Source organism: Chroicocephalus ridibundus, chromosome 6 (assembly GCF_963924245.1).
Source record: "Chroicocephalus ridibundus chromosome 6, bChrRid1.1, whole genome shotgun sequence".
In the NCBI taxonomy this organism is placed as follows: Eukaryota; Metazoa; Chordata; class Aves; order Charadriiformes; family Laridae; genus Chroicocephalus; species Chroicocephalus ridibundus.
This window is the reverse complement of record NC_086289.1, coordinates 18,408,744-18,530,780: the sequence shown is the minus strand read 5'-3', so window position 1 is coordinate 18,530,780 and position 122,037 is coordinate 18,408,744. Positions and strand designations below refer to the sequence as shown.

Sequence of the window (122,037 nt, the reverse complement as noted above, 5' to 3'; positions counted from 1 at the left end):
ATTCTTAGACCTCATAAAATTGTCTGATGTGTAGATCTGTGTACCTATATGTTATCTTCTTCATTCACAGTATACATATTGTACTACACACAAAAAAAAGTTTCCATTGAAACTTAATATGAGGAATTCCACTTAGATACTTAGCCCGCATTATACACATGCAGAGACGTACACACGTGTACTTGTGAGAGGTACTTAAGGGGAGGAAAACAGAATGTTATGGAGAAAATTTTAAAATGGCAATTTTTTTTTCCTTGAAATAGTCAGGAGATGGTCAAAATTGGATTACTAAACGTAAATAATTATGAAGCTATACATGCATTAAATGGGTGAAATCCTGAAGATCTTACAAAAGTCTGAACTTGCTCAAGTGATTTACCCAGGTGAAGATGGAGTAAAAGAGTTAGAATTTGATTCAGCACAACCAGATATGACTTACATATAATATTTTAAAAAATAGATATTCTAAAGGAAAGGGTAAAATCAGAAAATGGCTTGAATTAAAATTGAGTTCAGGAGACAGTAAAAGTTTTCCTCTGTAAGCATGAATAACGAGACAGGGTCCTGCAAGTAATGTAGTTTCTTCTATGTCTTCTTCAGAAAAAGTAGATCTCTGCTCTCTTAAATAGCAGGAAAATGGTAATATCTGACAGGTAGTGGGCAAAGAGGGAATTCTGAGTCTCATTGTTGCTTCATAACATGTTTGAAGTTTCCTACCATGGGAAGTTCAGCATTATTCACATGAATGGAAAAGGAAAGATGAAAATTGTGCTGAATTTTAGGAGCAAACATCCCAAGCTACGTAAGCAAGAAGACTGAGTTTAAGTGGAGTGACAACTATGACAGCAAATGGCCTGTGCTTATTGAAACAGATCTGAATTTCAGCACAGTAGGAGGGCTGCAATACAATTCATCTTATTTCTATTTCTGGCATCCACATTGATCAGAGAGCAGAAAGAGGTTCTTGGTATATGAAAGACAAGGAAAAGGAAATAAGGAAAATAGACCACATATCCTTTGGCAATTTTTAATTTGAAAAGGTCAATTGTCAAAGTACAACTTTGTCTGTCTGCCAGAGGCCGCAGTGTGTCAACATCCATTTTTATCAACAAATCTAAAAGAATCAACATGGGCAACTGACACCGATCCTCTCGTGCACAAAGAACAGGTCAGTGATTGGTCTGTAATGGCAGCTAACTCAGTACATTAGTCTCCCCTCTGACTGTGCTATGAAACACTGTGTAAGACACTAATTTTTGCCAGACTGCAGCTGACATAAAGATTTTAAAATTCATATGAAAATCACCACAGTATGAACACATTCTAGCCTGGTTCCTTTTCTCTGGCTGGGTTACTTACCCCAGCAGCCTGGGGGGCAGCATAGGACCCTCACTGGTGAGTGCATGAGGTTGCAAGATCTTCTTTACAGGTATGAACTGGTGATACTAACTTTGTGGCAGGACTGTGCAACTGCAACACAGCAAGATGATCTCACGATTGTACACATGTACAGTTCACAAGAAAACAGCAGAAGAAATGCACATATATATTAGTCCTTTAATAGTTTTTTTCATAGTTTGATCAATACATATAAAAGCGACAGAGGCTTGAAAATAACCTTATAGGTATTTACACATGGAGTTAAATTATTTCTCTCCATCTATCATCTTCCTAATTTGTAGCTCAATACTTTTCATGCTGCTCTTTAAAAAAGAGGACGTTTAAGAGTCCCAATGAAATTGTGCAAAGGAATAGTAACATTATTTTTGCATTAACTTATTCAGTCATATTTTGTTACTGACTTTGAAACACTCTGCACAGTAACTTCTTTGAATTGGAAAGAGTTTATAGAGGATCTGCCTCAGGCCCAGCTAAAAGATTCTAGAAAATTATGTTCTATATAAGACCTACATATTCGTCTTTATCAAATGGGAGAAACAAACTTTGCAAACATTAGTTGTTCTTTATATTGTGGTTACATTAATTCTATGAAATAGAGCAGCCTCTAACTCTCTGGAGGGAGCGTAAGTGAAAAGAGGCAACCTGACAGAGTTACACTGTGTTCTTTGGGGGTGAGGGGTTGGTGGGTTAATATTTTTGTAAGCTAACAATTTTATTATCATGTGTGCCCATTTTTTTCAATATGCAAGACCAGCTTTATCATGGTTCCACCAAATCTCCATCATGCCAAGCTATTTTTACAAATTTTAAATTATACTATTTGTACTTTGAGATAACAAATAGAGATCCTATTTTAATTAGGCACTACTGTAAGGTGATAAATCTTTCTTTGTAACAAAATATTTCAGATGTAGCTGGGCTGTCATATAATAATTCTTAAACCATCCAACAATTCTTTTTTTTCTTTTTCTTAATTTAGATTCACTCTTACAATTAGAATCATAGAATCATAGAATTGTTGAGGTTGGAAGGGACCTTTAAGATCATCGAGTCCAACCTTTAGCCTACCCTGACAAGAGCCACTTCTAAACCATGTCCCTCAGTGCCCCATCTACCCTTTTTTTAAACACCTCCAGAATTGCAGTCTTGCTCTTTAAAGTGTTTGTGAAATTACATGGAAAGAAGTATCAGAAACCAAGAGAAGTTCTTTATGAAGTTTATGTTTGGAAAACAGTTAAGTTGGCTTTTTTTTTCAATAATTGCCATATTAGTCATGTCATGTTTCATCGTGAGCTCTATGTGCATATTGATTAACCATGAATAATAAAGACAAACTAAGAAATTGAAGTGATTTGACAGAAATTTAAATGTAGTTTGGTACATCAATGTACCTTACATTTATGGAAGTCCTCATTTTAGCATTAGGAAAGTACAGTGTATTTGTATTGATGCTTTTTTGTTTTTCTCATATTAGTATTTTAATGACTTTTGTAAATCAGACTATCTAAACTTTTGGAGCACTAGCATTGTAATGAATTTTAAAGTTTCTGTGCTGAAATAAGACATTTATTTTCTGTTCTATCTCCTTTACTTTCATTTTCCACACCACTGAACATTTTCTCTTTAGTAACGTTAATTCCCAGTTGTATTTAGGCTATTATAAGAAGCTATAACAGAAAATTATTTCATGTTTCTGGCACTTTCAAACATGATTTTGCTATCATCTTTCCTAGCAATTTTTTAATAAGATCACCTATTAAGAAAATACATTTTGATGTAGGATCCATTATATAAAAGGAGGTTTAACACTGGAAACTAACCTCACACAGTCATTTTCACTGCACTTTTAAAGGCAAGAATAATACGCATTTGGCTTTGATTCTTTTCCATGATGAGGTGGTTTGATTTAAAAACATGATGAGCAGTGTGCTATATTTTTCATTTTTTTTTAATTTCAGAGAATATAAGAAATATGTGTGCTTTGTGATTTTAATACATATGATGTCATTTGCCTTTGACATTCGTAGTTACTACAGAAATCAAACTATTTATGGAGTACTTCTTAATAGTAGACCTTTCCTGAGCCCTTGTGATACATGGAAACTCCTAAGAAGGATAACTGACAGACGTGGTTATTTAAATAGATTCAAGCAGCACGTAAATGTCAAAGGTATTTATAACGTTTCCCAGTTCAGCTCAGTGTTTGTATCTGCGCGTTTCTGTCCATCTTGATAGTAGTTAACGTGGTTCATTCAGTTAAGATTTTCTGAAGAAACACAGATCAAATGTGTTTATTTCAATTGCATGGCTTTTGACGTGAATAATTTTGTGGCCACTGTCTGGACATCAGAGATTCATATGTATAATCCAAGAAATTAATACTCAGAAATATTATTGATTTTTTCTAAATGATTAAGTTGTGAGAATGGATTCTGTAGATATTTACAACAGGTGCTGTTTACGCCTAACACAGCCAGGTTTTGGCACTGAAATGTTTTGGTGTCACTGATCTGCTATGTTTTGGGGACCTTTATAAACAACCTCAACTATGTTTCTTTTAAAATACTTTTCTGTCCCTATTCTTGCAAAAGCGATTTTAAAAATGCAAACACTAAAGATAGTAGTTAGCTGCTTTTTCCATACAGCTGCAAATTTTCGTGATCCCTTAAAACTGCCAGTGATTAGCTGTGGGGGTTCATGAAATAAGTAGTCAACAGAGATTTTAGCTTCTGTGGAGTGTTCCTGAAGTAAATGGCCAGTCTAGCATGAAGGGGTTAACCTGGGTTGCCAGATGCACTGTAGCTTTGACCATGAGCATGGGTTTCTTGGTAGCTTGGCATGAATTTTAGTACACAGACTGAGCAAAGGACCGCAGCCTTTTAATCCCATCCACACTTACCTTTACACCCCTCCAGTGCTCGTAGGTTACCTGACCATTTTTTTATTACTGAGACTTACTCAGCACCTCTGAGTAGGGTCTGACTCTGGCTTCTTCATACCCTCCTAACAGATATTTATACACTTGACAAGATCCCCCCAAGCCCTTTTCGGGCTGAACAGTCCCAGCTCTCAGCCTCTCCTTTTGTGAGATTCTCTTATTGCTCAATGATCTCCATGACTCTTTGCTGGACTTGCTCCAGTATGTCCGTGTCTTCCACCTTTCAGAGTTTAAAGCTTGCCTCCCCAGGCTGGCCAACCTGTTGGCAAGTCTTACATCTTTGTTTCAAGTTGTTTCCATTTTAGTAATACATCTAGAAAAACATTTCACTTCAGAATCACAGTCCTCACAAAGGTTTGCTAAAGAGAATAAAGGTACCATTTTAAACTAGGTATTTCAAATGCTGTTTATAAAGAGTTCAATGTAAATTTACTCCTTAAGCAGAATGTCACGTCATTAAATTACAAAAACAGGTAGCACACAGGCTGGCATGGTGCAAAGGATAATCTTTTCAATTCCATTCTGTCCTTGACCTCTGTACTCAGACTGCCACCAAGGGGAACAGTTGTGATGGTGACAGTGTACACAGTTGTCCCTTACAAAGTACACGGAGCTCCTTGGCTCAGCTCATGCCATTTGTTGTCGCTTGTTAATACAATGCTGGTTCCACAGGGCAGTGGCTGCACTTGGATCCACTGTTCTGTGCACACAGTAGTCATTCATTCCCCAAAAAGATCTGCCTCCAAGAGTTTAATGGATACCCATGTTTGTGAATGACACCCTAAATAAATAACCATAAGAAGACAGCAAAAAGTCTTTCAATCTATATGCAGTCTGACTGGAAATGGATGGTCCATTTCCTTTTACCAGTTCTTTGATCCAGCTTTCTCCTAAGAGACAGACTTATTCTCGTGACTGCAAATAAAATCGTAGTTCTTTTAATATTTAAAGCTTCAATGTTGCAGTGTTAAAAATGTTTTAAATAGTAATTTGACTCTAATTTTTTCCGTTTTATTAGAAAGTCATAAATGAAACTAAAATAACTTCACAATTGAAGCTTTTTTCTGCCATTTCCTTTGAAAATCTGACCTTTTCTATGTATTTTCTGTTTCCATTCCTAATGGAAAATACTGCAGAATTTTGCAGGCTATTAATGTAAAAAATATTTCAATCACAGAAACACTGACAGAAGTTACCCCCTTTTTGGCCTCTTGGCAAAATTCAAAGGTAGAAGACTTTTTTCCCCTTCATTTAAATACAGTTCCAAAACACGCATATGGACTTTTAAAAAACTTTCTATAATGTTCAAAATATGCCACCAGCTTCAAATATCAGAATGGGAAGTCACATACGAAATTTACCAAGCTTGGTGTTGAACTTAGGACAAGTTTTGTAAATGTATGCTTTACATTGGAGGCTATTTGCATGTTTATGTGTTATCAATTATTTAATAATTCTTTTATATTTAATTGTCTGAGTTTTCACAGAAGCCAGCATTGACTTCATCTATGCACGTTGCTCTCAGAATCAATTGAAATCCTGGCCCAAATTCTGTTCCCTTCTGTTAGAATGAGAAGTACAAATCTGCAAGGAGCATCTCCAGGTTCCAAAGATCTGGATGAGGATCACTCACTGGCATCGTGTCTCAACTGAGCCCATAGCCCAAGTCAATCCAAATGATGATTAACCGAGGCAAAGTTTACACTGTTTATGAGTTTACATAGTTGTGCTGGCATAGCTACATCTGTTAGGACTGAGAAAAAAATCACCCTTGAATTGCCAGAACAATGCTAGTCTGCCAGCAACTTTCCATCCCTCCTCCAACACTCCCAATCTAGATGTAACTGACTTAACAGAGGAGCCATTTTGCCTAAAAAGCTTATGTCATTGAACCAAAAAAATGCTTTAGCTCTATTTGTGAAAGGACTTCATTAACATAAACTGTGTCTCAGGTAGGCAGAGCTGGAAGTATAGCTAAACCAGGAGAGACATAATGCCAAACTTATAGTATGTAACCTTCAAATTCTGCTGACTTGCCGAGGTCCTCCCGCAGTTGTTGAAATCTGGCTGGGAAATACTGGTGTGACTTCACTGTAGTTGCACCCCCACAAATCCACAGTGATTGCCTAGAGTTTGTTGAGATCCCAGAATTGAGGAGCTGAATGAATTAGAAGTAATAATTACTAAGTCTCTGCCAGGCAACTCCACCAGATATGAGTTGCTAAACATTGCAGAGATCAGTGGATGTACACAAGTAAAGAAATGCTGTGCCATGGCTAGTACAAAATTAAGTGTTTCTGATTTATTTTTGTCGAGGACCTCAGATTAATTTAAGAGACTGTAATGGCTCTTGCATATATTTAGAACTGATCTTATTAAAAATTATTAACAGAAGTAAATTTTGGTTTTAGTGAAACCTGGATTCGTCTCCTGTCTGTAAAGCTGCTGAGGACAACATGCAGAAAGTATAAGGGATTACTGACCTAGACTTTCAGAGGTGGTCAAGCGTCATCAGGTTTTGATTCATTTGGATGAGTGACTGTAGACTCCTTTGAAAACCTCTGCCATAGAATTTCCATGGATAATTATGTTATCGACAATATTTTATAGGGATAGATTTATTCCTGAAAGAACCTCTCTGGGAATATAAAGCAGTGTACAGATTTTTGAACAGGATAAACTTAGGAAAAATGATAATATTTCACAAATTGGCAGAGAATAAAGAAATAACTGTTTTCTTTGGTATTAAAGAAAGTAACAGATTTAAAGGTTATACATTAAGCTATAATCCCTCTTCATACTATCAGTCATGTGAGACACTCAAGAAAGAAAATCTATGTTGATTTTGATCTTGTATGATGAATTAATATATTAAGACTAGTGAGTGTTTTGTAAAATTTTTGTAAAAATACATATACATAACTGGCATCACCATTGCCAAGGGCCGAAGCAAGGTTTTAAAAGCCACCAGAGGGATATAGATTCCTGTTTCTCTTCAGTCTCTGTAGGAATTAGCAAACTTGAAAATCTCAATTTTAAAATGGAAATGTGTATTGAAAGACCACTGTTGAAAGTTTCAGGACAATTAATATGCAACAACCTTTCTGGTTACATGTGTTAAATATGTTCTTTACTCCAAATAGAAGCTTAGTATTAAACATAATGGAATTTTTAGTGTCTGCTCTTATCCAGGGAATCAAAGACTTCAGAGCAGACTTGGAAAACAGCCCTGAGCATTTGATGTTAAAGAAAATGAACAAAAATATACTCTCTATGCAAAAAGGTTCCAACACAATGAAGAAAAGAAAGAAAAACAGATAAATCAAACAGGCTGTGCCACTGTTTGCATTAGACATGAAAAAGATTGAAAAGGGAAGCAACAGTAAAAAGTTTAATATTTTTCTGAATATATGAAAGGAATAGAAGGCTGAAGTAAATTTCTGAGAAAGGCCATGCTAAATAAATTGTTTTAATTCTGTACATCAGCTACTATTGAATGATTTTTTTTATACTACATTGGTATCTCCATAACTAAATTGTATTTTTGCTTAATTCTTAAAGTAACAAACCTTTCAACTAACAAGCTTCTGCCTTTATTCTTTCAAAATTGGGAGGTGAAAAAAGTAGGCGAATTAGTTCTCTTCGTAACAATCATTCCTGTCCTGCTCTGGTTACATGTCTAGAGAATAATTAACAGGTTTTCTCTAATGCTTCCTAAAGATGTTGAAACTATAGAACAAATATTGACTGAGAGGCAGCAAAACTTGCCTGGACAGGAGAAAATAATGGTTTATATAACTGAAAACAGTTTGCCTAAAACAGAATAGAAATTCTGGAAGCTCTGACTTAAAATTGATGTCAAAAGGGCCAGACGTGGTGCATACATGCACCCGGGGATTTGCAGGCCACACATATGTCCTGACACCTTTGCAGCTTTGCAGTACCACGCAAAAGTGCTCTTTTGCCTTCCTGAAGATTTACAGGGCCTCAGTTCCTGTCCCTGGGAGCTGATCATGAGACGGTTTAGCACCACAGTCAGCTTTTGGGAAGCAAGAGGGAACCAGTCATAAGGATCTGAAGCGGTTCTGGCATGATCAGGCTTTCAAAAACGTTAGCAGAAACTTGCAAGTATGATATTTGCCACTGTTTATCAGGGAAGAGAGGAAAGGAATTTGGGGAGGAGGTGACGGAAACAAGTTTGCATCTAGCACATTGGGTAAGAAGGCCTTTGGACTGCAGCGTGTAAAATCACAGAGGAGGTGGAGGTAGCTTACTCTCCCTGATGCAGAGATGGGCTGCCTCCCTTTTCCTTTGTTCTTCCCACACATGTAGGTGCACATGTGCACACCCCTTCCCCCAGATGTGAGCTCTGCCTTTGGGTTAGGAAAACCAAAGAGAGGCATTTGCTCCTAGCGCCTGCTTGGTTACAGGTCAGGGTCAAAGACCACCTGAGCCCACGGGTGTTACGCAAGAGGCTGTTGGTAAGGGGCCCCAAGCCTGCAGCATGCATCAACCCACCTCCCTACTCCCCCTCCAGTGCCGGCTTTGTACCTCAGGGGGTTGCGAAATCCCCAGGACTACATAAAGCTTCCCTGTCTGGGCACCCCGCCACTGCCAGCAACGCAACGCTTGGGCTCTCAAGAGGCTACAGGGACCAGCAGTGCCTGTAAGGGAAGCTGCTGTAGCGGGCTGGGGTGGGCCTTCACTGTGCATGCATCAGGGAAAGCTGCGCGATGCCCTGGGGACCTGTCAGGTCAGCCTTCCTCCCTTACCCGCTTGTGTGACAGAGCCTGTTTCTGATGCTATTCTCTCTCTGTTTGCCGTTGCTGCAGGGACAGGATGGCCCACGCAGAGAGAGCTCTTCCCTGCCTGCTGCTGCTGGCACTAGCCTTGCTGGGCAGCAGCATGGCGGAGCGGGACTGCCGAGTAAGCAGCTTCAAAGTCAAGGAGAACTTCGACAAGACCAGGGTAAATTTTCTTTCTCTCCTGGATCTGTGATATCTTGCCTAACTCCTCTTCCCAGGCTACAAAATCTGGCATTCAGGAGTACCAGTGTGTTCATATTTTCATTTAAAGTCACAGACTTGCAATACTGAGAAACAGCAGAAGTGTGTGATGTTGCCCATACCTCCACAGATTCCGGATCCTTGATGCATCTGATAAAGGAATACTGCAGAACCTGAGGTTTAGCAGACTGGTCTCAAACCGTATGGTTGGTCTAAACAGAAAAGGAATGTAATGACTTGGTTGTTTCTACGAAAAATTAATACTCTGGTGTTTTCAGACATCATTGCAAGGAAAAAAACATTTATACATAGGTCTGTCAGCATCTGCCAGTTGTTATCCTCTTCCCACCAAAGTTTGTATTCTAAATACTAAAGAACTGCAGATACAAATAAGATGCCAAAAAAAAGTCAATTCTTTCACAAACCCTGGCTGAACTAGGACGTATTGGTGGGTTTAAGCTGTTGTAACAGCTAGGTTTGTTTCTTAGGTACCACTTTGAGGCATGATGTCAAAGATCTGCATGTCTTCCCCTCTGTCACCTCCCCTAGTTTGTAGTATCTGTTTGTAATGTTTTCCATACTTCTGTGCCTAACTGCAGCCTTTCTTATTTCCTTGCAGTACAGCGGCACCTGGTATGCCATGGCAAAAAAAGATCCTGAGGGGCTGTTTCTGCAGGACAACGTGATAGCCCAGTTCACTGTCGATGAGAATGGACAAATGAGTGCCACTGCAAAGGGCAGAGTCAGACTCTTCAAGTAAGTTGTTTGCGGTCTTCCTCTTGTTCCATTTCACTTAGCTTCTGCTTCACTTACTGGTGCTCTAATCCTACCTGCTGTCCCTGTGCTAGTCATACAGTCACACTGAATCTGTGCTGTTAGGTTTGAATATGATGTTTTCTTTCTCTCTGGCTACAGTAACTGGGATGTCTGTGCTGACATGATTGGTTCTTTCACTGACACAGAGGATCCTGCCAAGTTCAAGATGAAGTACTGGGGTGTTGCCTCTTTTCTGCAGAAAGGAAGTGAGTACTTAGCTATAGAAGATGCAGAGCTACTTGGGAGTCTAGTTATATCGTACGCCCATGCTGGGGAAGGAAAATGCAGTGTTGCATTTCTTCAACACACCTAAAACACATAATAACTATCATACAGGAAAGCCTTAATGTGAACAAGGTAATCACTAATTTTTATATGGAACAGCTGGTTGGCTTTCTTTAAACAAGTGAAGAGCAGGCCTTTGGATATATTTGTATTTCTTTTGTTTGTTACCCAACAATATAGACCAAGGTCACTGTTTAGAAAGAAATGAAAGGCAGAGAAAGAATTTTAAGTCTTGTTTTAGTTCACAACTCTGTTACCGGGTGCTTGTGTTCTCTCTGAAAAGTCTAACATCAGACTTGGTCGAGCAGGGAAGAGGATTTTGCAATTGTTATTTTGCTTGGTCTGATGTCTGCAAATGTAAAGATTTATCTGTTTTAAGAAACAAATATGATCCAGCATATATATATTCATATTATCCCGTCATCTGTCACACCCTATGCAAAATTAGTTTATTGAGCCAAGTAGAGATTCAGATACTTGTAGCTGAAGACATTTCCATGGATTGTTTCCAAGAGAAGCAGGTGGAATTTGGAAGTGGTTGTAGTTCCATTCTCTCCAAAAACACATTTACAAAGAATGCTTTGGATGCCAATTGCTCTTGAATTGTTGCTGAATCCCCTCACAGCGTGCTGCTGAATCATGTTTTCATGGATACTTGAGATTGCTGGCTGACCCCCGGCTCTCCCTTTCTAAAAACTGTGGTCCCCACCCATAGGAGAGATGGGGAAGAGAACATACAGTGTTGCCTTCATCAGAGCAGACATAATACAAGGGAGAATCTTTTGCTCCAGGAGAGGAGGGTGCAGAGATAATGCTTTTTACTGCAAATACCTAGGTTCACTTCTGTTAGCACAGGGTGTCTGTGTGACCAGGTATTTATCAGATTACCTAGCTAAATAGTTAAGAATTCTCTGAAATTGTCACTGTGTTTTTGAGAAGAAAGTTTATGATAGAGCTTGTAGCAAATACACTTCTAATGCACATGGCAACTGCATGATAATCTTTTTCCTTAAAAATACAATTTAAGTAACATCCCTGATTAGGAAAATAGTTATGATTTTGAGTAATCTGCAGCATGACTAGTATGACCAAGAGCTCATTAAGCTTCTGTATTTATTTTTTTAACTATTTTCTGTCTGACTGTTCCCCTTTTTTGGTTAAAATAAGAAACCTTTCTTGGTAGCTGCTGTAATACACAGTTCTTTTTTGTGTTTGTTGCCACATTTTATAATGATGTTCAGCCATGGATTTACAAGGCATTTATTAGCACTTCACTTTGCTCTTGTTCTGTGCCCATGTTAGAGGTGAAGCAGTGGTGCCAATCATTTCCTCTTCTCTCCATTACTGTCCCTGATATAGACGCTTATATTCTTTTTCTAAAGAAAAACCAAAACTCCCCCCAAAACCTTGAATTAAATACTGGACACAGGAATAAAGTAAGAACTAATCTGTTATCATCTATACCAGTCTTCACCGTATTATTTTCTTTACAGAGTTATGGCAGCAATCTCTTTAGATTTACTGGATTTTACTTGTGTTTCTAACACCTTTGCTTCTTTGCTATGATGTCTTCCAGATGATGATCACTGGGTAGTGGACACAGATTATGATACTTATGCTCTTCATTACTCCTGCCGCCAACTAAATGAAGATGGTACTTGTGCTGATAGCTATTCCTTTGTGTTCTCCCGGGACCCCAAGGGATTGCCTCCGGAGGCACAGAAAATTATCAGACAAAGGCAGATAGACCTCTGCTTGGACAGAAAATACAGAGTTATTGTTCATAACGGTAAGAACATTTTTTTTCCAAATAATTTTATTTCAGGGTTTAATGACTAAAGCACTGGGACTCCCTCCCTCATTAAATAGCAAGTGCATGAAGTCTTTTACTTTGTGGCTGTAATAGTGTCTTTTGAAAGCTGGAGCTTGTATTAAGTTATTTCCAACTTTTACTTCCCTTATCTGAAGGAGAGTTAAGGTGTATAGCTTTTTAAGTGGCATATCACATCAGCTGAAACAATAATTACAGGAAGTTGTAAAACAATTAAATCAATGTAGGATGAGTAAACATAGTAAGGATAAACTTCTTAGTTGCTGTAAAGAGAAATTGTGTCTCTTTAATCAGAACTCTCTGCCTTTCTCAACAAAATAGTTGTTGAAGGGAATAGAACGTATTTTCAAAAACTTCTTTGAAAAATTCTTCATAAAAGGCTTTTAAGGAAAACCAGAAGTCTTGGAAAGGATACCTTATAGCAGGTCCTTTCTCACAGCTCTGCATGCCAACTGTTTCACAAAGGGTTGTGGAAGAGGGACATATCCCTTATACTGGAAGTATGACCCTATCTTGAGTCATACAGTCAGGCTGAGCTTGCAACACAGGGAAGGATACAGATTAGCTCACTTGCGCTCAAGTATATTAGAACAGGCAAAATGGTAATTTATACTACTTTAATCAATGATCTCGAAGAAAACATAATACACTTACTGATAAAGATTACACCCAGAGTAGGGAATAGTAAAGAATGAAGATGACAGATCAGAATATTTAGGACAAACAAAACAGTAGTGTACCCATCGCTACCCGGCCCTTGCATTCTGGAAGCCATGCCATCTGCAGAAGACTTCACTGGTGAATCAGCTGAATGTGAACTCCCAATGTAATGCTGTGGCCAAAAGAGTTAATGTGATTCTTGGACACGTAAACCAAGGATGCAAAAGGTGAATTTACAGACTCATATGAGACTGTTGTGCTTGGCATAGGTCTGCTTGCTATGTCATGTTTGATGATAATCATAACTGGAAAGGGTACTGAGGATGAATTAGAAGTTTCAAAGAGCAGAGAAAATGACTGAAAGTTTGTAAAACGTGTCCTCTAGTGAGTACTTCAAAGACCTTGATCTTTTCTTATCAGAAAGAAGTTAAAGGCTGACCTGAGTAAGGTCTATACTTGCCCACACAAGCAATAGGAATTGGATAATAAGGGACTTGCAAACACAGGAATAATAAATTAAAATGGATGGAACTTTAAACTGGACACATTCAAAGCAGAAATAAATAATCATTTGTTTAACTCCAAAGGTCATTAACCTTTGGAACAGTTTACCAAGACCTGTTGTGTGCTCTTCATCACTGAAATCTGTAAATCAAGATTAAAGGCTTTTCTAAATGACATGTTAGAATAAACTGGGATTGACTGAAGGAACTTTTGTGTATTATAAAGAAAGTCAGAACAGATGAGCACAATCAGCTCTTGTGGCTCTATTACCTGTTCATCTGATCTATAAACAGAGAGTAATATATTGCCATGTTGTAAAGTAGGTATGCTGATAACCAGCTGCTTGAAAGATCTGCTGAGGTGGGTGGTGTTCAGAATACTGATTAGTGACCTGGAAAAAGAGCCTGACAACAACGAAAATAAAAATTGTGTCCTTAATGAGAATTTGGAGATAACATAAAAGACAGTTTAGATTGAAGGCAGTCAGGACTAAAAGACATCACAAGCGTAAATTACATTGGCTTTTGTGAATAATGTGTATGATTGCATAAAGCATAGGATAGAAAAGAAACTATGTAATTATATAAATTGATGATACTTTCTTCTTTTGAATGCTGCATTCACTGCTCTTCAAATGAAGTATAGCAGGAATAAAAATTTTTGAAGATGAGAGAATAAAATAATGAGATGATTAGGGATGGTTTTGGATTAAAACTATGATAGAGTGTAGATACGCAGCTGTTGTGCTGTGACTTTGAGAGGTGTGTGTTATGGTGGTTCCTTGCATTTCTGTCAAACCCAAAGTACTATCCCACTGTAAAATCAGGATATTGGGCTAGTCCAAGTACTGGTCTGATTCCACATGGTGGAATCTGTGTTTCTATTATTTCTACACTATATGAGGCTTCCAAGGCAATAAATGTATTGTCAATCTTTGCAAGAAAGAAAGTATAAACCAAAAAGAAAAACTGAATATATTAATTTATTCATAGTTTGTGATACAACTTTTTCAAATATCTCAGAGCTTCTATATAATACAATGCTTGCGGTTTTTTGACAGAATATAGAACCAATATTTTAATTTAAAAATAAAAGCTCAGAATGTCTTTTGAAAGTTCAGACTTAAATATTCTTTGACTTCCTAACCTTAATTTAAAAGTTGATCATACTACCTCAAGTTTGTTATAGAAATATCAAATCTACCAAGTTGCACCAAGTGCTATGTTATTTGTCTGCTATCCTAATTTATATTCAGATGTTACGTGTTGAGTGCAGTGTCTGATAAGACTATGTGAGTTCCGTAATGTTTGTAAATGAAACAGAAACATAAAGCCGGCAATTTGCATTTTCCCCTTACTGTGATCAGGACCTGTAATTACCGTAGTGTTAGTAGGACTCGATGATCTGAAAGGTCCCTTCCAACCTAGGCGATTCTATGATTCCATGAGTAAGCCAAAGTTCCTGCAAAGCAAGTACATTTGGGAATGCGAGAATGATTGTGAGCTAAACTGAAAAAGACATTTATTGAAAGCTTTATATCAGAAACTCTTACAGAATACACACTTAATTCCTTCTGTGTGGATTGGAAGCCTTGCTACTTTAGTTTTAATTCTGCTATTAAGAGTGACAGAATTATTAGCAAAAAAAGACAACTTCAATTTTACTGACCTGCATTCAGTTATTATTGTGGTAAAATCCTGACTGACGTTAATAGGTCTTACAAGAATAGGCTTCTGTCTATTGTGCGTACTCTATGTCTTGAAGGTAAGTTTTTTCCCAGAGATATTTCATTAGCTTTTTAAATTCACACTGTACTCAAATTAAGTTCCCGCCCAAAAACCTAATAGATGTACAAAACTTACCTTGATGGAAAAAAATATCTAAAATATCTGTTCTTTGTATACTGGATCTTCAAGGCAAAAGAGAAGCCTAGGAAATTACAGGTTTTTTGGTTGTAACTTACATAGCATTTCTGATGGTAGCTGCTTTCCAAATCTGGATCAGGCTGTGATACACTCAGAGTAATAGCTCGAGGTGCTTTAAGTTATGCAATGTGAGTGTGTATATCACAGTGTGACTACTTGTGAATACAATATGACGTCATGTTAATAGAGTTGAAAGCTGAATCTGCTGTTCGCATTTATTAGAAGCAAAAATTGTGACTTAGAGAGTAGTATATTCCTTCAGATAATTTACCATTGCTATTAATGTTTTGGAGATCAGGAGATTCTTATTTTGTTGAAAGACATTCTTAAATTAATAATTTTTAAAGGGCAAATAATGGGAAGCTTGTTAAAATAAATAAATAACTCGTGTATCACTGATCTATCCAGTACCTTGTTTGCCAAAGTATTAAAATGCTCAGGACAGGTGTAACAGGTTGGATGAATTCCGGTTTTGTTCTGAGTTTAAAATTCTTTGGAATTATAAACTGCAGAGCAAGGTATTGGCATTATCATTACAAGGAACAGACTGATGGACTTAAGCGTGTTTTAAAGGAATTAGACATGTATGCATTTTAAATTCGTTGAAAGTTTTCATATTTGTCTAGTGTGGTTGAAAAACAAAATTTTGTGGTTTTTGTGTGTTTCAGGATTTTGCTCTTAAGGAGATCCAAAACTATGGAAAGAAACCATGTAACAGCACCATGGATGTAAAGTTAACACAACGATCGGGTGTTCTCTTGAAAACCTTTTAAACGGCTTCATTTAGATTTTGAGTATATTTATCTGAGTTGTCTAGCTCACCTTGTTAACAAACCAATGAAACATTTTAATAAACTTGGATTACAGGGGATGCAAATTGTTTGTATGCACATCTGTACCTATGTCGACATTGGTTTTATAAGTAAACCGTTATCTTAATGCACTATTTTGAATTGGTGACAGATGGCAATAATTAAGAGTATAATCTTTCTTTTTTTAGTGGTTTCAATTTCTGTCTGAGTTTTAATAAAAAAAAAACCAAACCAAACCTAAAATATATGTATTTGCTTTCTAAAACTTTTAATTTATTTTCAAATACAATGTCACCTTTTTCTAGGAAATACTGGAAATCGTTCCCGATAGCATTTTAGAAAGAAGGAAGGAATTTCAGTGACTGTATAGGTCACTGATTGACTTTATTATATGACTACTGAAGATATAAAAAATACGCATCTTTTTTAAAGAACTATTTTACACATGACAAGTAAACATTTATTTATTTATTCTTTATTTATAAATTAACAGGCATTATGTCCATATTTTTAACTTGAGATGGAACCAAATTTCTCATTCACTTGGTGATAATACATGTTTATCATCATGTTTCCTAGACGATACCAGTTAGTCTGCCCAAATCTATGTTCAGGAAGTCAGTTATCTAAGTGCCTTTTTAAAATGAGATTGAAAAAAAAGAGCAGCTGCTTTCCAAGGATGTACATTTTCATGAGAAAATTGGTCTCTCTTACTCATTAGAAAATAGAGTAAAAATGGATCAGGTGCCGTCTTGATATAGATTCTCTATAAATTCATTAAAGTTGATGACTTTTATGCCAACTGAAAATGTACCCTCATAAAAATTAATTTGTCTGGTAAGTACTTATTTCAACTATTTTACATCCACCAGGTTCACTGCCATATTCCTATTTATTTCAGTTTAAGTGGAAAATTCAATCCATTGGATTAAATTGTCCAAACCTTACTGAGGCAAAGCAGTAAAGTCAAGAGAATTTTACCTACAGGAATTAAAAATACAGATTTAGCTCTTTTTTCCCCCCCTTCTCTGGCATTTAATACTATAACATACTGACCTATTCAACCTGGGATAGTGTACATATTAACATCCAAAGCGTGGCACAGACTTTAAATAATTATCTGGTAATGAAAGACAAATGTGGTTGTTCATGGTTACTTCTTCTTGCAGTGCTTTCTGTACCAGCTCCATGCCTTACAGGGTTCCCTGTACAACAGAGAAGAATTTCCTGACATTTACGTCTGAAATAGGCAACATTGTACAAAATTGGATTGACAGCAGAGTTGGCAAAAGTGAATAATGCTATCCAGAAGAAAACTGATGGCAAGATATTGAAATCTTTTTTGTAACTCTGGACTAAAATTAAAAGAATAATTATTATAATTGGGCTCCACATGATGAAGAAAGAGATCATCAACACAAAGAGGGCTCGGAATAGTTTGTAGTCTTGCTGGGAAACACGAATCTTATGATTTTCTGAGTAGGCTAAACCAGCATTTAAACTCCTCCTTGATGCTTTTGTAATCTGCAGTAAAAGAGAAGAAAATAACTTTCATTGAAACCTAGAAGAATTATTAACACATTTTTACAAGTGCAAGAGTACATCGTGGCACATAATGCTTCTGTTTTGAAAAGTGACTACAAAAAAGGCATTGCAGAATTCCATTTTTACTTTTTGTCAATGGTTCCATTTCAAACATTCTCACTTTATTAGTATTTTTTTCCTCTCAGCTGTGAACTCACCTCAATACTAGTCAAGTTGATTGTTGTGCTTATGGCTCTCTACCAGCCATAAATACTTTTCAGCATAAAACAGAGTTTAAAACTTATTACAGTAACTAAATCACTATACATTTTAAATTTGAATGGGATTTTACGTTTTGTGTAAATGTTTAGGTTTTCAGTCAGCAAGCAGAATTGCTTTCTATGAACTAACCTGAGATCTTACAAATCCTTTTGTCACTATGAAAATCTGTGTCTTGTAGAAGTACTGTCTGATGTAATAAACCAGACCATGGGTAGTTTGGGAATCTAGTATTCATGGGTGTGAATCATCTGTCATTACGTAGAATATTGAATCCCAATGGCTTGCAGAAAACTCTAAATCTCATGCTCTAAATCCCTGTCTTCACTGAAGTTCGCATAGCACAGTAAGTCTGTAATTCACACACCTGATGCAAATAAAATAAAACTGAAATATTCAGCAAACAAACATTTAGGCTAAATAATTGAGATGCAATTTTACCGCCTGCCTGGGTAAAGAAGGGGTATTTTCAAAAGCCTGGGTCAATTTGCTGGCTAAGTAGGAAAGTCAAAATTGTAAGACTCTTCCTGATAATTTTATGTGTGACATTTCCCTTTAGCAATAACTAAAGGAAGGTAAAGCTAATACTAGTAATACTTCATAGCTTCCTGGTTCAGGTAAGGATGAAAATGGTTATATATACATATGGAATAATTTGTCATTCTTTCTGCAGTTTTCTGAATTCGTCACAGAGAGAGATGGCCTAGAACAAATATTCATTAAGAACTTAGACATCTACTAAAGATTTCAACAGAATGTAGGTGTATAAACCAAAATCCATGATCCAAAAATGTGCTTCTCAGCAGCTGCTGAGCCTGAGAAGGGGACAGTCTCACTAGCTGCTTCCCTGATTTAAGAGGGGCAGAGAATTCTGATGTTTTGAACGTGTAAAACTATTCCAGCCTATCTCCTGCTGTACCCATTTGGAATCCAGAAACTAGGCTAAGTCCTCCAAACAATCCCATCTAAGAGTTGTTCTCAGAAAGCACCTAACCTGCCTTAGTAAGAATGAAGGTTTCATAAAATGCAAAGGACTAATATCCACTTCTAATACAAAAGCAGGAAAAGGTGGGAAAACCAAATTCTGTACCCTCTTCAGCCTCCACCGTTCAAAATGGCTACAGAATGTCCTCATCAGATTCTTCTGTATCTGTCCCATATAAGTACCCTCCACCTTTCCTGCTGGAGCTGCACAGCCTAAAATGAAGAATGCAAGAATCACCAGGACTGCAGGAAGTTAAGACGCAACTGCATCTTAAGGAAGCGCTCAACTGAAATGGGGTGGCAGTGGTATGTTTTGGATCCCTTTTCAGTCTACCTAGCATAAGGAATCTAGATAACCTATCATGGGCATCTGGACCATGCTCTGAGAACCAGGAATTTAGAAGTCATGCATATGCAAGTACATAACTTCCAGAACTTGAACGTCCTTAATAGTCCTAGCCTCTTATCTAAGTCTTGCCTGAGAGGGGGATCAGTGCAAAACAAGTTACAAATCATGGCTTCTCATCTGTCATTTTTGCCAGGGTTCTCGAAAGTGTTATGCAAAAATAATACTCAGTTTCAGATTAAATTCTGAAGCGTACATTTGTAGAGTATATTTGTTAACAAATTTGAGGTATCCGTAGTGAATCATCATCATAGATGCTCTGTGATTTGAATACACAAATGCTTTGAATTGCTTTCTGCAACACTGAGCACTGTACTCAGTGTGCACTGGCACCATGGAGTGTTCTCACCAAGTGAGAGTGAATCTGCTCTTGGGAATGACTCAGGGATTAAGACATTCTCCAGCTGAGTTCTGGTTGCTTCTTGGAGAACTGTGTGAGGGAGAAGACTCAATTATAACAGATGGGATCCTGCTATGGGCCTCGCTCCTTTTTCAGTCCAGGAGAAATGGTAACACATCTTAGCATCTGTGTTACCAAGTTGGAAAAGAAATGTGAGCATAGCAGCATGGGGCTGTTTTGTAATCCAGTATTCCAAACACTTTTTTGGGCTTCTGGCTCCCTATGTGCCATTGTGTTTTCTAAATTTACTTGTTGTAATCTGGAGTCTGCAAGGACAAGAGGAACACCATTCCTGTCCTGCTCTCTGACCAAGGACTGTGGCATTCCTCAGCCTGCAGTTTTTTGCAGTTCTTTCAAAGGACTCAGATTCCCCACTGAGTCGCTGTATGTTCTTTGCCTACAGCAAATGGGAGGTTCCAAAAGGCAAGTGCCTTGCTTCACTAGAAGAGGTTTACTTAATGCATTTACTTCAAGGTTATAATGAGCTTATAGAGTGTACAGAAACTAAGAGCTGATGATTTTGATTATGAGTTTAAGCTCAATCAATAGAGCCCTGATTCTAGGTCCTACGTTCATGGAAACATCTATGTGCAGCTCTGGTGCATGTACCCACAGCCACTTGGTGCTCAACTCGTCATCAATTAATTCCCTGTTCAATAATCTGTGTATTTTGAGATTCCTTTCCAAAACCTATAATTTTCTTTATGTGTAGTACGAGAAGTTTAATTACCTGATACAGGAATCAAGAATCTTTTGGAGACAGTTGCTAAAAACTAGGCATTGTGGTGCCTAGTTGGAAGATTTCTAGCTCGCTCTCGCTCTGTGTTTAGAAGAGGAAGGGGTATGAAATCAGGTGTTTTAAAAGGATTTTAGGTAACTCGTATCATGCTTGCTAGAATATAGATTAAAACTCTGTGGTGCCTGGTATTTTGGCCTACATTTCAGCTGTTAAACAACATCCACTCAGAAAGAAAGTGGAAGCACAGTGTTTAATTTACAGGTTTTGTTTGCAAGGTTTGAAACTGTGGAGGAATAAGTGTAATCTAATGAGATCTGTGTACTAAAAATACATGTAGAAAATCAGTAGATCTAAAAGGGGGTGGATTTTTTGTAGTCCTGCCTCACTTTGCTTTCTTACAAATTCCTTGTGACTCTGGAGTTTAGGCTCAAAGAAAGCAAAATCTATTTTTTCATTATTTCAAATGCTTGACTCCTTTAGCATTTAGGAGATTGACAGTCTTTAAATACGAACAACAGATAAATGGAGAAGTATATAAATACTATATATAAATGAAGACAAACTTTGTGTTGGGCTTCTGTTAATGTGCTTTTCAGGCATGTTTTTAGTTCAAACATACAGGTTGTTATGTACAGGCTGAAGTGCATCATTTTATATCACATACTTCCCATTTGCTGAGCAAATGGTGCCTATTCCCTTTAGGCGTATTTGTATTCAGTGACGGTAAGTTGATGCCTATTGAGTTACTGTTTACTTCTCTTTGTTCTACAAAAAAAATTTAAGGGAAAACCATACCTGTAAGATTTTGGAATAGCTGATGACAATGACTAATCCTGGTATTAGAAAGAAAACAGTGGCAAAGGTCACATCCCAAGCTATTTCTCCTCCAATGCTGGGCCAAACCAAGGTGCAAATCTGAATCTCCTGTTTACAAAGAATAAAGAAGAAAATCAACATTGTACCATTATTTTACTACAAAGTTGTCCTTATCTCCCTCTGTGCCTACAGAGAAAACATCTGCAAACCAAACCGAGTCCGTGAAAACTTTCTACTCAAACAGAGCAGTCAATTAATGTATTACTTCAATGTTTTTAAAGCCCATACAATTACAAACACATGTCCACAATCCAAATACTGCCATAAATTTCATATCAAATGCTAATGGCAACTTTAAAATTGAAACCTATAGATCTTCAACTTAATCATGTATTTGAGTGTCATGTTGGGTGTACTTTTGTACGCATTTCAAGATACCAGGCAGACAAATCTGTGCACGGCTGTTTTTCTACAGAGGCTGCCACCTGTGCTAGGCAGCTACTCGGCTCTCCCGGGATCCCGATGCCTCGATAAAGGGGGAAGATTGCTGAAAAGGGGATTTCCGAGCTGCACTGGGGAATGCAAAGAAAAACAACCAAAAATCCCAGCCGACCTCACAGCGGGGCCCGCCGGCAGAGCGGGACGGGAGGGGACGGCTGCCCCGCCGCGGGGGGCGCTCCGGCCGCTCCTGGGGCACAACCCGGGCACCCGCCGGCACACGGGGCGCTGCCCTCGCTGGCAGAGGCGGATGAACCCCCCTCGCCTGCCGGCGCCCCGCTTTCCCCCCGCCGCCTACGGCCGGCGCCCCGCGGGCCCTCCCCGCCGGCCCCGGCCCCGGCCCTCACCTCGCCGGCGGCGGCGGGCAGCCGCACCACGCTGAAGAACCAGCAGAGCGGCAGGGTGGCGAGGGCGGCGATGCCCCAGATGAGGAGGAGGGCGGCGGCCAGCGCCTTGCGGCGGCGGAGGGCGGCGTGGCGCAGCCGGGCGATGCTGACGACGCGCTCCAGGCTGACGGCCGAGAGGGAGAGGATGATGACGGTGCCGCTGAGGCTCACCACGTAGAAGAGCATGTGGCAGACGACGTCGCCCAGCACCCAGGTCTCGGTCCAGCGCACCACGGCGATGAAGGGGATGGCGGTGATGAAGAGCAGGTCGGCGCAGAAGAGGTTGAGGACCAGGCAGTTGGCAGCGCGCAGCCGGTGCTGCTGCCGTACCAGCAGGCAGATGCCCCAGATGTTTCCTGCCAAGGCCAGCAGGAAAATGCAGGCCAGGGCGGACGACTCGCCGATGCGCAGGGCCGTCACGTTGCGGCCCCTGAAGTCTGAGAAGAAGGGGAAGTAGGTCTTGTTCTCCTCTGGCTCACCCCCGGGCCCCGGCATGAGGGTGGCCAGTGGGCATGAGGGGCCCACTGCAGGCCACGGCACCAGCCCTAGGGGAAGGGCTGCGCTCCCAACCACCACGGCGGCACCCGGGGTGCCCTCCCAGCACGGGGCAGGGTGCTGGCCACCATCCCCATCCCTCCTCTTCCTCCTGCCCGTGCCACTGAGGGCTCGGCTGTACCAGCCGGGTGGTTTATGGCCCTCGTGCCGGAGTGGAACAAGGAAGTGGGAAGGTAAACAGGGCACAACTCACACAAAGGTGAGGCCGCCATGCATGGGGAAGCAGTGAGGGGGCGAGTGGGGCCCTGCCCGGGGAGGGTGTGCGTCAGCAGGCCGGCACCGCCATGCTGAGGGGCACAGGCCTGGCCACCTCCACTAGGACCGGCCCTGGTCTGCCCCACGCTGCAGGTGGGCCCCTGGGGCACCGGTGACCCAGGGGAGCCACCCAGGCGCCTCCCCTCAGCTGGGCTTAAAGCAGAGGGATGGCTGGCAGACTGCTCCGAGGGCTCTTCTCGGGAGTCCAGGGTAACTAGCGCTGTTCTAAAGTTCAAAAAAAAGAGTAATTTATCCATCTCCTCATGTCTGGACAGTGGTGTTTGGAAACAGCAGTCCTGTGCATTGCTTGTGCTCACCGAGGTCCAGCGTGGAGGGGCAGTGTCACTGTCTTCATTAGTGGGATCTGTTTACTGAGTGGATCCAGAATCTCACCCGCCTGTGTTATGAGTTCTTGTGGAAGAAGCCTGGTAAATTAAGACATAGCTAGAAAATACCATTTTTTCTTTGGACTTCAGTTCCTGGAAGCAGTTGCTCAAATTGTAAATCAAAGTAGGCCCTTCCACTTACGCTGTTCATTGCAGATGATTTAGAAATGGACTGGGAGTGAGGTGCATAAATCGTCACGGATGAGCAGATAATGCCTCATAAAAGAAGATAAAATGTTTTCATAAAGTATGTAAACAGTTGTGTAACATTAGACAGCTCTGGATGAATTCACTTGACTCTGTGCCGGTGTAGGTGCTTAAGGGAGCAGTAACAGGCTTGGCAGTATGGAGCTACACCTTCTGATTAGGTGAGAGTTATTCCAAACCGGTGTGCCAGTGGGAGTGCGGTACCAGGCGGTGCGGTACCCTGGGCGTGACCCTGCTGTCAACCACTTACGCAATGGCATTACTGGGGATTCCAGATTAGTGGAGATTCCAGAGACTCGGTCCTTCTAAGGGATGATCTAATGAGGAATGACAAGAGTGAGATCTTTCCTGGACCGCTTCCCACATCTTTGCCAGTGCAGAATTCGCATTGATTTTAATTAGCCTGTTTTCTCTTGAGCTGTAAGTGGTTGTAACTATCTATGCCATCTCATCGAACAGGGAGTTTGCAGGGCAGCTTAAACAGGTGGATGAGATGCTCCTCCTAATTCCTGCTGATTTCTTTGTATGAAATGTGGGCAGGTTTGCTGTTAAGTGGGTGGCTGCTATGAACTCAAGACAATAAGAAAACTTGGAAAGATGATTTTTTTGGCAGCCAGCAGCACAAGTGACTGGCAAGTGTCTCAGAACACATATTTTGTTCTAAATCATTCGCTGTGAGAAAAAAATTCTGCGCCCACATTGCAAAAGTTTCAGCAAATTTAATAGAACTGCTGAGGACAATTATTCGTATTTATGATCAAAGCTTGACATATCTAGCCACAATTTATTTTGGCTTTGCTGTGGACTGAGTCTGTAAAAAGATTAGTGAATCTTGAAATATAGCAGATATCTTCCAGTTGCTAAAACCTCACAGGTCTGGGACTTTATACAAGCTGACAAACTAGCCCTGAAGTTCTGGGCAGCTGGCAGTAGCAGTGGTGTGGTCAGCTCTGAACTCTGAATAGAGGCTGGGAATTGGGAAAGAGCCATCATTAGATGGCTGTTTATACCTGTGTGAAAACTTGGAAGGCATTACCAGGACGGATGGGGGGCAGCTGGAAATGGTAGCACAGAATAAATGCAAGTTGTGTTATGAATGAAATCTTTAGCTCCTTTGTCATTAGTGGAAAATGAAATTAGAAACTGGTCCTATCAATTGAGGGTAAAGTAAACACATTTGAAACAGAATAGGGGAAGGGAAATAGAGAAACATCCAAAGCAGCATTATTGAAGAAATGAAGGTATTTTTAGTCAGGGAGGAAAGGAATGCCATAGAGGAGCAGAAGGCTTGCAAGTGAGACAATGTGGAAATATCTGGATAGACTTACGATCTTCTTTAGAAAGGATCATCTTTAGCTATGGTCCTTAGAATCATAGAATCATAGAATCATAGAATTGTTGAGGTTGGAAGGGACCTTTAAGATCATCGAGTCCAACCTTTAGCCTACCCTGACAAGAGCCACTTCTAAACCATGTCCCTCAGTGCCCCATCTACCCTTTTTTTAAACACCTCCAGAGATGGTGAATCCACCACCTCCCTGGGCAGCCTATTCCAATGTTTAATAACCCTTTCAGTGAAAAAATGTCTCCTAATATCTAATCTAAACCTCCCGTGACGTAACTTGAACCCATTTCCCCTCGTCCTGTCACTTGTCACCAGGGAGAAGAGGTCAGCCCCCATCTCTCTACAACCTCCTTTCAGGTAGTTGTAGAGGGTGATAAGGTCTCCCCTCAGCCTCCTCTTCTCCAGGCTAAACAACCCCAGCTCCCTCAGTCGTTCTTCATAAGGTTTGTCCTCCAGGCCCCTCACCAGCTTTGTGGCCCTTCTCTGGACACGCTCCAACACCTCAATGTCCCTCTTGTAGCGAGGGGCCCAAAACTGAATGCAGTGCTCAAGGTGGGGCCTCACCAGTGCCGAGTACAGGGGGATGATCACTTCCCTAGTCCAGCTCACCACACTATTCCTGATACAGGCTAGGATGCTGTTGGCCTTCTTGGCCACCTGGGCACACTGCTGGCTCATATTCAGCCGGCTGTCAACCAACACTCCCAAGTCCTTTTCTGTTGAGCTGCTTTCAAGCCATTCTGCCCCAATCCTGTAGCGCTGCATGGGGTTGTTGTGACCCAAGTGCAGGACCCGGCACTTGGCCTTGTTGAACCTCATACCATTGGTCTCAGCCCATCGGTCCAGCCTGTCCAGATCCCTCTGCAGAGCCAACCTACCCTCAAGCAGATCAACACGCCCGCCCAGTTTAGTGTCATCTGCGAACTTACTGAGGGTGCATTCAATCCCTTCATCCAGATCATTGATAAAGATATTAAAGAGAACCGGCCCCAGCACCGAACCCTGGGGGACACCACTTGTGACTGGACACCAACTGGATTTAACTCCATTTACCACCACTCTCTGGGCACGGCCATCCAGCCAGTTTTTTACCCAGCGAAGAGTACACCTGTCCAGGCCATGAGCAGCCAGTTTCTCCAGGAGAATGCTGTGGGAAACAGTGTCAAAAGCTTTGCAAAAATCCAAGTAGATAACATCCACAGCTTTTCCCTCATCCACTAAGTGGGTCACCTTATCATAGAAGGATATTAGGTTTGATAGGCATGACCTGCCCTTCACAAACCCATGCTGACTGGGCCTGATCACCCTGTTCTCCTGCATGTGCCGTGTAATGGCACTGAGGAGGATCTGTTCCATGACCTTCCCAGGCACCGAGGTCAGACTGACTGGCCTGTAGTTCCCCGGATCCTCCTTCCGGCCCTTCTTGTGGATGGGTGTCACATTTGCTAACCTCCAGTCAGCTGGGACCTCCCCGGTTGTCCAGGACTGCTCATAAATGATACCAAGTGGCCTGGCGAGCACCTCCGCCAGCTCTTTCAATACCCTTGGGTGGATCCCATCCGGGCCCCATAGATTTGTGCACCTCCAGGTGCTGAAGCAGGTCCCTCACCGTTTCCCTTTGGATTAGAGGGGCTTCATTCTGCTCCCCATCCCTGTCTTCTAGTTCAGGGGTCTGGGTGCTCAGGGAACAACTGGTCCTACTGCTGAAGACTGAGGCAAAGACTTCATTAAGTACCTCAGCCTTTTCCTCGTCCTTGGTCACTATGTTGCCGGCCCCATCTACTAGAGGACAGAGATAATCCTTAGTCCTCTTCCTATTGCTAATATAATTATAGAAGCTTTTTTTGTTGTCCTTGACAACAGAAGCCAGGTTTAGCTCCAGCTGGGCTTTGGCCCTCCTGATTTTTTCCCTACATAGCTTAACTACCTCTTTGTAGTCGTCTTGAGTGGCCTGCCCTTCCTTCCAGAGGCCATAGATCCTCTTTTTTTCCCGAAGTTGCAACACTAGCTCCCTGTTTAGCCAGGCCGGCCTTTTTCCCCGACGGCTTGTCTTCTGGCACATGGGGACAGCCTGCTCCTGCGCCTTTAAGACTTCCTTCTTGAAAATCATCCAGGCTTCCTGGGCTCCTTTGCCCTGGAGGACTGCCTCCCAGGGGACTTTGTCAACCAGGCTCCTGAAAAGCCCAAAGTCCGCCCTCCGGAAGTCCAAGGTAGCAGTTCTGCTGACCCCTCTCCTTGCTTCTCGCAGAATTGAAAACTCTATCATTTCACGGTCACTGTTCCCAAGACAGCCTCCAACCTTCACATCCCCCACAAGACCTTCCCTATTTACAAACAACAGATCCAGCAGGGCACCTTCCCTAGTTGGCTCTCTCACTAGGTGTGAATGAGAACCTTCCTTACTTGGCATAAGCCTGTTGGTTACTCAGGAGAACCGAAGCAAAATGCTGCGTTTAGTGTGTTGTTAGGGAGTGAGCTCCACACTGACCTGTGTACAGGCAGAGCAGAGGTGTGAAGAAACATGCATGTTTCCATGGGGTTTTATCAAATGAATGGGAGCTCCTTGCAGGAACAAAACCAGTCTGATTACTCATGGGTCTAATGGATCCATTATCTAAAAAAATAGTTTTCTTTTCCCTCCCATGAAGTACAGAAGCTGTATTTGCTGTTGGGTAGCTACAATCATAGCAACCACCACAACATGAAATCTGAGGAAGGGAGGAATCATAACCTCGATAGAGCTACTCTGGCATTACTGTAATAAGTGGATGCTGTGTGCAGTGTATGCTCCACATGTGCTTATGACAAGGAAGTGATTAACAGAATGCTTGGAAACCTGTTACAGTTGCTTAACCTATATCATTGCTTCAACCTATGTGCTCTTTTATGCTCAGAAGTGGTGGAACATGGAGTCAACTCAGATTTCATTTTTCTAGGTTAAATGAAAGTTGCGGGGACCACTGTGGAACGGGTTAGCTAGCCTAGTGGGGAAAAATCTTTTTTCCTTTTCCGTGGTTTTTGTCCTGAATGAAAGCCTCAGTCTTTGCCATCTTTATGGCAGATAAGGCCTGTGTTACTTGATACCATAAGTCAAGCTCTGTTTTTCAGATTGTTCCCTTGACAACGGTGAACTGTCACGACAGATGGGGATAGTTCAGCCTATTTATTTCTTGGGCATAAGAAATCTTCCCAGAGAGAGGGACCTCCTGGGGTAGGTGATTCTGGTCTTGAGACGGGGATTCTTGTTCCATTTGGACGTGACCTAAAGATTTTGCTTTATTTATGCAACCTCTTGCATGTAGATTGGTGTTTAAGTCTTTCCATGCACCTGTATCACAATAAGTAAATAGTACTGACTTCTATAACAGATGTATTCATATTTAATGTTTACTAAGTGATTTAAATTAATTACATTAGAAATGTTGACTCTTTGTCTTCACAAAAGAGGTTCCAAGCTTGTAGGTGACTCAAGCTGTGTGTATGTAATAGGGGTTTAGCATGAGTTGCAACCAAGGTTAGCTTTCTATTTTCATTTTTGCTTTTGCATATCATACTGCAGCTTCCAGACACTATTAATTCTGTGCTTAGAAGAAGTTATGCCATTGTAAGGTTTGTTTCAAATACAAATCTGTTTTGGTTTATTGTGCTTTTTAGGAAGTTTCCTAACTGCTCACTCGTCGTATACTTTCGAATGAATGAGCTGAAGCATTTACACCAATGTCCAAGGGGCATTTTTAAACTTGTAGTGCAAATATAAATGCATATGTTTGCCTTCATATAGTAACAAGCTCCAACATCCACTGAAAATACCAGATGCTTCTATGGATCTCTGTGATCATGTCAAGAGCTAGTCCCTGTTTCTTCTGGGGAGTCTCATTGTCCTGTGGTCAATATCCATCAGAAGCTGGCATGCTTCCTAGGATATGTGCCAGCGATGCTGTAGTTTCAAGTTGTAGCAGCAGCATTGCTGACCGATGCCTCAGTCAAAATCAGAGCTGTTGATAACACTCTCAGTAGATGTGCTTTCTAGTAAGAGCTGGATCAGCTTTTTGTTATCAAGGCCATCAGAACTTTTGCCAACAGCAATGCTGAACAGTTTCCGCACGACTTACTGTAAGGGAGGGATTTCTCTCTGAACTAAGTGCAAATGTAAGTACATAATCCATGTAACAAAGAATTCCCCTGGAAGGTCAAGATCTCTGTTATGCTGCATGCTAACCAAGCTTCAGCAGGGTGACTCAGCTCCAGCTAGACTGTTCTAACTAAGTGAGGTTGTTTCTTAGCAGTTTTAGATACTGTATTACACTTACATATCTAGCCCATGGATTTAGGGAGTTTATCAGTGAATATAGGGTATGAGAATGGTTCATTTGGACATCGCAGAATCTGGTAGGACACTCTTACTAAGGAACTGAGACCCTGTGCAGGATTTATTTGGAGAATTACAGTCTGATATTTGAGTACCACCGGACCTTTGCTAACTTTCAGGTCTGCATAAAGTACCGACATTCCTGCTGATGAGCTTTGATGCAGAGCCATTGAAGCAAATGCTATGGTGTGCTTCTGAAGGATTTACAAACAACACATATCACCAACCTCACTTGCTCGTGATGGCAGAGATCACAGATGTCATCGTTTTCCCTCATATTCAAGATTAGGGAATGCTCTTATTCATGAGGTTTAAGGAGAGTCAGCTTGCTTTCTTACTTACAAGAGTAACTTCTTGGGAGCAACAGGGGTTCTTCAGGCCAGAATCAGGATAAAAGCTTTACTTCTTTTAAAAGTCAGGTATTCCTGAAAGAAGGTTTACAGAGAGCCTGTCTGCTGCAAAGAAAATCTGTCTGTATTGGAAGGCAAGGCTTGTGCTTAGCTAGCATTAACCTAGGGCTGGAGGAACAGAAAAATGATTCTTGCAAAACCGATAAGAGAAAATACAGATAACGCTTTAAATTCTGCTGTAAACCCTTCTGACTTCACAAGTGTAATGCTAAGTCATGTCATTTCCCACACTGTTCATGTTTTTCATTATCAGTGGCTGTTCGGGGTCTGGTTGCATTATAATTTAATATGAGATGATTAAAGAGCTGTGATTTAGGGCTTCTCGTAAACTGTGTCCAGAAACTGTGGATGTCTAAATTAGGCTGTATAGTTTTCTATCTAGTTGAATGGGATAATACTGACCAGACCATACTTGTTACATTGGTAAAACTTGTGCTTTTGCTGATGCAGTGTGCTCATTCACCAGTTTTCAGTTGATCAGGGAAATTGAAACTGGTTGCACATCGGCTAAGAAGCCAGCCGGGTATCACTATGATAAGGTCCCAGGCGTGTTTCTTACAGGATATTCTGAGGCACCTTATCTTGCTCTCTCTCTTTTTTAAACTATTAATTCAGTGTGAAGTACTTAAACTTTTGGTTAGTCAGAGAGACAGCAAAAGGACTATATGTCCGTGACTGCTGGTGGGCAGCTCTGTTGCAGGTCTGAAGGAGGACTGTGTGTAAGGGGAGGTCTCACTTCATGGATATGTGTCCTTCTTGAAGTCAGCTTTTTTTTGCAAGAAGAGATAGTGCTAGAAGAGAATTTACATCTGTGAATCCTCAACAGCACCTCCTTTCTGTGCACCCAGCCTTTCTTAAGGAGTCATGTTTCTCGCTGGCTTGGTTAGCTCCCACTCAATACGCTGCCTTCCTGAGTCCCGTTCCTGGGCACCCTATGGAGGGGAGTCTGAACTCCCCAAATGCCAAAGAATCGGACACCCCAGCGCTGTTCATTAAAACAATGTTTGGATGAGGCATTTCCCAACACTAGGGAATTTTGTGACATCAAGTTGCACTTGTGTCATTTATCTCGTTTCCCAGCGAGGTTGAGATGCATCAATGCAAATATTGATTGTAAATGACTTTGTCTGTTCAGACTAGAAGTTTATACAGACACAGGAATACCAATAATTTTCCAGTTAAGAAACAAGTCAGTAAATAAACTGCTATATTGACTTCTGGTGCAGTAGCTACTGATTTTGCATGGAGTGAAATAACATGAAGTGTCAGTGCAGAACAACCATTGTGTTACCTGCTTTTTTTATTATTTAAAACTTATGGTGTGTTGTTTGCAGGTCTATACGTGTCATTAAAAATAGAGCTTCAAGGGACTGAGAAATCATCTGGCTGATGTTCCTGACCCAAGGCAGACTTGCCTGTCAAGAATGGTTTAGACAGTTATTTAGGTGTCTCTGTAAATTTCCGGTGGTGGAGATTTTGGAGCCTCCATAAGCAACGTGTTTCATCTCTTCCAACCATCGGAAAGATTTTCTGTATGTCAAAATTTCTCCTGTTGCAATTTTGAGCTCTCTACTCTTCTCACCGAGCATAGGAAGACTTTATATCTTTCCTCTGTATGAAATTTTGTCATTTTTCTTCATTGTCTTTTCTGGACTGTATAACCCTGATTCTTTCATGAATTTGATCAGAAATCTGAAAGATTTCTACTGCATTCACATTAGCTAAATTGTTCTTAAAGTACAATACTCAAAATTGGATACAGTATTCCAGCTAAAAGTCTCATCTGTATTGACTAGAACTGAAAGCTTATGTGTAAAACATGTAAGAGGCTGTTTATTCATCATGTTGTAAAACTGTTGCAAAATCAGGCAGGTGGAATATTGAGTCGTGTTCAAGTTTCTGTTTATTGTAATCCCAAGAAACTTCCTGGAGGAGCTGATACACTGTCATACTATTTATTTTCGATTTTGGTAGTTGATTATTCCTGTATGTAATATTTCATCCTATTTATTTCAGATCATTGGTGTTGGTAAATTGAAAATTCCTGCTGTCCTCTAAAGGGCTCACAGTTCCTACCTTGGAGTGTCTCAGTTTTTATGTCTACTCTAGTAGTATCTGCCTCACCTATGAAAATATCAGTAGTTTTGGAATCAGATAGACTACCATGGAATTGTCTAACATATTATTCTCAGTTAATCATTTCATGTTTTAAGAAGATAAATCCATTGAGAGGTACTAACACATGGGAACCACATCTGTCTTAAAGCTTGAGATATTAGAAGGTCCCACATATGCATCCCTTATCCTTAGGCTATATCCTAGGCATGCGCTTCAGGCTGCTTGTCAGCGACAAACTATGCTCTGGCCATGTGGGTCAGAACAAAGATCCATTTTTTGCTGCACTTATGTTCTTAGGGCTATAAATTATTGATATTTAATTATGTAATGCAGCTTTTTGGCTACTTGTGCCACCAATTGTATAGACTAGAGGAAGTAATTGTATTTCCCTACGTTGTTTGAAACAAAAGGTCCATGTTAGCACATCTTTTGTTTTTTCCCTGTCCACAGTTCTTGCTCAGTTAAGAAAACCGGGGACACATGACATGATTCCCACTGCCAGGTCTATGCCAGTGGGTTTTTTCCAGGAATGGCAGTTAGGTTGATTTGGTCTAAAATTCTTTGGCTTCCTTTCTTCCTTCTAAGGCGCTTGACTTTTATTTCCTTCCCCACCTCTTAAAATCCCGCATATGCTGCAGAATTCTCCAACACAATTGCTTACTGTGCTGGTGACTTCAGGGAGGTCCTGCGCTGCCCTTCCCTGGGAGACATGCAGCTGCCTTGCTGTGGGTGACTGCCTTGAAAATAACCCAAACAGACCCCCATACTGACAATACAGTCATGTTTTTAACATGTGGAGACTTTCAGCAGGACCCTTGCTGCAGGGACTACCACTTGGCTTCCTAATTCTGTCACATTTTCCATATTAGAGAAAGAAAAAGATTTAGAAATACTGCAAGTAGTATTCTGAGTTGCATAGTCCCAGTGTATGTAATGGAGCTTATATTACCATATCTTTCTGGTATGATGAAGATACTTGCTTATCATTTTTAAGGTAAAACCATAGCCACAACTGTTACTGTAATCTTAACAGTTCAATCAGATTACAAGATGTGGAAACTAATAGAAAGGTTGATTGCCAGATTAAAATAAAATGGCTTGAGCTCCTCTACTGATACATTTTCATCACTTGTAAACTCGCACCTGTCTCTGCTTTGCTATGGAGATATCATGAGAGCCACATTCCCCCTACTTTTCTTGAAGACATTGCACCATTTACGTTAGTTCTTTGCCAGGTGAACAGTGACATCCTGTTTTCTCTAGATATTTGTGCTGTTCAGTGTGATTCTTTTACAGGATAACCGTCACTATGCCTCCCTGCCACTTTTTATCTGCATAGTTAAACTTAAGTGTTTTATTGTATAGCTTGCCTAAACATCTTTAGCACAGTTATTGGCACATGGCATTGGGAGTTATTGGCAGTAGAAAGCCATTTTGGCATTTTTCAACATACACCACACTGATGTTGTGTAGAAATGTATCAGTAAGGGGTTTTATACTTAGGTCTAATACTTAGCAAGCAGGCCTAAACGCATTGTTAAAGTTCAGAAAAGGTGCTGGAATGAACAAAACTTGTTAAAGGTTATCCCATTATCAACTTTATGACTCTCCCTCTGCAGTATCAGCTTCTAGCAAGAAAGTGTTTTTCGTTAATTTAAAAAAGCCTCAGAACTATTGAAGAGAAGACTGCTGACCTGTAGCAGGCAAACTTATTTCATCTATAATACATAAAAGATCAGAATTTCTTTTTGCAGAAACTATGCCAAGTATGCAAGTGGGAACTGAATACTAGCTGATTAATGTGTTGTTAAAAGACAACTAACTTAAACTTCCAAAAGAGGTTTAATTAGAGATTAAAATTATTAGTCTGCAATGAAAGGCATAGTTATCATTCTGAATTTAAAAGATGTTTAGAAAGACAGACATGAAATTAAGACAATTTCCCTCATAGCAAAACCTTGTGATTCTGAAACATCATTTCTGTTTTACTTGTTAGTTCGTCATATCTTTGGTCAGAAAACTTGTTGCTACTATTGAGCAAATTGTCAAACACAAAGATTGGCGTGAGACGTGGTCAGTGAAATTGAAAAGCGGATAGATAGCAGCTAATACAATTGATTTGGCAAAGATATTTCAGATATAAAGGTAATAGCTTTTTAACATTTTCTTTCTGTCTCACAAGCACTGGATTTAATAGATAACAACATCACTTGGTATTATAATAGTTATTGAAAACAAGCTGGAAAACATCCTCGTATTTAAGAATAATGTTTAACTGTTGGAGATTAGGGTGAACATTATGGGGTAAATGCATGCAGTTTTGCAGCAGAGAGTGATGGAATACTAGCTAGCAATCAGAATCAACATACTAGAGAAAGACAGACCTTGGGTATTTCACTGTCCTCAGCAAACCATAAACTTGTAAAACCAGCAAGTTTTTCCTTAACTAGTGTATCTTTGTAAGATTTCTTTGCTTGAATAATTTTTGTGGAACTGCTTGTTGGTCTTCACTACAGGAGCAAGGAGCAAAATGCAAGCAACAGATTCAGGTTTACAGTAGGCACTAGAAAAAAAATAATGCTGTGATTGCAAATCCGTAAGGGAATTTTTTGCCAGTTTCTAATTTGTTGCAGGAATTTATTGCTAACCTGTTTTCTGTATTAATACCAAAATACAATGGCACTTCAAATCCGCTAGAGCAATTTATTAAAAACTGCACTTTTAAACTGGGACATTTGTCAAGTGTAACAGATTGAATAATGATATTTCCCAACTTTAACCTCTAAAATACAGAAGTGCAAACAAGTTTACTTCAGCATAATTCTACTTTTTTCAGTTCCAAGGAAGTTTGTATTTGCTAGGAAGTTTGTTTCCCAATGACATTTTTTTTTTTTTTGAGAAGAGCTTAAACCTTGGTCAGCATTTTTATGAGCTCTAAGTCACCCATGACTGTGGTTCAGGAAAACAAGCTACTTATGATTGATGTTTTCAACATGAATCTGAAGCAGCAAAGACCTCTTAACATGACCCTCCTGAGTTTTTAATGTATCAAGATGGTGATATGTTGCACAAGTATATGATACATGTAATACCTGTATATATACACTATACATATAGACACACCCCATGTATATATAAATATACAGTGCACCTACTGAGCTGCAGAAGATTTTTGGCTCATTACTGTCAGTTAAGGTACAAGCACAATCATCAGGATTCACCAACCGAGAACTGGATATGCCGAACATTAAAATAATGTCTGACACAATGGGTGTGCTTCTACTGTTCTCATTTTTAACAGTGCAAAAAAATAAGTCAGTAGTTTACTATTTTAAGATATTCCTAATTCTAAAAATAGTTCTATTTGCAACCAAAAATGTAGTAGCTGGGTTTTTTTGAAGAAACCTCTGTTAAAATATTTGAGGCCAAATAAGTTACTATAATGTTTTTGTGGAACTGAATTATAGAATAGTAGTCCTTTATACAGTCTTCAGAAAAAAGCTTTAAAGACATCTTTTGGCTTTGTAGAAGAGCATGCTGGCAGTGCATGTAAAGCAAATACAGTAAGTCCATTTGGAGTTCAAGCCGTACAAAAGTCAATATGTGCTAGTAGTTCTCTATGCTGGCTTGTTGGATACTGCACTTTACATCTGGGACACTCAAGAAAACTTTCATCAAGAAGGCTTGAATGTTTCAGGGAAGGGCTTCTGTCATACATGGTCAGCTTTTCTTCAAACACAGCTTGCAAATCTTCTTGTGGTTCCAGATGTCCAGATTCATGGAGTTTCTGGAAAAGGAAAAGCTTTAGTATAAGACAGACATGCATGCACTTACCAAATACTGTAGGAAAAAATATTACGGTTTGATGGCACACAAGCCTTGTGTGTGTTACAGCACTAAGGGTAGAATTTTAAGATTGATAAATGCAGTTATGCTACTCATGTTAATAATGGAGGGCCCATTGTACAATTCTAACACCACATTTAAATTAGATTGCACGTAGCTTTTCTGCAGGCTATTTAAGAGAGGTTTCCCCCTCAATGTCTGACTGGGAATCCTTCCCCAACCATCTTCCTAGCCACTCACACACTATTCCTTAATAAAACAATGCCTCACAATAGAACAAGTGTCCTTTTTCATTGTAGTAGGGAACTTGTATTTTTGGAAATGAAAACCCCAGGTTTTAATGACTCACCCATCCTGTATCAGATAGAGGTGAGGGAGGAATTTAAACGTACCGCAGCTTTGTCATTGGGCAACAGACAAAACTAGATACACACCGTGGTACAAAATACAGCTATGTTCCCTGCTCAGGAACCTGACTGTTCTGGCTCTCTTTCTGCAGTACTAGTTCTCTGTGCATGCTGTAGAGAAGAATGATGCCTATCTAGTTGACATAGGGTTCTGCACCTTGGGGCCACATACCTAAAGGATGTAAGGGCCTACCATGAATATCTGATGACATTAACAGAAGACTCACTATGCTTAAAATAAGATCCCAAAGTGAAAACATGTACATTTATGCAAAATCTCTGACTAAATCCACTTGCAAGTTATTCAGTACATACCAGAGGTTCCAGACGGGTTATTTGCTCCCTGGCCTTGCGCAGTTCCTTGAGGACTTTGTTTAACTGATGCTGCAAGTTCTGGCGATCAAGCTTTTCATTCTCAAAGTCTATGGTGCATATCTGGATCTGACAACCCCCCAGGTGTGAAAATTTAAGAATTGAAATCAGAATTATTAAGAAAGGGGGTGGGGTGGGGGGGTAGGAAGATAAATGTTTCCCCTTAAAATATGTAAAGTAAGTTTTACTCTGCTATCATATCCTAAAATGGGATTTAAAAAAAAATTTAAGAAGTCACTTGTTGCATTCACCAGTGAAATTCATACGTGCCCAATTATGAAAGTCTCCCTTAGTAGAGGTGGAGTTTGAAGTTATTTTGGTTGGAGGGTATTTCAAGCTGTCTTGCAATCTTAAACTAAGCATTTTATAGAAAAGCATATAGAGCAAGTTCTCATTAAAAATGCCAGTTTATACTCCAGGATCTTTCTTGTAGCAAGACAATTTGGACAGAAATTATGGGTAACACTGCACACCCAAGCTTAACAAATAAACATAACTATTTTGTTTCCAATAACATCAATTAGATCTGCAAGAATGTACTTGGAAAAAAATAAAGAAGATGGAAGAGATGGCAGTGCAGTTATTTGTATAACTTTATCAAGAGTATATTACAAAACTTCAATGAGGTGATTGGTTTTAGGATGTTTCCCATACCTAATTTGAGGCTATACAGTTGAACAAGTGATTGTGGAGAAAATAGCATCAGGTTTGATCACACCCTCTTATCTGTAAAAGGTTACACATTTTCCTCTTGACAGATGCATCAAAATTTTTAGAGGCATCAAGAGATGATTTACAGTTGAATAGTCATATTTAATGTTACTTTATTTAATATACTACTCATTCTTAAATTTGGAAAGTTAGTCTAGAAAGCGTTTGTGCACAATACAGATTAATTATCAGCATTTTAGCATATAATTCAGTACCTGTTTTTCCAATAAAGCTATCCTAGTGTGTTCCTCCTGCTGTTTGAGCAATGATTTACGAAGAAGTTGCACCTACAAGGCAGAAAAGCATTTGTAATAAAGAGCTTCCATATACAACAATTAATAAACTTAACAAATAATGAATCTAAGAATGGATAAAAGTAAACTTTTATATTCTAACAGCAACAGAAAAATGTACGCCTGTTATGCAACAGCCAAATCCAATTCAAATCTTCTACTTCTCTGGGGAAAACCTCAGGGAAACATTATCATTGCATTGAGCAGGGGGAACACAGGATGAGGTTATAGTTCAAAATAACGAAACTGAACTTTCCTAGGTGATTGCTAGGATGTAGACAAAAATGTACACACAAAACCTATGTTTGCACTAACACGCCATGCTGTTACAAAAAAACATGATACGCCTTTTTTTTTTAAAAATAGAAGAGAACAGGTTTAAGACTCAGAAAGTACTATACTGTAATGGGTTAAGTAAATGTAAAAAAAAGAAGAGTAAAAGTATCCTCCATTATCAGCATTTATCAACTTTTACAGTGAATGCTGTTGTTCAGCTGAAAAAAAATAACAACACCTTTTAATCATAATTAACCAGGGAGAACCAGCCTGTGCTTAGGGAGCTGAAGTGTTGTTCTGGTTTTAGCCTACTTTGGTGCCTAGTAAGTTTTATTCTCATATTTCAAATTTCAGTTTTACATTGCTTTGTTATTGATCACAAACATCTCCTAGTAGCAAGTCTATCTTATTTGGATGCCTTGAGGACAGTCCTTCAAGGGGGACTTCCCAGTTTCTCTTCAGCAGGTTCATGGTCATGATTTCGTGTCCAGAAGAAAAAACGAGTTTTGGGGTTTTTTTTTGTTAGCATCAACATGCTGATAGGAATATTCCAAGACATCACTGTAACACTCCATGTAGGAAAAGTGGCAAAGTCCTCATAAGAATCACAAACAAAAGGAGATAAGCACTGAGCACTTTTAAATATTAACATATAGCACATAGATGTCTTCCCCCACCTCTGATCAGCCAGAGTGGTTAAAGTCATTAGGCTCAAAAAGAGAAGGAAGGAAGCATTAAGAACTTGAGACATGAACAGAATTATTTCACTGAAGTCATCACAGTACTCTGGGAGATGGGCAAACCCTGTGAACAATTAACCTGATGCAAAAGCAACAGAACAGATCTGGCAACAGGGTAAGCCACACACGTTGAACAGCCTGCCTGACAGGCACTTCTTAGGCTTTATAGGGAATTACAGAACTCTTCTCAGTGGTTTCTGCCATAGCTGTTTTCAAAACAGTGACAACATCCATCCCTTCTCTTGCTTATCTGGCCATTGCTTTTTAGTACTCAGGTGTGCCCGCATATTTCTTAGCCGTGCCATCATATGGAGAACCAAACACAGGAACTGCTCTGGATGGAAAAACACACACAAACAAACCCCAGCTGCATGGCCACAGTGGTTGGGACTGGGACACAGCTACTTATCCAGCATGAAACTACAAGCCCACATGGGTATTTGTAGCAGCTAAGTGACAGCAAATATCAGTGATGTTCCATAGTTAGGACCGTGTGATGAAATAGCCTGTATGGACTCAAGTTTTTACCTTTCCTGTTCAAGTTTACTACTAACCTTGAGAATGAATTAGATTAGAATCACTTAAGTATTCTCTCACTTCTCCCTCTTGTGCCCCATGAGACCAGGGAAATAAGCGGACAAGTTAAGTTCCTTGTTTAAACAGGGAAATTTCACAAGAGTTTGGATTTTGATTCGAACCAATATATTAAAGAAGGAATTCAGTTTTAACCACAAGGACATGAGTCTAGATATATGTAAAGACCAGTTACCAGAGCAAGTCAGCGATTGTCCATACTTATTAAGTATGACTTTTCAGCTCTCTTGATTCATTGCTACTGATCTCAAACCTCCAAATGCACCCACTTACCTGACATAAAAGATCTTCAGACTTCTTCTTTTCTTCTCTGAGCTGTCCTTTAATAATTTCGTTTTCTTGTTTTAGTCTCTGCACTTTCTCTTCTTTAATTTTATTTTCATTTTCTAGGGTCTTCATTTCAGCAACCTGTTGTGACTGCAATAAGGCATTTAAACTCATTATTTCTTGTTGTGTTTCTTCATACTTCTTTTTGAATTCGTTAAGTTCAGATCTCAGCTGGGTTACAGTGTGTCTTTCAGTCTCAAGATCACTCTTAGCAGTTAACAACAGCTGGTCATAATATTTTTGCTTTTCCTCTTGTAGATGACCTTAATGAGGTAAAAATAATTGAGATTGTAATGAGGGGGGAAAAAAATATCACTTAAAAATCAGAACACCAAATCCTTGACAGGATTTTAAGGCATATTGATAGAAATTGACATTCTAAGCTATTAAACAGCTCAGATAGGCACCAAACTTTAGTTAAAATAGCTTCCAATCCTTTTAATGCACTAAAGTCTCCTTCACAATATAGTTACTGGAAAAATTGCAACTTGGCTTGTGTATAGTATTCTGTGGTGCCGCCACTTCCTTCACTAACCTTTATAGCAGTATTATATCCTTCACCCTGACTACATGAGCTCCGTGACCCACACATGGTTCTTACCTGGCCTCATGCATTATACTGATGCATGGCAATCAAGGCCCAAAGACGCTCGATTCTCACTTCCACATTTGGGGTCTGGCATTACTCCCTCCCCAGAGATACCCTGGAGACGCAATGTGCTCTTCTTCACCATTGCTGACCAAAGCCAGACTATCCATTGTCTTTTGCAGACTATCTTCTTCAAATTGTATGCCATCATTTACTTCTAAGTTGCAAATAAGAGGGACTAGGATAGTTTTACTGATAAAAAAATGCCTGCTTCTTGGATAGTGACTGTTACTTAAACCAGAATTTGAAAAATTTCTGCTTGTCAACTCAATAAAAGTTTAGAAATAGGAAAAAAATAAAGGAGGCAGTCTGTAGAAATTCAGTAGTAATACAAAATATACCTAAAAGCAGAACAAGGAACGCAGAATTTCACAGGCTTTGCCAATTTTGGCACTGTGAACTTCTTGACTTTTATACTTTTCATATTGAAGGCTTCCCTTCATTCTTCGAAGTGTAATTTACTAGGCAAAGTTTCATGCTTGAGTGTTCTCCCTCCCCTCAACTACTTGAGCTAAGCCTTACCTTCTCATTAGCAATGCTTCTTTATAGGGTGGTGAGATCTTCAGAGAAATACCAAGTTTTTCCTTGGAAAAAGTTGTCATATCTACTTTCAACTTGTATAGCTAGGTTCGTAGAAACTAAGATCTCTGCTACTGTCTAGCCACTTGAAGAGGTGAACTCTTTTTATATCCTTATTCCTAGTCTCCTGGCTGCTCTGACAACAAAGCTTTGACAGCAGTAACTCTGAGTTACGTTTCCTGGTGAGCTACTTCAGTCTGCTTCCCTCTAGAAATCTATGAACTGTATTTTGAACAACATCAAAACAAGATTATGGTATTTTACTGTTTTCCATAAAGATTCAAGCGGCAATGCAGAAACCAAGCCACTGCACATGAGTTACTAAGTGCTATGTGTCTGTGGGCATACTCTTACTCCAGATGCTGCTAGTTCTATTTAGTGACTTTACCTTGCAGGTCATTTGCAGCGTATATAAAATTAACAATTTGATGATAAGAAAAGCAAGCCAAATCCTGGTTCTTCTGTTCAATGTGATTTTAACTTTATTCTACATGCCAGTCAAGCACAACTGAAGTCAATCTGAATGCATGGTACCGAAAGGGCGTTTGTTATTGAGGAGTTACATAGCATGGAAGTGAGCTGGAGGTGGCCAGATCCATATTGCGAAACACTGTTCTAGACCAGTGCCAAAACTTACCACAAGTTTTCATGACCTGTAAGAACTGTTCAGGTGAGTAAAGAACATGTCAGTCTTGAGTCATTTTTATAATATTTATTTTGAAAAAAAAATTTAAAAATCTGATCCCCACCTAGCTCATAAATCCTTATTACTTCTATTATGCAGGTTGAAAGTGTACTTTGAAGGTTGGGAGACATGCATATATTTGCCTTAACACTTTCTGCAAACAGAGAGGTTGGTAATAGAGTGTCAAGGCTGTTAAAAACCATCTTTGAAGTAGATAAAAACATGAAATACTGTTGATCAAGTAATGTAGCTGGATAACAGGAAGCAAAGAAATTTTACATAACCAAGTTTTACCAGTAAGATACCAAAATGTTGAGAAGAAAGTCTTGATTTTGTTTAATTTGTTTTCAGAAAACACTTATTCTAGAGATAATTATGGTTTGGGTCACTTTTGGTGAAAAAATAAAGTTGATACCTTCTGATTTGAATTCTTTAGATTCTTGTTGACTAACTATTTCTGACTTCTGTTCAAGTTCAAAGATCCTTCCAAGCAGTCCCCTGACATATGCTTCACGTTGCTGGTCATAGAGTAGCCACTGTTGGTTTTTCTCAAGAGCCTTCATGAAAAGGAACAGAAGAACAACAAAAAAGCCTCTGGCAATTTATCAGACTTTAAAAGTATTAGTCGTCTTAAAAATGTTAGGAGTTATGTATTACACAGTTTAAAGATAAGCTAGTTAATTCTGCTGCAAAATGTAGTAGTCTTCTCCGTACAATAAATAAAACCCATCTTCATTTGGAAAGATAAGTCAGGTTGTTGAGCATAAGTTAAAATTGCAGCAGTATTAAACATCGATTGGTTTATTTCTTGGAATGGGAAGATAATTGTGAAGGATTAACCTTTCAGTCTCAAATATAAAATAATATAAAATAACATCTGAAAGTTGAATAAACTAAAACTATATCATCACAACTTAAAGTTTGTAAGAACAAGAACATGGATTTTATATCTGGATCCAGAATTATTCAGGCTGAAAGGGACCTCAGGAGGCTCCTAATCCAACCTCATGCTATCCCAGGCAGTGTCAGCTCCGAGGGCCAGCCAGGTTTCTTGGGGCTCCTGTTTTGTCAGCAGCCACTTTGATGCTCCAAGCAAGGTTTTTCAAAGATGATGGAAATACTGTCTTTTTATTTTTGCAAGTCTTTTTTTAATTTAAATTATTGTCTTGTCACAAAATAATTTTAGATATTATATTTTAGAGGGCAACGTACCCTCTGAGGTCCCATACTACCTAAAAATGTATATGGTGATAATCTACATTCCTATGTATCTTGATACAAGTGATTTATACTCGCAATGTTGTACATGAAACTTACGTCTTTCAGTTGTTTTTCAACTTCATACAGATTAGTTGGTGATCCAGTGCTGTTTGTTACAGCTTCCTGCAGACAAAGAACAACCTGTTAGAGTTCTTTAAAACAGATGACTGAAGCAGTAAAGCTAGTCCTGTATGACTATTAATCTCACATAAATAGCATGAGAATATTTTAAAAATGGAAAACAGATGCATACCTTTTGTGTTTAAACACCTTTATAGTCTTTCATTTTTTAAGTAAAGGATCTAAGTTACATAGAAAACCATTTCATAGATTTAAAATAAAATCTCCTGGAATATACAGGACAAAGATTTATATTTAATTCATGCTATAACTCTTAACATTAAAAGATTTCCCAGGAAGAATATCATGTGTCTTCTGCTGAACTGCTATCTTGGAAGACCTGAAGGGTACATGACAGCTTCTGAAAAATATTATTTAAATACACAAAAAAAGGTAAGTGTTTGTTCTGTTTCCATATTCTCGCTTATTTGACAATAAGCTAGACCTATAAGAGTTGTCAAGGTTTTAGCTTTCCCCAACAACTTTATTGGGATAACAGGAGGATTATATACATCTGGGAAACCATGCAAGCCTGTCTGGAACCATAAGGACATACTGACTGGTTGTCTGAGGCCTGATCCATAGTAGAGTGCCTGAAGTATGAGTTGAAGGGTTTTTTAGACCCATCTAAAATTAAACAGCAGGTAAACAGTTATACTTCTTGCTGACTATACTATAATCTGACATGTCTATTCACTGCATGATAGAAAGTTTTTTGAAATTGTGTAGGTATAAGTCAGAGGGGACTTTAAGGAAATAAAAAAGTAGATTACTACCAAAATTCAAGCTACATTTCCCCAAAGTTTTCCTGTGGTTTTTGGAACATGATTTAGAACAAGCTTTACAGCTGAAGAAATACAGGAGATATTTGAATGCAATTATTAAACTTTATCACTTTCTAATAAAAATAGAATTTAGAGACACTACAATTTCTCAGATTCTTATTTCTATAAACATTAGAACTCTGTCTCGGCAAAACCCTTCTCAAAGTTGTGTCATACAACCATTGTTTCCATTTCAGAGTATACCTGCTGCTCATATGCCACCTAGCAGTTTCAAGCAGCATTGCTAGACTTGTTTTCAAGTTTTCCAAGACATCCAGTCAAAACATCAGTCAAATTTTGTTGCCCTCTGTTGATAAAACAGTAAGAAATTTAAAAGAAAATTCTAATTTTAAACAAAAAGCTATTTTTGTAGTTCATTGACAAAAATATAATGGAAATCTGTTGAATTAACATACATTTCATATTCTCTAACAAAGTTAAAAGTCTCTTGAAAATAAAAATAAACACATCGCAATTAAGGTGGTATTTCACAAGATACTGCAATACTAGAAGTGGTGTATATATATGTATTATCATTGAAAATTAGTAGATTAAGATATTTTGCTATGTATGTGGCTAAAGCTGGATTTCTAGAAATTACTCCACTTCCTTGTAGCGCATGGGGAACCAGCTCCATCTGCAGGTCAAAGTCTGGAAAAGACTCGTAGGCACTAACTTCCCTGTGCCCCTTATTGAGATACTACTGCATTTTCCATGGAACATTAGAACAGGCAGGTGTGGAAAAACAACTGTAGAAAACTAAATGCACAAGTAAAAAGCTGCCACATACCTGGCACCATACCTATCAGCTATTTTAAATGAGAGAAGCAATGCATTATTCCTGTCCTATCTTCTGTCACATTGAAGTACTTGCCATGTGTGATGCCATGTAAAGTACAAGCAACTAGTTTTAACAACTGAGGAGCAAACGAGGATTCACGAGACCAGGGAGGAGACAAACATACTCATTGAATCACAGAATAGTTTGGGTTAGAAGGGACCTTTAAAGGTCATTAGTTGAACCGCCCTGCAATGACCAGGGACATCTTCAACTAGATCAGGTTGCTCAGAGCCCCATCCAACCTGACCTTGAATGTTTCCAATGATGGGGCATCTGCCACCTCTCTGGGCAACCTGTTCCAGTGCTTCACCACTCTCATTGTAAAAGTTTTCTTCCTTATATCTAGTCTAAATCCACCCTCTTTTAGTTTAAAGCCATTACCCCTTGTCCTGTTGCAAAAGGCCCTGTTGAAAAATTTGTCCCCATCTTTCCTGTAGGCCCCCTTTAAGTACTGGAAGGGCACAATAAGGTCTCCCTGGAGCCTTCTCTTCTCCAGGCTGAACAACCCCAGCTCTCTCTGCCTGTCCTCATAGCAGAGGTGCTCCAGCCCTCTGATCACTTTTGTAGCTGTCCTCTGGACCTGCTCCAAAAGGTCCAGGTGTTTCCTGGGCTGAGGGCTCCAGAGCTGGATGCAGTACTCCAGGTGGGGGTCTCACCAGAGTGGAGAAGAGGGGCAGAATCACCTCCCTTGACCTGCTGGCCACGCTTTTTTTGATGTGGCCCAGGACATGGTTGGCTTTCTGGGTTGCAAGCACACATTGTTGGCTCATGTCCAGCTTTTCATCCACCAGTCCCGCCCCTGCCCAAATCCTTCTCAGCAGGGCTACTCTCAATCCCTTCATCTCCCAGCCTGTATTGATACTAGGGGTTGCCCTGACCTAGGTGCAGGACCCTGCTCTTGGCCTTGCCTAACCTCATGAGGTTTACATGAGCCCACTTCCCAAACATGTCCAAGTCCTTCTGGATGGCATCTCATCCTTCAGGCATGTCAACCACACAACTCAGCTTGGTGTCATCTGCAAACTTGCTGAGGGTGCACTTGATCCCACCATGTCATTGATGAAGATATTAAACAGTACTGGTCCCAGTATGGACCCCTGAGGGACACCACTTGTCACTGATCTCCATCTGGACATTGAACCGTTGACCACTACCCTCTGGATGCAACCATCCAGCCAATCCCTCATCCACTGATCAGTCCAACCATCAAACCCATACCTCTCCAGTTTAGAGAGAAGGATGTTGTAGGGGACTATGTCCAAAGGCCATACAGCAGTCCAGACAGACGACATCTTAGCTCTTCCCTTGGTAGTCACGCCAGCATAGAAGGCCACTAGGTTGGTCAGGCAGGACTTGCCTTTGGTGAAGCCATGCTGGCTCTCTCGAATCACCTCCCTGTTCTCCATGTGCCTTAGCATAGCTTCTAGGCTAGGAAGATCTGTTCCATGATCTTCCTAGGCACAGAGGTGAGGCTGACAGATCAGTAGTTCTTCCTTTCTACTCTCTTAAAAAAAAAAAAAAGTGTGAAGTGCTTCCCTTTTTCCAGTCACCTGGGACTTCACCTGACTGCCATAATTTTTCAAATACCATGGATAGTAGCTTGGCAACTACATCAGCCAGTTTCCTCAGGACTCAGATACATCTTATAGACTTCTGTATGTTCAGGTTCCTCAGGTGGTCACAAACCTGATCTTCTCTTACAGCAGGAGGGACTTTGCTTCTCAAGTCCCTGCCTTGTGGTCCATCCACTAAAGAGGTGTGAGGAGAGAGGGCAGTTTCCCGGGGGTCCTACTGACTAACACCTTGAAGAACTGGAAGTTTGCTTTTCTAAAATTCAGCATCCTGACTTTACTCTTCACCTGACCCATATTCCTCAGGACTGCAAACTCCACCAGTGCACGATCACTGCAGCCCAGGCTGCCTCCAATCAGCTTATGACTGAAGCTGGATTAGGTGAGGAGCTTAGTTTGTCTTTATTAATGGCCCACGTTTCTTACTGCTGCCTTCGTTTAATCACGGAGCATACAAACCCGAGAAGGGCATAATATCTTCTTAAGCAAGAGTGGATCATTACATGTCTTGCCACTAGTCCTACCACCTGCATGTGAGCTTGAAAAAGGGACCTTGCAGTACAGAATTAGAGAATTTCCTCCCCAGCTGTGTTGCCTGAAGTTATGCTCCTTTACTGTTCTTCATTTAGAATTCAATCTGGCTATCATCTCTCTTCATATAAGAATATTTCAGCATGCAATGCAACTTGTAAGAAGATTAAAAATCTATCCTATTTTATAACAAATATCAGTGCTTACTGGGTGCAAATTACAATGAAACTACATTGCCATTACAATGTTTCTTCAGTGCTTACCTGGAATGCCTGAGAAGTACCAGCTCTGTTTTCAAGCTCAGAACATTTTGCAGTAACAGTGGATAAATTACATTTTAAACAGTTCATTTCTTCCGACAGAGAAGAAAATAACTGTTCTCTTGTTTCTGCTTCCTTTGTTTTTTCCTCTAGTTGACTTTGTAACAAGGAGACTTCACTATTCTTGGTTTTGGATCTAAGTTTGTCTTTCAGGTTTTGGATTTCTTTGTCCTTCTCTCCAAGAAGATGGTTGTGTTTTTCTTTCTCTTTTTCAAGGGAAAGTATTTTCTAAATGAAACAGAATAAGAGAGTCACACAAATGAGTAAGCATCAGTCTATGCAACAAATGCATTAGCAAGTTTACAACAGTTTGAGGAGATACTCACTTTGTAAGATCCTCTCAGCCTTTAATTAGCTAAGAATATTACTTTTTACTCAAAATAAACAATACTACAATGATCATCACAACACTACATTCATCATCTGAAATACTTCAAGCAATAGTAAAACAGTCTGAAATATATGAAACAAGGAAAGAATGCAAAGAACCAAATTTCACAGACTTGGTTTTGTATATACATACAGATCGCTACAATAGATGAACCTTAAAACACAAGCAGTACAAGAACTCTTGAACATTTCCAGTGAAGAGACTGGTGATACATTTCTTAGTGTTGGTTAGCTTTTGACAAGCAGCATAGCCTTCTTGCAAACTAAATGACAATAAGTGAAGTTACAAAAGAGTTATAATAAAGCATTCAGGAGAAGGAGCCTGTTTTCCAAGTTACCTGGCCTTTTAGTTTCAAAATGCGCTTTAGTAGATATTTTCAACAGGCATTCTCTTTTCAGTAGGCCTCCAGCACAGGTAATTATTACATAGCATTAGTACTACATTTGAGATACCTTGGGGCTCTACGTAAACTTCTGTTACAATAGCATTTCGTTTTCCATGAGAAAGGTTGATGTTGAAATCCTACATGTTGGTATCGAGTCATTAGAAGAGGACAGAGAAACTGAAAGAAAGTGAATTTTAAAGAGCCTCATTTAGGGAGTGGACCACACAGGACTCACTAGAATTAAAATATTGACACCAAATAGCACCTAGTGTATCTAAACATGGCTGTGATTTTCCACCTGTAAACTAGGAACCCAATATTAAATAATCAACACTGAGCAGACAGCAAACTCCAGCAGACACAGCAAATATACTAAGGAATTTAGCAACAACGGTACATGAGCTATCTAACCATAGCTAGTACTTGCGTTAGCATTTCTCAGCTGATGTGGCGCAGACACACGAGAAGCCTTATTGTCAGAAGAAGTAGCCTAGAAATATTGGTGTGCCTAGTCTCCATTAGTTGTATCCTTTGCAGTGGTCCATTTAAAGTTTCCCAGTCCTTCTGGGAAACTAACAGTACATGACTTGGTCACATGCTAAGTCATCAACTTCTTTCTCTGCAACAATAGGTTTACCCTGAATGGGCTACAAGGCATGGAAATTGCAGTGTCTTAGTTTCTGCTCTTTGGTTGTAATGGAAGAATAGTGTGATGAACTGATTACAGTTTTATTTACCTATAGCTCAGTGGGAGCTTGAGAATACAGTTCAAGCAAGTACTCAGCACTTTTGGGCATGTTCTTAGGCAACTGTTTGCAAACACAATATTGTTTGCTGGAAATGCTTAAAATAATTCTCTGTGACCAACCATTCCAAACACATGAGGACAGGTCTTAATGGAATAATTGGGACCTCTGGCCTCAAGTCTTTGTATTTAACAGCCCTGTTGGATGATTGTAATTTGATTAGTTCAGTCATCACTGAACAATATTTAAGAACAAAAACGTCAGACTAAAACAGCACTGACATCAAAGTAAGCTAAGTTTTAAAAGGAAAGACTGGCACCTTGCTTTACAGGGTCAGACATCCTCAGACTCACGTTAACCGTGCACAGTGGGGACCTCACAAACACCAGCTCGAGTTCGAGCATCCAGCTCACCTCCAGGAGCCCGTTCCTCTCCGGGTCTGTCTTTTTGCTTTTCCCTTTCTCCGCTTCCTCCAAGGACTTTCTCAGGGCTGCATTCTCCTGCTTGTACTTCTCGCGGTCGCTCTCTGCTCTGGAGCTACCCGACTTTAGGCCCCACTTGCCAGCGATTATACCTTTGGCGGTCTTGGAATTCATCTTCAAGCATCTATAAAAAAATAACCGTAGTGTTAGGGAACAGCGACCCCTTCCACCGGGCGGGACGGGGCTCCTAACACGGTTTTAGTCAGCCACAGGCAGACGCAGGGCTCCCCGGCTGCTGACGGCGGCTCTCGGGCCGGGCCGGGCCGGGCCGGGCCGCAGAGGGGCCTGTGCACACCCCGGATAACGGCGGGGGAAGGATCCTTACCCAGCAGCGGCTGCCGCTGCAGCCGGCCCCAGCGCAGTGCCGCTTCCGGGAATTTGAATCCCGCGGCTCCGGTACCATCACTTCCGCCCGGGGCCGCCTCACAGTTAAAGCGAGGGGCTACGGCGTCTTCGATGGGTCAGAAAAGGCGGGGGGAGGGGTTAAAGACTGCTTCCGCGAAGACGCGGGCTGGAGGGGGCGGGGCCACCAGGCGTGGGCGGGGCCACCAGGCGTGGGCGGGGCCACCAGGCGTGGGCGGGGCTGGAGGGGCACGAGCTGCGGAACGCCCGAGAGGAGGCTCCCCATTGGCTGGCGTGGGCGGCAGCGGGACCTGTCTGGCCAATGCCGTGGGGCCTTTCTTCTCCCTCGTTCGTGTTACTGCCCCCGCGCGGGTGCTCGCGAGCGGGCGCTGTGAGGCGAGGGCTGCCCCGCCCCGGCACGGGGCGGCCGGGCTTTTCCGAGAGGGGGGCTATAGCGTTTATTTCCCCTTTTAATTCATTTTCCCTTTGAGGCGATTTCCATTTCCTCGTTAAAAGGTGATCGTAGGTGGAGGCGAGTGCCTCTTCGTGTTACGTGCCGGCGGGTGGTTCTCCCCACATGCATGAGGCTTTAGTTCACTCGGCCTTGGGACAGAAAGGGTGGTGGCTACCAGCTGCCTGGGGCAGCAAGCCTAGTCTGTGTCTCTGGCCGCGCACCAGCGGGGGGGGACTTGTCTGGGACTGGGATGGGCAAGGGCAGAACAACCCGCTGTGATGCTTCGGCCGAGACTTCTGGGTCCTCTCAGTGCTGTGTTGTATGTGTCTGTCCTTGTGCCTTGCTGAATGTGTAGGCTCTAAATTACCCTTTCTTCACCAGAAATCCTCAGCTACCCAAAATCTAATCATTTCAGAAAGGAAGCAAGGTCTGTCTTGGCTTGAAAAGCAGTAAACTAGGATAGTTCTTGTGTGACTAGGCTGAACTTTGTCCACACATGACTCATTTTGTTCCATCTTGCTGGCTTCCCTCTCATCTCTACTTAAAAACATATTTTGCAGTGGTACTGTGCACCACTTGGTTTTTTACATTTGGTCTGCAGCTGAGAAAAACTTCTGTAAAGCTGAACACATGGTAGCTTAGAGCAAAGAGTTCCTTTTATTTGCCATGTTTTAGTTTTACCTAGTTTCATTTTAGTGGAGTCTACTGCATGTATTTATGTTAAGACAAAATATTTGTAGTATTGTTTGCTCACATTTTTTGCATGTATTTCATTAATTCTTCTTTATTTTTACATATGCATATATGTATTAATACTTTCTCAAGAGATATCTAAATTCAGCTTGTTAAATGTGGGACGTGTAGTATTTGTTCTGTGTAAATCCTAGAGCACAACTGAAGGGGGAGCGCTTAAACTGTTTTTGAAGACCGTATGTATTTTGTGACTATACACTGACGTGGGGGCAAGCTAAAAACATTTACAATGAAGTTCTAAAAATTAAGAGGGAAAAAAAATAAACTATCGTGAAATTTAATACCTTGGTATACCAAGAGGCAGATGTGATGTATCTTTCAGTACTGGAGTTGTGCTTAATGTTCGTGTTGCTTATGCTTATTCTTGGCTTTGTTGCTTACCAGAGACTTGCAACAGAGTTTAAGAATAAAAGCAACAAAAAAAGCCCCCTGCAGTCCTTTGTACACTGTGCTCTTTCTGTTGCTGAATTTCACTAGCAAGGGCTCTTTTTATGCAGTTTCTGCAGACAGAACTTGGTGTCAATTTACAGGTACTTCTTTTTTTTTTTCATAGCCTGCAGTAGCTAGTCCGTCATAGATCCACCCATAGACCTTCTTTACTGTAAACCAGCTATTCCCAGCCTCCTCTTCCTGCTAGCATTTCAGTCCAGAAGTTAAGGAGTTTGAAACTTAAGACTTCCTTGAATTTCTTTGGTATCAGTCGATGTTTTGTCAAGACTGCAAGCAATGCTTCGGGTGATTGTGGAATCTGCTAGCAATATCCCTAAAACCAAGTTTGGGAAACCAGATCCTATTGTTTCTGTTATTTTTAAAGGTAAGGAAAACTGTTATAAATTACTTAGGGAGGAGGTTTGCTGAAGGACAGTGCCCTATGTAAGTGTTTGAAAATCTGTGAAAATGTGTTTTCCTGAAGTTACATCTGGTGTAACTTTAGGGAAGACGTTTTAGTTAGAGAGACACGAGTCACCTGAATGAAGTTTGAACTGGGTGGAGTGCATTGGTCTTTTCTGGCCAGCAGTGCTTTTGTTTCAGGATCCACATTTTACAAGCTTTTGCTAAGGCTTTAGCCCTTTGCTTTAAAAACCCAAATCCAACTACACGGATCAACAGCAGAATCAAAAGTGGGTTTAAGATTACCTTGTTGCTTTCCTTCTGAAAAAATCATTCCTCTGTCTTGATTACTTTGCGCAGCTGCTGCTTACCGTTACACCTGTTTATATTGAGACTGGTTTATTGTTGTTATTACCAGCATGTTGAAAAACAGTAGTACTGAAGGTGTTTTGTTTTGTTGGTTTTGCTTTTTTGCAAACCCAATTGCACTTTAAAATTTTGCCTATAGAGATTATTTAATTTAAAATAAAGATTTAGGAAGGAAACCACATTTTATACTGTCATTGCTTATTGGAGACATATGGGAGAAGGAGAAAACAGTGTGATAAAATTAGCATTTATATGTAAAGCTAACTATATTTTACAGTATGTTTTACTTGTTGCCATCATTTCCTTACTTGGCTAGACTAAAGGAACTTTATTTCAAGTATTAATTTATCTTTAAGGTGCAGAAAGCTCCCAGCAATTTTGATCTTGTAATATGTTAAACCAAATGGTGACAAATGATCATCTTAATTCCTGGTGACCTCCTTTCCTAACTGCACTGAAATGGAAATGGTATTTCCTAAAGTATGAAAAATCATTGCAGGGTTTTCTCACCTTTAGAAACCAAATCTGAAATCATGACATTTTGCTGGAGGATGGAAAAGGACAGGGCAGTGCACGTCCAGTATCTTACAAAATAAAATGTTTTTGGATACTTTATTTCAGCCTCAGAAAGATGTGATAACATTCCATTTCCTTTCTTTTCCTCCTCTTTTTCAAGTTTGTTTTTTTTACCCCTCCATGTGTTAGGGCAAGTAACTGACCCTGTCTCAGCTTTTGGAACTTTATAATTCTTAAAGTATTATTTTATTTGCCCTGAAAAAAGTGCTGTTACTGCTGTACTGTAATTTCTCTGGTTTGTTACATTTGTTTTTGCTGCTTCTTAAGCATTCATATTCTGTGTCTTTCTCTTTGCTTTCCTGTCACAGTTTTGCCTTTCGTGTAACTTCTGTTTCTGCAGTCTCAAACTCCAGAGTTGGTTTATGCCTTTGCTTCTTTATGCTTTAAGTGTCTATTTAACCCCTCCTTGTAATCTTTTGTTACTACTGTGTGCTCTAATGCAATTCAATTTTACCTAGGAAATATAAGTTAAGGGTTTATATTTTTTTCTGCATTGATGGATTTGTTTCTTAGTCCTTCAGTTATCCAAACACAGGAATTGGGCAACAGACATTAAGGGAATGAGTTTATATTTATCCTTTATGTGCTATAACTGGGATTTTTTAATGTTCACAAACATGCTTAACCATTGTCTGAAATACAACTTCATAGCTGTAACAGCTTTTTAGTAGGATATTTAATTTCTCATCATACTTGCCACTTCTTTTTCTGTGGTTTTACTACATACCAACAGTCTAATTTTTTGCAGAGTGATTCAAGGGTGCCAGAAGATATCAGACTTTTGTCGGATATTGAGGAACTCTGATTTAATTTGTAAGTGGAGTACCTTGTTGACAGGTGCAAGGGTGTAGGGATCATATCTGAAATATGTTGAACGTCTGGCTGTTTATTTTTATAGTTGTTTTTTATATGCAGCCTGTTCCTCCTCACCCTGTTGTGAGTGTGTAAAGATAGGAAACGAACCTTATTTTGGGGAAGGTGTATGTCAAAAGGGCAGTAGGCTTTAACTGTAGTCCATACTCACTGTAGCTCCTGGGGGAAATAAGAAACACAATTGGGAGTTTATTTTCCAGGTTGGGAAAACAGCCATTTGCAGGACTTTGGCCATAGCCTTGCAGTACATTTTCGTGTTCTTGTTTAACTATGGGTTATTCTTGAAGAAGTCTTAGAGAACAGCACTCATTTGACAGAAAATCACTGTAGAAGTTGACATTTCATTGAACAGTGTTTTGTTCATTAGCTTTGTCAAACTATAACTTACATAGCCTTTGCTGATGTCAGGTTCAGTAATTTTAAGACTTCAATGAAAACCCCCAGTATCTCTCAGGAATAGACCCTAACAGCTACGCTGTGAAGAAAAAGGCCATGATCCTTCAGCTATTGGTATGTTAGTGACTCTGCAAACACTTTGTATGTTAACACACATATGTTAGTATAGTTTCATCTGTGTATAGCATAGACCTCATCAAATTTGTATGACTAAGGTAGTTATATATAATATAGTATTATATATACTGATACATATATATAAAATATAAATAACATATATAATATACATAATATAGTAATATATATTAGGTTCATATTAGGAAGAAATAGGCAGCTGTTTCTGTTGTGATATCTTATTTGCAATAGAGGGGTTTTGTGCAAGCATTCAACCTTTTTTTACCCACTTATGTTCAGCCCTGTGGGATGGAACTTTTCTTTTATTTACTTTAAGAACAACTCCCTGTTCAAAGAGAACTACACCCTAAGAGTAAATGAGTATTAATGTCTGGAGCTGGGTGCTGTTACCGCATAATTCTGAGCTTGTTGTCACTCTATGTGAGACCAATTATTAGTCAAATTAATATGAAAAACTGTTGCCATTTGTTGCAGTGGCACTAAGTGGTAACGATTAAACCAGTACAATTCTTTTGGTTTGTGAGGTACACCAAACTAGAGAAAGATGTGTCAGATTTTTGTCTTTGGGTGTGTGGAAATTGACATAATTGCTTGTATGTTAATACTAGGACATTGAGTGCTTTGATAATACTAGTTAATACTAGGACATTGAGTGCTTTGATCGTTCCTTTTGACTGCCTCATTCGGCTTTATGCATTAAAAATTGATGTGAAATGGCATTCAGTTTGATTGGGCCAACCTGAATAAAATTTCTTTTTCCATTTGTGCTTTATCGAGGAGCTTTCCATCAGGCCTGCTGTGTTTCACAGCTATGTTAGTTTATATATCTGTGTGAAAGAAAACAGTATTAAGAGTATAATTATTCCTTAAATTTATATTTTCTGTTTTACAGAGAATTAAATTACCCTAATTTTAATTTCCTGGGTTTTGGAGGTCTCCCTGTTTGATGCTACAGTTGCTGCCACCATGCTATCTTAATTCTTCATTCACAGAAGTTTTATGGAAAACATAAGACTATTAGAAAAGATAATGTTTGCTTCTGCTATTCCCCAACTGCTAAAATTGACAAAAATGCTAGTTATAATAGAAGAAAAAAAATTAATATGTAAGCACTAGTTGTTTTGCAGTACTGTAAATTATCTTTCTAATGATGGAATAGTTATTATTTAAACAGCTCATCTTGAATGATTTTTTTTTGAACACTATGTCATCTCATTGACTATCACTAAGTTCTTAATACATTCATTTCCAATTGAGAATATTAAACAACGCATGGTAGTATAATGCCTCCATCAAGATAAAGCAAATAAGTATTTCTTCTACATTACCAAGGTTGTTGTAGTAGGCTTTTAAAGAACAAGTATATAGAGTGTCCTACCTGTGTCTGTTATCATTTCTTACTCTTATTCCTTGGTAGGGCTAAACTAAAAATGGTGACTGGCCCTGTCTTACAGTTTATCCTGATGTAGTTTACAGTCTTGGCTACTGTAGCTGGATTCATTACCAGTAGAGGAAGGCAGCCCGAGGACCTGAAACTTATGTGAGCACCTGGAACAACCGGGCAGTCCATCTTACCCTGCTTGGCAAAGATTTTTTTTGGTGGGAAGAAGAAAGCTTTTTGCCAACAGTTTAAAAAAACAAACAAAAACCCCCCAGTGCATTAAAAGAGTGATAAAAAATGCAATAAAAAGAAAGTCAGTAAAGTGAATAAAATACATGCAAAATATATGTTTGAGGAATGCGAATGCTACACTCAGACTGACTAAAATTACAAGTAAAACTCAATGTAGACTGTCTTTCCCAGTGTTTTTCATCCAACTTTCACTCAAATACATAACACAAAAATTTTTTTTCTTAGTGTAATCTAGAATATGCATGTTGTTAGTGGAATCATAAATCTTACTCTTGTTTTTATGAAAATGGATAGTTCAGAGTGGAAAATTTTCCTCCTTGTCAAGAACTGTCTTGACTGTTGTTCAATCCAGGGATTTCCTTACCTTACAGAATTACATTTGAGCTTAGGCAGGGATAATAGGACTTTTATTCACAAGTCCCATCAGGATCAGGTCTATGATTCACTCTCCCTTACAAACAGCTTTTTTGCACCAGCACAGGGAACATCTTTTCCTGACTCCAGCTCCTATTTGTAGGAGGACTTAAGAGTACCAGTGCGAAACCCCAGACATTCTGGCATATTCAGTTTTGAAAATGTTTTGTCTCTTATTAGATAACATGAAGCTGAATTTCTCTTACTAGCATGATAATTAGTTCTTTGTTCTGCAAAATGCGAGTCCCCAGCATGGTGTGTTATGAATGCTCTTTCCTTTGTGGTACTATGTGAGTCAATATCCTGTATAAATTGTAGACAATTCCTGTTACATAAATGTGAGTCAGTTCTCGCAATTTACAGCATGGGCTGACTTTTTTTTCTTTCAGTACACCCCACTCTCATACAATAAAAAAAAAGAGCCGCCAGTCTACTGCTTGAATAGTGGACGTATGAACTTGTCCATGTGGCATATCTTCACTCTTGCTTCCCAGGCCTTTACGGTGTTTTCCTAGCAAAGTATAGCCGTAACTTGCAAATAATAAAAATGCTATTACCTTTACTATAGTCATTAAATACAAGAAGTGTGTCTGAAACTTAGCCTTCTTGTGGTGGCTGAGCATTTGAAAGATCAGCAGTTAGTTTACTGACTACTTAAATATACTCATTTGTTATCACTAATATGTGGAATTTCTGCTTAGACAGCTGCTTGTTTGCAGTGTTCTTTTGTGCTTCTGAGTGTCATGTCAAGACTTCTGCTCCATTGGAGCCGTATATGTATAGTGCAATTAAAAAGTAAAAATAAACCCGTGGCATGTTACTTGCTTTCAACCTGTTGTAAGAACTGAATTTTGTTTTCCTTTTTAATAGGTGAGGGGGGGCCTGCAAAGGGCCTCTGCAACACTTGACCTGTGTTATTCCTCTCAGGAGAAGGAATTTCAATTGAAATGCCACAGTACATATAATGTACACCACACCCCACACTCCCATGATTTGTACATTGACCAAATGCAAATTTTACCATAAAATATCGAAAATTTGTAATTTTTAGGCCATGGTAAATGTCAGTGAAGTGATCTGCATAACCTCTGGAAACCATTTTTTCAGGAAGGACTGCATTTCCTCTTACATGCCTGTGTATTTCTGCTAATATTTGTTCATTTAAAGCAGAAAGTGCTGACACTGTAAGTGTCAAATTTTCTTGCGAAAATTTTTTTAAAGTGGTTTTATTTCAGAGCTAAACACTTACAAGTATTTTGTAACTCGGATATGGTAAATGTGTAACACATTTTCTTTACTACTGAAGTTCATCACTTCAGGGTTACTGTTTGGTTTGATGTCTCCAAGCCTTTTAGCCTGTCTTCTTTCATCAGTACTGAAGTTGCAGTCAAGGGTCATAAAAGGTTGAGAAACCTAAACATTAATTTTGCTTTTTGGGAATACATCTAGCTATGCTTAAGCAAAACAGGATAAAAAGCCTCAACTACTAAAATTGCCCAGGGGACTTTCTGATTGCAAAATCTGCAGCTACTGGAAGAGGCAAAAAGAATCGGAACATTTGGTTTAAAGCTCAAACTTTCTTTTTAAAAGTGAAAGGAAAAATTGTGATATTTGTGTAATGCTTTAGCAAAAACAGATCATCACACTTTGTATTTGCAGATGAAAAAAAGAAAACAAAGAAAATTGACAGTGAACTTAATCCTTTCTGGAATGAGGTAATTTTTTTTTATTCAGTTCTTGGTCTTTTTTTAAGACAAAATACTTGTAAAATTGCTAAGTCAATTTCTGCAGTTGTGACTATAGGCTAGAAACAGGAGCTAGTGATATGTGTTGTTACAAGGTGTTAGAAAATGCAGGTGAATGGATTCGTCTTGCACCATGGATTACAATTCATTAATTAATGCTTTCATGTAAAAGCAGATGGATATCTAGTGAGTTTCTGGCCTGGTTTTGTTCCCTCTTACTTTTGGACCAGATTATATTCAGCCATTGCTTAGCCACATATATGGGAACATAATTGGATCCTTTATTATATACTAGGAAAAAACCCTACAGAGTTAGAATAAATCATGTATTGCAGTTCCTCATGGTTTAGTTGTAGGACTGGTCCTATTTTGCACCTTAAGTAATGTTTTTCTTGTGGAAAATGTTTTCTTAGTGTTTTTTCACAACGAGAAATGAAAGTTAAAAATTATTCTTACATTTTGTACTTAGGAATACAAAGAAAGGGAACCTACAAATATTCGTCTAAATTCAACAGCAACTGACCTCAACCAGTATTGCAGGGGAATAGTATCAGATCTTATGAATGATAAGAAAATACTTATGTTAGTATGAGGAAGTGGAACTGCAAAAGAGGTAAAGGCTCAGTATTAAAATATTTAGTTCTTTTTCTGTTATTGTTACTAGTAACTAGCAAATCAAGAACGTACTACCAGCATGTTCCCAGAGTTTTAACTTTGCTTTTGCAACTGTAAGCTGGTCTGGTCTGTCTCTCACAAAATGAAAAAATTATTTGTGAAAAATTTTGTTGTATGCGCTGTTCTGCTGTTAATTAATTTACATATAACTTGTAATTATAATTTGTGTTTGCTCCATTTTTTGTTCAGATTCTTGAATTTGACTTGAAAGGAATTGCTCTGGATAATTCATCTTCCCTGACAATTATTGTGAAGGATTTCGAAACAATTGGACAGAACAAGTATGTTCCTTTTTTTTTTTTTTTTTTACCCCCAGTATTAAACACAACTTTCAATTGAGAAATCCAGGGAAAAATGGAATTGATAGTTGCTGGAGAGAAATGATGAATGGAATTAGATGGTTTCTGATGTAATACCTACTTGTAGTCTATAAGCCAGTGGGGTTTCCATCCCCCATCTCTTAAGCAAAATGTCAGCTTTCTTTTTATGCTTAATTTTAGACATGCTGAAGCTAAATTCAAGGAACATTTTAGGCATTTAAGGCAGAATTTGGGTAAAATTTAGATCCCTTCAACTATCACTGTCATTTGAAAACCACAGCTGCCATATTTCAGTTGGTGCTTACTTGTAATAAAGGTCCTTGTGTAACTAAATTTATGTCACTACAGATACCTGGTGCAGGTTGTCATCTTGCAGAATGGTGCAGGGCAGTACCTGAGACTACAATACATAACAAGTATCCAGAGAGTAGTTCTGAAGAACTCTTAATTTCATTCTTAGAGCACAGCTAACACAAACCACTAAAATTTACAAAATGCAGTTAAGGCTCTTAGCATCTTTACAAATCTCCACGAGTGGCTATATTTTACATCACTTATTTAAGTCTTGCCTAGGAAACCTAAGTTCAATTTCCTGTCTTGCCTGGAGGGATTGAAGTCCTAGACTCATCTCCTGGGAGACTGACTTAGTCATCAGGATAAGTATGTTGGATAAAATACAAAAACTGTCTTGAGAATGGAATCTGGGGTTCTGGGGTTTTTTGGGAGGCTGCTGAGAATTGCCTTTTCTGACATTCATTTCTTGGAAAGGAAAGGCAGAGGCTCTTACTTATCAGTAAAGGATTTAGAGTTTAGGTCTTCAGCAGATAGAAATACCCTTTTTCATGACGCCCCTGGCACGCAGGAATTTAAGGCTCTTTCCCTCCTGCATCATTTCTGTTTTGGTTAGTGCTGTTGGTACACGTCGATAGGCTTGGATCCTGCTCTAAAAGTCTAAACTCTATCAGTGCAGTATGTATAGCACCTATATACATAAAATTGAGTTCTTAATTTTTCAGACATCTAAAAATCAAGTATCATGGGATCTAAGGCTGCAGATCTTTTTATGTATTGTCTTTTTTTTTAGTTTTGTGAGGTCCTAATGGAAAGTTTCGTTTATGCAGTTGTTTGTTGAGTCCTTAGTGCTCAGACAAAAACTTCTTCACGTAGTCGTTAGATGCTTAGTTTTAGTTTTAACAAAACCAGATTTTATTATTAATTTTAGAGAACTGAAGGTAAGCAAAAAGTAGCTATGTGCCTGGAAGGGTATCACACAAACCACAAATACATTTCCTTCAAGTAAAAAATGAAAAATATATCTAGTTTTTGTACACATTAAGTAATTACAGCAGAAAAGATGCACAGAATGTATGATTTTCTGGAAAACTTTTTTTTTTTGTTTAATCTTGCTGTTGAAAACACTGAGAAAGCAGCCACCTAGAAATGAGACTTCTGTCTTTACACAAAAGGAGAGGACGTTACAAAAAGTTTTAGAGTACTGAAATGCTGTCAGGTGTCCATGTTGGCATTTAAATATTTTTGTAGGTTTATATGCTTACAGAATAGGAACAAGTAACAAGTAAACATCTAAGTAATTAAGATGTCTTGTTTGACTAACTTTTAAGACTCATCTTTGTATTTTTCAAACTGTTATTTTTTTTGTAAGAATACATCTGTTCCTGTGACTTGAGTTGACAGGACCTTTTGGCTATGGCCACTGAAAAAAATTGCTGCTGTGAAAAATTAAAATGGTATATATGGGAACACTAGAATTCAATTAATTCACATTCTATTAAAAAGCATAATGTATAAGCTTTAGTAAAGATGGAAGAAACTTTTTGTCATTTTGACCTGGACTTTGAGGTTCCTGCTGTATTTGTGAAGAAACAAATACATAATGCAGACTCTGAATTAGGTGATAGAGATTTTAAAAAATAATCTGGGGTTTTGTAGGATTTAAGCTTTAATTTAATAACAGAATTGGAGGAGTACAGGAGACCTTAAAGCAATGCATGCAGATCATTTCAATGAAGAAGACATAAATTACAGGTTAAGAATGTTAGCAACCTCTTGTGTTCTGTATGCCTTTTTTTTTTTTTTTTTTTTTTTTTTTTATGCCTTGTCACACAGAAACAAACCTGGTCCCAAAAATCAATTGCAGGAAAAGGGTAAGGTCTTGGGTGGTGGCAAGCTAATTAGAAAGTTTTTCTTTTACATAATCACAGAAAATTGTGACTAGGAAGGGACCTTTAAGGGTCATCTAGTCCAACCCCCCTGTAATGAGCAGGGCCCCGTCCTAACGTGACCTTGAATGTTTCCAGGGATGGGGCATCTACCACCTCTCTGGGAAACCTGTGACAGTGTTTCACCACCCTCATTGTGGTGAAACTGCAGGGATAATTTACAGCAGGAATAATTTACACAGAGTGTGTATTATTTTGTGTTGAAACATGCGTGTACTGAAAGCTCTGGCAAAGTCTAGGAGTTCTTTCTTAACACTCATAGCAAGATAAACCTTCATCAATGTTTTTAATCTTTAGTGGTTAAGATCTCCTGCCTATCTCTGCTTAAATCATGGGATTTATGTCTAAAAACATACATGTATACATTTGGACAAGCATCACTCACAGAGATTTTTTAAATCTGTACAGAAAAAAAATAATAGCTTATAAAAAATGAGATGCCAGTTCCCTACTTCTTTGTATAAAAGTCCTAGATTTTAAACAAGGATCTGTTTCTCTGTTTGCTCCACACTTGCACTCTGTTTTCTGTCAATGCCAAGTAGTGTTGGCTATTGCTATTTTGAAAGGGAATATGATATCATGTTATCATCTTTCCTCTTTTTTTTTCTTTGTGGCAAATTTGGATGTTTTATTACACTGAGCTAGGCATACATTCATATTTAATGATAGTAGTCGACTTCCATTGTTAGCTTTTTTTTACTACTTTCTGCCTCTTCCCAATATGCAAATTCAGGTTTTTACAATAGTCCAACAGCTCTGTTGTAAAATCACTGTGAGTCAAGCCGATGCCCTCACATCTCTCATTCTTGAGATTCCTGTGGGTCAGTAAAGCAGGAGTATATTGCATGCCTCTGACTTTAGGGAAATCCCAGAAATCACACAACTTGGTATAGGAAAACTTGCTGGTAATCAGAATTTTGTAATGCATTTTATAATGTATCGGAAAATAAAGGAAGTTGCTTGGAGGTCAGTGACAAGTGGTGTTCCCCAGGGGTCAGTACTGGGTCCAGTCCTCTTCAATATATTCATCAATGACCTGGATGAGGGGATAGAGTGCACCCTCAGCAAGTTCACCGATGACACAAAGCTGGGGGGGGCGGCGGCTGACACACCAGAAGGCTGTGCCGCCGTACAGAGAGACCTGGACAGGCTGGAGATCTGCGCAAAGAGGAACCTTATGAAATTCAATAAGGGCAAGTGTAGGGTGCTGCACCTGGGGAGGAATAACCCCATGCACCAGTACAGGTTGGGGGCTGACCTGCTGGAGAGCAGCTCAGCTGAGAGAGAGCTGGGAGTCCTGGTAGACAACCGGATGACCATGAGCCAGCAATGTGCCCTCATAGCCAAGAAGGCCAATGGCATCCTGGGGTGCATCAAGAAGAGTGTGGCCAGCAGGTCAAGGGAGGTCATCCTCCCCCTCTACTCTGCCTTGGTGAGGCCGCACCTGGAGTACTGTGTCCAGTTGTGGGCTCCCCAGTTCAAGAGGGACAGGGAACTCCTGGAGAGGGTGCAGCAAAGGGCTACCAAGATGATTAGGGGACTGGAACACCTCTCTTAGGAAGAACGACTGGGGGATTTGGGTCTCTTCAGTCTGGAAAATAGATGGCTGAGGGGGGACCTTATCAACACTTATAAATACTTAAAGGGTGGGTGTCAGGAGGATGGGGCCAGGATCTTTTCAGTGGTGCCTGGGGACAGGACAAGAGGTAATGGGCACAAACTTGAGCATAGGAAGTTCCACCTAAACATGAGGAAGAACTTCTTTACTTTGAGGGTGGCAGAGCACTGGAACAGGCTGCCCAGAGAGGTGGTGGAGTGTCCAGCTCTGGAGACATTCAAAACCCACCTGGACGCGTTCCTGTGCAGCCTGCTCTAGGTGACCCTGCTCTGGCAGGGGGGTTGGACTAGGTGATCTCCAGAGGTCCCTTCCAGCCCTATGATTCTATGCTTATCTGAAGCCTCTAAAATGTTTCACTCTGTATGTGGGTTCCAAGTTAAGCAGGCATGTGAGGTTTTTTTTTTTCAAACCATATTTTTAAATGTCACCTGGACTCGTTTTTGTAGTGCTTAACCCCCAACTTGTGCAAACGCCTGTTTGTTTTGCTTGGGTTTATGCACTAGAAGTTCTCCACCACTTACTTATTCTGTGTACAATTTAAGAAGCAAACCAGTAAAATTCTTTGGGAAAGTGACTTCCATGCATGGAGCTGTGCAAAAATACCAGTCCATACCAGATGCAGAGCAACACCTTCGAAGTAATGCTCTTTGAAAATAAATCATCAAAAACTGCTACATATTTGCAGTGTGTGATGTGTTTGGAAGGGCTGTTGGCAGGGAAACAGGATAAGGGAATGTAAAGTGGGAAGCACATGAGTAGACTTCCTGACCTGTAACAAGATAATAGGAAATGTCATATTGGATTTCTTTTAAAGACACAAAGGTCTGTAACAGCAGAAGAGATTTGGTATTAATGAACATTCACATTTAGACAAAGGAGCATGTGAAAGAGGGACTGTGGAATAAGTTTCCCACCTATTACTTACATGTGTGCATCACCTGTATTTCTGTACAGTTACTGATTCTTTTACTAATACTGAGTTTGAGAGAGATTTAGGACTACCGGATCATAGTTTTGCTATTCTTTCACAGTATCCTCTTTTAATACTTAAGAAAAAGTCTGTAATTAGATACATGCTTGCAGTGCTGCAGAATTCCAAAAAGATGCTTGGTGGTGGAGTGTGCAAATGATACTCCCTTGCTTTGTCTGAATGCTAGTTCAGGATTGGAAAGACGGAGTCCTACGCCTACCTAAAGTCCTTGCTGCTGAGAGCTCTGATAATGACAGTTTAAAAAAAGGGGGGATGGGAGAGTGAGGGATGGACAATATTGTATTTATTTTTACATGTAAATTTGATGTCATTAACTGAAGTCTTTCAGAGGTAAAAACTTATTATTTCAGAAACCCAGTGTTTGTCATGAGCTTTTGACATTATTCATGAGTAGACCCATTAACCTGGGAGGTGTATCTGGTGTTAAGTGGGCTTTGAGTCTAAATCAAGAGGTCTTTACCTCAGAGGTTTGTGTTTTGATATATTTTACTTTAAAGTCTAGATTGAATTGGGATTTAGTTTTTGAGTGTAAAGGGTACATCTAGGGGATTGTCTCACCTGAGAAAGAGCACTGAGAAGAAATTACACTATGTCTTTGGCTTTATTTTCTCTCTCTGGAGGAAAATAAGCAGTGGATATTGCTATTTTTATTTTCAAGGTAGAGACAACTTTTGCTGAAACATTCTGCCACTGTTCTTTGCTGCAGTGTAGGGTAGAAGCAGAATAATGTGTTTCTCAACCCCGCTCCCTCTGGCTGCTTACTCAGCTCCTAGCAAATACACACTGCTGTTCCATGCAGCGTTACTCCTGACTTGTTCTGGGCACCTGGTCCATTGGTGTGCCTAAGGGGTGACTACAGAATTCATACTCTCCTTGAGAACAACGCAGCAGAAGATTGCAGTATAACCCATTATTTGTTACAGTTCCTAGAAACTTACATAGCTGTTCATCCAGCCCATTCTTAACACCGACACAGGAGGAGGAGCACAGAGGATGTTATTCTCTCTTAACACTGTGCCAAAACGCTTAACTCATTGCTTTGGCATGTTTCTGTAAATCAAGCCTGAAAGAACATTTGAATATTTTTCCATTTCTTTTTTCCTGGAGATAGAATTTGCTGCTTTATTTACAGGATCACTAAACTTTTGCAGATAGATTAAATGAGTACTCTTCATGGCAAAAAGACACAGTCATTGGAAAAGATAAATAAAGCAAACCACTGACATATATGCAGACAGACCATCGTAGGAATAAACTAGAGAAGACTCATATGATCCATGCTTAGCTAGATTTTCCAGCATAAGAATGTTTGAAAAGAGAGCACATCTGTTTTCTATTATGTCTATTACTGTTGGCAGAAAGATTTCAAACTCCCAGAACACAAATCTTTATACAGTTAGAAAACAAACAAACAAAAACCCCAGTAACTTCAGTTGTACCTGTAAAGTTAAGAAAAAAAAATGTTAACAGGAAGTTACCGTGTGCCTGAATGAAGTGATTTTCATTCTATTTGAAAGAGAGTTGGGATTATGCGTTTCCCCATGTTCTTTGCGTAGTTAGTAACCTAGCGACACAGAGGAAAACCAGATTGGACACACCCTTTTCTCAAGCAGAAAAATGCAGCCACAAATTCACAGTGCAGCAAATTATTTAATCATGTTTAAGTATTTTCCATACTTAAATAATTTCTAGATTGTTTGAATCCTCGTACAGCTTTTGTGTGGGTTCTTGTCCACATCAGTTTGGCTGTGCATAGCTGCAGGTTTTCTTTGCATACATTGTATGCAAGATCCAACCTGATTAAGATTCAGTTTGGGGGGTTTCTGCCTTGTACAAAATAGTAACAATGCTTTGTTTCTTTTTAAAAGTTATAACTGCAGTGTGGGGTCAAGTTTGCTAATGAGAATAATCAATATAAAACCTGGGCCAAAATAAACCCTTAAAAAAAGGTTAAAAGAATTTAAATGCTTGACTCTCGGGATTATAATCACTTGGCTTCCAGTAGAAGTAGCATGTAAACAGCTGCAGGATATGATATGCTAAAGAATTTAGTATAAATTGCTACCTTCTAACAGAGGAGGAGTAATAAAATGGTTGGCACTGTGAGTTAGCATTTCCTGATCCAGGCATGGGTGTGAAGTTTCACTTCTCTTGGTTATTTGGGCAGCTAGCAGCAAGTGCTAACCACAGCACTAACGGATTAATTAGCTTTGTCACAAATGCAACACTGTGTTTCGTAGTTGGTCATCAGTAGTTCATTGATTTCATGCTGATAAACTAAGTATTTCCCTTTGATTACTGGGGAGAAGGTATCACAGGCCTAGTACTGATAAGGTATATTTGAAGTGATTTAAAATCTGCTTCTAAATGTGGACTTTGGATTTATCTTTGGCACGTTACTCAGTGGTAGACCGGAATGTTTAAACTGCTTGTGGCAGGACAGGTTTTTTGATTTACTTCTGTAAAGCTGGAAAAGTTTAAGAGACCTGGCTACCTGGGCACTTCACGTATGCAAGTCTTAGGGATGGCCAAAAGGTACTTAAGCAGAGTTAAGCAGCAATACTCATTTGCTGTCTGCTGACAAAACAGCTGAAGAACAAAATGTCAGAGGACGTACTGAGCTATTTCAAAAGCAGAAACTGTTCCACTTGATGGTGTCAAGAGACCAGTGTGATCTGAAACTAAATGGGCAAATGTGGTCTGCCTAGGCAAGAGGAAGGAAGCTGAAATAGCTCCAGCAAAGAGCAGTGTCCTTTGAGGGTGAACAGGTGACAGAAAGTCTTTTCGGCTGTGCTGGAAGGAAAGGACTCCTTGTCACCTTGAAAGTCATGACTTCAGAGGGAGATTGAATGCACTCCTGTCTGAAGGTAAAAAGTCTTCAGAGATCAGAGGAACACGGCAACTTCACAACAGTTGTGCAGAGAACTGGGGGTCTCATTACATGTCAGAAGTAAGTACAGTAGCTGACCTTGCAGCAAAACATTAAACGGCAATGAACTGTTAATGGACATGGTGTCACAACAACAGCTGCTGCTGTTAGCTGACTCGGTCTTACCTGATTTAGCCCAAAGATTAGAGACCTGAGAGAAGCTTCTCAGGAAAAAGGCTTTCTCCAAGACCTGTGTGAGTGGCAAAGATGAGACCTAGCAATGACCTTGTTACTTATGAAAATATTACTTCAGCTGTATGATCAAAACTGGACTGGACATGGTCATGGCAACCTGTTCTATCTGACTCTGCTTCAATGGACGGGTTGGATTAGAGGATCTTGAGTGGTCCCTTCCAACCTCATCAATTATGTGATTCTGCTAAGGGAGGGGTGAAACATCCACAATCCAGTGAACAGAACGACTTCAGGACAGGCAAAAGACTAATTGCCTAAAGCTTAGAATTTGGCTAAAGCTTAGAAGCAGGCTAAGATAGTGTATAGGCTGAATAGTACATTTCTCACTCTTGCTAGAGTGGAAAAAGATTGTGGACTATTGTTTCCCAACCTGTTAAAGGAGGGGGAAACAAAGGACTTTACTTGCTTGCTACCAGTTGCTTCTAGTCTATGTAACTGATTCCCTCTTCAGTCTTCTGAAGGTGATCAGAATTTTAAAAACAATTACTATGTACTCAAATGTGTGCACAGTTATCATTTGCACAGGACGGATGAGGATGTAGAAATGGAAATTTACGCTGGAAAATTTCAAAAGCACTACTGTTGAACAAGCTGTTCTTGAGTTAATGTTACCAGATAGGAAGGTGTGGCTGCTGAAACAGTCACCCAGATGATTTGAGACTGGGTGACTTCTGAACTGAAGTTCTTTTTGGACTTAGTGTAAGTCACTCCACCTCATAGCAAATCAAAATAACAAGTCTACAAAATTTTTCTGCAAATGTACATAGGAAAATATTTTCTTTGCCTTTCTTTAGAATCAGGTTTGGCCTAGCTGGTTTGGGTAGTCTTGTTGGGTTTTTCCCTTCTATGATACCTCAAACTATGTATGTTTCTCTCTGTTATTCTCAAATGGGAAGGCATAGTCACGGTTGAAGTGTTTGGGGAAAATAAGAATATTTGGAATTGAAAGTTTATATTGATTAATTTTGCATTAAAGGAAGAAGAGTGAAGAGAAGTTGGTTTCTTTCAGTATCCAGCTGTGTAAATGAAATTCAAGAATTTGTTCCTTCCAATTGTAGGAATAGTTTCCCATTTGCTTATATTATACTTGCTTTCAAAGCTATTAACATGTTAGAATGCTATGTAATAAAGATAAAAATGCATTAAGCTGCACAGTATTTTTCTCTCTTAACTGCTTCAGGATTTGCAGTCATTAAGGAATTAACCTTTTCTGCTTTTTTTTTGAGTAGTATCAGTGGCTGTCTGCATGACGCATGCTCTTTACATAGAAAAGTTTGGTCAAATATAGGAGGAGATGCTCTCTTTGGTGTGTAATGTGAGACTTACTTGACTTCTATGTAACACCAGTTTTTGGAATGTTGAAGACACGGGAAAAAATAAAGCCTCTTTCTGTTTGAGGAGTTGCTGTTGTTTCCTGAGCTAGGTTGACCTTACTGTTTACTGTCAAGATTTGCTACATCAAATCATAAGCAATGTCACATAATACTACAGTTGGAAGGATATAGAAGACCACTGCCATGTATATCTGATGTTCCAAGCTAGGTTTGTCTTGTGGGTTGAATGCAATTTTGATTGTGTAACAGGAGAAATTGCTTCTTAAGCTCCCTAGAATTGGGAAATGCATCGACTCAGTGTTTCAGCTAACGTCCAGCTCTGTACAACAATTCGTAAAAAGTGAACATGTACCTACAGTTAATCTAATGCTCACTGAAATAACTAGGTGTATTTCCAATAGTTTTTTAAAGGACACTGGATCGACTACAGTACTGAATTTAAGTGTCTGTTCAGTAAAGGAAGGAGAAGCAGGTGTTAGAAATTATATCAGAGTTTCAGTTCTGGTCATCTTAAAGGTTAGAAACAGCTTCATACATTTCCTCTGCAGCGCAGCCTGATCTTAAACTGCTTTTCATATCTAGGCCATTCCCTGGATATGACAAATATGTGAGGCACAGATGGAATATTACTATGCTCTGGCAATTTGGGGGGCAGAAGTGAAAGGTTTGAGTAGTGAGTCAAAACTATCAAAAGATAACTGAGATTGGAGGAGGGAGATGAACTGGGAAAGCAGAGTTGAATGAGGAGGTGATAGCACCACAGTAGTAATTCTAACAAGTCATTTAAACAGAAAGTGTAGGGGGGTTTTGTTCACAGTTAAACAAAAGTTGTGATGTGTAATACCTGTAATGTATATTTGCAGGAAATTAATGTTTTATACTTACCTATCCTAATGTACTTTGCGAAATGTAAATTATGTTCTCACGAAATAGCCCCTGGGAGTAGCTATAATAATGCTCTTGTTCCATGTCAAAAAATGCCCTTGCATCCTTAGCTTCTCCATGAAAAAGCGCTGTAATCTATACACAGGGACCAAAGTTAAGTTCTCCATGTACAGATCTTTTTTCTGCTTTGGCAGCAAAGCTGGTATTTTATTTGTAAAACATGTTCTTTGTAATATTTACAGAGTGAAATTATCTTTGTTTTTTTTTCATTGGCAAAAATCTCAGTTATTCCAATAATCCACTTCAGTATAGGAGTGAGCTCTTATTACATATTATGGGAATGAAATACAGTGCCAGATATCATGAGACCAATGCCACACTGTTAGAAACTCTGCCTGAAAGAAGTTCTTCAGGTTAAAAGTGCATGCAATTTTTACTTTTTTGAAGGATGGGCATGAGAGATGCAGACCCAAATTAGGCAGAAGTAGCTCAGGAGAGTCTGACACACAATGTCAGATCTCCTGGCCTCTCTAAAGCCGTATCAAAACATTCTGAGAATTTAGAGGCAAGGAGATGAACCTATTCCAAAATGTAGAGTATGGGCAAGAAGATTAATTTTGTGAAGCCTCTAGTAAGCACATTGATTGCATTTGTTCTGTTTCGTTGTTTTCATTACAGAGATGTGTGTATGTCTTTTTGTGTCTCTTTCTGTGTAGTACAATGGCTGTCATATCTAGCTTTTATACATTAATTCTCACCTGAAAGTTTACAAAGCTATATAGGGATAGAAAGTATTACATCCTTCTGTTTGCCAGTGAGAATTCAGTGGCTGAAACAAATGACATGGCTGTTGAAAGTTATACAGATTATTTTCAAAAATACACATAAAATTTATTTAAATTCAAGTTTTTAACCTCTTTTAGGTTAAAGCTGTGTCTTCTGTAAAGAACGCCAGCACATTTATGTGTACTGAAACAGAAAATACAAATTAGCAGTACACAATTACTAGATAACATTTGCCATGATCTTTTGTTACGTCTTGGGTTTTCGAGTCATGGCTGGAGTTATTTGGTCAACTAACAGACACTAGCAGAAAACAAAAGGGAACTTCTGTTTGATGTATACTTGCATTCTAATAATGATTCTTACTTCATTTCAGATTAATTGGAAGTGCATCCATAGCACTTAAGGATCTTGTAGGTAACCAAAGCAGATCTTTTCCCTTCAAACTCATACCACTGCTAAATGAAAAGGGACAAGAAACTGGAGTGAGTGGCTTACATTTCCTTATTTTACTTCATTCTTGATCAAAATTCTCCAGCAACAGGGCTAATAATGAAACAATAATATTTTCAAGGTATTTCAAGGGATTTAAGGGTAATTTCTGCATCTCATCAGCTGTAGTTTAATATCATGGTTAGTTGGTCACAGGGTTGGGCTTTTTTTGCTGACTCCTCATGTTACTGTGGCAACTAGGAATAATAATGGTTTGTTCAATAATCCAAAACCACAGTCAGGCACAAAAAAGACAATTCTATAATTAGAATGGAAAATGACATAGTGTTTTTCTTCCAGGATGGAGGTATGAGCAAGCAATTAGAAGAGCCAGATAGGAAATTTTACTTATGGTTCAGACTTGTATATTGTTAGTTAGATACTGTTATTTCTCACTGCCTTTGTTTTTCCATCTGCAAATTTAGGATGTCACCTAGTCTGCCATGAATATTGTGGAACTAAATAAATTAACATTTGTAGAACATCTTATATACTTGTATTGTGACAGATTTTTCTAAATATAAACACAGTGATTCCATTTGTTAGATATTATTTTAGAGCCTATTCCATTAGCTGCAAATCGTGTCATCTGTATTGTTTGTATGTATATATAGCTTAATAACAGTTTATTAATTTACTAATAGCTGAAATCTTATTATAAACTGTGCTATGACTATGAATAGTTAACTGTTCATGTACAGTGTTAGAACAACTTACTGCTTTAAATCAATTGTGAATACTGTGTGCTACGTAAAAAACCATGTATTTCTCCATAGGCGACAATTGATTTGGTGGTAGGATATGAGCCACCAGCTGGACCTGCAAATCCAAATGATCCAGGAGGGACCAATACACAAGAAGGTATTTCAATCTTTTCTCAGAACATTTTTGTTAAAAGATCATGGAGATATTTAAGATAAGGCAAGAAAGTGATTCAGCAGCATTGTTCATCAGAAAAAAATGTAACGAGAAGCAAGCATGTCAAGACTGTCAGATAGTGATTTTAAAGAAATTAAGGATGATTCAGAACTACATCTATGAAGAAAATTGGCATTTCTTGACATAAAATGATGTTTAGGATAATTTTCTCCAGTGGAATCAGGTTACAGAAGAATGATGTTGCTTGAAAGATTTTCAAAACAGCTTTTGTTTAGGAAAGAAAGTTTTTTGAATACTTTTTGGCCTAACCAAAAAAGCAGAGAAGTCACATTTTTTGAAAAATATATTTTATTACTTTCAACGTCAGAGAGCTTTGTGAAAAGATTTTCTTAAGTCATTAAACTTTTCCTGGAGAATAAGTAAGTTTTGAAAGACACTGTTGTATGGAGTTGCCATCCCTGGAGGTATTGAAGAGATGTGTAGATGTGGTGCTGAGGGACATGGTTTAGTGGTGGGTTTGGCAGTGTTAGATTGGTGGTTGGACTCCTGAAGGTCCCTCCCAACCTAGACGATTCTATGATCTTATATTAGGCTTGATATTTGACTAGCTTATGAAATATTGTGATCAGTAGGAAATATCCTCTGGTCTCTATATATCATATTAACCAGGCTTTTGCTGAGAATGTTTTTGAGATCCTCTGGTTTTCCAGACTCTTAAAAGAACTATGAAGTAACAACAGTTTTTTGCAACTGACAGGCAAATAATTACCCTAATATCCAGGCTGTGTTTGTGCAGAAAGAAGTAAACGTAATAAATGTTATATGTTTGAGGAGAAATAACTCAGTTCGACCATAGATAGATAATAACATAAGAAGGAAAAATTGAAATGAGGAGACTTCTGGGGGGCAATTTTGATTCCATTTACTTCACTGAGAGGTGTTTTTGGGGAGTGGAAGGATAGGTAAATGCAAACACAAAAGCCGTGTGTTAAATTAGTACACTTCAAAATAATTTTATAGAAACGTGGATGTGAAGGCTTAAAAGACAAATTAATTTTTATGAGATTATTTTGATAGCTTTTTAAAAAGGTACTTGAACTATAAGGTAATACAGGTAAAATAAAACATGGCAAGTTTTTAGCTAGTATCCAGCAACTGTATGAAAATTATTTCAGTGCAAATTATCAAACATATGTTAGTTAATTATTGTAAATACCTATTTTCATTAAATGAAATCACATCCCCAGCTGAGATTGCTACATCTCAGTTTCAGAAATTAAAAATTTAGTGCCCAGTCAGGGTGAGTAACCAATCAGTTGCGTGGATCCATCCAGGCAGATGGATTTTGAGAGATGTTAGGGAGGTGGGGTCTTCCAGTTACAAAATATATGGTATGTCAGTCTCCATGGTTTTATGTCTCTTGCAAGGATCACTGAGGACATCATTATGCAAAGTGATTTTAACCCTGTGTCGGCAAACTACTTCATAAAGTTAACAAACATTCTGTTAATGCTAACCATCAGAGACACAGCTTGTTCTTTCTGTAGACTGTAGATTTTACCATAGTCACTGTCCTTCAGTTAAGAAAAGAAGCTGGAAACACAAGGGAGTGACACACTTTTGTGGTCTAGATATTTACAGATCCTGTTTTGCAATACTGGAATCTCACTGTATGATCCATGTGTCATGTGGTTGTAGACAGTCTTACACAGAGGTATTGTGATTTCAGAACTCTCAAAGAGGCTTACTAAGAAACTTTAACTTATTCCACAGTTAAATACTGTGGAGGAGGATTTGGAGTTTTATTTTGGATGGCAGACCCTAAACGTCTTAATGTTTTCAAGATTCTGAAGTTAAAACAAATGCTATGCTATAGCCTAGTCTTGCCGCTGGGAAACAGCTTCAACTGGAATAAAACTAATCACTTCTGGTGTATTGTGAACTAGTCTAGTGACAACTACAGCTGAACTATACTTTGCTAAAACTTCAGTTGGATGGTTTAAAAAACTGTATGAGAATTGTATTAGATACTCTGCGTCCTGAAGAGGGACAGATCTACAGTTACTTTGGTTAGGATATAAATTTGTTCTTAAGTGGGCTAAAATGACTAGCTTTCAAAAGGAGTTGCAAGCATGTGGTTAGCAAAACAAATTGTTGAAGAGAGATAATAATACAATTTTAGTGGAACTCTTGGATATCAGACTCCTACTCCTGTAACTTTAACATCAAGTTGTATTATTTTTTCATTAATTGCACTGTTTTTTTTGCTGTATGAGATGGAGAAGATGATGGAGGTTATGAGGATGGCTTGGATGGTCCAGTTGGTGGTAACATACCAACAGTTCCAAGTGGCACGAAGGAAGCCCAGCTAGCTAAACGCATCACCAAAGGAAAGAAAACACGGAGAATCCTTTCTAACAAACCACAAGATTTCCAGGTAATAGATTTATTAAATGTTGCATGTTCTCTTTTTCTGCCTGGCATGACATTGGTCTTTTCACATAGCCTGAATGTAATTCAATGTCAGATTGTGCAAATCTAATGCACTGTAGAGACAATTAGCCTTTTCATTTGAAAGCCTGTATTTCAAAAGTATTCTTCAAATTTGCCTGTTACAGAGATGTCCAATTTTGTGCAGTTCTGACTGAAATCTAGATGAACCTTATTTAATGCATAGTTTATAGATAGCAAACTACAATAGCAGCTTTCACTATAAGTAGTAAAAGCAATAAAAAAGAATTTTACTGAAATAATTATCTCCAACTCATCTTGTAAAATTCAAGTAAAATTATACTTGCTATCATAATTAAGTTTGAAAAGTCTGCCCAGTCCATATCTGCCAGCTACTTCAGGTGCTGGGTAACTTTTTTGGTGTTATAGTAAGGAATTGTTGTCACCAGGATGATAGATAATATAGAGAATGAATTAATAAAAATATTTGAATTTATTTTTTTTTTCAGATTCGTGTTAGAGTTATTGAAGGTCGTCAGTTGCCTGGAAATAACATAAAACCAGTAGTCAAAGTTCATGTTTGCGGTCAGACACACCGAACAAGAATCAAAAGAGGAAACAACCCATATTTTGATGAAGTGAGTGTCATAAGAACACTGTAGCTGAACTCTAGTAGCTATCAAATGTATAAAAATAGTTATTACAGCTTTCATTACAATCAATGAATAAGTATTTAGTAGTATTTAAGGGTAATTATGGCTAACATGCATTTTGCAATCCCCAGTCCCTTCCTTTATGTATTCACATCACTAAACACATCTCTGTCGCTGGCAGTCTTAGCAGATAAAACTATCTAGAAGGAAGTCAAACTTCAGCTGAGACATATGGCACATGTTCTTTGATGCAGTTCGCCATGTGACTTAATAATGTCTTTGAATAGTTGCGTGCATGTTATAAAATCATAGAAAAAATAATTAGGAATCATTGTAGACCTTTATGGTGTATGCAGATGAGCTTTCAGTGCAATGCTCTGGGGGAATAAGACTGCCACACAGAATCTGGAAATGTCATTGCCATGCTACCCATGATTTATAAAAGCACAGCTAGATTTCTTTGTCTAGACAGGGATCTGTACATCGAACACGCTGAAATACAGGAGAGAATTCAAAGGTGTATAAGAATGACACAAGAATAATAAGACACAAGAATAAATAGTATCTTTATCTTCACACTATCAAACTATTAAATTTATTCCTGTGGCCTTGAATTTCAAAGATGCAAGTCATTACAATTGCTATCACCACTATCCCTAAAAGACTTTTTTGACAGCTACAATAGAGGTGGCTAGACCAGGATTGAATGTCCTGGAAAATGAACAACCTTTATAATTCCCAAAGTTGTTCCCCTGAGGAAAATGTGAAGTGCAGAGCAAGAAGCAAGAGCAATGCTGAAAGTCTGCAGCATAGCTATGCCTACTGCATTCATTCAAATGGAAGTTGTGACTGTCTTTTGTCTATTTTGTACTAAATTTATTTACTAAATTTAGGTTTTTATTAAGTGCTAGATTATCATATAATGTGTCCAGCAAGGAGGCAGGGTAAAAGTCCTGTAGCAGGCATGCTTCACAAGTCTCTTAAAATAATGTGTTTACATTTTCTGTTCAGACAATTATGTGTTTGTCACTTTGAGAAAGGCTTTTTGTTTCTTTTTACCTTAACAGATATTTTTCTACAATGTCCACATGACTCCTGTAGAGTTGCTTGATGAAACAGTTAGCATTCGGGTAAGAAAAAACGCATCTTCAAAAGGTTGCTGGATGCATATAGCATTGTCTGGCTATTTCGCTATGATGTTTAGGAACATTCCTGTTTCATGCTTATCTGTCTTTTTAGGTGTATGATTCTTACTCTTTACGAGCAGACTGTCTAATGGGAGAATTTAAGGTGGGTGTGAAACAACTTCCATATCTTGAATAAACTAAATAAAATGAGAGAAATTTTTTAAGTATTTTTTTTAAATGTTTAAATTTATGCTACTTTAGCATGGGACCAAAGAATTACCTGATGATGTCTCACTTCTTGTGCTAGAAACCATTTGCTCAAAGCACTAGCAAACAGTTTTCTAATTTGAGTAAAAGGTTATTGATAAAGAAAATTGTATATTTTATAAGTCACGTTCTCTAACTTGCATCCAAAAGAAAAAATATTTACCAAAAGGTAAATTTTTTCCTCAAAAAACCCCAGGGTGATTATTTGGTATGAGGTAGGGTTTGAAGAGATAATTTTGTTAGATAGCTTATAGGCAGAATAGTGATATGTACGAAGGCATAAAGATACACATTCACAAGTAATGTGGAAAGGTGTTCCTTTGGTCAGAAGTGTGTTAAGTAAAAGAGATGGTGGAAAAGTCTCTTAGTTAAAGTATTTTCTGTGGTCCTGATGATATTAGTGAGATTGTCTCAATTTGTGTTTGTTATGGTCAATATTGGGAGGTAGACATCTGCCTGTTGAAGATGTTCCTAAAGCAATACAGACAAAGAATTCACATGACAATTGTAATTGCTACTGGGATCCCCTATTATAACATTTCCAATATCGGTGTTGGCTATATTTTCTGTTTGCTTATTTTGTACTGAATAAATTCAGTAGGTCTCTAGACCAGCTTTTCCACACAAAAAGTATGGAAGTGTGCTCTTTTCTAAATGAAGCAGTTTCTGCCACAAAGCTGGTTGCTTTTTCTTCTCACTGCTTATTATCTATGTAATTTTTAGTGATTCAGACAGTGGTATGTTGAGCTCTGGAGGACTGATCCTTCACCAAGCAGGTGATAGCATGTCCTTCAGCTGCCTTCTGTTCCTGCAGGCACACATTCCAGGAGAAAACCCCAAGGGTAATTCTCTCTAGAAAATCACTCTTGCAGACCTGCAAGGAGTACTATCCCCAACTGCCATAAGGAAACATACTTACCTTCCTGAACATGTTTGAAATCTGATATAATCAATACAGTCGTGGTATATGTGCAAGATTGTCGAGATTTGACACAGTGCGGGGGGGGGGAATTGCCGATCATCTTCATAAAAGAGAAGGGAAATTGCTCATTAAAAAAAACAAGCTTCATTTCTGGAACTGAAGGATAAAATGTTGAGCAGGAAATAGAAACAAAAATGTTCTGAAAAGCCTGTCTGAACACAAAATAATGGGGGAACACAGGGAATTCAAGAAGCAGTAAGCTAGCCCCATCTTCTGTCTCTGATAAATGAAAAAGCTGGGGATCTGAGGAAAGAAGAAGTAACTACAGCTCTTAGTTCTGTTAATTTTTTCTTGCATTTTCTTCTTGGCTGCTGTATCCATTCAAAATCCCTTATTTTTCAACGTAAGGCATTTTCTCCTCCCAAGAATATGCTATGTAAACTTTTGTTTGTGACAGGAGAAAAATGTAGTAATACTCATTAAAAACTTGAGGGGAGTTGCCCTGGCATTTTTGTTTGGTATTTCTTCAGAGGTAATGCCTTTGATCTTTATTTCAGATTGACATTGGCTATGTTTATGATGAGCCTGGTAAGTAACAGTTACTTCAGAGCTTCTTTCCTAGCTTGAAACTTGAAGTTGAAACTTTTTGTTAAGTTTCTAAAGTAAAAGAAGAAAGTTAATGGAAAATTATTTGAGGTTGCTGCTTTAAATATTAACTTTTAAAAATCCAGCAATATATAACTCCATTCAGTGGTTTCAAGATGAAGTAAAAGCACCTAAAATTTGGATATTAATTTTGGTATCAAAGGCCTAAAATGTGAAAAATAATAATGCAAAAATGTTTGATAATTATGTCCCTGAATTATTCTGCCACAACATTTTAACGCCACTAGATTTCTTGTTTTGAATGACACTATTGAGTCCTGTCTAGAAAGAATAAATTTTTTAAATAATTAGTTTTAGGATAAAGCATGATTTTGGAACAGTTGACTGATTTTATGATTTCTGCCATTTTGTAATGGATATTACTGGGGGCGGGCGGTGGTGTTTGTTTTATTTTAGGCCATGCAGTCATGAGAAAATGGCTTTTGCTGAGTGATCCTGAAGATACAAATTCAGGAGCTAAAGGCTATATGAAAGTCAGCATGTTTGTCCTGGGAACGGGAGATGAGCCACCAGTAAGTTTCATTTAAATGTTTTTCTTCCCCTCTCCACCCCACAGATTCATGTCCCCTTGACATATTTTTGAATAATGTATAATTCACCCTGTGAGCAGTATTTAAGACAAGATTTACCAGTTGTTTCAAAGGCATCCAGTGCTAAGTTAGAGCTTATTTTGTTATCCTGTCCAATTAAGCAACCTCTGGACCAGTTCTGGGTGTGTTGATCTACCATTTGTAGAGACTTCTTCACATCCTGGAAGAAGTAGAGAGGCATTAGCCTGGTGTCGCATGCAAGCTAATATGTAATTCTCCTTAGCATGGCTAATCAGGCTAAGCAACATACTGATACCAGTTCCAGGACTAAGTCAGGAATGTCTCCACTACTACGTAATGTAGACAAGCCCATAGAGGAACCTGAGTACCAGAAACCAACAAATATTCGCCAGGTGAAAATCAGACCCATCAATAATTACAAGTTAGGCACAAGTAATTTGATGCGTATGAAAGCAGTAGGTAATTTTAAGAATCTAATCCTTAACTGTCTGCTCTTCTGTCAAGGTGAAAACAGGCCCTGTTTTCTGTGCCACGTTTTTCTTATTTGACCATTTTCTGTAGTTTAAGTTCTGCTGTTCTCCCTGCCTGAGATTTTTGCATACTGCAACACCTTAGTTAAATATAATATGGTCACCAGAACCGTGGATGATCTTCTTGTTCCATGTTAACTCTTCTGTTCTGCTATCCACATGATTCTTGAAATCACAAGAATATGTCTAATTACCTGTGGTGAAATCTTTTATTTCCTTTTTTTTTTTTTAAAGTAGGAAGCATTAAGTTCTGGTAAATTGTATCAGAGTTGCGTGCATTTTCTAATTGCAGTAAGATGCCTTACAACAATATTTATCTTGAGATAAGTATGAAAATTGTATGAAGCTGACATTATACGAGTGCCAAAATCATCATCATCTGATGACGATGATGATGATTTTAAAAGTATGATTATAATGGGCTCCTGCAATTGAGTACTTTAGAGATAAAGATGTAATTAAAGTAGTTTAGGTAGAATTAATTTTGGTGGCTTGATAATTTGATTAAATTTGATTCTTTATAATGAAACTGACAACAGTCTTCTATCTGAAGAGTGTTGTGGGCACCAGTTTAACTAGTCACCTTAATTCTGTACATTACTCTGTCTTTCTTATATACCAGATACTATGTACTGTATCTCCCAACAGGTTGAAAAAAGGGAAAGAGATAATGAAAGCGATGATGTGGAGAGCAATCTGTTATTACCTGCTGGAATTGCACTTCGATGGGTCACTTTCCTTCTCAAAATCTACAGAGCTGAGGACATTCCGCAAAGTATGCAGCTTCTTACTACTTGTCCACCAATGTATTTGATTACCATTATAAATATTTGTGTTAGCTGTTCAGAAACGTTTCTTGAACATAACACATCTTGAATGTTTTACATTGTTACTTGAGCCAGTAATTCCGTGATGGCTTAGGTAGCCCATTTCAAGTCCTTTGGTAATGCTTAGTAAGTCTATTTAATTCTTTTAATGGATAATTTCATGTGTTACCCATTAGATTAGTAATGTTCATCTGTTGCTGAGTGGGCCACAGAGCTTCTGGTAGTGGGAAAGGGTCATCTTCATTAGCCCTTCTCCAAGTAACTAACATTCGAGTACCACTGATCTGCAGATAAGCTGGATGTTCTCTGTATGTCTGCCTCAAGAATATGTGTCATATGTGTATGTGTCAACTTCCTGTTGGATCCCAACCCTGCCCACTTTTGAGAGGTTATCAGACAGGTGGTTCCCTGCCGCCCTCTTATCCAAGGCCATTTAGATCCTCGTAGATAAATAGTACTGCTGATAGCCCCCCACACCTTCCTTTTCGCAGCAATCCATTAATTCTTCTTCATAGGTACTTATAGCTGCAGCTGTTTTGCACTGGGTGAAAGGCCACAGGACTACTGAAATCAGCCAGCTGCTGCTGTGATGGCCAAGGCAGCCTGTATTGCCAGCAGCCTGCTCCTGAGTGGCCATGAGGAATAAGGAACTGGCTGTATCCCAGAAAGCTGTATGCAGATTTTATTTGTGTCAGCACTCTAATGTTGAGAGAATGGTTATTTCTATCACTATATGCCATATGTGTTTTCTGATAGAATATAGGTGGCTTTTTATCCCTTCTTAGCATAATTTCTCACTTATATCCGTGACAACAAATGACAATTTCTACAGGTATATGCATAATGTTTTTCAAATACAACTATGCCTCTAAATTCAGGAGCCATCAGCACTCCTAATGATGTTTCAGAAATTTATATTCTTGAAATTGCTCCTCAGCCCAAATTCTCCATTTTTACCAGCAACACTGATCAGAATTTGGTTTATCAGATTAGACTTTACCCTACCTAGATCTGTAAGCTGGTTGTTTTTGACGGGATTGCTATGGGAAATTTATTATTTAGGCTGAATAAATAAATAAAATAATAATAAAAAAGCATAAACCTTAATTTCTTCTTTGACACCTCTCCAGTGGATGATGCTTTTTCACAGACTGTCAAGGAAATATTTGGAGGAGAAGCAGACAAGAAAAACCTGGTAGATCCATTTGTAGAAGTTTCTTTTGCTGGGAAAAAGGTAATTTAGTAAATAACTGAATCTTTGCATTCTGGTCACAGTCCTGAGAACAGATTTAATATGCCAATATAAATTTTTAAGTTTACTGAAATTATGGAAATAAAAAAGCATTAGCCCTAAAGTTCACTTTGTAAAATGAGGACAAACTGCAAGGTACAAGAAGAATGGGTGTAAAGCTGATGACTAATACAAGGAATGTATGAGTAAATGCTAGGAACTGATGCATGCCAGATGGTTTGCCTACAGGTTCTCCTGATTGCTTTTTGTAATTGATAGTACACATCTTTCTGGACAGATTAACAGCATTTGTACATTTTATTACTAAAGTGTTCCAGAGAATACCGAATTTGAGCTGAAGCACAATTGCACAACCTCTATATTCATTGCTTGCCAATCTTCTTTCTTTTTTTTAAGAAGAAAAATTTCAGTCCTTTATTACGGTATATAGTCAGGTTGTCACTCCCAGTAATGTAGATTGTCTTCAATAGACATGACTAGCAAATAATATAGGCTCTCCCACATAATATATTCTTCATCTACTCTCAAATCTGCCTAAAGCAAGCTGGAATCAAGTCATTCCTTCGTCTTGTTTCTCTGCTGTGATAAAAGAGATCAGTACTACTGTGAAAGCAAATTGTAGCTAGTGGAAATAACAAGCTTTTACCTGCAGGGTAACTCCAGTCTCTGGTTTAAACGCTATTTCAAAACTTTCTTTTCCCTCCAATAGTTATTAATGTTGCATATGCAGATCAGTTTAGCAGTATTTACTGATTGAAAACTAATCACTCACTGCAGCATAAACCACTCAGGATTCATCATTAACTACTACCCCTCATCTTGCCAAACAGAATATGATTTATCCTAAATCATAACTAGTATGTGCTTTTTCATCTGTCTTCTCTTTGATGTGCTGTATAGTTGATTTCATTTTTTGCAGGTTTGCACAAATATAATTGAGAAAAATGCTAATCCAGAGTGGAATCAAATTATTTATCTTCAAATCAAGGTCAGTTTTTTTTTTTCTTGTTTCTCTGGAGAACAGCCATCCTTTTGTAACTCAGGGCATTAACATTACAGAGATTAAATAAGTAATGGGTTATTTTATTTTAATTGCTTTTTTTTTCAGTTTCCTTCCATGTGTGAGAAAATAAAACTTGCAGTTGTTGACTGGTGAGTTATGACCTTTAATCAAAGTACTAGACAGCGTAAATTATACTAAGTGAAGAAGAGTCTGTTTCTATAGATGTCAAGGTATTTCTACAGTCTATGAGAGAATTTAAGTACGTGTTTAAGTTTAATCTTCCTTTATGGAGACCTGGTTAGTGTAACATGGGAGTATTGTTAATTTTGTGCAGTGAGCACTGAACACTATCGCTATTTAGGTGATGGTGTAGAAGTCACAAAGACTTCTTCATTATATAGCCCACTTTTGGAACTAGCCATTGCCTTCTGTGTTAGTAATATTAAAACTTTCCAGGTGACGTAAAACGTGTGTACGTGTCTTGGAGTGCATTTAACCACTGTTAGCTTGCTTCTGTGTAGGATGACCAGCGTTACATTTAAATAAAATCTTTCTGTCTTTTTGTAGGGATCGTCTTACAAAAAATGATGTAGTAGGAACAACATATTTAAGTCTCTCAAAAATTGCTTCTTCTGGAGGAGAAGTTGAAGGTAATTGATTGAGCAGTATGTAACTTACTGTCTTCTCTTGTGTTACGAGGCATAGCAAAGATGAGTGTTATAAGAAAGTATCTTTTCCTATCATTCTTCAATTCTGTGGCAAAAAGATTATCTGTTTCTGAAGTTTTCAAAACAATGCTCCTAGAAAACATACTGTGGGGCTTTTCAAAATAAAGTATTAAAATTTTAATATTTAAACTACATCATCATGGAAATATCAGTAACTAATTCAAAATTCAGTTCTTTTATATATATAAAGTTAATGAATTAATTAAATTTGTGAGTACTTTCCCAAATTCAGAAAACTGTGATATCACAATCTATCATGAGTAAGATATGCAAACTTACTAAGATATTTAATAAGACATTTAATTTAAAAACAATCTGAGGTCACTGTTTCAGAATCCCTGCTTCATTGGGCACTAGTAGACAAGACTTCTTTTGTGATCTTTTAATCGTGTCTTTTCTTTCTCTGGGAAGAGAACATAAAAGCTGGGGAATGTTCCTGAGTAGTTCTCCTACAGGAATGATCTGGAACCACCTGCTCGTTTCCTGTATACTACCAGGTTGCTTTTTGATGCTGGGGGGACTTGGAGCAATCTCTGCTCTCATCGGTAGCTTACTAGAAATGGGCATTGCATCTCATTGCATGAGTGCTCCAAATTACTACTTAGTAACCCTTATTTTAGTACCTTCAACAAATGAAGATTTTAATTGCAGTGCCATGATCGCAGACAATTAACTTACGTGCTTCAATCAGTATAGGTGACTAGATATGTAATTTCATAAAAATTAAAAACCAAAGCTGACTAACTGCAAGAAAACAAATTTAGTCGGGTGGGATATCAAGTTTCAAACATGTTGTCCCTATTGGACAATACTTTATAATAAAACTCTTCTTTACAATATTATAAGAAACATTTTTCGTGACAGGATTTTGGGAAGTATTTTTAAAAATCCTCTTATGTTTATGTTCTAATATAATATTTTGGTTATTTATTATTTCTTTGTGATCTCTACCTATAATCTCCTCTTCTTTTTATAGCAAGATCTTTCATACAATTGAGCCAGCTCCATGACAAGGATTCTGTGTTAATTTGCCAGAAAAAACATTTTGTCCTTTTTGTGAACATAGTATGGCATACTAGTTGTCCATACAGAATTGTAAAGTTCCTGGTTAACCAGGCTTAACATTTATTTGACTATCTACACTAGGCTGAAGGACACTGACTCAAAACCATTTCCACCATCGTCACAATAAGAATCTAAATTACTATTTTTTCTGTTGTGTTTACGAAACCTTTATGATATGTACTTGTCTGAGACCAGACCAGTTTGTCCTTAAGTTGGTAGCTATGTCAGGAGTTTTAAAACAAGATTAGTGTCTCCAATCCTGTAGTTAGTTGAGCCAAGTATTTATCTTATGCGGATGGAACTGTATTTTTCAGTCACATAACTTCAAGCTTATAACCCAGTCCTCTTAGAAGTACTGCTGTTGAGGTAAGACTTTGTGCAAACACGCTTTTCGTATATGCCACACACAACCAGAGGCAACAGAAAGGGTTACAGAAAAAGCCACTGGGAAATCAAAGAGAGAAGGGCTGGGCAGCTGGGGAAAATTCAGCTCTGGAGAGATCACTTGTACTACCCCTGTAAGTGTGTAACTTGAACTGCTGCTGAGTCACAGCTCATTTATACTTCAAACCCAGGCACTTAGTCACTGAGAAAATCTCTTTTGGATTCTCTCTCTACTGAGGAAATGACATTGGAATAGACATTTCCATATAAAAATCACAGATTATCTTCCCTTGAGGTGAATGTCATGCCCAAAGCCTGTTCTGGCTTCTAAAGGATTGGCAAACTGAAGTAGTTTATGGCCTTCAGTAAATGAAGATTTCCTAATGGGCCCTGAAATGTAGTGGTTTTCCTAAATGTTCATAAGATATTTAAATAATTTTTAAATTAAAATGTTACTTTGTTGGGAGGAGAACTGTAGAAAGCTGAAAAAGAAGCATCAAAACAATGTATTTTGTTGCCTACATGCTTTTTTATTTTTTTCTTTGGAATTTGTACAGTAAAAGAAATACCTTCATATTTTAATCAGGAAGCAAAATTCTAGCCCACATGAACTTCATTTTTTCTCAGGCCTTCAACTATATTTTAAAAGCAGACTACTTTGTGATGTATTTGTTTTTAAAATGCTATTGTCACTTGTCATGTAACTTCTTCTCTTTTCATAATCTAGAATTTTCATCTTCGGGGACAGGGGCTTCATCATATGAAGGTTTATATCTTCGTCTGTTACTGATTTCACTTTCCATTGCCCAAACTGAGAAGCATTACCTAAGAAAACCTATAATTACTTGCCTAAATGACTTCACCATCATGATTAATGATTGTCAAACATAACTTACTGTATAAAACAGTTTTGGCACTGGAACCGGTTTGCAGATATTTCTGTTTGGCTGGTGCTTCAAGCTGTGTTTTAGAGTTGAGCATGCAGTTGCTTCAGTTGCTTCAGTTATAAAGTGCTTCATCTAACACTGGCTTGCAATTTTTAATTTAGCTATGAGATCGCAACTGTATTTGCATCTGCAGAACACTGCAGAAGTAAATAACTGCCTAAAATAATCAGTGGTTCTTTTGCTAATGCTTAGCTAGCTATATAAATAAAGTCTGAAAAATGAAATCTGATTCTGTTAAAACCTGGAGAGACGGCTTTTTACATAACTGTCTAGGCTGACATACAGTTTTGAAAGACTTTATGGTAAATATATATATAGTGAGAAATAAATACAGTTGCAGTGCAAATGAAAGGTAACAAACATTCATCCACACAAATAGTTCATTTACTTTCTTTCTTAAAGTAATATTAAGTTAAATGCTGAAATAATTTTTCAAAATTGCTTTCTGTAATATGTGATCACCAGTCTTCTAAATATAAACAATTGAATTTTAAATGTAAACAAATAATAAAAAAAGTCTTTTTATTCCAAAAAGGGGTGTTTGTTTTGTTTTGTTTTAAATTTATATTCTGTTTAATTTCTTAGCATCAGTAAATAATGAGTGTATTAATTCAACACAGATCTGTACCTTAAATCTAGTCATGTTGAGATCTGATGTGAGCAATTCAGCGTTAGAATTTTTAAAAAAATGGACAGTGTTCCAACAAGAGTCTGAATTCTTTTTCATTCAAATTTTTATCTGTTCCTGATTCAGATGTAAGGACGTGAAAGTATCCAAATGCAAAATAGGCAACTGCAAATCTTTATTTTATATTTTGCAGATTTTATGTGACTTTGTGTTGTCAGGAAATTACATCAATACAGCACATCCATTTTTATTATCCGTTTGTGTCACTCAGTAGTCGCAGTGGCAAAGTCATACAAGGCATAGACATTTGTTTTCATTTTTTTATCTCAGCCGTCCTTTCCTGTGATAAATGCATCCCTCTTTGTGCTGCAGATCACTCTAAGTGATATCTGTTGGAAGGTTTAGAACCCTATTCTTACCTCTTCTCATACCAGGATAATTTGTTCAAAGACAAAAGCTAGGATACAAGATGGAGAAGAATCTAGAATCTTTCTGTTCTCTCAAAACTATGTAGTATTTTTCTGCATGTGTGTTGCTTACCTTGTTCTAATTCTCTTTGTACTACTCATCAAATTTATCAATCAATAGCCTTGGCGTGTGTTTGTTACTGAAAGAACAGCTAGCTCCCTTAAGTATAGATTTCCGCTGTCTCCAAAAAGAACTTTTTAGAATCTCATTCATCTAATAAATTTGCAGGCATGAATGCAAACCCAAAAGATAACAGTAGTAATATAACTAAGGCTTCCCCATATATATTTTTCTGCTAAAAAACACTGTTCAAAAATGCAAAGTTACGACAGTGAGCGTTAGCTATGGAAGTACCTTTTCAAGTTCTTAGATATCTTAAATAGCTGAAAATAAGCAATAGCTTTTGTGTGCAATTTCCTAGTTTAGCTATTAAAACTGACAAAATTATCTAAATCCTTATTATATTTATTATTTTTTTTTGAGATAGATTAAGACATTGGGAATTTTTAATTTGTTAGTCATGGAATAAGAAGAATATACAAATCAGAGTTTATTGTCATCAGACGTAACTGAGAATTAACTGGGTTTGCAAACTTTCAGTCTTGGATGAATTTTAGATTACTGAAAAGTGAGTTTGTGAGAAACAATGCACCGTAGCAGTTATGATTAGAGTTTGCAATAGTCTGTGTTTTACCCTGGAATATAACCAGAGAAAAATTATAATAAAAATTAGAACAGTGGGATTAACTATGCTAAACAGTGGTTGTTTTTTTTCCTGCTAGGATGTCCATCTTTTTTGTAGCTGTTTAGCTAGACCAATGGCATGCATTTAAATGATTGCACATGTTGTTTTACTCAGTTTCATTTATTTCTAGAAAATATGTTTTCTGTTAACATAAGAGTGTATTACTCGTTCACACAAATGAAGACCTGATATTTGGAGTGGGGCAGAAGTTCTGTTTATTCTGTGGGTTTTTTACTGCCTGAGTAATATCTAATAAGTATCGTACAATGAAAGAGGAGGTTAGGAACAAGTATGGTTAAATTAATAAATAATAAAGTGTTCTTACTTTACTAATAACTAATGCCTAACTATTATCTAACATTTGTTCTACTGAATTTGATAGTAATGTTAATTGTTTTTCTGGCTCTGAATGATAATTAGGAAGGATATAATGGTCATGTTTTCTGTTAGTGAACAGCGGAGAAACTGAAGTTGGCTTTTTACCAACATTTGGGCCTTGTTACCTAAACTTTTATGGAAGTCCAAGAGAGTACACTGGATTCCCAGACCCATATGATGAATTAAACTTTGGAAAGGTCAGTTTCTTTATTCTTTGTTTTTAATAAAAGGATTAACCCCAATTGTTTTTAATGAATGAATTAATGCATTTTAATATGGTTTTGTTTCACATTATGCTCTTTTTGGTGTTTCTTTTGAATAATATCTTATATTTCTGATTAATAAGGAAGCATGATAGCATTTTTGATTCTTGTTTTTGTTTGAGAGATGTTTTTGAAGGAGCTGCTGTGGTTTTGATGATTTTCACTATTTGCATCTCTGCGTGCATTTGTATTTCTTACATCCTTCTTTTTGTAAATACGTTTGTTTTTTTTTTTCCACTTCTAGCATTAATTAAACCCAACTGCTTTGTTTCATTTGTTCACTGCTTTGTTTCATTTGTTCAAATATGTCCATCCTTGCCTCTGTGGAAGTTTTGAGAAGACTTCAGTGAGGCCAGAATCACATACAGCTAAAGAAAGAGTATGTTACTTTAGGAGAAATATGTAAAATTGGATTCAATGTATGATTATGTTACAGGGAGAAGGAGTTGCTTATAGAGGGAGAATTCTGGTTGAACTATCCACAATACCTGAAAGCAAACCTGTTACTAAAAAGTTAGAGATGATTCCTAATGATGACTTACTGGTTGTTGAGGTAAATCCTTGTTTTATTGTCAATGTTCATAATAGAGATGTGCCGTGGGTGGTTATTTTTGGAGAATGATCTAACTTACTAAAATCGAAACAATTGAGTTGAATCTCAGAATTGAGACAGGTGGTTATTGATGGTGCGGCTACAAAAATGTCATACCCTTGTAGCATGAAATGCTAATTCGAAACATTTTTATAGTTTCAAATACCGTAATTTATTATACACGTGCATTATATCTTTTTGGTTGCTTCTCGGTAACTAGCAAAAATATTAAAATTATTATTTCCATTAAGAAATTGCTATTGTTTTCAGTAACTGAGTCCTGTTTTACAAATATTGAAATACGTCTAAAAAGATTCTTCTTGTAGAAATACCAGCGCAGACGAAAGTTCTGCTTGGCTGCTGTGTTTCATTCTGCTACCATGCTGCAAGACACTGGTGAGCCTATCCAGTTTGAAGTTAGCATTGGCAACTACGGCAACAAGTTTGATACCACCTGTAAACCTTTGGCATCAACAACTCAGTACAGTCGTGCTGTTTTTGATGGTAAGGATGCTGCTGGTATTAGGATAAAATAATGTAAAATTCTCTTTTTGAGGTGCTATTTTATAGCTTTGGAATGACAGCCTTAACTGCACTAAAAAGTTATTGAAAATGTGACAGAAAGAATGTGTGGCTCTTCACAGCTTTTGAGATGAAGTTACATTTATGGATTACACGCTGCATAGCCTACTGAGGTTATTAAAGAACTTTTCACAGAATTCAGTAAAATCTTTTGACCATGTATTAAGTACGTACAGGAAAATTGGCAAGGAAAAAATCACGTTATTCTACAGATATCTTAAAAACTAGGGATTAAATACCCTTTGAACATTCTGATTTAGAATAAAAGAAAAACTTGGTTTTAAACCAGGTGTCTGGCAGCCTAGAAGAAAACAACCTAGCTAGATCACAGGAAAATATATTTTAGCTATAACTTTTTTTAGTAACTCCAAACAGTAGCAGTTCTTTTTTTTTTCTCTGTATTAAATGAAGTAATCAGGTTTACTCTGGAAAATCATTATTTGAATATTTTATTTCAGAGATACGCTTATATTAATATAAGCTATAGGAAAGAATAATTAACATGTTAGCAGATAATTTATTGAAAAAATCCATTGGATTTTGAAACAATTTGAAGTAAAAGTTTACCATCCAACAGATGCTACAGTGGCCTGAAAAATGCAAATCCTATGATAAGTTTGGACTAGCTCATGTGTTCTTAATGAAATGTTGTACATAAATGAAATAAATATAGCAACTTGTGCAGTTTACAGGATGTATTCCTGCCATGAATTCCAACTCTAACATACAAATGGTTCACCCCAGGTAATTATTATTACTACTTGCCATGGGCAAACACAAAGCCAGTTGTAACGCTCACTTCCTTTTGGGAGGACATAAGTCACAGACTAGACCCCGTGAATGTAATCCTACACATGGCTGAAAGACTGGTAAGACCCTGAAGATCTTTCTTTTGCTGATATGCTTTTCATTTTTACTTTTTTTGATTTAGAAGTGTAATCAAAAAGTGACATTTTGAGCAAATTACGGAACAGTTTTCTGACACTTTTCCTATTTAAAATTAAACATAGCTCAGTGTAACAAATGGCACTGCTAATCATAGGTCTGTATTCTGGCAAGGCCCAACACACTCCTGCTTGAATCTGCAGGGAATTCCCACAGGAAGGAAGCGTCCTGGGTGATGGTTAGGGGCACGTTAAGTCTGTAGAACTGTTATTTGCTTTGGAATTTAGGTGGAGTATTGTGTATTGTTAAATAGAGTGAGAAAGAATATAAGAATAGTTCTTTTAAATATGTATCAAGTTTGAACATCTGAGTCTTTTTTGATTGGGCTTTATGCATACAAATAAATAATTTTAAAGTCTTGAAACTCACATTGACTATGAACCCCAATGGAAGTTTATAAGTGCAAATCCTTTTCTTTTAAATTCCTTAGCAATCCAACTTAGCCACCTTAAAATCAGGAATGCAGTCTAAAATTTCTGAAAACCGATTAGCTGAGATGTGGTTGAAGCTGATTGATGAGCTTGCAGAAGATATAAGGTAAAGGTACCTTTTTTATCTCTTACGTTATCATTCTAGGCCTGCTCAGAATCTTCTCTGTTGCCTTTACTAAGTCAGAAAACAAATTCTAAGGACTATAAAACTGATTAACCCTATGAACTGACCTGAGAACTGGAATTCCAAAAGTCTCTGAAAGTAGTAAATCAGCATGGGTATTGCCAATGAAGTCATCCATCTAGTTTTGTAATTCTCCTTTATCTTAGTCACTGACAGTAATAAAATAGCATTTCTTGAAAAAATCTAAGGCAGGACTGTTCTGAAAATCTGAAATTGTGGATCTCTGCTGCCTTTCTACCATCTTGCCTTCTTTAGAATTCCTCATGTACCTTTTGTTTACCCATGTTTCAATGTCGTTTCTGAAACTGAAAAGGGAAGAAATTCTGTGATTTACTGGTAATTTAAAAGCCATTTAGAGCTTAAGGGCCATAAAGACAGTATTTTTGAATAAGCTTTTAGTCAACATGTCATGTATGTGTTCAGAGAAGGCAATAGGAGTCAGCGCTTAGGGTTTTGAAGGAGAATAAATTCTAAATAGAGAGGAAGGAATTGTATGAGAAAGAGACATTAATCGAAGGAGACATTGAGGTGGGGAGAGACACTTTAAAGACATCAAACAAGTGGGTGATGAAACAGCAGAGGAAAAGGAAAGGGAAAATGAGAGAACAGTTATTATCCATTAGAGGAAATAACAGCGTATCTGAAATGAGAGAACAAATTCATCAAACTGTAGAGCCAATATAAAAATGAACAGAGAAAAAAGCAAACAGGGGAGATCAATATATACTAGCAAAGAATTATATGATAGAAAGCTTATGTCAAAATAGAAACTAGGAACTTCCTAGAATACCTACTGAGAGAAAGAACTGACCTACTTCAGGAAGGCAAAATGTGAAGGGCAAACTATTGTCACATGGATCCATCTAGTGAGCGTAGGAACTTCAGGTTTTATATCAGTTATGTCAACCCATCCTCCAGACACACATCTGCACTGTTATTAATTCATTCCACTATTTTAGAAAATATCTTATCACTCAACAGTTATGGAGCAGTAGCACCTAGATGTATCAACCAAATGAGCTTCCTGTTGTTCACAGGATGCAATGCTCTTTATTATTTTTTTCAGCAAACTCATGAAACCTGTGTCAAAAACATAATTCCCTGTGTCGAATTCATAGAACAATTTTCCTTATCATGCTAAAGTATAAATGAGTTAGGAGTCTGCAAGAGCTTTCAGTGCACTATTTAAACCTAAAATGCGGTGACTTTCTGGAAGTTCTGATTCGGTACATTTGATTCATGTGTAAGTACTTCACCAGGGCAGGCAGCGCTTCCATTCAGATTAGTAGAACTAACGATAGTGGAAGGCACAATAGTCAGTATCAAGGTTCTGCAGAATCAAAGCCCTTAGAAGAATGGCTTGTCATTAAAAATAGGACAGAGAAGAGATAGTCTTTTCAAACTTGGCGGTGTCTTCGGACGTATTTTTTTAAAGTATCATATTCAATATAGGGATATGGTAATTGGTCTTTGAAAAGCTGCCTTTTCCTCAAACCTCCACCAGTTCAAAAAAGTTCATTTTTCCAGGGGTCTACTGTGATGCCATAAGATTTCTAGGTTCCATTGAAGTTACTCTGCCCTCTGGTGACTCAAAAGTTGTATGTCATGGATTTCTTGAGAGTTCGATGTTTTCATGCCAGGGGATTAAATAACTGTAGTCATAGATACACGAGCCGTATTTGTTTATTGACATTCTGAGTATTTACAGTTTCCAGGGAAGGAAAGGAAACTAATCTTGGTCTGAAGGCGCTGATTTCATCTTTGGGGTCTACATTCTGAGACAATAATTTTCTAATTTGAATATACAGGGAAAAGGATTTTGCTTTGTTTGATTAGCAGCAATTACATTAAAGCATACACCTCGAGCTATTCTATATTGTGTAAGCACAGCATTTCCCTTGCTTACTGTAAACACTTTGTCAGGTGGAAATCTCTGCAGAAATAGATGCTCTAGCACTATTTGGGTGGTTTGGATAATGGCACTCAATCTGTTGCCACTGTATGCATGTCCGCATTTAGTGTGTGGCTAAATAAAATCCTCTTAGATTATTAACCATAAGAAATATTCTCTTTTCAGTAAACCATTTCCCCTCATAGAAGGCAAATCTAATATTACAGTCCTTGACACTCAGATAGAAAAACTGCGCCTCAAGTCTCTCAAACAGATTGGAGAAGCAGCAGCAAGGATGAGAAATGAAGCTACTGATGTGAAAGCCACTCTGACAGAAATCGAAGATTGGTTGGATAAATTACTGCAACTGAGCGAAGAGGTCAGTACGACACAATACTGGTGATTCAGTTAGTTTAGAAATAGCTGTCGAACGCAAACTGATACAATGTTCACTGCTGATCAAGCAATACCCACTCTCCTTAGAATAGTAATTTTAGTTGCTGTGAAAGTAAACATGTTCCCCTCTGTAAATAAGATTTACTTAAATATAATGTCCTCGGTTGTTAGCTGTCTTCACTGAGAATGGGTGTTGGGGTACCACTCTGATTTATAGAATAGACTCTATTCCGTTTAAAGTGACGGTATTTTGTCCTTTCCTTTCTTCCAGAATTGCAAGTCACGTTGCTGGTTCAGGGACTGCTGGTTATATGTTGTACTTCCGCAGCTTGTTAGCCATAGTAATCAACTTCTAACAGAGTTAAATCTGTTTGTTCCTATGTTTTTTAAATTTTCAGTAACATCTTAAGTTTTCATCTCAGTTCTCTCATAATTGGCTTTCACAACATTGTAGAAATGTGTTGGTTTTTTCTTTGTCACTTCTTGAAAAGTTACTGATTTAAAACCAAAAGAGCAGTTGATTTGGCAGACTTGCAGCTAGCACACAAAGGTGTGCACAAAACTGCGAAAAGAAAGTAGGCTGTTTCTGTCTTCTGCTAAAAGTTTTATGATGATCTACCCTTCACGTGGAAGCATTACAAGCACATAAATATGTAGCAGGTCAAAACAAAGCATTAGTATTTGGGATCAGTCACTACAGTTGCAATAAAGGAATTGAGATACAAAACATCTCTAGAAAAATTTGCAAAAGATAGAGGAACTGGCTTTTTTGTTAATAAAACTTTTTTGTTTTCCAACAGCCTCAATGGTATTTTTAATCATTGTTTCAGAACTATATATTGTGTTACTTGCAAAGTAAAAAAATTTCCTCTATTTATCATAAATTCATGTTAATTATTGATTCTAAGTGGTAAATCCTTTGACATAAATCCTAATTTATGTTTCTGTTGTCTAAGCATTAAATTAGTTCAATATTCTATTAATTACCATTCTTACCTTTCTTTTCCCAAAAAAAATCCACAGCCACAAAACAGTATGCCTGATGTAATCATATGGATGATCCGAGGGGAGAAAAGACTGGCTTATGCTCGTGTTCCTGCACACCAAGTGCTGTATTCCACAACAAGCCCCGAATCCTCTGGTAAATATTGTGGAAAGACCCAAACAATCTTCTTAAAGGTACTTTTTTTTTCCCCCTTAAAAAATAATTAACTTTAACTCCCTAAACTGTGATGCCTTCTGACATAAGCATGAAACTTGCAAACAAATTATGAGCCGTGAGGTGTCAAAACTCAGGACTGCATATAGCTTCTTCAAAATATCACAGAAATTATAACGTAAAGTTCATTGTAAATCAGTTAGAAGCAGCATTGGCCCCTAACTCTGAGGCTTTTCTGAAAAAGCTCAAAATTGTGACAGGACTTTTAAAGCGTTACTGAGGTTGGTGCATTGGGGTTGGACATGAATGGAGACTTTCAGAGGGAGTAACTAGTGTAAGTCAGAGAAGTTCCATGGATGGTTTTCTGCAAGTAATATAGAGCTTGTCTACACCCAGAAGCTCCCTAGTATGTCTCTCTGCATTGAGTCTTACTCTTGAATAGGAATGCCTTTCTCTATTTAAGTTTATATTACCTTTAACTGGAATAAACCAGAAAAAAGGCAATCTGACTGTAGAACAATAGCATTTACAGAGTTTGTCCATGTACTAGTAGTTATATTGATTAATGCTTCAATGCAGACATGCCTATATCTTCGTGTTTTCATGCGTGCCCTCTTACCTTGCATGTTACAATGCATTGTTTCTACATTGAGCAAACCATTCTGACTAACCTCTGCGTTTCCAGAATGTCCTGATGAGAAATGCTAAAATCAACATTGAAGGTTTAAGTTACTGTCATAATTAAAAGTTCATTGCTGGATGAAACTTGGGAGAAAATAGACCGGAATGGGGATGATACTACTGTTACAGTGTTTGGTTTTTACATGCCTTAGGCAGTTACCATTTAATTAATGTTTCTTTCCTGAGCTATTTATTACTGGCTTTTGAGGAAATGCATTATAGGAAGAGATAAATAAATCATGTAATATAACTCATATCTCTATGTTCTTGTGTATATTTTACTGAAAGCTGCAATACCTGCATAATATAACAAAGAATAACTTTTTTTGTTTGTTTGCCAGTACCCACAAGACAAGACGAAAGATGTCAAAATGCCTGTGGAGTTACGAATTAACATTTGGCTTGGGCTCAGTGCAGTTGAGAAGAAGTTTAATAGCTTTGCAGAGGGAACCTTCAGTGTTTTTGCAGAAATGGTATGTCCATCAGTGCTTTCTTACTTTAAACTTGGATGTGAGTGTTAGGAATTCAATGAAATTGGAGCTGTTCTGAACTTTTTTTTTGCATGTCGGGCAGAAAGGGAGAATAGTATTTATTATACTGAAACAAGTAGACCCCATTCAAGGCAATTAATGATCAAGTCCATTGTGCCTACCAGATGAACTTCAGCAGACCAGATTCTGAACTGGTTAATCAGGTAAAAATCTGGTTAACTCCAGTGATTTCAAAGACATGTATTTTAGATTTTTATCAGTGTAATTAAGATTGGGATCTAGATCATTATGTTTTGGCATGTGAATAACCCTTTTATTTTAATTGCTTCTTCACTTCTACAAATGATACATGGATACAAGTGTTTTGCTTAATAATGGTTCTTTTGTAGCAGTAGAAAATTTACTGTTACAGGAAAAACTAGTCAAACCCAGTAGATTTTGCTGACAAAAGGCTATAATAACATTTCAATGGTAACAAATTTGGAATAAAAATGCTTGAAATAGTCCCACAGCATATAATAGAGATTTTGAATGATAAGGGTAAGTGGCAGGTGTCTTTTATATGCCCCATCACCTAAAGGTGCATATAATCCAATATCAGCATGATAGCTAATGAAACAAGACGTTTTTACAGAGGCTTGTGTCACCATTGCACCTATGCTTAAGTATTTAGTCGTGCTGTAATAAGTCACTTAAAATAGTCAATGGATGTTCAAAGCCATTATTTAAGTATGGAGTTTAAGAGGCTATTGAATATCTCTCTCTTTTTTTTTTTTTTTTTGCTTTACATACAGCAACCCAACAATTTTACAGGAATAAGAGCAGAAAACTCAAGACCATCATAAACTATGAATAAACCCATTAGCATAAAGGACAATATACTACATAAACTGTATTGACATCAGAATCATGCCCCTGGTAACTTCCATGATAAGGCTGTAATTCAGTTTTACATGTTACAAAAGAAGGGATTAGAAGTAGGAGGAGATCTGAGATGGAAAATAATGGGAGGATCATGCATTTAGGGAACAGAAGAAATTTGTTTGAATAATGTAATGGAATTTTATTTAACAAAGCTTTAATTTGGAGGAAGTTTGACTGTAATTGTAGATTAGTTTAGCAGTGGAATCATTGTTTACCAGGCAGCATAGAAGAAAATTAATGTTAAGAAATTAATGATGACACTGCAGAGTAGTGTGGGAAGGGAGTACTTAATTTCAGAGAAAGAAAATATATAGTACAATGCTTCAGTTGTAGCATAAATATCTTTTTTCTTCTCTCCTAAAAGCATTTTATTATTCCTAAAGTACTGATTTTTATTTTTTTTCTTCTCGAACAGTATGAAAATCAGGCTCTTCTTTTTGGAAAGTGGGGTACCTCAGGCCTTGTTGGTCGCCACAAGTTTTCCGATGTCACAGGAAAAATCAAACTGAAAAGAGAGTACTTTCTACCCCCAAAAGGCTGGGAGTGGGAAGGAGAATGGATGGTTGATCCTGAAAGAAGGTGAGATTTTTTTAATTTTATGCAGGTGGGAATAAAGAAGTCCAATCTCAGATTGTAGAGTAAAAGCTCCTCTGTTTTCTTGGCTGAGAAAGAAATTTTAAGATGAACTTTCCAGGACAGCAAAGGCCAGCCAACAGGCAAAGCTAGTTAATACCACTAAAACTAACATTACCTTTTTTAAAAAGTAAAATAAAACATACAAGCGAAAAAATGCATCTATTTCTTAGGAACCAGCTTACGGTTTAGAAGTGCCCATGTGAGGATGGACGTATTGCATATATTCTCTGTGCCTCAGTGCCTCATCTTTAAAAAAGGGATAACGCTAGTTTTCCTTTCTACTGCTACTCTGAGGATCACTTGTGTCTATGTCAGGTTCTCAGATCCTGCGGTGATGGTTTCAGACAAAACCCTCAGATAGCTAGATCTTCTATAGAAAAACAGAGCAGGAAAAATATGTGCTATTATTTGATCCATTTTTAAAACGTATCAGTTTATAGGTATAAATGGATGCATTTATTTTTATATTCAATGAATAGTTTTTATTTCAATGAATAATCAGACATGAAGAAAAGCAATAACAGACATGGAGATATTTTCTCAGAAAATGCAAAAAAAACCCTACTGTTAAAATGCATAAGCATGCTTAGGCCTTACATCTGCTTTTTTTGGAAGATAATCTGCATGGCTTTGTTTGACCAGCAGATGGCATTTTAGAACATACTTCAGTGCTTTCTGAGCTACAGTTAATCACAAGTGGAAATCGAGGCTATTTTGTCTGGTTTAATGTTCTCTTTATTTCTTTTACATGCAAGTTAGAAAAATACTAACCAACCAATAACTTGCCTTGTCAACAGCATAAAGGGGAACAAAATTAAGTACAATGCCAAATTTTAGTGCACAGCTATATATATAACTCTTGTGTGCAGTCTGGGTTTTCCTGCACTTAAATATATGATGTTTTTCCTTTTTCCAAGAGAAAGTGTTGAAGCAGATCCTGAATGACACAGCAGTTAAAACACTCCTGCCAGTCATTCGTTCTTACAAGTAATGTTCCTCCTATTGCTTACTGCTACTGGAGTTGCTTCAGTTTTTGGAAGACATTCTAAGGAAATAAGTACGGATGCCTCATACAGATGAGGGCTATACTGTACTCTATTATTAATACATAGAACTTCACAAAAATGGACAATCCAGAATTCCAGCACATGTGCACATTCTTGTGCATTGCTTCTATATATTCTCTGTAGCCAACTAAAATACATTTGGTTTGGTTTTGTATTTGCTTTGGATTTGCAGTTTGTTGACTGAAGCTGATGCTGGTCATACTGAGTTTACTGATGAAGTATATGAAAATGAGAGTCGCTATCCTGGAGGGGAATGGAAAGCAGCTGAAGAAAGTTACACTGATGTGGTGAGAGACATATTTTTCACTGAATAAGGAAGGGTTTAAGAGCAGGATTTCTAGGATTTGCTACAAAATGTATTTCATCTATTAATGCACAGAACTGTTATGTTTTCCTTACATAAAAGAATGGAGAAAAAGCTCCACCACCACGTGAGTTCACGTGTCCTCTTGGATGGATGTGGGAAGATGATGCTTGGAAATCTGATTTAAATCGAGCAGTGGATGAGCACGGTAAGACTCACTGTTTACCTGCTGATTATTAGGACAAGCCATCATAGTCTATACTGAAGGAGGACACTTGTCAAGACTGTAGCAATGTCCTGAGCATGATAGTGGTTGCCCTGTGGAAAAATGTCAAGGAAATATTTGGATAGCAGTGCTTAAGGAATCAGATAAAATGACATTGAGAAAGTGTTCACTGTCTGCATCTGTTTCTATTTCCATTTTAATCGATGTTCCATCAAACTCACTGTTCTCATTGAGTCTTTCTTGTATCAAAAGGGACCATATAGGTAATAAATGCATTTGTAAGTGCCTACTAGAGAGATAAGTACGTAATCTGAGAAGCTGTACGTTGGTCTTAACTGCAGCAGCAGATGAGAATTTTGAGCCAAAAGCTTTGACAAATTAAAAAAATGAAGGTGAATGCAAATAACAATCTACTAACATGAAAGGTTCCAGTTGGGAAAACTGTGTGTATAAACAGTGTGCTTGGAAATCAAACCCTTCCTTGTCTGAAGTAAGTTTCCAAAACATTTTTCCCAAGTCCAATGTTAATGCAGTCCAATGGTCAGGATCAGGCTTGTAAGATATGGATTAGTAGCAGTAATTGGGCTTGTTTTAGAGACGTCAGAAGCTTCAGTTGAGACATCAAGCCTCTGTAATTGCACCAAGAATAGGTGGCAAAGCCAGGTTTGGATCTCTCCGGTAATTTAACTGGGAGCCTTTAGCCAGGGGAGGCGTCACCAAGCAACTCTAAGAGGTGAATTCAGGAGGTCTGGGGACCAAATGAAGTCAGGAACCTGTTGGTCACACACCACGCAAGTGTGTGAAAGATTCTTTGCTTGTTGAGAGCAGAATAACTGCACTGAATTTGTGTGAGGAGAGCGCCATGCAAGAAAAAAAATCCTAAGTGCCTAAAGCCACTGTTTTTCCTGGAGTTGACTTTTATATGCTTGTTACTTACACTAAATTAAAACTGTTACCAGCTTAGAAAGTTGTGATATAAACAACCTCATAAGGCCGTAATTTGGATTCTACAGCAATAGGAAGAAGCAGTCAATCTCTCATAGCAAAGTATTTACAGATGTTAATTTGATGGTTCAAAAACAAAATTAATAATAAAAGCAAAAGGGAACATCACAGAAGATGCTGGAGAGCCCAGAATTTTGCAAAGCTATCATGAATTTTAATTTGTTCTAAAACAGCTGAAAACTCTCAAATAGTTATTGCTTTTAAAGAAAAGTGAAATAAATAGCTATTTGAGTAGAAAAAAAGATTTTATTTATCTTAAAGACTCCTGATAACTGTCTTAACTGGAACCTCTGGTAGGAGTCTGCAGTAACTTTTTAATAAAATAACAATCTAAGTAAAAATCTGACTCCTAGATACCTGGCTGAATTATAAGATGTAGAGCAAAATACAGTAACAGGTTTACCAGTTCTTAAAGTTTTAAATTCTTAAAGTTCAAATATTTGGTGCTCCTTTAAAAGCCAAGCTTCTGGAGTTGCAAGAGTACACAGGACACTCCACTCTTACTTAAAAGTAAGGATGAGTTTTCGCTGTGGTAAAATATGAAAATGTGGTAACAATACACCTAACATTTGAAAAAACAAGAATGCAAAGAAAAAACTTAAAATGTATTATATATGTTTTAATGTTGAGATTTTTATTGTCATATGTATCATAATATCATCATCATCAAATGTCATCAGTTGCCCCCGAGCTATTGGGCATTTAGTGTCTGCAATATCAAATAGTCTTGTGTGACTAAAGCTTCATCCTCTGTAGGTACAATAACTGTATATCCCATGCTTTTCTTTTTTGCGTCTTGCTTGTGTTTCTGTAAATATACCAATAACCAATCTCGTTTTAGGATGGGAGTATGGAATTACTATTCCTCCAGACACTAAACCAAAGTCATGGGTTGCTGCAGAGAAAATGTACCACACACACCGACGACGAAGGCTGGTGCGGAAGCGTAAGCGGGATCCAGCTCAAGCAGTAACAGCAGGAAGGGTAAGCGGAAGAGAGATGCAGTCAGAGACTTGCACATTGTAACTGTTTGAGTTTCTTTTATTTTTAAATCCGCATGAGATTACTCATTTCCTGAATAAAGAAAAAATTTAATACCAAACAAAAAACTCTGAAACAACCTTGTATGTTTTCATTATACTCCTTTTCTTTGTCTTTTTTCCTAATTGGTATTTCCAGCTTTGGTTTATGAGGGGATTATTATGCCTGCCAGACCAAGTGCCAGTTTTTTTCATTACATTCATATAATGCTGTGGATAACTAGGATTTATGTCTTCCAGGGAATGTCATCATACGAAGATCAAGAAGGATGGGAATATGCTTCCTTGATTGGCTGGAAATTTCACTGGAAACAACGCAGTTCTGATACTTTCCGTCGAAGACGATGGAGACGAAAAATGGCTCCCTCGGAGACACATGGTGCAGCAGCTATCTTTAAACTTGAAGGTGCTTTGGTAAGGGATAGTTTATCAAAAAAGTCCTTAGAAGTCCAATCTGTTAATTTACAGTAAATAAACAATTAAGAACATCAGCTATTTTAGTCCCTGAATTGTTAAATTAATATATAACTGAGGAACTAATACAGTTTATATTATTTAAATTGTTCAGAGTCTGAAAGGGACCGTTAAAGTTGGAGTAGAGACTCTTGCATAACATGCCTATTATTTTTCACATTCTTTTTGTTATTACATTACGTGAGATTTAGAGCAAAAGGCCAAATTACTAGATGAGCCTTTTGCAAGTAAAGAGAAAAGATAGCTCAAGCTTTTCATGCACATAATTTAGATGTATTAACATCAGCACAAGAAATAACAGGCACTGAAATAGCTACTCCTGATTAATATTCACATGTATAAACAACCAAACAGAAGAAAGGAAAACAAAATATCAGAAAAGCCAGAATGTCATATGTCACAAACAGATCATCAGAATGTTATTATTCCTTAAGTTTTCAGGTTAACACAGTTTCATAGATAAGCTCTATTTACCCAAATACACACTGGAGCAAATAATGTGAGAAGGCTTTGTTTTTCTAAAATAATGATTCTCAGTCTGACTGTATAGCATTAACAAAAGTTTGCTTTTTTTCTTGGTTTGTTTTTCCTTTTTTTCCACCAAATGTTAACCCGTGATTCATTGATAGCATTTTCTTTCTCCACTTAATTTAGTTCCATACAGTTAAAAATTCCTGTTTCAGTTCCTCTTTTGACTATAGTTCCTGGGCTATTGCTAGATAAAACCTTAGAGCGGTTCTCCGCAACAGAGCGGGACTGAAGACCTACAACCTCTCCTTCAGTAAGAGCTGACAGGCAGATAGTTGTGTCTCCAGAAATAAGACATTCTGGAAAGTAAGATGAAATGACTAGATCTGATTTCTGCACAGCGTCAATGGCAACAAGAAATGACCTTCAGACACGAGTAAACGTCTTTTAAAGTACATTTACTCAGGAAAGTAAATTTCTCCTTGTCCTGGAGAAGAGACTGAAACCTGTGTATTCCCACACAGAGTCCACTTTTATCAGGTTCCTTCTATGCTCGTAAATATGCACTAACTTTTTTTATATATGTAACTTCAGGGAGCAGACACTAGTGTTGATGATGGAGAAGGGAAGAGTTCAGACAAAACCAAGGAGTCAGCTACAAAGGTGTTTGGTGCCAATACACCACTTGTTTCCTGCTACTTTGACAGTAGGTTCTTTAACAATTCCTTCTTTATAAAACACGGCTGTTTCTCTCTGATCTCAAACAGAATTGTAATTCTTTGTGGTTTACATCTAGGTTTATACACCTTCTGTTATAATTACCATCTGATCCTTGATTGGGCCCTATTTAGGGTGCTAAAAGAAAAATTACAGTTAGTCATTTTGATGTTTCAGTCCACTGTCAAGCAGATGTTTTTAAACTCTGTATGGAACAGGAATACTTAAGCTAATTGTTGCAGCACCTGAATTTTAGGCCGTCTTAAATGATGCATTTTTAGGATTAGGGTCCCTCCGTAACAATGCAGGGAGCTAAGCCAGCAGAGAAGATGTATGTACAGTGAATGTTTTGCTGGTTTAGCTCACTTAACCAGCTCAGTGCAGGGCCTGACCCAGAGGAAGCAATAACACCATGGAGTTGAGTTGGCAAATTGAACAAAACTGTTACTTTGCCAGCCTGGATTGGCTTTAAATGCCTTGGAATCACTGTAATGGGAGTCACAAAAGCAGGGACATGGAGATGGGAGCCACCAGTGCCAGTTAATAGGAATAGAGGCCAATCCTATTCACGCCTAAGATTCCTTTTTGAGGGTCTCTGACTGGAACACTTGTCTTTATTCGGACTCCACAGAACTTGATCTGCTGGGAATGGGTGCCTAAGTCTTAACTCCTGTCTTTCAGAAGCTGAGGAAGATTATTGCTGTTTCTTTTAAATAATGACCACAATAGGAGGAAAGTGGACAGAGTTCAGAGGTTTCAGCTCATTGAGGCTATGCGTGGCTGAGATTTTTCCAAGGGCTGAAAGGGTTAGAGCTGACATCTTCTAAAGAAAAGCTGTAATAACTTAGCCACACGCTGTCTTGGGTTTGGGCCTCCCTCACATCTTCCTTTTAAGCTATTCCACCTTGCCTGCAGTGATTTTTTTATTTTCTTTTTAATCTTTTAGCCAAAGAGACAGAGTTGCAATTGGAGTAATTTTCTAGAGCTAACAGCTAAAAATGTGCAACTCCCAGGTCCCTGCAAGCGCTGTAGTGAATACTTAAATTAAGCACAGGAATCCCACTTCTTGATTCACTTCGGAGGAGCAGATTATCACACTGTTTCAAACAGGAATTTTTGAAGAGAAGGCCTTTTAGATGATCGTATGGTGAAAAAATCCCAAATAACATTAGTGGGTATCTTTCCTTTCTGCATTAGGTTGTGTTGGAACAAATGTTCTCAGGTGCTAGCTCGTTGGTATTAGCACACTCGTCACTAGAAAAGCAGAAATGTTGTTGCAGTGCTTGTGCTTGAGTTAAAATGTGTAAGGCATTTTTATAAATCAAAAATAATTTCATTACAGAAAAGAAGCCTGTATAATGCAGTTGAACTTTTTTTATTTATTTGATACAGGAGTATATACTTACCACCTTCGCTGTTATGTCTACCAGGCAAGAAATCTCATGGCTTTAGACAAAGACAGTTTTTCAGGTATGGAGAAATTCTGCTAATCCTGGGTGCAGAAAATCCACTTCTGCAATGAGGTAGCAACTTGATTTAGCTATAGAATATCTTAAATCCTTAAATTCTGTGCATAGGTCCCAGCTACTGAAACTTCGCCATAAAGGAAGTCTCAGCTTCATTACGTATGATCCAGATTTGGTTAGTACTGCCCCAGAAGCTGCCAAAAAAGAGCTGCTCTGAATGTGCAGCACCTGCTTCTGCCAACAAATTCTCAGTGAGGGAATGGGAGTTCAAATAACGTCTGAATTTCTCACGACCGATCCCTTCCCGACGCCTCAGCTTCTCCTAACCAGCGCCTTCATACAGCTCCTAAGCTGTCCTGCAGGAAGTTTGCACAAAAGCAAGGATGACGGAAGCTGGATGGCTGTTACATTATCAGCTGCCTCTCAGTGTTCAGTATTTTATGTTAATTGATTACTGAGATGCACTTGTAGAAAACTATGCTGTGCATTAATAATAAGCATGCATTTTGTTTGTTTATACAAGTGTACCCGCTGCCCGTTATTTCCAGGTCTTAAGTATTCCAACAGTGTCATATCCATTAGGCATCTTTGTAGTCAGGCTAATTCAATACTCAGTTATCAAGTATTTAATTTCTGCTAATTAGAATTAAAATTCCACTGGGAAGTCAGAGGACAAATTGAAATTAGATGTACTGTAGTACATACTGTAAGAGTATGACTTTACACTTTCTTTAAATAAGTTCAGCCAAAGATAAAGATGAAATGGGCAGCTTAGAATTTTCTTTCTCCATCAGTCTCCATTTGCATCCTTCTTTTTCTCCCTGTTTTAATTAATAATTGAGTAAGTGTAATGCATTTGTTAATTTGTTACAGAAGATAAAGAGCTATAGATATTTTAGTGCTGTTTCCTGAAATGGGGTGGGGGGGTGGGGGGGTGGGTGTACAGCTGCCTATGTACATTTGATCTTATTTCAATATGCAGCACTTAAAAGCAATACAAAGAAACAAAAATAAGTGCCTCTAATTTGCATATGTAGAATTCAAGATAGATACCTCAGATGCCGTCATATATAGACTAGCATATCTACATTTTATTTTCCTCTAAACCTAGTTTGAAGATTTAGTCAAATTTTGTAGAACTCTGATCAGGTACCAAGCCAGAAGCTGTTGAAACTGACCTAAAGATCACCTTTAAGATAGCCTCTAGTCCTTAGTAATTGCAATTCGTACTGGAAATGTTAATGACCATCATCAGATACCTTCTACAGAGCTCTTGATGATTTGAAGACCTGCCAAACACTGGGCCTAGACCACTTTAGTCATTCAGCTGTTTCACAAGAAGAAATTGCTACAAATAAGCATGTTTGAAACCAAAACTTGATCTGAGCAATATAGCCTGGGAGAATTTGTTGTTTGGCAACTAGTCAGAACTAGAATGATTTTTTTGTATTATTTATGAGGTTGTACAATTGTATATCAATGGAGACAATAAAAAAAAAGATTCTACAGACAACATTTAAGAGGAGATTAATATAGCCAGTGTGTTTTGGTTTAGTTTTCAGGTTCTCTTTCTGATTTGCAAGTTGTTTTACCATTTTCATGTATTACTCTATTAACCAAGACTTGTATAAAGGCAGCTATTTAGTAATCAAATGGAATTTGCTCTATTAAATGTAAATTATGTGTATGTGTGGGCTTTTGTTTTATATAGAATGGCTTATAGAACTGGTAATGACAGAAGAAATATAACATACTAGATTTGATAACAATTGTGTTTGTGTGCCTAATGGTTTGATGCGGGTTTGTTTATCTGTAACTATATGCTTTTAATCTTTGTGTGATATTTCAGATCCGTATGCTCATGTTTCTTTCCTCCATCAAAGCAAAACAACTGAGATAATTCATTCAACTCTAAATCCTACATGGGACCAAACTCTCATATTTAATGAAATTGAGATCTATGGGGACCCACAGACTGTAGCCCAAAACCCACCAAATGTTGTTATTGAACTTTTTGACAGTGACCAAGTGGTAGGTGAATGCTTTTTACCCTTTTTATTTTAAATAAATAAAATTAATAGAAATAAATTTTCTATTAATTGGCAATAACGTTAATGGCTATGATTGCCATTTTTGGCTGCAGGGTAAAGATGAATTCCTTGGAAGAAGTGTTTGTTCCCCCATGGTCAAATTGATCCCAGAAGAGGACAACACACCAAAACTGCTCTGGTATCCTGTAACAAATAATGGCAAAGCTAGTGGAGACATTCTTTTTGCTGCAGAACTTATTTTGAGGGACAAGGTGTATATTTCTTATACATCCATATTTTTGTGTGTATATATAATAAAATGTGATATATTACATATGTTTCATGGTGAGGCATAATGTGAAGAATTGCCTTAATACTTATTTAAGGAAGATGAGAGAAACTAATACTCATGTTTGTGTCTTAACAGGGTGGCACCAACCTTCCAATTCTTCCATCACAAAGAGCACCAAAGCTTTACATGGTTCCTCAAGGAATCAGACCAGTAGTTCAACTCACTGCTGTTGAGGTAAAGTTTATTCTTAGACAAACTGAATACAAGTACAGTCATCTCATCCTCTAGATAGTAAGTCTGTGTATTTGCTACTGTGTGTGTCATAGTGAGAAATATGGGGGATTATTTTAAGTATTTTTGAGTTTCATTTTTTCCATTAAATTTCCTAGAACCACCACCTTGAAATATTTTGCTGGTCACATTTTATTATTGAAAAGACTTCATTTGTTCATTCCTACTTTTTGAGTATCATATTAAGCATATTGATATCTCTCCCACTTTTGCTTATATTGGATTTTATTTTACAGATTCTGGCTTGGGGGTTGCGAAACATGAAAAACTACCAACTGGCACCTGTTATGTCTCCAAGTCTCATTGTGGAATGTGGGGGTGAAATGGTGGAATCCGTGGTGATCAAAAACCTCAAAAAGACACCAAATTTTCCATCTTCTGTTCTCTTCATGAAAGTTGTACGTTGCAAAAAACTATATACCAGCTACCTATACCAACATCAGTTATCCCATGCTTTTAGAGGTCAAGGATTTGTTATGCAAGAATGAACCAAAAATACTTGCACATCCTTTTTTGACTTAAGAAATTTGTCGAGCCTGAAAATTCTAAGATCATGTAAGCATGTCTGTAGAGTTGTTGATAAATTATAGAATTTTATATGCACAATCCAGTGCAGTATATATATATTTATTTGAAAAGGCATCAATTTACCTGCTGATGTGTGGCTACTTTCCTACTGCTAGGATAGGAACTGTGCAAGAGTCAAGAAAATTCAAGATTTGAGGCAATTAAAATTATTCTTACTGACTTCTGTTGAATCATAATATAAGGTTAGAAATTTTCATTCACCATACAGCTATAGAACATAGCAGTTCTATGTAGTAGTAGTTTAACGTAGTAGTAGTTAAATAAATGAAGTAACAGCTCTAATTTAGGGGAGAAATCTTTATTCTTCATTTTCCTTCTGCATTATAAACAAACTCTAACCTCTCATTTTTAGCTTTTGCCAAAAGAGGAGTTATACAGTCCATCTCTTGTTATTAAAGTAATAGACCACAGACCATTTGGACGGAAGCCCATCGTGGGACAGTGTACTATTGATTTATTGGAAAGCTTTCGCTGTGACCCCTACACTACTAAAGAAGACATTGCACCACAACTGAAAGGTAGACCGTTCTACTTTCTTACGCGATGCTAGAGTAACCTGTCTTCGGTGTTTACTCTTCACATAGTGTACTGATGAACAGCCGTCTCATGTTGTTACTTATTTGTAGTTATCTGAAAGAAAAAAAAAAATCTAACTCAGAGTATTAAGAAGAGCAATATTCTGTGGAATATGGGAGGGCACAGTGCAAAGGCAAGTGCACTCTCAGACTGAGTGTACTAGTTCCCTGAAGTTCCTCTTCAGTATCAACTTGGAACTGAACTACCTGCAGATCACCCCTGCACCAAGGACCAAAGTAATGATCCAGTATTCCAGCAAGAATTCTCTGAACACGATGCTGAGATTTTCCTCTATATTTTTTCCAAGTTTTACTCTTTTTTAAATTCTAAATATCTGCGAAATGTCTGCATATCCTGCACAAAAATATATCGTGTATTTTTAGCAAAAAATGGCAACTAATTGCTTTCTTTAGAGGATCAAATATTCAGCCAATTAATTATTTTACGTCTTCTGTAACTGTTTGAGTTTCAAATCTGATGGAAATGTTTAGTAAGATATTTTTCCTATGCCATATTGCCTTAATAAAATCTTTGGCTTACAGTTAGTCTACTCTCTGCTGCACCTCGCCAGGATACAGTAATTGAAATGGAAGACGCACAGCCACTGCTAGCAGCTCAGGTAATCTTTGAAATTTGATGCTGGACTTTCTTCTTCAGATCTGTGATTTCTGAGAAACTATCTAGACAGCAAAATTGTCAGACACATATGCAAACTTCTCGAAAGCCAGATGGAACAAAGTTACTTTGTGACAGGAAGGCAAAGGAAATATGTTAATAATTTTAACCTCTGTTTTCATACAGTAAACATCAAACTATAGCTTTTTGTGCATGGTAAAGTTCACCCAGTAGCTTAAGAACAAACTCGTTTGTTCAATAGCTGCTGAAAGTATATGACAGAGCATTACCCAGTTGTCCACTGGTGATAGGTACAGCAGCCTGATCTTGCACAGACTGTGCAGTTCTAAATAAAGGAGCTAGAAGTAGGCGTGTGCTTTGTACAGAATCAAAGCCATGGTAACACAGACCTTCAGCCGTTCATTTTATCGGTCATAGCTTTGCCTCTCTTACCGTGAAGTCATCCAAAACTGATGCCGCCAAAACAATTTTTGCTGCACAGACACCTTTTTTCTTTCCTTTTCTGTTGTGCCTTGTGAATCTCTCTACTGCTCCGATTCTTTCAGGATCACCTTAGGACAATTTTACTTTCCAGGTAAAAAATCGTTCATCTTGCAGAATTTTAACCTTGAGTCGAAACATGAGTGAAGACAAATTCCAGACAGTACATTTTCAAAGAAAAATTTTCATTTATTTTAGGACTGTAAAATGTTCCCCTTATCTAGAAATTTTTTTCATAAATTTCTGGTGGACCGTTATTTTAAGGGAGGCACGACAGTTATGCTGTTTAATATAGTCATTTTGCAGGCTTCTAACCCACAACTTTGATTTTTCAAAAATGCAGATTTTTTTATTTTGTTAGGGAGGTCCCAAAGTAAATACTACTGAATTTAAACTTTCAAACTCTCATTGCTGTTTGAGTACGTTATTGACTGCATAGTTCTTCTTTCATTTCTTCTTCTGTACCTTAATGTAATGATATTCAGACTCTCATAGACCATGTTCTTCTATTTACTTTTATCATACATGTAAATTGTCCTTTATATTTCAGTTAGAACAGTATCTAACTTTTACCTGAATTAGGCCTTCTGTTCTAATATAAACGTTTTATAGCTGATACAGAGAATTTTTATTTCCTTTAAAAATTTTAAGAAAAGAGATGGAAAAAATAAAGAACACAGCACTCTGAACCAACTGGCATAATGGATTGGTGTATTTGATTTCAACTACAAGAGGGAAATTTTTAAATGCTATATAAGGTGAAACACAATTTCTTTTAGCTTGACATCACCCAAAACAAATATATTATAATGCTAGGTATAGTGATAGCATCAATATGAGAGAGGAAATAATAATCAGAACAATTTAAAGTGAAATAAGTACAACTGTGGAAAGTGTAAGTGCTATGCAGACAACACCCTGAGGACACAAAATGCCAAAATTTCATCAATTACGTTCCAATTTCCAGTGTTTAAGCAGTATGTCAACAGCACTCAGCAAAATGGCTTCTCCAACAACAGTGCATGTATGTATGTACCAGATGGGGCTCGGATGGGGGAAGAATGTTAATGTGCTGTGGTCATGAGGCTGTACTTCTCTTGGCAATTATTCCTTAGAGAGATTTTGGAGGAGATGACGCTCATAAGTCTAGTATGATTACTAACAAATATTATGGTATCCTCCTTCTGAAAATCTTACTAGGTGTGTACAATACGTATGAAATATTTAAAAAAATTGTTGCGTGTCAGCTTATTTGGACTCTATGTACTAAAAGCGCAAAAATCAACAGGAATTATTTAACCACACTATTATTATTTAAACTTTGTTTAAAACTTTACTTTCTGGAGATTAAAATAAATTTACAGTAAATAAAATTCTAACTTTTCTAGGGATCCACTACAGCTCTTCATTTTTTTTATGAAATTTCAAGACGTTCAAAAAGCTAATAGTTCAGCGTTAGTGTCTTGAAGACTTCATGTGTAACTATCTACAGTGAAGTCACTGGGCATATTAAAAAATGGGCAGGAACCATTACATGATCTTTACCATGTGAATATTTCACTCCAAAATCTCAAATTTATTTCTTTTTATATGGCATTTTATTCTGTGTTTTGGCATTCTGTGAGCACATACATCCTGCTTACCAGTTTTTGTAACAATAATGTTTCCAAATATTGAAGACTCATCATTTGCTTTGGGAATTTTTGAAGAAGGTCTTAAGGTTTTGATATTTTTTTTTCTTAACCTCTTCTTCCTAAAGCTACAAAGTGCACTGTTTGAAGAGACATTTGAAGGTATATCAAGGGGAAAACAAATAAACAAAAAAAACCAAACACCCCCTCCCTATTTAAATTCTAAACAGTATGCTTTGATGAAAGATTCAGAGTTCTAAACAATATGTTTTGTGAAAAGGCTCCAAATTGAGAGTTTAAATTATTATTGCATAGTTATGCAAGATACCCTTCATGTTGTCAGCATTACAAACGTTATGTTTAAACACTGTGTTTAAACAAAGTCAAATTTAAATATGGCAAAGTGTTCAAAATTACCTCATGAATTCTGCCTGTAAGGTTTGCAAATCACTAATGATATGGGTTCTGAGAATAAATCACTCCAATTTCCTACAGAAAATCTCACAGTCCCATGCAAATCTGAAAAAATTCTGCTGCATTTCTGATTTGAAGTTAGACAAGGCTACTAAAGTACAGTAGACCCAAACATCCCAGCAAGATAATGACTTAGAGAATAGAAATGGGAGTAAATTAGTATGATATACCAGAGTGATGTCCTAACCTATTGATGCATTTGGCTTGTACTCATAAAAGGTTTCGCATATTTCTTCTGCTTTGCACAAAAAATTACGGATTATGCCTTTAACTTAAAACACAAGGTATCACAAATCACACTTGCTAATCATTGCTTCCAAATGGGATGCATGATGCTTGCTCTTAATGGACTATCTGGTCATAATTACGGTATCTGTGATTTAACAGGTGAAGCGTTTTGGATTGTGCAGATTGTTATTACACTTACACGGATAAATCTATAGACAAATATACTGGTTGTTACTGTAATTTATAATTCTTCATATTTTTTCAGACTCCTGAAAATCCACAGCCTGTAAACAATTGAAAAACAAGGAAAAAGGAAAAGGCTGTTGAACATTAGCGAATTGTTTTATAAAGAAGCAAATATTCAAAATGTGCAAAAAAATAATTTGCATTTTATGTATGTGAAATTTGTTTGGAAAAGAATCTCTGGAGTAGATTCAGTTTTGTAAATGCTCTTAAAAATTTTTTCATCTGCAATAAATCAGATCCAGTGCTCTCGGCAACCACAGTTGAAAGCAGGAAATCATGCTACTGTGGAAATCAATAAATAGAATCCAGAGTGTAACACTGCAGCGATACAATAAGAAAACCAAACTTCTCTCAGTTTTGCTTTGTTATGTGAAGAACAAAGCACAAGGTGATAATATCTTCCGGTCCTGAAAACGTGCTTTCTTAAATTTACATATATATGCTCCAGTTTAATACCTAGGACATACTGACAGCTGCAAAAAAATAAGTTAAACACATGGTGTCTGAATATGCTTCAAAAGTATTTATAAGTTATTGACGTTAAGAACTTACTTTACATCCACACTATATACAAAACCTTAACCTTTAAAGCCTATTTAACTGTATAAAATTCTACAAATCATATCCTTACTCTTGCTTTTATTTTGTTCTTTTTTTATGAATTGATCCTCATGAGCAGCTTACAGAAAAGGTAATGTATACTACTTTTAAAAATCGACACATTGCTTTCTTGTAAATGAGATCTCCAGCTGAAAATTGGTGTATCATACTGCCTCCTAAATTAGTGTTTTAAGTGTAATCTCTGAAAATGTTTGACGTAAAACCCACCATTAACTTGTAAAATGGTAAATTTAGGAAAAATATGCAAGACTGCAATAATAACCTCTAGATATTAAAAAATAACCCCAAAACCTCTTATTTAATGATTTGTATAATACTTTAAGACTCTCTTTAAATCCAAACAGTATTAAAGATTTTTTCAAATTTACACGGTGAATGAATACTATTTATTACCAACTGAAGTACGTTTTCGGGAAAAATAATTATATTATGCAATCCCTATGGATAAATACAGAAAATAGCATTCTGTTGAACAAAGTGATTATCAGGCTCAAATAAATAAAAATATAAAAAACTTCACAGAAATAGTCTTAGTGGAATGTATAGATTGCTAGCATCTAGGGCTTCATGGGGCTCACTGAAGCAGTATTTTTTAAGAGGGCAAGACTCACTGCTCCTTCTTTTCCAACTGCATTTGGTAAACATTAAGGTAGATCTCCAGCTGCAAGATTCTGTCACAATACAATCTCCACTGGTTTTAACGGAATGATGTATGGTTAGAGCAGTTACGGGTCTGTCCCAGTGTTATATAGCAACAGTTTTGAGTTAAAAGGGAATGCTGAAAGCAAACTAGCACATTTTTGCCTCAGGAGAAAGATTTCAAGGTGTCCACTGTAGTTTTTACACTCATGCAATTGCCGTAGTGAATACCAGGAATGATGGTGTTTTTCCTGAACAGCTGAAACAATGACTGCACCAGCCAAGTGCATGTTCACTTCCTCTGCCTTGAGTGCTGTAGAAGTAGGTGGACAGGCTGTGCTGCACTGCCAGGAGATGCAGGAGAAAAATACACCCACCTCCTGAAACCAGTCCTTTGAGATAGGTATCTAGACACCAGTAATTAATTGCTTGCTTGGAGATCACTGGCTGTTGACTGTCAACGCAGCTGGATTATAGACTAGATACTTAAACCTGGCTAAGAGAAATTGCATCTTTTTAACCTTAATATTTACATTCTAATTCTCTTTCAGATGAACCTTTAATATTACTTAACTAAGTTTTAGAGTATACTATCTTTTAGTATACTTAACTGTTCATTGTTTCTCCTGTACAGCCTAATATGAAAGAGGCTTTATCTCCCAATAAACGAATTTTTTATTTGCTTTTCTTTCAGGAGGAAGAAATTGTTGATTGGTGGAGCAAATTTTATGCTTCAGTAGGAGAATATGAAAAATGCGGACAGTATATTAAAAAAGGATATGACACTTTAAAGGTATAGCTCAGGATAAAGTAAATTAACGTATCTCAATGTTTATAGGCCCAAAACCTGGTCAGAGCTGGGCCCTTTGTTTTTTTTAAATGCTCTTCAAAATTTAACTGTACATGATTTCATGTAAAGGACCATTACTAATTCACGTGGTGACATGAAGGTTTTAAGAAAAGATATCTTTGCTGCTTTTCTACCGAACTACACTCATTAAGAGATGCATTCAGAGTTTAATCTAACCTTCAGTCAAATGGAATTTTACTCTTGATTTCTTTGGGTGCCAGGCAGATCCTAAATAAACTTATACATTGAGTAAGTATGAACACAGAGGCTCAGTACTTTTACCGTCTGTTGGTTAAAAGTTGAAGCCAGACCACTTTCACTTCTCATCTAATACACCTAACGAAGAAAGTAAAGATAAGCTTGTAGAATGCTATTTACTCTGTTTTTAACAAGGCCTAAATGAAGCTTGATGGCGTATTCTCCAAACATTGCATTTGCTTCCACTTCGATGTAAAAATAAAAATAGTTCCAAATGCTTTCGTTCCTTAAGATATTCCATCAAACGCACAATACAGTTTGCAGTGCCACAACGGTGGAGCTGATATGTATGATAATTTCTAAACTGCGCTTTTTTCATTTTCCTTTTTCTTTTGTTTTTTTTAAGGTGTACGACTGTGAATTGGAAAAAGTACCTGAATTTAATAGCTTAACAGATTTCTGTGATACATTTAAGCTATACAGAGGCAAATCTGAGGACAGTGATGATCCGTCAGTGGTTGGGGAATTCAAGGTAAAGTTCAGATAACAGGCAATAACCAAATGCTAGATACAGTCTCCTGTATGTAAACCACGACAGCAGTTATGTGGGTAAGTCTACATGCAAGCATTTCAGTTTAAACATGGATGGCATGCGTTATATGGGCAATAGATGCTCATAACTGCTTAGGTACAGGCCCTTCTTTTTCAAGGAAGGTACAGCTACACATTGCTCACACTAAATGTCATACGTGTTAATTGAAAAGAAATCTCATTCCTGCTAATCTTCCCTGGTACCCGTGGAAGAAAACCTTCCCAGATAACCTCTTGAACAGGGCTAAATTTTCACCTGCAGATGTTCTGACCGAAGCATGTTTTTAGAATGAGTTTGGAATAGATTCTGTCTATGACTTTTAAAGATTAAATTAATGTTAACATTGTATGTAAAAAACAAAACAAAAAAAGCCCCAAACCCCAAACTTTAAATGATGCTTTTGGAGAGGGAAACAAATACAAAGTATGTGTTACATATTCTCAACTGGAGCAAACTGAGTAATTGTGTTGTAATCAAAAGAACCGTATTGATTTAAATCAGCTAAGGATATAACCTTGCCTTTGTAGTAAGTCTTTTACTAAAGTAAAACACAAGACTTCTAAGTGAGTGTGGCTCAGGCTATAATTTTGCTCTTCCTATATAGAACAGAGCGTGTATGTGTGGGATAAATAAGAAAAGACAAACCTAGCAGAATCACCTTTCCACATTTATCTTGACTGAGTCTTTATATTATTTTTAGGGATCCTTTAAAATCTATGCGTTACCTGACGATCCCGCTATTCCACCTCCTCCTCGCCAGTTCCGTGAGCTACCAGACAGTGGGCCTCAGGAGTGTATTGTGCGAATTTATATTGTTCGAGCTTTGCAGCTTCAACCCCAGGATAATAATGGGCTGGTGAGACTTTTTGCTTTTGGAATGTCTGTAAGCTAACTCTGGTGTAGTATATTTTAAATAAAGCTAGTCTTGATAACTATTTCTTAATATTTTTTTCTTATTTTAAATAGTGTGATCCTTATATAAAAATATCCCTAAGTAAAAAAGTAATTGAAGACAGAGATAATTATATCCCTAATACTCTCAACCCAATTTTTGGCAGGTAAGAAATTTTTTTGTATTTCCATTTTATTGTATTTTAGAATGTTTTCCTATTTTTTAAGATGTGTATGTGTATAGAATACAGAGAAGGTTTTAACTCCAAAAACTACTTGGATGTCTCGATGAGTAATCAGCTTAACATGTATTCCCAGTACACTGGCCCCTTCCTTCAAAGGCTAATGATATCTTTGAAATACGTGAATAGAAAAATGCAAATTAGGAATGGAGAGGTTGCATCGTCTTTATAATCACTAATGAAAATTCTGGGTCTGGTTTGGTGTCCAGAGCTAGAGGAGGATTTTGATAAATTAGAAAGTTAGGAGAGGAGGACTAGAAGGATTATAAAGAGTTTGGAAAGCACACTTCACAATGACGTGCTACAGGATTTCAGTATTTCAGATTATGCAAAGAAATAGGCAGCAAAGAGACCTGATTACAGGTATAAAATACCTTCAAAATTCCAAGGTTTTCCAGAATTATTCTGGAAGTCAAAGTTAAAAAGTTCGATTAGAAATAAAGCAAACAAACAAAAACATGCAGAGAATAATTAACCATGGAGTACTTTACCTCAAGGGTAATGGATTCAGCAGCTGTAGAAACCATGAGGCTGCATATCTTGAAAGTAAATTCAGAGAATTAGCAAAAGAATTTCTAATTCAGAGAATTAGAAAAGAGCAAATAGCATTAACTGGACATTTTTTGTTTAGAATGTATGAACTCAGCTGCTTCTTGCCTCAAGAAAAGGATCTGAAAATTTCTGTCTATGACTATGACACATTGACTCATGATGAAAAAGTGGGTGAAACCATAATTGATCTTGAGAACAGATTCCTTTCTCGTTATGGATCTCACTGTGGCATCCCACAGCAGTACTGCATGTAAGTCATTTTGTCTATTGCAAATTTTTATCTGTAAGATCTAGTATCCAGTCTCTGTAAAAAATCCGGGCTTCCTTCATCTTAATTATATGGTTAAAAAACAATGCTATGGCTTCTCATGGGTATTTGTTGTGCTCACTTCATCATCTGAATTCCAAGTTAAGCTGCAAAGTCTCCAGAAGAGCCTTGACTGAAAACCATCATGTCAAACATTTTAATATTCTATTTATATGGTAATGTGTGTTATTTCTGTCCAGATAACATACACTTAACAGAATTTTCTGACCTATTCATGGAAATAAATATGAAAGCCCCTGTTAGCATAAATTATTTCGATATGTAAAGAAAAAAGCACTCTGTCTTGGAAGGTAATTGAGCTCTTACAAAATTATGTCACTCTATCAAACTCAAGTGGCCCCAATCTAGGCAGTTACAGTTACAGCTGCCCTTTCTGGATTAGTTTAATAAATACATACCCTGAATGGTGAATAATTTTAGGATGTGTTTCTGTTGCTTTCCTAAAAGTTCAGGTGTGAATACGTGGCGTGATCAACTAAAACCAACCCAGTTATTGCAAAATGTAGCCAGGTTTAAAGGCTACACTCCTCCTGTCCTCTCAGAGAATGGCAGAAAGATTAACTATGGGGGACGAGACTACACTTTGGAGGAAGCTGGTGAGCTTGTTCACTTATATTTCTGTCTTAACTTCATATTGATACAAATAATAAAACTTTTCAGTTATTTACGGAAAATTAGAAAAATAATTGATTTTTTAAAACGTTGGGCACAGTTTTCTGCTCAATTTTAAATATCTGGTTTTAAGTTTTTTTAAAAAGTTCAAATTCAAATTCTGTTTCATGAGCCCTTATTCTTTTTCCATTTCTTTTATTTCAGAAGCTAACAAAATTTTGCATCAGCATCTTGGTCCAGGTGAAGAGCGGCTAGCTCTTCATATCCTCAGAACCCAGGGTTTGGTACCTGAACATGTGGAGACAAGGACCTTATATAGCACCTTCCAGCCCAATATCTCACAGGTACTACGAACCGGTTTACTTCTGGTTTCTTGAATGCAGAAATGGAGCACTCCTATATTTATATCATGTTGTCAATTAAGTGGTATCATTCAGATGGAAGAGGCTACAAATTATGATTACTTGGCTGAGAAACTGAAGCAGGTTACTCTAGAAACAACAAAATGCAGTTATGTTTTGCCATTAAGACCCCCAAATGACACCTTAAACACTGATAGAGTGGAAATTGGGAAAGATTTATTTATTACTTTGTTACTGAAATAAATGGGAACATGTGTTTATTACCTCACTAACAATAAAGGAGACAGCCTGGCTCAAGAGGTTCCTAGCTACATTCAACAAATGAGACCAAACTTGTCATTTCTCTATAGGTCCAGAGGTGCTAGTAAACTAGTCTTATACTGGACCTCTCTGTTAGAGAGGAACAAAGGCTAACATTTGTTTTGCAGCATTTACTAACTCTCCAGTGGTTGTTTTTTTAAGACAGTTTCTGCAGCAACCAGCAAACTTATCTGCAAAAATAAAGCGGCTTGCATTTGAAATAAAGTATAAAATCTGCAGCGGTTGCCTTATTTCAGAGTCTAGTTAAGGGGACTGACCATCTACACTGGATAGGCCACTAGCTGCAAACTGTCAGACACGTGTGACACTGTACTTAATGCCACCTGTGAGAGAACAGAAACTTGGACCTACAGGATGAGAACTACTTAGGCACGTGACTTGCAGTGAATTCACTAGAAATTAACATCCCCACCATCTTCTGAATTCTTGGCATTGTTCATTTGAAGAAGCTTATACAACATGAGGGATTGGGCTTGCTCCTACCTGAAGTCTGTAGAAGTTCTGACATTGGTAACATGAGTGTGCTGTGCTTTGTGGCTAAAATTAACACTAAGCATGTCAAGTAAGCACTTCCATGGAATTACCATGACAAACCTGTATGCAACAAACAATCCCTTCTCCCTTGCTACAGGGAAAGCTCCAGATGTGGGTTGATGTTTTCCCCAAAAGCTTAGGACCACCAGGCCCTCCCTTCAACATCACTCCCCGAAAAGCCAAGAAGTGAGTATCTGTATATACTACACGCCACCTGGCAGCCCTGACAAAAGCAATTCAATTCTCTTTCCCCAAACATATTCTCTCCTAGGTATATCTTGCGGGTGATTGTCTGGAACACCAAAGATGTCCTTCTGGATGAAAAGAGCATCACAGGGGAAGAAATGAGTGACATTTACGTAAAGGGGTATGAGCACCTTGTCATGTAATGCTTACAAATGAATGATGTTCAGAATGTCCTGTGAATGCCTAGACCATGGGATCCAAAGATTATTTGGTTCAGCCAAGTCAGTGCACACTACAGCCTCTGAAATAGTGCTAACCTCAGAGAAGTACAGAAGTATTATAAGATAAAGCATGACCATTTAATGTGCAGTGAAAGATCCCAGAAGTTCATCTCTTGAGATGGGAAGCAACTGAAAAGACAGTGAGTTAGTTTTGGTGATGCATAACCTGGATTCTTACTTTTATGTTTCCTAGTCTTAATGTAAAAAGTTAAATAGAAATCAGAGAAATGTACTACTAGGCTATTGATCTTCTTTCTCCTAAAAAAGAAATAAAAAACCCCAGCCAACAACTCACCACTGATATAGTACTGGTTTTAGCAGATCAGAAATTCAGTTCAGATGTTCCTATTTACAGTGCCAAATTGAAAGCAAACTGAGAAAGGGTGTGAAAGACTCTCCAGCCCTCTTATGGCTTGTTTGCAACCACTTAATGACATGGTTACAGTACAAAAAAGCACCAGTGTAATCCCACTGCAAACACCAGACACATCTATTTTCAGATGGATGCCTGGTAATGAAGAAAATAAGCAGAAAACCGATGTCCACTACCGTTCCTTGGATGGTGAAGGGAACTTTAACTGGAGATTTGTTTTTCCTTTTGACTATCTCCCAGCAGAGCAACTCTGTGTAGTTTCCAAAAAGGTAAGATTTCTAAAGATTTCAATACTTAGAATACAGATTGTAATTAATCCGTTAATTTTGTACCTACATATTGAAAGAGACAGTTTGGCTCAGTTCTGCATACTTTTGAACAGATTCAATTTTGCCTTTCAGCCAGGAACAATACACTGGCAACAACAGCAGTCTCGTCTTAGCAAGGGCAAGATTAGATTCTTAATAATTCCACCAACCCCAGAATTCACAAGTACTAACAGACCACAGCTCTTAATTTTCGTCAGTAATTTTAAAAAGGTGCTTGGGTTTTGTTTTTAAAATTTTAGGAACATTTTTGGAGTCTTGACAAGACAGAATTCAGAATCCCACCCAAACTCATCATTCAGATATGGGATAATGACAAGTTCTCCTTGGATGACTATCTAGGTAAGACTTCTAAGAAAAGAATTATTCTTGTCTCAAAGAAAGAGATAAAACCAAACAATTTTAAACTATCACATAAGGATTGTGTTTACAAAGTGAGCCACTGAGCATGCAGATACACTCCTGCTTTCCCACACAGTGCAGGGTTACTTGTGCTCGCGAACGAATGAGTGAATTAAAGTTAGATAAATCACGCATTTAACTATCAGAAATTACATTAGTATTATATTGCTATTTGGCTATCTTCTGTTTACTTGTGTGGGGAAAAAAACCTCTTAAAAATCAAGTGATCTTGCATTAAAAAAGGGGGAGGAGAGCTTGCTAAGTCCAATTTATCAACATCAGTGCTTTCAACGCCAGCAAGATGGACTTAAACACAGCCTGATGTGTCCCACTTCCCGGCCCCACAACATCCTTAGACAAACAAGAATGTAATGTGTATGCTGATTGTTTTTCCTGTGTAACATGTTTAGAGATAGGAAAGGTTGATGTTGAGCCACTGTGCTGTATGGTTGGTTGTGTTATGTGGTGTTTGTTTTTTTTATCCATCTCCTAGGCTTTGTGGAACTTGATTTACACAAAACAATCATTCCAGCAAAAGTTCCAGAGAAGTGCAATATAGACATGATTCCAGAGTACAAGGCGGAGAGTTCCCAGAAGGCTCCCCGGACCGCTTCTCTCTTTGAACAGAAATCCATGAAAGGATGGTGGCCATGTTATGTTGAAAAGGATGGGTCCCGTATTTTAGCGGTATGATTATTACTTCTTTAACAAGTGCTTGAAACATACTCACCTTGCTTTTCAAATTATAAAGAAAGACTGTAAAGAGTCCCCCACTTAGCTGTTAGCTTTCAGTGGATAGATAGGAGGAGTAAATAGAACATTCCATGCACAAGTTCAGGAATTTTGCTCCATCAATAATTTTTTGTTTTGAAGTATGAGTTTAATACCTACATTTATTTATTTTGTTTTTAACTCTGTTTAACTTGAAGGACTCTTGCACCAGGTTGAGTCGTGTTATCTCGCCAAAGCAGCCAACAGAGTTACTGTGTGAATGAATTTATCACGTTATTGCTTAAGAGAAACACAAGACATCCTAAATGCATTAAAGACTACAGAAAAAAGTTTAAATCCAAAGCATTTTTGTACACAGCAAATATAATTTATATACTGAGAACCCAGACTTGCTTCATGAGTACAAGGGCAATGAGAAGACCTAAAGCATTTTAACCTGTTCTGTGAAGAATATAAATGCATATTTATCACTTGCTAGAATATTAAGCCTTTCAAGTGTATCTGTTTCTTCTTTCTAATGTTTCTGCCTTTAAACTTTACTACTGGAATTGAATAAATAAGGAGAAATATTCAGAAACATCTATCAGCCATAGCATTATAAATAATGAGATCCTTAGTCATTTGGAAAAGATGCAGTCCTTCGTTTGTTCTGGAAAGAAGAGAATTGGGGTTTTTTTGCTCTTGAGAGAAAAGAACTGGTTTTGTTTAGCTAAATTGGAAAAAAAACAATGTATAGCTTAAAACAGAACTACAAATTAATTAACAGAACCATTTTATGTACTGTGATTTTCTTTTTCTATTTGTCATTCTCTAATGCTTTGTTGTGACTCTGTCATAGTGCAGAAATAAATGTATTTTGAGAAGGAAAGGGAAAACACACAGATACACACAATGAGCTGATCCTAAACTGTGCTGTACAAGTACCAAACAAGTATTATTAGTGCTGTTTCAAGCTTGTCTCGTGTCACATGTTTTCTGAAGGGCAAAGTTGAAATGACATTGGAAGTTGTCAATGAAAAAGAAGCTGAGGAAAGGCCAGCTGGTAAAGGAAGAGATGAACCCAACATGAACCCCAAACTAGACCTACCAAAGTAAGATATTTTTCTCTGACTAGCTTGAGAAATATGTATTATCTAGCTACTGTGATGTTCTTGACAAACTCTGCATGCAGTAACGGATCTATTAGACATCAATGATCCTGTGCAAAAGTTCATTTACAAAAGCCAGTCTTGTTTCTTTCTGCAAGCATTAGGATAAAATGCAAGGTGGTTTCAGTATTAATGGCACGTGTTTACTGAAACTGCTATCTTACATTACAAAACTATCTCTGTTTTCTTCAACCTCCAAACTAGAGCGTTTTAATGGGTTTTTATGTGTTACATTCTCACGCTTAAGTATTCCCTGTTTTTATAGTATGAGTAATATTTGTTTCTCTCAAAATGCAGCCGACCAGATACTTCCTTCCTTTGGTTTACAAATCCTTGCAAGACAATGAAATTTATTGTGTGGCGCAGGTTTAAATGGCTCTTTTTAGGCCTTATCATCTTGCTGATTTTGCTCTTGTTTGTAGCAGTACTCCTCTATTCATTGCCGGTAAGAATTTTTAAATGTTATTGTTCTTCAGTTGTGGTATGAAGCTAGCTTATATGTGAGTCATCAAGAGGATACACTCCTTACTCGGACGAGAGATTCTATCAACTCAGTCTTAGCAGGGAGATAAGAATTATCATAGAATCATCGAACAGTTTGGGCTGGAAGGGAGCTTTAAAGGTCATCTAGTCACAACCCCCCTGCAATGAGCAGGGACATCTTCAACTAGATCAGGTTGCTCAGAGCCCTGTACAACCTGACCTTGAATGTTTACAGGGACGGGGCATCTACCACCTCTCTGGGCAACCTGTGCCACTGTTTCACCACCCTCATTGTAAAAAATGTCTTCCTTTTAATCTCCTCCCTTTTAGTTTAAAGCCATTACCCCTTGTCCTATCACAACAGGCCCTGCTAAAGACAAAACAGGTCCCACAAAATGATAGGGATTATATCCTTATAGCTATAAACAATTTCAACTGATTTTTACTGAGGAAAAAAAAAATTATGTTAAAATTAACCTATTAACTAAAGATGAAGCAAATGAATGCTTTAGAAGTGTTAATAACCTACACAATTAAAAATAGTTAATAGATGGTCTAGAGTCTGGATTTCAGTCTACTTTAATCTGAAATATCTTACTCATTTTTACTGTATTTTAACTGAAATTACCATACCCTGAATACCTTCTGATCCATTTTAATATCTTAAATGTCTTTTACAAAACTAAACTGAAGTATTTTCTGTACATCTTTTTACGTCTATTGTTTCTTCCTTTCTCCCCTAACAGAACTATTTGTCAATGAAGATCGTGAAGCCGATTTAAAGAAGAGTTTTTTACTTCATCTTTTTAGATAGTAATGAGGTTTCGCCTCAGGCTGTGGACCAAATTCAGCAAGGCTCTCCATCCTTTTTATCTGCTATTATTTGGAACTGTAAAATAGATAAGTACAAATTTAACAGAGGTTAGCCAAGGTTCAAGGGGTCATGACAGGTGTTTTTATAAAACAAAGGATAAACCCCCTCATATATCATGCACACTTTTTTTACTTCAGTAGTATCTACACCTGGTAAAATTCTGACTTCCTTGCTCTTAAACTAGATTTTTCATAAAAATCACTCAGGAGGCTGCCTGCTATTGCTATCTCTATTTTTTTTTAATGCATACTTCCTGTTGAGAATTCCTTTCTATTGGGGCACACTTTGAAACTTTGCATTTTAACTTAATGAAAAACAAGCACTACTTATGTATACTAAAGAAAGCTCACACTGCAATCAAAGAAGGATCAGACATTGTTTCTAGAAAAGTTTTCAGCACCATGCTGAGTAAAATTCTTAATTACTGCACTGTAGACTTGACAACGCTATATATGTATCTTGACAACAACTGCATGCGCATAGAAATAAATAATATACTGTTTACTTAGTATAATTTACAAATGTTTAAATAAACTTATCCACAAGTAAAATGCAAGTTTACAGGGTTTTTTATGTATTGCAAAACTACAATGCATTAGGTATTGTATAGTGTCTATCAGAGGATGCAATGCCACAAATCTGGACTTTAAGGTATTTTACTGTTATCTTTACAGTGAAGAATAAGGAAATACTTTTGCACAAAGTTCTAATGAATTTCTTCATTAATTAGGAAATTAATAAAGAAATGTTGAATAGTTTCACTATACTTGTATCAAAACTTAAGAGGATACACAACCCAGATTCAACCCGTGTTTGA

At 37.8% G+C, this 122,037-nt stretch overlaps 4 protein-coding genes across 8 annotated transcripts; 2 read left to right on the top strand and 2 right to left on the bottom strand.

The window, feature by feature from the left end:
• Positions 1–8,849: 8,849 nt before the first annotated feature.
• Positions 8,850–16,243, top strand: RBP4 (retinol binding protein 4). Of its 2 annotated transcripts, none has more exons than XM_063339206.1 (6): positions 8,850–9,005; positions 9,172–9,307; positions 9,965–10,101; positions 10,261–10,367; positions 12,023–12,235; positions 16,035–16,243. In XM_063339206.1, the coding sequence occupies exons 2-6, from the start codon at positions 9,179–9,181 to the stop codon at positions 16,046–16,048; spliced, it is 600 nt and encodes a 199-aa protein (XP_063195276.1). In that variant the 5' UTR covers positions 8,850–9,005; positions 9,172–9,178; the 3' UTR covers positions 16,049–16,243. The 2 variants fall into 2 exon arrangements, with proteins under 2 accessions (XP_063195276.1, XP_063195275.1); XM_063339205.1 differs by lacking the exon at positions 8,850–9,005 and adding an exon at positions 9,058–9,092.
• On the bottom strand, positions 16,204–22,860 carry FFAR4 (free fatty acid receptor 4). Its single transcript, XM_063339207.1, has 3 exons — positions 22,172–22,860; positions 21,306–21,434; positions 16,204–17,702 (listed from the first exon to the last, which is right to left on the bottom strand). The coding sequence occupies exons 1-3, from the start codon at positions 22,703–22,705 to the stop codon at positions 17,295–17,297; spliced, it is 1,071 nt and encodes a 356-aa protein (XP_063195277.1). The 5' UTR covers positions 22,706–22,860; the 3' UTR covers positions 16,204–17,294.
• An 11,526-nt stretch (positions 22,861–34,386) lies between these two features.
• On the bottom strand, positions 34,387–49,266 carry CEP55 (centrosomal protein 55). The gene is made up of 9 exons (XM_063338608.1): positions 49,131–49,266; positions 48,737–48,929; positions 46,745–47,029; positions 42,652–42,717; positions 41,750–41,891; positions 39,368–39,684; positions 37,407–37,478; positions 36,424–36,549; positions 34,387–35,642 (listed from the first exon to the last, which is right to left on the bottom strand). The coding sequence occupies exons 2-9, from the start codon at positions 48,917–48,919 to the stop codon at positions 35,436–35,438; spliced, it is 1,398 nt and encodes a 465-aa protein (XP_063194678.1). The 5' UTR covers positions 48,920–48,929; positions 49,131–49,266; the 3' UTR covers positions 34,387–35,435.
• Positions 49,267–50,998: 1,732 nt separating this feature from the next.
• On the top strand, positions 50,999–121,749 carry MYOF (myoferlin). 4 transcript variants are annotated; one of them, XM_063338962.1, is made up of 55 exons: positions 50,999–51,168; positions 57,241–57,296; positions 58,191–58,282; positions 69,673–69,781; positions 70,565–70,649; positions 72,944–73,104; positions 73,628–73,756; positions 74,839–74,901; positions 75,011–75,061; positions 76,645–76,675; positions 77,150–77,265; positions 78,483–78,609; positions 79,792–79,895; positions 80,833–80,901; positions 81,022–81,065; positions 81,484–81,566; positions 83,821–83,859; positions 86,332–86,456; positions 86,959–87,075; positions 87,441–87,618; positions 88,441–88,565; positions 89,072–89,178; positions 91,334–91,526; positions 92,567–92,722; positions 93,725–93,856; positions 95,214–95,377; positions 96,674–96,788; positions 96,908–97,013; positions 98,878–99,020; positions 99,317–99,490; positions 100,613–100,724; positions 102,128–102,205; positions 104,051–104,232; positions 104,345–104,503; positions 104,659–104,757; positions 105,051–105,212; positions 105,755–105,920; positions 106,521–106,597; positions 108,062–108,118; positions 110,353–110,364; positions 111,628–111,726; positions 112,388–112,513; positions 113,274–113,429; positions 113,540–113,631; positions 114,338–114,508; positions 115,034–115,182; positions 115,403–115,542; positions 116,513–116,601; positions 116,687–116,782; positions 117,383–117,524; positions 117,824–117,923; positions 118,477–118,670; positions 119,697–119,806; positions 120,161–120,308; positions 121,093–121,749. In XM_063338962.1, exons 1-55 carry the CDS (start codon positions 51,081–51,083, stop codon positions 121,126–121,128), a joined length of 6,234 nt encoding a protein of 2,077 aa, XP_063195032.1. In that variant the 5' UTR covers positions 50,999–51,080; the 3' UTR covers positions 121,129–121,749. The 4 variants fall into 4 exon arrangements, with proteins under 4 accessions (XP_063195032.1, XP_063195029.1, XP_063195030.1 ...); XM_063338959.1 differs by lacking the exon at positions 108,062–108,118; XM_063338960.1 differs by lacking the exons at positions 83,821–83,859; positions 108,062–108,118.
• The last annotated feature ends 288 nt before the right edge of the window (positions 121,750–122,037 follow it).

What these genes read in the sequence shown, in the direction of transcription:
- RBP4 (XM_063339205.1), top strand. Translation starts at nt 9,073, where the DNA reads ATGCCCTGGGGACCTGTCAG. An exon ending in ATGCCCTGGGGACCTGTCAG is followed by an intron (nt 9,093 to 9,171) that starts GTCAGCCTTCCT and finishes CCGTTGCTGCAG; the next exon opens with GGACAGGATGGCCCACGCAG. An exon ending in AGAACTTCGACAAGACCAGG is followed by an intron (nt 9,308 to 9,964) that starts GTAAATTTTCTT and finishes ATTTCCTTGCAG; the next exon opens with TACAGCGGCACCTGGTATGC.
- FFAR4 (XM_063339207.1), bottom strand. Translation starts at nt 22,705, where the DNA reads ATGCCGGGGCCCGGGGGTGAGCCAGAGGAGAACAAGACCTACTTCCCC. An exon ending in TGCCCGCCGCCGCCGGCGAG is followed by an intron (nt 21,435 to 22,171) that starts GTGAGGGCCGGG and finishes CTTTGTAAACAG; the next exon opens with GAGATTCAGATTTGCACCTT. An exon ending in GCTATTCCAAAATCTTACAG is followed by an intron (nt 17,703 to 21,305) that starts GTATGGTTTTCC and finishes CTTTTACTGCAG; the next exon opens with ATTACAAAAGCATCAAGGAG.
- CEP55 (XM_063338608.1), bottom strand. Translation starts at nt 48,919, where the DNA reads ATGAATTCCAAGACCGCCAAAGGTATAATCGCTGGCAAGTGGGGCCTA. An exon ending in AGAGGAACGGGCTCCTGGAG is followed by an intron (nt 47,030 to 48,736) that starts GTGAGCTGGATG and finishes TGTTTCATTTAG; the next exon opens with AAAATACTTTCCCTTGAAAA. An exon ending in GTACTTCTCAGGCATTCCAG is followed by an intron (nt 42,718 to 46,744) that starts GTAAGCACTGAA and finishes CTTTGTCTGCAG; the next exon opens with GAAGCTGTAACAAACAGCAC.
- MYOF (XM_063338962.1), top strand. Translation starts at nt 51,081, where the DNA reads ATGCTTCGGGTGATTGTGGAATCTGCTAGCAATATCCCTAAAACCAAG. An exon ending in CTCAACCCAATTTTTGGCAG is followed by an intron (nt 113,632 to 114,337) that starts GTAAGAAATTTT and finishes TTTTTTGTTTAG; the next exon opens with AATGTATGAACTCAGCTGCT. An exon ending in ACTCCCCGAAAAGCCAAGAA is followed by an intron (nt 116,602 to 116,686) that starts GTGAGTATCTGT and finishes ATTCTCTCCTAG; the next exon opens with GTATATCTTGCGGGTGATTG.